Source organism: Dendrobates tinctorius, unplaced genomic scaffold (assembly GCF_039654945.1).
Source record: "Dendrobates tinctorius isolate UK_male_01 unplaced genomic scaffold, ASM3965494v1 ptg000116l, whole genome shotgun sequence".
NCBI classification, from domain to species: Eukaryota; Metazoa; Chordata; class Amphibia; order Anura; family Dendrobatidae; genus Dendrobates; species Dendrobates tinctorius.
In genome coordinates, this window is record NW_027361784.1 from 856465 (window position 1) to 1000643 (window position 144179).

At 43.2% G+C, this 144179-nt stretch overlaps 1 protein-coding gene across 3 annotated transcripts; it reads left to right on the forward strand.

Annotated features, from left to right (window-relative positions):
• The first annotated feature begins 24603 nt into the window (after positions 1-24603).
• GRHL2 (grainyhead like transcription factor 2) lies at positions 24604-112045 on the forward strand. 3 transcript variants are annotated; one of them, XM_073590074.1, is made up of 16 exons: positions 24604-24757; positions 60232-60418; positions 62176-62243; positions 66851-67238; positions 70131-70180; positions 70336-70489; positions 77357-77468; positions 78258-78352; positions 91374-91532; positions 92603-92693; positions 94247-94386; positions 97019-97050; positions 100371-100462; positions 101696-101781; positions 103557-103621; positions 109700-112045. In XM_073590074.1, exons 1-16 carry the CDS (start codon positions 24738-24740, stop codon positions 109815-109817), a joined length of 1857 nt encoding a protein of 618 aa, XP_073446175.1. In that variant the 5' UTR covers positions 24604-24737; the 3' UTR covers positions 109818-112045. The 3 variants fall into 3 exon arrangements, with proteins under 3 accessions (XP_073446175.1, XP_073446174.1, XP_073446176.1); XM_073590073.1 differs by having other exon boundaries at positions 24605-24757; positions 70128-70180; XM_073590075.1 differs by lacking the exons at positions 24604-24757; positions 60232-60418 and adding an exon at positions 61272-61339 and having other exon boundaries at positions 70128-70180.
• Positions 112046-144179: the final 32134 nt, after the last annotated feature.

Sequence of the window (144179 nt, forward strand, 5' to 3'; positions counted from 1 at the left end):
CAATCCTTGGAGTTGGCAGAATACGTACAGAGCCACTCTCCAGATCTGTACCCGGCTCCACAACATTGACCCAATGGGCAGTGAGGGAAAGGTATCGTCCCTGTCCATGGCTACTGGTCCACGCATCGGTGGTCAGGTGGACCTTGCTACTGACTGCATTTAGTAGCGCATTTTTAATTTTTCCCTCCACATGCTTTTGCAGGGCAGGGACAGTTTGCCTGCTGAAATAAAAGCGGCTGGGCACATTGTATTGTGGAACTGCCAATGACATAAAGTTCCGGAAGGTGTCAGTCTCCACCAGCCTGAATGACAGCATCTCAAGGGCCAGTAGTTTGGCAATGCCGGCATTCAGAACCAGTGCTCGGGGATGGTTTGCCGAGTATGGCCGCTTTTTCTCCCATGCCTGTGCTACCGATTGCTGGTGAGTGGCCTGGGAGTGTGCTGATGACTGCGAACGTGGTTCAGTGGGTGGAATTTCACTGGGTCTCTGGACAACAGTGGCAGTGGTTCTTCCATGGCGTTCCAGTGAGGAAGCCGGACCAGCTGTGTGTGAGCTGGAGGAAGAGGCCCCAATACGAGCTGAAGAGGTGGTAGGTGCTGCTGAAGGTTGGCCTACATCTTCAGTGTGTCTGTGTAACTCCACCTCGTGCTTGGTACGCACATGTTTCCACATATTTGTGGTATTGAGGTTGGTCACATTTTTCCCTCGTTTCACTTTCTGATGACACAGCTTGCATTTGACAAAGCAAATGTCATCTGCAACTGTGTCAAAAAAAGACCACGCACTGCAAGTCCTGGGAGCGCCCGTTTTGTGTTTTGGAAGAGGATTGCTCCTCACGGGTGCCAAAGTGGAGGCTACAGGCAACCAAGTCTGCCCCCGCCCTCTCCCTCCTCTTTTGGCCGTTCGGGGAATCTCTTCCTCAGAGCTGCTCCCACCACCTTCCTGTGGCTGACGCCATGATGGGTCAAGGACCTCATCATCTCCACTCCCCTCTTCAAGCAGCGGCTGGTCCTGGGTTGTCTCGCCAGCACCGTACGCACCAGAAATTGGCAACTGAGTCTCATCATCATCTGATGCATACTGAGGTGTGCTGACCATAGGCACTGGCCCACCCGCCTCTTCAGATTCAGAGGGACAAAGCAGTTGCGCATCACTGCATACTCCCTCTTCTTCACGCTCTAGAATGCTGCTTGGCTGGCCACCTCTTTCCAAGCCAACAGATTCTGAGAACAGAAGTAAAGATTGAGATGGCTCCTGTCCAGGGCTCTCAGACTGCCTGGGCAATTTGGCAGGTGGTGAAGAGACAGATGGTTGCTCTTCAGTGCTCTGGCCTTGGGAGGATGCGGAAGTCATTGAAGTGGATGCATTAGCTGCCATCCATCCGACAACGGCTTCAATTTGTTTGTCACGCAGCAGTGGGGTACGGTGAGGTCCTACAAAGCTGCGCATGAAGGACTGTTGCCTGGTAAAAGTGGGGGATGCCGGGTCACTGGTGGCCGCAGCAGACACCGAATCCCCACGTCCTCTTCCTGCTGAATCCCCCCGTCCTCTCCCTGCTGAAACTCCACGGCCACGACCACGTGCCTTACTCCCTGCCTTCTTCATCTTGGTAGACTGATAAAGATAGGCAGAAAAGTAAAAAAGGGGTGGCTTAGTGTTCTTATTCCTGAACACCTGCTAACCAGTATAAGAAACACTAATTTGGCTAAGAGTGTGTGTACTACACTTTAATATGATCTAATGTGGCCTAGACAACTGTAGAGTGGAGTGTTTGGTGAACTTTATTTCCTTTTTTTTGGGTGGGGGGAAAGGAAAGGATGTGACCAAAGTTTGAAAGCTATAGTATCACAAACTTTTTGGAGCGATTACAATGCAGGAAGCTAACCTACAATGCAATTGATGAGGCTCCAAAAAATAGGGTGATACTAGCCTGGCTGGCCCTGAAGGGCACAAGCCAGCAAAAAGGCTCCTCTATCTAATCCTATATAGTGTTTGCAACCAACCAATGACAATGGATGCGGTTGGAAGCACACTAATATAGGAGCAAAAATCTGGCTAAATTAGCTGCAAAAAAAGGACTATGTATGAGGCAGTGACGCACGCTGAGCGGACTACAGCTAGCGGTGGCTGTAGAACACACTGCAACGTGAGCTGCACTCACACACAAAGAGACCTATCAGACAGCCAAAAACAGTGCAGAGAAATGGGCTATAGCACTGAAAGGCTGCTGAAAGGCTCTGCTGTCCACTCCTTTAGTGTTTGCAACCAACGTATATGGATACGTATGGAAGCACACTATACAGGAGAAAAAAAAAAGCAGCAATAAAAGAAAAATGTGTATGAGGCAGAGACACACGCTGGCCGGCCTACAAGCAGACGTGCCTGCAGGACACACTACACAGCGTGGGTCTGCACTCACACAGCCCTTGCAGACAGCTGTGAAAACAGCGCTGCTAGGGAAAAGCAAGCTACAGTGGTGGTTTATGTAGCCTGGGTTAAGCACTATATGTTTTGTGGAATCGCTATTTCTAACTGTCCCTCACAGTCTTCAACAGCAGCCTATCCCTAACTGAATTCACAGCAGAGTGACCAGAAATGGCGGCTGCAGCGCTTTTTATAGTGCATCATGACATCATTTCAGCAGCCAATCACAGCCATGCCAGTAGTTAACATGCCTACATGCCTAACAGGATATGCCCGCACTTCTGAGGATCCCCATTGGCTGAATCAAATCGAGCGGGCTCCTAGCATTATGGGAACTTCCGATTCCGGTATTCGATATGAAAAAAGTATCGGAACTAAGTATCGGAATTCCGATACAGCTAATATCGGCCGATACCCGATACTTGCGGTATCGGAATGCTCAACACTATCCGTGAGTCAGTTAAGAGACAGACCTGGGCATCATACGAAGCAGCATGGAACATATGGCGGACTTGGGTGTCCCGTTGGGGAGCATTGGAGTCTGAAGAAGACAGGACATCGGCGTTGTTGTTTCTAGTTGGCAGGGCAGCTGAAACTGGCTGGTCAATTTCGAGGGTTAATAAATTCTTCGCGGGTCTTGCTTTTGGCTTTAAGTTGGAAGGTTCGGTTGATGTGGCGAAGAATTTCTTGGTGAAGCAAGCATTGAAAGGTTTTCAGAAAGGGAACCAGAGTTTTGATAGGCGTCGACCTATCTCATTCGGAACGTTGGAACGGTTGGGGAGAGTTTTGGAAAGGATTTGTAGTTCTACGTTTGAGGTGGCATTGTTCAAATTGGCTTTTTCTTTAGCATTTTTTGGAGCTATGCTTATAGGCGAAATAGTGTCGCATAGTAGGGGCAGGGCAGGAGGTCTGTTGGCCGAGGATGTTGAGTTTTGGAAAGGGGGTATTGTTTTTTGGATTCGGCGTTCAAAAACCTATCAGTTGGGAAGAGGTAAGCGAGTGGTATTGGGGAGAGTGGATGGGGCTGTGATGTGCCCAGAAAAGTGTTTAGAGTCATTTTGGCGCTTGTGGTCAGGTCAAGTGGGCCCCTTGTTGTGCCACGAGGGCGGTGCATTTTCGTCTTGTTTCCAGTTTATTGCAGTTCTTAAAAAGGGTTTAAGAGAGTTGGGTTTTTCACCATTCTTTCAGGATCGGGGCGGCATCTGAAGCCGATAGTCGTGGTTTGGGGGCTGATGAGATCAAGCATATTGGCCGCTGGAATTCCGATCGATACTTGACGTATGTGCGTCATTGAATTTTTTGCTGGAGTAAATAGCAAGGGGTGATTAACAATTGCTGTTTTTGTTATGTATTTCAGGTCAGGATCCATACTTGGCCTGGATTTTCGGACACTCATTTGTGTATTGGGGGGCGCTTCGGGCGGACGTGAGGCCGGATGGTAGGCAATTGGGTTTTAGGCGGGATCAAGTAGTCATTTGATGGTTGGAAATTCGAGGGATGGTCTGGAGCAGGGCTTCGTCGGAGTTTTCTAGATTTGCTCGTTTGGATAAGGCTCCCGACATTTTGGTGGTGCATTTGGGAGGGAATGATTTAGGTGTCAAACCAGTTAGGGAGTTGATTAGAGATATTCGCCTTGACTTTCTTAGGTTGTGGACATCATTTCCTGGGGTGATGACCGTTTGGTCTGATATTGTTCCCAGGAAAAAGTGGAGGGCGGCCCGATCTTTAAAAGGAATTAACAGGGCCAGGGTGAAGTTGAATCGGGCCACATCCAGTTTTATTTCCAGAAATGGGGGTATCTGCGTGCGGCATTTCGAATTGGAATCTGGGGTTGGTATTTTTTGGAGGGACGACGGGGTTCATTTGAATGAGATAGGAATCGATTTGTGGGCATTGGCAATACAAGGTGGAGTGGAAAGAGCACTGGCGGTGTTGGGGCACTCACGAGCCTGAGGTGGTCAGGGCTGTTCGTGGTTGGCGGGGGTGGGGGTCTTGGAGTTGACGCTGAATCAGCAAAAAGGAATTGTAAGTTAAAATTCTGGACAGTTAAAATTGTTTGGGTGGATCTGGCTTTTTGGTTACGGCTCTGGACAGGGTTTTACCCGGGAGCTTTTGTTGGTTAGCCTTCCCGGAATGGGATGTTTGGTGCCCTCAAGCTTGTGGTTTACGGCTCAGGGTAACGTGGAGGTTGAAGTTCTTTTGGTTTTTCACAAATATTTAGCCAGATTTTTGGGGGCTCCAAGAACCATCCCCTCATGCCGTTATAAGATTGTGTATTTAATATTTATTGTTAAATGTTTATGTTTATTTGTTAATAAACTGGCCGCTGTGGCCAAAATTATCCAAAGAATAAAATGTGTAGTGTTTTTATTTTAATAGGGGTGGTGTGTTTTCCGTATGGGAGGTGGGTAAAAGCGGTGCAGCATAAAGAAAAACCCAGATTGGCCATGCGCAGTCATGTTCTTAGAAATGAAGGCTATTCCATGCAAGAAGTTGCCAAGAAACTGAAGATTTCCTACAACGGTCTTTACTACTCTCTTCAGAGAAGAGCACAAACAGGCTCTAACCAGAGTAGAAAGAGAAGTGGGAGGCCACGCTGCACAACTGAGCAACAATACAAGTACATTATAGTCTGCAGTTTGAGAAATCGACGCCTCACAGGTCCTCAACTGGCAGCTTCATTAAATAGTACAGTACATGCAAAACACCAGTGTCAGTGAAGAGGCGACTCAGGGATGCTGGCCTTCAGGGCAGAGAGGCAAAGAAAAAGCCATATCTGAGACTGGCTAATAAAAGGAAAAGATTAATATGGGCAAAAGAACACAGACATTGGACAGAGGAGGATTGGTAAAAAGTGTTATGGACAGATGAATCCAATTTTGAGGTGTTTGGATCACACAGAAAAACATTTGTGAGACGCAGAACAACTGAAAACATGCTGGAAGAGTGCCTGACGTCATCTGTCAAGCATGGTGGAGGTAATGTGATGGTCTGGGGTTGCTCTGGTGCTGGTAAAGTGGAAGATTTGTACAAGGTAAAAGGGATTTTGAATAAGGAAGCTATTACTCCATTTTGCAATGACACACCATACCCTGTGGACAGCGCTTGATTGGAGCCAATTTCATCCTACAACAGGACAATGACCCAAAGCCCACCTCCAAATTATGCAAGAACTATTTAGGGAAGAAGCAGGCAGCTGGTATTCTATCTGTAATGGAGTGGCCAGCGCAGTCACCAGATCTCAACCCCATTGAGCTGTTGTGGGAGCAGCTTGACCGTATGGTACGCAAAAAGTGCCCATCAAGCCAAACCAACTTGTGGGAGGGGCTTCTGGAAGCATGGGGTGAAATTTCTCCAGCTTACCTCAGCAAATTAACTGCTAGAATTCCAAAGGTCTGCAATGCTGTAATTGCTGCAAAGGGAGCATTCTTTGGCAAAAGCAAAGTTTGAAGGAGAAAATTATTATTTCAAATAAAAATATTGTTTTCAAACCTTGTCAATGTCTGGACTAGATTTTAAATTAATTGGGCAACTCATTTGATTAATAAAAGTATGAGTTTTCATGGAAAACACAAAATTGTCTGGGTGACCCCAAACTTTTGATCGGTAGTGTAAGTGTCAGTCAAACAATCATTCTACCGATAGCTACCTAATATGTATGAGAGACTTAAAGGGAACCTGTCATGTGCAAAAACTCTATTTACCTGCAGACACACACATGGCCAAATTATTGGTACCTTGCCAGTCTGTAAAAATAGGGCACTTTTTCACTGTGTCTATAGAAAAAGTAAGTGGTACGTGATATTTGAAGAAACTGATACAGATTATTTTGACTGTAATTATTATCATTTTACACTTTACGGTGAATGCAGCTTCATATCAGAATTATGTGCTGTAGACATGTATCACTCATAATCATGATGGTTTGTTATGTTTTTCCAATGTGTCCATAAAAAATATTGTATATCTGTGATTTTTTGATAAGCTGTCCAGAAAAAAAATAAAAAGTCAAGTTGACAACTCTGTAGCTTTCTGGTTAAGTAAGAAAAAAGCACAATTGTCACTGAAATGAAATTGACACTGATAAAAGTAATTTTCAATTTACATTTACTGAATATCAACTAATGAAAATCAGACATTGCTTTTGAATTGTAATTTAATAGAAAATAGAACTAATGAAAATGGCCTGGAGTAAAATAATGGTGCCCCTAGTAAAGATTGAAAATAATTTGACCATAGGCACATGTTAAACTAAGCTGTGTCCTGTAATTAGCATCAGAGGTGTCTGCAAACTAATTTGTAAATCTGCCTATTGAAGTGATGAAAAGTAGTCACTGTGCTGTTCGTTATCATGGTGTGAACCACACTGAACATGGATCAAAAAAGCTGAGGAGAGAGTTGTCTCAGTAGGTTAGAAAGAAAATTATAGATAAACATGTTAAAAGGTAAAAGTTATTGTCATGGGTTTGTCAGATGCTGCAGACAGTCGCTCTGCATCTGGCTGCAGAAGGTCTCTGTGTTTGGCATTGCAGGCGCCTTCTTAATCCTCCTGACTCTTGGGTCCAGTGGCAACCTCCCTCCAGCTCTAACTGACACACCCAGACCGGGGTGTTTATAGACTCCCAGCCTGCTTCAGGGGCTCGCTGGCAATATTCACATTTTTCCCTTGTGAAGGCTTGGAGCTATAGCAGTCGGCTTATTTCCTCTCAACTGCTGCTTGAGGAAGGTTTGGTGTTACCCCTCTGATATTGTATCTTACAGTTATTAGGTTCTTTATAAGGATGTAGATCTGGGGATTTATTCTGACGGAATATAGGCTGAACTGGATGGACAAATGTCTTTTTTCGGCCTTGCTAACTATGTTACTATGTTACTATGAGTCTGCTCAAGCTAAGTCACTTCCCCCTTGTCTGTCTCCCTTTTTGTCTTTAGTTTACAGGGGGACTAACCAGTGCCTCCTCCCCACCTTCCCTATCCAGGGCTTAGCTCTAGGGAGATACAGAGCTTAGGTTTCCTGCTCGGCTATTGGTGAGTAACCAATTTAGGGAAGTTATCATGTCACATGTCACTTGCAACTTGCCTCATGTCTCTGCTGACTTGCATTGATGCTTATAGAAACATACAGTCATATGTTAAAGTTTGGGCACCCCTATTAATGTTAACCTTTTTTCTTTATAACAATTTTGGTTTTTGCAACAGCTATTTCAGTTTCATATATCTAATAACTGATGGACTCAGTTATATTTCTGGATTCAAATTAGGTTTATTGTACTAACAGAAAATGTGCAATCTGTATTTAAACAAAATTTGACCGGTGCAAAAATTTGGGCACCCTTATCATTTTCTTGATTTGAACAATCCTAACTACTTTTTACTGACTTCCTGAAGCACTAAATTGGTTTTATAACCTCATTTAGCTTTGAACTTCATAGCCAGGTGTATCAAATCATGAGAAAAGGTATTTAAGGTGGCCACTTGCAAGTAGTTCTCCTATTTGATTCTCCTATGAAGAGTGGCATCATGGGCTCCTCAAAACAACTCTCAAATGATCTGAAAACAAAGAGTATTCAACATAGCTTTTCAGGGGAAGGATACAAAAAGTTGCCTCAGAGATTTAACCTGTCAGTTTCCACTGTGAGGAACATAGTAAGGAAATGGAAGAACACAGGTACAGTTCTTGTTAAGCCCAGAAGTGGCAGGCCAAGAAAAATATCAGAAAGGCAGAGAAGAAGAATGGTGAGAACAGTCAAGGACAATCCACAGACCACCTCCAAAGACCTGCAGCATCATCTTGCTGCAGATGGTGTCACTGTGCATCGGTCAACAATACAGCGCACTTTGCACAAGGAGAAGCTGTATGGGAGAGTGATGCGAAAGAATCCGTTTCTGCAAGCACGCCACAAACAGAGTCACCTGAGGTATGCAAAAGCACATTTGGACAAGCCAGTTACATTTTGGAAGAAGGTCCTGTGGACTGATGAAACAAAGATTGAGTTGTTTGGTCATACAAAAAGGCGTTATGCATGGAGGCTAAAAAACACAGCATTCCAAGAAAAACACTTGCTACCCACAGTAAAATTTGGTGGAGGTTCCATCGTTCTTTGGGGCTGTGTGGCCAATGCCGGCCCGGGAATCTTGTTAAAGTTGAGGGTCGCATGGATTCAACTCAGTATCAACAGATTCTTGACAATAATGTGCAAGAATCAGTGACGAAGTTGAAGTTACGCAGGGGATGGATATTTCAGCAAGACAATGATCCAAAACACCGCTCCAAATCTACTCAGGCATTCATGCAGAGGAACAATTACAATGTTCTGGAATGGCCATCCCAGTCCCCAGACCTGAATATCATTGAACATCTGTGGGATGATTTGAAGCGGGCTGTCCATCAAACTTAACTGAACTGGAATTGTTTTGTAAACAGGAATGGTCACAAATACCTTCATCCAGGATTCAGGAACTCATTAATAGCTACAGGAAGCGACTAGAGGCTGTTATTTTTGCAAAAGGAGGATCTGCGAAATATTAATGTCACTTTTATGTTGAGGTGCCCATACTTTTGCACCAGTCAAATTTTGTTAAAATGCAGATTGCACATTTTCTGTTAGTACCATAAACCTCATTTGAATCCAGAAATATAACTGAGTCCATCAGTTATTAGATATATGAAACTGAAATAGCTGTTGCAAAAACCAAAATTGTAATAAAGAAAAAAGGTTAACATTAATAGGTGTGCCCAAACTTTAACATATGACTGTAGCTTATAAGTCCGAGCATTGTGTTGCGATCCTCATCCGAGTTATATGGCCATCTGACTCTCCCGTCAAGGTGCATTTCAACACCGTTCCTTTTGATCTCAGCTGATATAAGCAGCAACCAGAGGTGTTTGGCAACAGCTGATTCCCTTCTCTCTACTTACACATTAGCCAACGAATGAACTAATCTTGAATGTGCAAAGCATGATTCAAAAGGAATTTGTGGATGGCTTATGGACATAGTCAAGTTCCCGCTCTGCTGTGTGAATTGAGGTAATATGGCTCCATAGTGCAAAGCTGCACAGTCTCTAAGATTGCTGCGCAGCCTCTACACATTCCTGCGCAGCCTCTACATATTGCTGTGCTGGTATATTCAGGTTCACATGAAATCCATGCACCCTTCATATGAAATAGGAGATATAAAGAGTTACAGAAGAGGAATTTTTGAATGGTTTATGGACACCATTAAGCTCACAATCTGCTGTGTGCATTGAGGTAATATGACTCTGTATTACAGAGTTGCATAACCATTACACATGGCTGCGTGGCCTCAACATGTTGCTGCATAGCCTCTACATACTGCTGTGCGGCCTCGACACGTTACTGCACAGCCACTATACACCTTGCTGTGCAGATGTTACTGCGCAGCCTCTACACTTTGCCGCACAGCCTCTACACCTTGCTGCACGGCCTCTATGTAGGGGATTGAAGTAGAATATCCCTTTAATGCCACCTCCTCTTTTAGGGAGTTCTAATATAAATATATTTAAATGTTGTACAGATGTAATTATGCTCCGGTCCTGCTACGCTATTGTGTATTACCGCAGTTCTCATTGGTACTTCCACATTATATGTGTTACCATGTTGTACATATTGTAATATATTGTGTTGTATTATGTTCTACATATAAATGCATAGGTTAGGGTAAGCTGGTGCATCCTTCGGGTTCAATAGTGGAGGTCACTATTAGTATAGAGTTTCTAGATATGGGTAAGTATAGTTCTGCAGTGGGCCACTAGATTGGGGTATATTAGTGGGTCTTGTTAGGTATAGCTATAGGAAGTTCACATAGAGTTAACTGTAGGAGGAGCTGCTATGGGTTAAGCAAGTGTAGGAGATAGGAACAGTGTAAAAGGGCGAGCACGCCCAAAGTGTCCACAAAGGCTCTAAGCCCAGGACACCATAGCAGCTGTGCAATGTTATGAAGAAGAAAAGCACGGGCACAGCCAGACGGGTGCTGGATAAGACCGGAGCACCCGGAAATTGCAGTTTATGACAGCAGCAGGAACAGGAAGGAAAACGTGGTCCAAAAGTCGTGCAGGGCGCAGAATATTCACCATGTGGCAGATCTTAAATAGGGCTGAAGCTTGGAAATCCAGGGCGAAACGGATGAATGTGATCCCCTATGTCTTCAGGTCCTACAGGAGTGATGCTGCGGTACCACCTAGGGCGCTACTACCCCGTAATGTGCGAGAGGACACAGAAAGTAAGAAAGAGAAAGTGCAGGAAGAATGTAAAATCGTTTGGTTGGCATCAGAAATGGTATCTGTGCCCGTTCTTTCTACCCTGTGCACAGAATCTGAGTGTGCAGGAGCTGTGTCGCACCGCAGTGAAATTCCTGATGGTGAACCAGAACCCCGAACAGGCATGCCGGTAGAAGCTGACAATTTTTCTGTAGGAAGATGCCAGGACAGGGGCCGTCCTGGCCCCTTCTTACATTTACACCTTGCTGTGCGGCCTCTACACATTGATGCGGAGCCTCTGCACTTTGCTTTGTTGCCTCTACACTTTGCTGCGTGACCTCTACATGTTGCCACGCGGCTTCTACATCTTGTTGCGTGGTCTCTACATGTTGCTGCGCGGCCTCTACACATTGATGCGGAGCCTCTACCCATTGATGCGTAGCCTCTACACGTTGCTGCGCGGCCTCTACATCTTGCTGCGTGGCCTCTACACTTTGGTGCGCGGCCTCTACACATTGCTGCGCAGCCTCTACACGTTGCTGCATGACCTCTACATCTTGCTGCACGGCCTCTACACGTTGCTGCGCGGCCTCTACATCTTGCTGCGCGGCCTCTACACGTTGCTGCGCGGCCTCTACATCTTGCTGCGCGGCCTCTACACGTTGCTGCGCGGCCTCTACACGTTGCTGCGCGGCCTCTACATCTTGCTGCGCGGCCTCTACACGTTGCTGCGCGGCCTCTACATCTTGCTGCGCGACCTCTACACGTTACTGCGCGGCCTCTACATCTTGCTGCGCGGCCTCTACACGTTGCTGCGCGGCCTCTACATCTTGCTGCGCGGCCTCTACACGTTGCTGCGCGGCCTCTACATCTTGCTGCGCGGCCTCTACACGTTGCTGTGCTGGTATATTCAGGTTTATACTGAATTTATCCACCATTCATATGAAATCGGAGGTATAAAGAGTTACAGAAGAGGAAACCCTACTACAGGTCCGTGCTAAACTGAGCCGAAACACAGCCATCTGTATACGACTTTTACTGTACAGAACAAAGCCATTGAATTCCATACTGATAGGGAATGTAGATTGTGAGCCCCGATGGGGACAGCGATGATAATGTCTGTAATGGGTTGTGGAATTAGTGGCGCTATATAAGTGAGTAAAATAAATAAATAAATAAAATATAATCTCATTTTCTGGGCAGTGGTAGAGCTTCTTTCTCCAGATAATGTAACTGATCCGTCATCTACCGGGCTGGTGGCGGCAGCGATTAGGAGTCCTGAGATCTCTTCTCCAGGCGTACAGAGATATAGTTACAGGCTGATAGGATCTGCAAATCTGAGGGTTATTGGTAAAGCACACAAAGTAAGATCAGCTTCTTGATATCCTGGCAGCAGCATTTTTGCCAACCAATGTCCTCTCAGGTTATGTGACTGTTATTATGACTGTTTGTTGTTCTCACGCAACCCGGGCCAGAGCGTATTGTGCAAAAAAAAAAAATATATAATAAATTGAGCGCGAAGCTTCCTTCTTACCTCCACAAGGTAACGACATTGCAAATGCCTGCAAGAGTCACCAGCAAATAGAGAGCGCCTGGAGGAATGATGGGTGTGTGATAGGATTACAGGTGGGGGAGGGCAAGGCGAGGACTAACATGGAGAGTACACAAAAGCAGCAAGTGTCGCAAGAACGCCGAGTTTGTATTAGCGACATAGCAGGATGGGCCGTGCACTTGTAGGGTTTGGGGGTAAAAGGGTAACGGAACTTTGGGAAAACTTTTTGACAAGGCCCAATTTTTGATCACTGATGTTCCAGGTGCTGAAACGCGTCAGTTACTAAAACCAAGGGGCGGACAGCGCAATACAAAGTCTATGAGCGTGTGCCCCTCCGGTTGTACAATCAGTTGGGGTTACGGCCCCCGAATCTCACTCGTCTCTCCGAGATGGGAAGCGTTTTCTGAAACGGCAATGACTTTTTTTTTAAAGGGTTGCCCAAGATAATAAAAAATCTGTCCATGATACTGTTAAAATATTCAAACATCACATACACATTTCATCCTCATCACCGCTGCATCTTCTGTTTACCATCAAAACCCAAAAGACGGCTGCAGTCAATCACTGGACAGATGTGATTGGCTGCAGCAGTCATGTGAGGTATGCACAGCTGCAGCCAATCTAAACAGACGACGAGCGGGGAGAATTGGGGATTTTGGCGCAATAAGGGCAGGGATGAAATAGGTGAGTATACCTTATTTACTTATTCCAAGGCCTCATTCACACAGGAGTAAAACAGACCAAGTTTCATCAGTGATTTTGGTCAGTTTCATCAGAGTTTGGGCTGGGTGCCACCAGCTTTTTTTGTACGTTGAAAAAAAAAAAACACAAAAAAAGGTTTCTCCACATTTTCCAATCTAACAGCTCATGAAAATCAGACTGCACTCCGACACCATCCGAGTGCTGTCCAATTTTTCCACACCTATAAACTTGAATTGCTGATTTTGTGACAATCACATCAAAAACGGACTTTTCTCTGCGATTCTTTGCAGACCGCTCATTCACTAATATAGATACAAGTGATATCCGTGAAAAACATGAATAGCACTCGTTTGCCGAAAACGGACGTCTGAATGAGGCCTAATGGTATTGCAGAACGTGGCCAACTTTTTAATTAGATATTCCCTTTAAAGGTTCACCACAACCTGAACTTTTATTAAATTAAAACCCCTAAAAACTTAGGTTTAAAAGTAAGTAACCCCCTTATTTCCAATCTGAAATCTCGAGTTCATCCATTTAAAGGGAATGTCTTACGAAAACAATCCTTGACCATATGCATTATTTAGAAGTAGACGTCCTAGTTCTGCTTCTGAGTCCTTTTTAAATTAGGATTATACAGCCACTCGTACGTGGATTTTCATAGTAAGTACACCAGCCCCACCAGGTCTCAAATATGTGTTTAATATATCCAGTTTGTATTGTAACGTAGTGACAGATCCACTCTGACACTCTATTAGACAGTAGGAGGGACTACAGTTACTTAATGGGGTTTTAAACCCCCTGCCTCGCTGCACCCGCGCTGTGCATGCACCTGCTTCGGTTATTATGGGTTGTAGTATCATTGTGGTTGAATTTTCTTCTACAGGAATTACTGGTGGTGGCCAAATGCATTTCAAGAATATAAAGCAGTGATTTTTTTTCTTACTTCCCCAAAATATTCTAGAGAGCAAACGTCAGTCATAGAAAGTGATTATCTAATGCGTGAGGGTGGAAGGCTGGTGCTGGGGGGGGTCACATCACATCTAGTAAAGTGTATTTCCAAAAACTGTTGGGGGTCTGTGTCCTGGGATATGCAAAAAACTAATACATAAAAAAAAAATCTAAAATTTTCCCTTTAATCTTTTGCACCTAAGCCCTGGGGTGTCAGCTATTAAGATTCCTATCAAACCAAAGTATCTCGCTATTTCCTACTGCAATTCCCCTCACCATCCTGGGGGCAGATTGTGCGGAGCCGCTGGAATCATTATTTCTCTCTCCAATAGACTGTGTTCACATGTTGCGTTTTTGCAGCGTTTTTGTTTTTCCAGCTTTTATTATGCAAATTTTCAGCTGCATTTTACAGCACCAGCGAAGCCTATGAGATTTCAGAAATCTCATGCACGCACCTTGGTTTTCTTTTTGGACTGTTTTGTCAGAGGTGCTTGGTTTGTCACTTCTTTCAGCGTTTTTTCAGCTTTTTTAATCCATTGAATACAATGGGTAGTGCAAAAATGCTGCAGAAACGCTGCAAAAATTAAGCAAATAAACGCAGGTAATCAGGTTCTGCTGTGTTTTTGGTGCCAAAACCTGATGAAGTTGAATCCGATTATTTTTTATGCAGTAAACTTTATCAGCATGCACAAGAGACAAATGTACCCTGACAAAAACGCACCAAAAACAATTAAAAAAATAAGCAAAAAATCAGCAAAAACTAAGAGAAACCTGCTTTTTGTAACCAGCTAAAACAAAGCTGAAACTTGGAATTAAAAAACGTTGCAAAAACGCAATGTGTGAACATAACCTTAAACTTCCTCTTCCTCTAGCTTTGCTAGTTGCCACTTTTAGTGGTTCACATGCCGTACATCGCTATTTATCTATCTATATAATTGCCTTGTAATCTTTTCATTTCCTGTTCTGTCCAGATGTCACCGTATCCCAGAATTCCAAGCGGAGGAAGTTCACCGACCGCCATATTGGGACACCCAAGTGATTGGAGTCTCAATATGGAAATAGCTGGTGGTACCAACCTATTGCGCAGTACCACCAGCGGAACACCGTCGCACTGCGCCTGCGTGAATTCCACGCAGGTGCAGTGAATCATTCAGCGGATCACGGTGGCAGATGCGCGACGTGTCTACAGGCAGAGGAAGACGGTCACCTTAAAGGGGTTTTTCCCTAGAATGAAAGTTCATTTTAAAAATTGTCTGTGTCTGACCGTGTACGGAGCATACCACATCTCCTGGGCAGGGGAGGAAGCAAAAGATAATACTGACATTACAGCAGGAGATCACAGAGGATTCATTTTGTGAGGTAAAATATTTCACTGACTGTTTTTAAACAATATTTAACCTCACAAAATATATCCTCTGTGATCTCCTGCTGTAATGTCAGTATTGTCTTTTGCTTCCTCCCCTGCCCAGGAGCTGTGGTGTGTTCTGTACATGGTCAGACACAGGGGTGAGAGAGACAGAGCACAGGGGGGAGACAGCTCAAACGGGACAGCACATGAGTTGAGAACACAGCACAGGAAGGAGAGAGACAGCAGACAAGGGGGATAGCACATGGGGCAGACAGGTCAAAGAAGAGAGCACAGTCGGGAGATGTCAACACATGGGGAAAGAGAGAGTGGATAGGTGGGTGAGCACATGGGGGGGAGAGATTCTCAATTCTGCAAAGCCTGCCCCCATCGTGACATTATCGCCCTCGCATCGGGCCTCCATCTAGTCATGTTATAACTGTTTATCTCCATTTTCCTGTATTTTACCCAGACTGAATAAGATATCTATTTGCCTGCCAACTGTGTTAACTGATCATGCAAAAGTTTTGGGATTCTTGTTTGTGTGACTTCTATGGTGTTAGGCATTTGCCCGTATGTGGTTCTACTACATGTTGTCTAGAAAAATAATAACCAGACTGTAACCCTACAGCCGTTATGGGGCATTCAACCTTGTAGGATTCTCTTTGTTGGATAAGTAGGTAAATGAGTAAGATTAAAGGCCCCGTTACACGCAACGATATTGTGAACGATATTGTTGCAACGTCACAAGTTTGGTGACGTTGCAGCGATGTCGAAACAACATCGTTGCGTGTGACATGTAGCAACGATCAACCATCAGTTGGCTGATCGTTAATCGCTGCCTAATGGTCTGGGCCATAAATCTATCGTTGGTCTCCCGCTTGGCAGCACACATCGCTGCGTGTGACAGCGAGAGACCAACGATCAGTGAGCTCCTAGCGCCATACAGCAGATGCTGGGAGCTGGTATCCAGGGTAAATAGCAGGTAACTAAGAGCCGCCCAACACTTAGATACCCAGTGTGCTCGTTGGTCCTGATCACTGGAGGGTCTGTCTATGTGACAGCTCACCAGCGATCAGCTAACTATGTCCCAGCGATCCCATCCACGTTGGATCGTTGGTGGGATCCCCGGGACATTCAAGTGTGTAACGGGGCCCTAACACAAGGGTAGTCTTTACTTAGATCTCTCCTAAGGGGGTACTCAAGAGTGACGAACACAATGAGACGTAGAGTCTGAACAGTTCAGTTACCGGTCATCAGATTTCAGAATACATATTGCATACATTACTAAATAGATTTATTAAACTTGAAGAGGCTGCTATATTTATTTTGAAAATCCATGTCAGAGTGGCTGTATAATCCTTTTTTGAAAAGTCCCTCCTCCCTGCTGAGATCTCACACTGGAGAACCCCTTAAATTTGAGGATTATACAGCCATTCACTAAATACAATTCAACTATTGGCTTGCTTACATTAGGCAATCTACGGCATTAAACGACCGCCGATCGTCTTTCGCTCCCGATGCTGAGGAGCTTAAGACCTGTGGAGGCCAAGCGGATGAACCTTCAAGTAGCTATGACCGGGGGTCAAATCGGACTGAGAAGAAGGCTTTCCATCTATTATCCTACAGCGACCAGCCGCCATGTCACATAGGGCTGAAGTCAAGTATAGAATCAAAGCCTGGAGGTTCTTGTGTTTTTCATTGCACGAAAATCAGGAACACTTGATTCCCAATAATCGTGCGGTATAAACAGGCTGCTGATCACTCAACAAGCGAGCAAGATGGTCATTCATAGGGTAAAATCATCTTTTAGCTTACTGAAATATTATCACTCTCGGCAGCGTAACTTCCTGTGTAAACAGGAAATGTGCTGCCGAGAACAATGGCAGTCTATGCGCACTGAACACTGATCGTTCTGTGCACATCTAAGGAGCCGTCTACCTATCTAAGCAAGCTGCTAAACGACTGCCGATCAGGAAACCTGTAGCTTATCATGGTAACTAGTCCAGAACAGAACCGGGTGGACTCTTCTACTCCTTACAGGACAACCAATGGGAAATGTAGTGCACCAATGTGGTGGGGATCAGTCAATGATCTAACATGTATTTGAGTCTTTCCTGGTGGCAGGTGACAAGGAAAAAGAAGAATTGGACATGTTGGCTTACAACAAGTCTAATCAGGGGTATAGTGCCAGGGAGTGAAGAGGTAGCAATCGTACCTGCACCCTGATCCCCAAGGAGGTCCAAAGGCCCCACTGTAGCAAAAACACCAATATTAATGATGGACCAGGGCCATGTTTCAGATTTTGCATGCATACAGAAATAGCTGTCAATCACTGACTGAGACCACCTACTGGACTCCGAAGTCCAGAATGAGTCAGGCAATAAATTGCAAATTATACTGACTTTTTGCCTATAAAACCATATAAATGTTTTTGATACTTGCAGATCAAACTGCTTATTCGTGACAGGTTCTCTTTAATTCATGTGTATGACCAGCTCCCCTGCGTCTTGATAAAGGAGTACTTCATGCTATAGCCCATGACGGGTGTTCTGATGGAGGACGCTCCTTTGCTTTGCATAGGTTATATGCGAATATAATGGGAAAGCAAACACATTGCATCATCTATGCTGCGCTGCCACAATGGCTATGAAAATAAGGGGCGGCATCTAGGGTAAAGGCTATGCTGTGGTCGGAGGGTAATGCCGTATGTCACATGAAATGCACAACTACCACCAGGGAAGTATTTCTTATATTATAATGTCGCAGTCTCCATTACATATCACTTGATCCGATGGCGTTATATAAGCATAAGCCTCAGATACACATCAGCCCAGCTTCAGTATACACATATACTATTAACCAGCACCTGCACGATGGACGGCTGCAAAAACCTTATGTCGTGCCAAGTACTGTAAAAATTATATAATGCCGGAAACGAGGGATGGCTAGATTGGCATGGAAATAACCAGCAATGTGTTAAGGTGCACACACACGATCAGTGTCAGGACGGGGTGATACTGGCTCTGGGGCCCAACTACATGCAAATATTACATTAATAATTCATGATAATCAGCTGGGTAGTTTGTTATATGATTGATAAGAGGCCGCCTTTGTCTGTACGCAGTGATTCAAGTGTATTGTGCCAAGTACGGCTCGTATAGGATGAGAGGCCCGCCGGGAAATTCACCAGCTCCCCTATGGGGCAGTCCGAGCCTGCACACGCTAGATTAAAGTGGGCCACATCTGACGATTTAGGTGAGACTGAATGACCATCTGTTGTGTATGGAGGCATTTCCACTTTCCCCAAACATGTGACTTCCACGGAGCTGAGTGTACATGTGTTTTGTATCATGAGAGGAAAGTAAACCACTGAGTCATTGGTGTTTGCTATGGTAGCCATGGGGCCTAACACATACCTGACAACTAAATTTACCGGGAACGGATCAAATTTTGATAAGCAATCCTGGACTGAAAAGGGGTGGGATTTGTGTAAACCTTGTTCCATGCTCGATGTCCTGGAGTGTCGTTTGGGGATGTTACTTGGTGTGTTGGTGGCGTTCCTGGGTGTGGGGTTATTGACCCAACAAAAATGCTAGTAAACATATCAAAGGCCCAGATACACAATCGTTGAGCCAATAGTTTCCTCTCCTGACTTCGCTATACACAGTTTGGCCAGGTGTTCCTGTGTTCTCTTTGAGAGAGCCATTGCCAGAATCCTCTCCTCGGTAGCGAACAAGAGGGTCAGCCACTGAAATTCAACAGGTCGGATCATTATTACCCCCCAACCTCATCTGCCTTGAAAAAGTCAAGAGGCTCTCCATACATATTAGCGGGACGGCCGATCCTGCTGAAATCACCAAGTTTAGCCAACTTTTAACTCATGTGTATGGACCCTTAACAATGGCCCCCAAGCCTAACACTATAGTACTCCTACTATTCCCCGCCAAAGATTTACAGTGACAGTATTGAAGTGATTGTGAATACATGGTGAACTGAAGTCCCGATTGGGGCTACGCAAACAAAAAAATGAACAAAATGTTGAAAAATATTTAATAAAATACAAACATAAACCCGAACATAAATAGTATTGCTCCTTCCATGAACTATAAAGTTTTTATGTTATATCATCCACATTCCATCAATATTATAAAGGTCAAAACTGCCTGTGGTTTAAAGGTGTCAAAATATATATCTATACAGGGGTATCCACTCCTGTGTCTCCATTCAATGTCAGCAAGCAGTTAATCCTGAATGCTATCTATGTGTTTTCAACTCTGCAAGCTTATATCTGGTATATAGTTTTTTTCAACTTACTCTGCTTGTCCCCTTATGTTGTGAGGTCAAGAAACTTTTCAAAGTGCTTTATGATCCATGTAGTGCTGGACATGTGTTTATTTGACCACAACATTTTTTTGGGTCCTGGTGTCTCAATTTAGTGTGATTGATTAACGAGCAGAGTGAGCCAAAAAAAAAAAAACAAAAAAAAAACTTAGCCTTAACCTCCTATATATTCAGACCTAGCTAGGGGGAGCATTTATGCAGGGGTGGCATTTATGCACATGTAATCTAAGTACATGTATCAAAGTACTTCTGGCAGTTATAACATGGCAGTTAGACAGGGCAGGAGACAGATAAGACATTTATATACATCTACTCTCTGTACATTTGGAGTACAACAAATATATACCATATGCATTTGTGTAATTTTTATCCTGGCCGCTGCATTCACACACATCCACCGCCCTGGCATTAACTCTCCACACTCCATCCATATTGGCCCCTCGCTTCTTTCCTCTCCTATGTATAGCACTCATGCTCTTTTCACATTGTTAAATTGCACAGATCCAGCCAGTCCCACCATTCAACACCAGAGACGCTCTCACAAATCACTTAACCATCTGCTCACTCTTTCTATCCTCCTTCTCCTAGTTGCAGGAGACATTGCTCCCAACCCTGGCCCCCATGTTATAGAAAGTCAAACCCCCCCACTGCTACACTCAGAAACCCCTCTAATCTTATTAATATTCCCTGCATGCCATCTGTCTCTCTTAATTGTGCACTTTGGAATTCTCGCTCAGTGTGTAACAAACTCTCCTTCATTCATGACTTCTTCCTTTCTAATTCTCTTAACCTCCTGGCTCTTACTGAAACCTGGATCCAGCAGTCAGATACTACCGCTGCTGCTGCTCTTTCATACGGGGGGCTACACTTCTCTCATACCCCAAGATCAGACAATAGAGCTGGTGGAGGCGTTGGTCTGCTCCTATCACCAAAATGTACCTTTCAGGTTATCCCTCAAGTACCCTCACTTGTCTTCCCTTCTTTTGAGGTCCATGCCGTCAGACTCTACACCCCCTTCTCCATGCAAGTGGCGGTGGTGTATCGTCCTCCCGGCCCCTCCCATCAGTTCCTGGATCATTTTGCCACTTGGCTTCCACATTTTCTCTCCTGTGACATCCCTACCCTCATCATGGGAGATTTCAACATCCCCATTGCTCTTCCCCTCTCCCCATCTGCTACTCACCTTTTATCTCTAACCTCCTCATTTGGCCTTTCGCAGCTTACTAATTCTCCAACGCATGAAGACGGAAACTCCCTCGACTTGGTCTTCTCTTGGCTTTGTGCAGTGGATGATTTTGCAAACTCCCCTCTCCCGCTCTCTGACCACAATCTTCTTTCATTCTCTATAAAGAACTGCCAGGCTGCTCAGGTCACCCCCACTGTCCAGACTTATAGAAACATACAGGCCATTAACACCCAGAAACTTCTGAAGAACTTGCAGTCTTCATTGGCCCCTATCTCCTCCCTCTCATGTCCTGATTCTGCATTGAAGCATTACAATGAAACACTTCAAAGTGCCCTGGATGAATTTGCACCCCCTATAAATAGAACACCACAACGCAGATGGCGACAACCCTGGCACACGGTGCAAACACGTTTCCTGCAGCGGTGCTCCAGGTGCGCCGAACGTCTGTGGAGAAAATCCAATCTACACGAAGATTTCATCCATTTTAAGTTTATGCTTAGAACATACAACACTGCCCTTCACCTCTCCAAACAAACCTATTTCAACACCCTCATCATCTCACTGTCCAATAACCCGAAACGTCTCTTTGACACTTTTCATTCTCTACTCAATCCAAGAGTACAGGCCCCAACCACGGAGCTCCGAGCTGACGATCTGGCCAATTACTTCAAAGAAAAAATTGACCAGATCCGACAGGAAATTATCTCCAAATCCCCTCATACCATGCACTGTCCTCCCTCCCCCACTGCATCTAACTCACTCTCTGATTTTGAACCAGTCACAGAAGAAGAAGTAAGCAGGCTCCTTGCATCTTCTCGCCCAACTACTTGCACCAGTGACCCATTTCCGTCACATCTCCTCCAGTCCCTTTCCCCTGCTGTCACCCCTCACCTAACTAAAATATTTAACCTCTCTCTCTCTTCTGGTATTTTTCCCTCCTCATTTAAGCATGCCATCATACATCCACTACTTAAAAAACCATCCCTCGACCAAAACTGTGCCGCTAACTATAGACCTGTCTCTAATCTTCCCTTCATCTCTAAACTCCTGGAACGCCTGGTCCACTCCCGTCTTATCCGCTATCTCTCAGAAAACTCTGTTCTCGACCCTCTCCAATCCGGTTTCCGCTCTTTACACTCCACTGAAACTGCCCTCACTAAAGTCTCTAATGATCTGCTAACAGCTAAATCAAATGGTCATTACTCCATGCTAATTCTCTTGGATCTCTCTGCAGCATTCGACACAGTGGATCATCAGCTCCTCCTCACTATGCTCCATTCCATTGGCCTCAAGGACACCGTTCTCTCCTGGTTCTCCTCCTATCTCTCCGACCGCTCCTTTACTGTTTCTTTTGCCGGTTCCTCCTCCTCTCACCTTCCCCTTACTGTTGGGGTTCCTCAAGGATCGGTTCTAGGCCCTCTCCTCTTCTCCTTGTACACTGCCCCTATTGGTCAAACAATCAGTAGATTTCGTTTCCAGTACCATCTCTATGCTGATGACACCCAATTATACGCTTCTTCTCCTGACATCACGCCAGCCTTTCTAGAAAACACTGGCGATTGTCTAAACGCTGTGTCTAATATCATGTCCTCACTATATCTGAAACTGAACCTGTCAAAGACTGAACTCCTTGTGTTTCCTCCCGCTACTAATGTACCTACACCCGACATTGCCATTTCCGTGTGTGGTTCCACTATTACTCCCCAGCAACATGCCCGCTGTCTTGGGGTCATACTTGATTCCGAGCTTTCCTTTGCCCCCCACATTCGATCACTGGCTCGCTCTTGTCATCTGCACCTCAAAAACATTTCTAGAATTCGACCTTTTCTTACTTTTGACTCTGCAAAAACTCTTACTGTTTCTCTTATTCATTCTCGTCTCGACTATTGTAACTCTCTTCTAATCGGTCTCCCTCTTACCAAACTCTCCCCTCTCCAATCTGTCTTGAATGCTGCAGCCAGGATCATATTCCTCACCAATCGTTACACCGATGCCTCTACCTTGTGCCAGTCATTACACTGGCTACCCATCCACTCCAGAATTCAGTATAAACTTATTACCCTCACCCACAAAGCCCTCCATGGCTCAGCACCACCCTACATCTCCTTCCTTGTTTCAGTATACCACCCTACCCGCGCCCTCCGTTCTGCTGATGACCTGAGGTTAGTATCCTCAATAGTCAGAACCTCCCACTCCCGTCTCCAAGACTTTACACGTGCCGCGTCAATTCTTTGGAATGCACTTCCCAGGTCAATACGATTAGTCCCCAATCCCCACAATTTTAAGCGTGTCCTGAAAACGCATTTATTCAGACTGGCCTATCGCCTCAACACATTAACCTAACCTATCCCTGTGTGGCAGAGCCAAAAGTTTTACCATAACCAGGTTCCCAGCATCATGTTCCCACATGCTTTATGCATCCATTAGCCCTCTGTGTCTGTACTGTTACACACCTAACATTATGGCTGGTCCATACAATCAGGGCAACTGTTACCACTCACCTTTCGTGTCTACCTCTTTCCTCATAGACTGTAAGCTTGCGAGCAGGGCCCTCACTCCTCTTGGTATCTGTTATAATCTACTGTATGTGATTATTGTTATGCTGTAATGTCTATTGTCTGTACAAATCCCCTCTGAAATGTAAAGTGCTGCAGAATATGTCGGCGCTATAAAAATAAAATTTATTATTATTATTATTATCTGTGCCATGACGTTTGTCCTTTTGCAGTCCGATCTTAATCAGTGGGAATTGTGCCAACCACTGCATGACACATTTATTATAGTGTATGTCAAAACACTGGAGCGCTATGGAGCTGGAATCTACGCCATCTTGTAGATTTCATTTTCTTAAAGCCTAATTAATTAAGAGGCACGTGATTCTTACTCCAAGTTGACTTATGGTTCAAGGTTGACATATGAAACTTCTGTCTTGGCAAATTTTCCTCTTTATTCTGCAAGTAGGTGTGGTTTAGAGGAAAAGTGGCTCAAAACGTAAAAAAAATTTAGGAGCAAAGCAAAAAGTAGTGCAAAGTAAGATAACGAAATAGTTGACGTAAAGTTAAACCAGCACATACACACTAGAGCAATGTAGGCCAAGCTGGGAATACAAACAAGGGGTTTGGCCGACAGACTAATATATATGAGACCCCCTTTCAGATGGAGGGAATATAAGCATCCGGCATGTCCGATTTCCGAGTGACGATGGTTTTGTTTTCTCTGAGATCAGCCACTGCCAGAGCTATCTGGCAGTGGCTCTCTCATGGAGAAAACAGGAGATGACTGACGTGACGACCGAACGATTTGCCAAATGATCGAGAGCTATCTAATGTGTATGGGGGGGGGCTTTGTACAAAAGTGTCTAAAAATGTGCAAAATGTATCATCCAACATGATCCAGTGTTTCAATATTGGAAAGGATCGGGGGGGGGTGTTGTCCGGTGTTCTGGCACAACCACTACGGGCTCGAGTCCATTTGTATGCGTGCAATAATGGGTTAATAATAAACAATGCACATTCTTTCCTCTCCTTCCTGCTGTACGGTCATCATGTAGACGCCTTACCCTCCGTAGATGTTCATCTCAAAAAAATATAACTTTTCTTCGTTGCCAGCCCTGAATTCCTGTCTATGCAGGTGATATCTGTATACAGGTGATCTCTCTACATAGATTTAACCTCTTCCCTTGCAATGCGTCTCTGCAGCAGCGTACATGGGAAGGGACATAGGACAACACTGACCTGTGTGACTGCTCTACAAGAGGTGGAGATTGGGGAGGAGAGACCTGGGGGCGTAGCTGTCTACCTGTCTCTCACCTTTCTGGCTGGGCTGGGAATGAAAGAAAAAAAAAGTCAAAGGAGGGGGGAGGGGTGGAAGGTAGAGAGGAAAAAAAAAGAAGAATTACCAGTAGCACTTGTTCTGCCATCTCTTTCCCTTCCACACACCTTTACCTGCACAGACTTGAAAGTCCAGTTCCACCAGGGAGCTAGGGAGAACATAAAGGGAGAGTTCATTGGATCAAACATGTCACAAGAGACGGACAAGTAAGTGATCATACTGGTTTTGGGATCTGGTGGCAGTGAGAAGCTGGGAAAGTTTTTTTCATTCCTTTTTTTTTATCCTTGCGGTTGGATTGATCTGATGAGAACCCCCTAACTTATACTCTCCTCCATCACAAACTTATCTGCAACCATGCTGCTTTAAAAAAGTTTTTATGACTTTGTTTATCTTTTTTTTTTCTTTACCTGGAGCGTTTCATGGAGGCCGCTGAGCTGGGAAAGGGCCCAGGAAGGGAGAAGGAGAGAGATTGGCTTTTGTGTGGAAGTAACAAAAGGCTTTTCTTTAGCTGGACTAGGAGCCGTACTCTGTGGCCGGTGGGCTCTGGTGGGAGATGCATTCATAGGACTTGTTGTGCCTCTTTCTTCCTTGTAGTCAGTCTGTCTCAGTGAATGGGATGTATCCCTATGGGTGCCACTATTATGAATAACCCTTTTATAGGACAAACTTGGGACTGCGCAACTAACCACTTATTTTAATTTCTTTTTCTAAAAAAAAAAGCATGTTGGTAATGTTTTAATATTTTTATCATTTTTTTTGTATATACATGGATGAAATGTTTTTGTCTTTTTATCACCCTTTTTTTATTTTTTTCCCCATAAATGCATCTGTTTAACATTCTGTGATAAAATGTAACAATGACTCATAGATTGACAGCCAGAAGAGACCCAGTGATACATCTCGGCAACTAATATCTCCGGCACGGTTTTGACTTTTCTCCGTGTAACCTGTTCTAAGCATCCACTACTTTTCCAGTAAACATACTATACCATATATTTTGGATCTCACCTTGACTGATCATTTTGGATTCATGCACTCCATAGATGCATAAGTGTCTACTATTGTGCCATATGTTACTTGGTACCAGACCACAAGATGGGTGGCTTTTCAGGAGGTCGTGTCATGGTCTTTTCTTTGATACTGCAACAGCTGGAGAACTATTTATGACCCAAGTCTGGTCTATCATGACATATGGTGCCATGTAGCAGGTCCTTGTCACTTATAGTCCACCAACTTTTGTGCAGAGAGATATTAGATGTTATTTGGCTCTGTTGTCCATCCTTGGGTAGGTTTCTGAAGATTTGTGCTGCTCATTCTGTGCCCCAGGGCAGATAGACTGTTGTCTCTTGAGACAAGTTGGGACATTCAGTCTCCAGAGTCTTGTCTTGTCTTTCATCTAATTAAGACTGTCTTTTCATGCCCTGATTTGCTATTGTTCTTGGCTCAGGAATTAATGATGGACAGGCGCATTGAATGGACATTACCATTGGTGTAAAAAACCCTTGCTGACTCTCAGATAAGCACCATAAATAACTCATTGTTAAGTTTCTTGACTAAGTCAATAGAGGTGAAGAAGTTTTTCTCCAAAAATACAATTGGACTTAATCCAGGGATTGTAATTTGCAATAACGGGTCCACCCATCGCAGCTATAAAGTGCTTCAGGCATCAACATAGGACTTCTGATATGCTACAGCTCATTATAGCAAGCTGAGGCAAGTTGTATGTCAACCTCTCAGGCGTGACACATTGGGGAGATAAAGCAGCTAAGATTTTATCCTGTTTGAGAATAAAATATTTGCATTTGATTTATTCCATGGGATCATCAATTTCACAATACCCCTTCAAGGGGTTGTCATCGTTTAACATTTTCAATTTTTTTTTTAAGAAAAGTTCCCAGATTATAAATTGAAGAAGAAGCTAGGAACAGAAAAAGAGCGATAAAGTTTTATCCAACTGACAGTGGTATAGGTGACAAAGGTTATGCTCAACTGATTCAGTTATGTGAGACACAAAACATGAAGACCATATGTAAAGAGCATCTGCTGCGGCCCCATGGGTTGGATAACCAATGTGTTGCCAATTGGAGAAAGGAGAAATAAGTTTTCCACGCGGTTGGTGAGGATCCAGACGAAAATTCCACGGGACAGATTGCGTGTTCATGCGGTTTATTTTCAACGCGTTTCGAAGTCACCCAACGTCATCGGGAAAAAAACACGATATTGTGGTATTTTCCTGATGAAGATGTCAGATGACTTCAAAACACATTGAAAATAAAACATATTAACACATAACCCGTCTCTTTTCATTTGAATCCTCACCAATAGCACATAAAACCCATTTCTCCAAACGGCAGATTATAAATTGAGCAATAGGATTTCTGGCAATTATGCCTGCTTCACGCCACGTTTTTTGGAGGGGACTTGATATATCTGTTTGTACTGTAAAAAATGTATTTAAATACGTAAGTCTGTGTTTACATAGAATATAACGGGAAAAAAGTATGCCTTACGGGTTTTCTTTTGACATACGTTTGTGCACATATTCATTTCGGTCTTTTACATGATTCAAAAAGCCGTCTGCTGCACTTTTTCACCTTTAAAAAAGTATGAAAAATTGATCCATCTTTTTTTAAACACTGTAGTTTATGGAAGACGTTTGGAAACGTATTGTATGCATCCATTTTTTATTTTTCGAAAAATTAAGTCACGTGATCACCTGACACTCCCCCATGTAATTTAAAAATATTAGATCCATTTTAAATAATAAAAAAAACACACACAGATGCAAAATGAATTAAATAAGCAGACATGTTTTTAAATGCATCAGTTTTACAGCACAACAAATCTTTTTTTTTTTTTTTTACAATATAAAAAAGTGAGGATGTTAAAAATTAGAAAAATGTGATGTGAAGCAGGGCTAAGCTGGGAGAAAGTGTTCAGTTATTTTACAGTGCCCCCACAGGATACATGAAGCATTACACAGGGTACACAGAAATCAATGGGTTGTCTGTGTAATGAAAGGATGTCAGATTTTTCAGAGAAAGGGACATACTTTGGTAGCCCCTCTCCTTTCTAATGCTCCTCCTACATGTTAGATAGCTTTCAACCGAACAATGTTCAGGTGATCATTTGGTTGGCAGTTATCTCGGCTGTCTCTGGCACATACAGGAGAAAAGGCTGCCAGGCTCCTCTGACTTTGCCTGAACAAAAGGATCATCATCAGTCCAAATTCGGACATGCCAGGTCCTTATCTCCCCTGACACCATCTGTCAGGACCCCCCACCCATACACATTAGGAGTCAACATCGGTTAATCTAAGGTTCATGGAGGCCTTATAGTGATGAGTACCAAGTAGAGAGGCCTGCTCTACTACATTCACAAGGCATAGACATTAGGCATTGATGCTGAACCATCAACCCCATGATATGAGTATTCAAGATGGGGAGAGGAGGTCAAATTTACTTGTCTAGAAAAAGAGCCTTCAGCATTAGAGGGCTCCTGATTGGACATGGCAGATCTAAAGCCTAAAAAAAATCATGGGTTGATCTTGAGGAAAACAACTTGATCGACCAATATTGATCTACTTTCTATGGGTGGCTTTAACTCTTCCAGTTATCCTCTTGTTATAGGACAAATTGGTCAAAAATGGCCACTATAATTTGGATTTCAATCAATTTGACTTTTAGAAAATAGTGAGCAAAAGGATGTTCACAATGGCTGACTATCTGCTGTAAAGATTTGTCTGCTTGTTAAAAGGGTCCCTATGCAAAAAGCAGGTCACATAGGTCCTGATTCAGCAAGTGATGACTTTTTTAAGTCACTTGTCATTTTTTGGCTTGAATTATCTACTGACTTTTTTTGTGTCAAATTCATTAAAAAAAGATTGTGTAAAAACTTTTTGGAGTGAATTAAATCACTCCAGGGGAGACTGGGGTGCAATTGCGACTAATTTTGCAACTTTGCTAAAAGTTGCAAATGATGAATTAGACGAAAAAAAATCGGGAAAAACCGAAACCCTACGCACCAGTGGTGAAGTAATAAATACTACAACAGATGAACACAAATAGATTTTAAAAAAGGCGCAAATGGAAAAATGAAATGGTGCAAATCATGAAAAAGGTGCAAAACGTCAAAAATGTAAACAGGCACAAATGCAATAATGAATTGGGCTCAACGTGTCCTCCACCTGGAACCCCCATCAATCAGATGTAATCTGTGTGGAAACTGGCAGTAAGTGTTGAATTTCTGCAGAGCACCATCACAGGGGAAATAAAGCATTACATAGTGCCCTTTCAGATCAATAGGTTATCTGTATAATCAAACTCCCAATACAACTATGGGTATTGGCAACAGATATACATATAAATACGTAATCCAAGTGGAGTTATACTATTTCATTAACCCATGAAGTCTCAGGACTATAATGTATACTCCAAGCCATGACCAAACAACAAAGAAAAAATGGAGTTCCATACACAAGAAACATTAGTAAAAAAGTGATTTTTATTACATCAGAACATTACATAAGTGTAGCTAAAAAACCACACAGTGGTATAACACATATGACTCTAGTGACTTTTACATGGGTCCAAGGCATGTAACAAAACGGTGTAATAAAAAAGCACATAAAGCAGAATAAAATCACGTATCCAGCATCATGCCAACTTTAATCCCTCTTGTCATGAATATGACCCTAAACTAACATAGTTATAATGGCGTTTTTATATCAAGGGACCAGCCCTGAATTACAACCATTAAGGATGCGAATGAGGAGAAAAGTTCAATACCAACGAAAAGTGCTTTAGTGCTTACCCATAAGTATGGTGCTCAGGTGCCTGGGAGCCACGTACCACCCCTGACGCACGTTTTGCATTAGCTTTCTCAAAAGGGAGAGAGCTAACACGAAACCTTTGAGAAAGCTAACGCGAAACGCGCGTTAGGGATGGTATGTGTCTCCCGGGCACCTGAGCACCATACTTATAGGTCACTCAGCCCTGAGCTAACTGAGGCGTCACTGCTTCTACCTCTTCCATCAGGCCACCTTCTGTTATCGCTCTGCTGGCCATTTCTCCTATGGTCTTTATTGCCCGGAGAGCAGTTCTTCCATTTATCTCTATGTCCTCTGTTAGCTTCAGCTTGAGGACTTCCAGTCTTTGGAAAGCCTCTTCATCTCTCTATACCGTGAGTTGAAGGTGGCGGCAATCTTCTTCCCATTTCCTGTAGCTCTCTACTGATCTACCCCCTCTCAAGTCTCAGCTGCTCTACCTCTTTCAGGTACGACACGCGATACTCTAGGAACATATTCCCAAGGCTCTCCATGGATCCGACAGCGAGCAATGGAACCATCCCATCTTCACCCACGACCTGGGCTTCGTCATCTGCCAGAATCCTCACTCTCATCACACCGGATCTATTCACCATGTCCTGCATCACTTTCCCAAACCTTCTGATGACTTTCCTCACCATACCTCTGGGCATTTGAATGATGTCTTCCACAAAGCACAGCCAACTTTGTGCTTTCCTCGCCTGCGCCAGACGTCAAGTGGCTTCCTTATTCTTTAACAGGATCATCTGCTTCGTGTGGAGGCATTGTACATGCATATCACTCAGGACAGCCACCCGCTTCACTTTGACTTGCCTAGTTGACAGTATGACCAACTGTTTCATCTCTGGTGCCGAGTTCACACTGCATGCTTCTACCGCCTTTCTAAAGGCCTCATGCACATCCTCACAGGCACACGCTTCTCGCCTGTGTTCTGGTACCTCTATTATGCACTTGAAAACCGAAGTCTCACCTTCTTGAACATACTGTTGGACCTCCTCTTCCTGAGCGTCAGCAAAGTTTTCCAAGACATCAACGTCCCTTGTATGGCCATCTGCGTGGCACTTCCCCAGCTGGATTTCTTCCTCCGTGGAGGCCCCTTCTTTGGTCAGCCTCTCCAGCTCACTCTCCTTCATTGTGATCAGATCGGGACAGCACGACAGTTCGATTTCCCGGTCATCCGTGGATTTCTGGAGCTAGGTATTACTCTCCTTCTCTGTCTTGAGCTCTCGGAGAACTTTATCTCGCTCCTCTGCCAAGCAGCGACGCTCATCCTCTCTCCGGAGAAGCTCCTGCTGATGTTTCTCTTGGGCCTCTCTGAGCACCTCCGTATCTTTCAAAAGGGCCTTGTTCAAAGTTTGACATGCTGACAGGTGACCTCTGAGCTCAGAGACTTCCTTCTCCAGCTCATCCACTCTGTGCTCAATCACTTGTCTCAGGACCCTTTCTCGCTCGACTGTCTCTTTCACTGTCTCTTTAATTAGCTCTATATCATGGTCCTGCTCTTTTTTGGCCAGCACGTGTCGCACCATCAGTTCTTTAATCAGATTTTCAGATGGGCTCTCTTGCCCACCCATACTCTGCCTCTTCTGAGCTCCACCTGTTCCTGCATCTGCCTCTATGGTCTCTGCGGGACTACTACAGGTCTGTTTTAATTCCAGCCCATCACCAACTCCCTCTGTGCTGGGGTTTGTCAGAGATAAAGTGACCTCCTTACTACATACTCTTTGCCTTGCGTTCGAGTCACAGTCTGAATTGGAGTCACCCCCACTCACCCAGTTATCCTGGAACAGCAAGCTCCCACTCAAACAGATGTTGGACCCCTTTCCTGGAGGTACACAGTTTCCCAAGGTCAAAAATTTGGTCACCCCAGCTAAGTCCCTAAGTTGGTAAGACCCACAATTTCTTCCGGTCACCCCGAACTCTGGACTATCTACTTTAGGTGGCGCTACCTTCTCCTTATACTATTAACAAGAGCCCCCACAGCCGGCTGTTGTAGTGGGGCTTCCATATTATTGTTCTGTCCCCCCTCTGAGCAACCCCACACTTCATCAACTTCCCATAGATCTTGAAAGAACACAAAGTCCTGGCCCCTCTCAAAGGGGTACAATAAGTTTGGTGTTATACTGCCATCTTGGCACTCGACACTTTTGGACATATCAATCATCACTCTGTCCACAGTATAGTCCACAGTGACCCCATGGATGCAGCGAACCTTGACCTCTTTCTCAGTCAGACAGAGAACGAGAGGCGTTCCCGTCAGAGTCACTTGACTCTTTGAGTCAAGCCGTCCAGAGACTCTTTCACGGTGTAACATCACGATACACACCTGCGGCCTGTCATCACATGGAAAGTCTATGCCACATGCGGAATAAGAATAACACAAACACCGCTGTTCCACAGACATGTCCACTGAGGTAACCAGTGCCACCTCTTTTGGAAGCTACACCACTTTTTTGGCCACTATCCCCTTTTGGCACTCCGCCTCCCTCTGGGACTCCACCACTTTTTGGGCCACCACCCCTGTTTCGATCTCTGCCCCTTTTCAAGACTTCAGCCTTTTCTAGGCGCACGCCGTGGACCCCCCATGTCCCTCTACAGGCCCCTCACCGTCTGTGCACGGCAGTCTATCTGCCCCAACAGTTCCTCACAGCCAGGTTCCGAACTGTTCTCTTATGTCACCTCACCAGCTCTTGCGGGTGCTACTGCAGTTCCTGCTGCTGCAGAACTTCTTGCTGCAACTGCTGCCACAACTGCAGCTCCTGCTGCTGCAGAACCTCTTGCCGCAAGGCTCCACACTGCTCTACACAGCTCTGCAAATCTCCAGACTGCTCTGCGTTGAGGATGTTTACCACCTTTGTAACCCTGCCGAGTTACCACCAGATGCTTTCAGTTTTCGTGGCCCTGCCGAGCCACAGCAAGCTGACTTGGGAAAAAAATTCTTTGTGACCCCACCAAGCCACAGCAATCACTTCCACGCGTGCTTAGTGGACCGTTGCCCCTAGAAACAAAGTTTGTAGACCTCGTATGTTGCCCCTAGCAACAAGGCTACAAAAGTGCCCTTAGCATCCTCCACCAATTGTGACGTAGAGATCACTAGCGGGTTGGGATGTACTTGCTCGGCAGCGATATAACATGCAGGAGGACTTGGGTTTGTTGCTCCATGTACCCAGCAGCACAAACACAAAGTAAAACAGCCTTTAGATCTGGCAAAACAAAATAACAATGTCCATAAACATGACTTGGTTCCGTCAGGCCTGTGGGCACACAGGCTGTGCCATGTCCAGCACGCAGGCTCTATAGCCTAAACACAGTATTTCTGATCCCGGTCAGCATACCACGGATCCCTGTGCGTTACCTGTTGGTTTCAGCCACACAGGTTCCCGGATGCCTCTTATCTTCAGAGGTATCCCACAACGTCTCTCACTGACCCCAGTCAGTATCAGTCTCGGTTAACAGACCGTCCACTTCGGAGGTGTCTCTCAGGCTGCCTTCCTCTGGCTCAGCCTAACCAGCACTGCAACATGTGCCAAACACACAGGCTCCATTAGGTAGCCTCTAACCACACTCACAGGTGATGTAACATCACATGCACTGGTCAGGTGATCATGAAATCACCACAGGTCCTTAAACATATACAATCACATACAGGCTTCATCTTGGGTGTTCAGACACACATCCCTTGGGTGGGTATGTAGGTGACTGGACCCACCCATCTCTCCAAGTCACCTGGAAGCCTCCCAATGTATAGCAAAAACCTCTCAGCAGTAGATCTGCTGAGCAAAACACGCCCAGGCTTCCATCACAGGGCCACTCACCTCTGCAATACATACCGCCCATCAATCACATGACCAGTTGCCATGCCACACTTTCTTTACCAAAACTCCTGCAGCTGGCAATAGTTTTCACAGTCCACTATGAATAAATGCAGCAGCTGAGAAATACACCAACATAAAGTGCAGACGACCGTATTTTCAGTCCGAGTGCAATCCGACAAAACATCGGATCACATTCAGACTATTGCTATCCACAAATCTATGCACAGAATCTATTTGAAGAAAAAATTGCAGCATTCACAATTTTGCAAATTCGAATCACACTCAGCGAGTCTGTGGAAAATATGGGACCGCACCTGCATGATATCTGAAATCAGACTGATTTTCATAGACTGAAAGAATGGAGAAGATGGAGAAATCTTTTTTTTTTTTCATTTTTTTCTACATCTGAGAGAATGAGATCACACTATGACAGTGGTCAGATTGGGATGCCAAGGGCCCACCTATAACCAACTCCAGTGCCCCACTTTTCAGCTTCATGCAAATGTGACATTTTCCTCAATCACAAATTTCTATAATAATGAATAGATTGTTAAATGAACAAGATGCCGCCTCTGTCTGTACGTAGTGATTCAAGTATATAGTGCCAAGTACTGCTCATTTAAGAGGGTGGTGGCCCACCGGAGGATTGTCCTGTTCTCCTGTGGGCCAGTCCGAGCCTGTACTATGCTCCCACTGTGATCAGTGTGTGATAATTCTGTGAATACCATAATCAGCCTCCTTCTCTCGTATGAGAGAACATACGGTGGTGTGACCCTAACCTAAAACATTACAATTATCATATGATCTTAAGAGGGCGCTGATCATTCTTGCACAACTATACAAATCTGCTCTCACCACTTTGTGACCTGAAGTTCTCCCACATTCTTACCTACTAGATGATTAGCACATTTCTACCATTTTTAATGGAAGTGAGCAGTCATTCACGAGCTTTCGCTGTGAGATGAATGACATCATCCATATGAATAACCAGCCTGCCAGGAGTAGTCAGGAGAACAGATTAACGCCGCTGTGCTCCTGTGATCGGTTTCTCATGATCCCTTGCTTCATGTTGAGTAGGACACCTGTTCCTGAACAAGATATCTCTGTGCTTGTGTAAGTGAATGCTGAGATTTGTAATCTGAATCTTCAATGAGGCTCAGCGCTCCGGGAATCATATTGTCTTGGTTCAGATAAATCCGAGTGGTGATTCAGCTTGAGAGCAGATGATGGTGTTAGATCGGTATTTGGCTGGTTATATGGGTACTTGAGCCTCGGAGCAGGATATGGATCCTGTATATCAATGGGTGTATGTACTAGAAGTGACGTTAAGTAACTATAAATGGAGGAATTAGCCATGAAGACTGCAAATGGTCGATTTATTTTCACAGAGTTGAGGATTTGAGAGACAAGGACATGGAAAAACTGTAATGACGTGGCTGTTACCAGTGTGCAAACCAAACAATGTTCTGACCACAGTCACCACTTGTGTTTCTTATATTGTTTGTTAATTATAAGGGCAGATAGCCAAAAAAAAGATGATTTTGGTTATTCCAACAATAGATAAATGGTCCATTCAGATGAGCCAATAACTGAGAGTTTGTAGGAACACTCATTCCCAATTATCATCCCATTTAAACAGGCCAGTAATCACTAAACAATCAAGCAAAATACTCATTTGTCGACTGCCGTGATTTTTAATCATCAATATCGGCAAGTCATCACCCGGTGTCAATTGGAGATGTGTTGCCAATATTATGTTAGTGTATAGGGATAGAACAATCATATTAACGATTGTTCTGTGCCCATTACTGTTTTTTCGGACTGTATAAGCGGGCCAGTAGATGACTGGCTAAAAAAGTCGATTGGCAATCAGCAGTCAACTAAGTCTGGATTAGTTGGTCTCAATGGGCCAAAAGAGATCACTGTTGTTGTGACATCCCATCACCCATTGAATATTCGTTAATGTGGGCAGGATAACCGTCCCACAATAAGCGCTGATTGATGACATAGCAAGTTGATCAGTGCTCATTTAATAGAAGTTGCATTTTGCAATTATTCTAAAGGATTAGAATGAATGATCACATGTAGGATCGTTGAATACATACAATTTTTATCCATACCTTCCCATTTACATGGCCAATGATGATAAGCAAGCAAATTATCATTAGATCACTGGACACCTTTGTAGGGGAAGTGGACCGACCTATGGACCTGTCTGCAGCAGGAAGAGTTAATGTACAATATGCTGGACACGGACTGCTGTATAGGAAGGTGGGAGACAGCTAGACACAGGAGAAGGATGTTGTAGTACTGAAGTTTGGCCACAAGATGGGAGCAGAGAGCAGTGAGAGCAGGGCTTAACATCAGCTTATAGCTACGAAACCGCAAAGTCATGGGGGCGGGGTTACAGGAGCTCTAGAGGGGAATTCCCAGTGAGGGGATATATAAGAGAGAGAAGAGAATTCCGGAAGGTCAGTCCAGGGAGAGGAGCTCAGGAGTGAAGAAGACTGGAGGGAGAGGCAGGACAAGAAGAAGCTCCAGGAGGGACTGGTGAGAGAAACGGTCAGGGGGTTGGCCCTGACAGGAGAGCTGTAGGACAGAGGGAGTCCGGGAGGTACCAGAGATGGACGGACTCGGATGGGTGAAGTGCTGTGGTGGTAGGCCTAGTGCAGCCACAGAGAAAGAGCCGCGAGGGACGTCATTCAGGAAGATTGAAGAAAGGGAATGGTACCCGGGCCTGTGTGCGGAGTTCATTGTGCGGCAGCTGTGTGGTGCTGCGGGTCGTCGAGAGGACGGCCAAAAAAGAGGACCTGTTGGATGCACTTCATTCTCTCTCAGTCTGTTCGTGGCGGTAAGAGGACCACCCCCCAGTCGGCTCACCTACCTACACCTAAGATGGAAAATGATCATTACCCCATGTAAATGGTCCTTAAAACATGACTTGGGTTATTACAGTAGATGAGCAGCGCCAAACGGGGAAAGTTGACTACTTTTTGAACCATTTCTTTCCCAATGACAGCCCTTTTCTGGAAGGTATGCTAGATGCCATTGAATTTGGACTTTCTGTGAACCCTCAAACAAAAATAATTGTATATGTAACACATATACTGTGTGTGTGTGTATATATATATATATATATATATATATATATATATATAGTGTAAGATAGCACTTACTGTTTGTGTTGGGGAACACTCGCTTGGCACAGGATTAATGTAGACAGGCACGGTTTTGCACATAAAACAGTCTATTTCGGTCTATTTTATACAGCATAAACCACACGGTAAGCCAGGTTGCACATCACCAGCTTACACATAGTCCATAGTACTACATAGTAAATGGCTTTAACTCGCAGTCTCTAAACACGCTGAACTTCTCACTGTCCAGTTACCGTGGGTGACCGCACACCGTACAGTTCAGTAACATCCATGGAACATCACAGGCACCAACAGTCAATGGATTTACCTTACAGGAGCTCCTGCTCCACAGACTGACCTCCTGTCAGTCCTGGTTCCTGGGGAAGCTGTCGAACTGGGATCACTGTCCTTGTGTTCAGTGCACTACTAACAGTCCAGATCCTCAGACGGAAGGTAGCTCCCCCAAATGCAGTGCCTTCTCAGGCTCTGCAAACACATGTGGCCTATCCGGGTGCTTTCCAGGACGTCCGTCCCTCCCCCTGGGACTGTCCAACACACAGGCCTCACCGGATGCTATTGGGACGCCCTCACACCCAGGGCTGTGGGGTACTCGGTACCGGTCCCGATGAGCCTCAATGGGAGATGTCACGGCAGCTGGGACCCGGCCCATGGCCCTGGGCGCCCATTGTAACAGGGGTTAATGTTCAGTGTGAATGAATAAGTCGTGACGCCACCTGTGGTGTTCGGCAATGTAGATGTTAAGCCGACGCTGCAGACAGATCCTCTGGGACAGATGGTGTGGTGCAGCCAGGGGTGGATTAAGGGTAGCCAGGGCCCGGGGCAGTTCAGACTCTGTGGGCCCCCCTCGTCACGTGACGGGGGTCACGAATCGTAGAGCCACACTCTACATAGAGAATAATGGGGCCTCCAGCACCGACCTCCACCCGCAGAGCCGCACTCCACATAGAGAATAATGGAGCCTCCAGCACCGACCTCCACCCGCAGAGCCACACTCCACATAGAGAATAATGGGGCCTCCAGCACCGACCTCCACCCGCAGAGCCGCACTCCACATAGAGAATAATGGGGCCTCCAGCACCGACCTCCACCCGCAGAGCCGCACTCCACATAGAGAATAATGGGGCCTCCAGCACCTACCTCCACCCGCAGAGCCGCACTCCACATAGAGAATAATGGAGCCTCCAGCACCGACCTCCACCCGCAGAGCCGTACTCCACATAGAGAATAATGGAGTCTCCAGCACCTACCTCCACCCGCAGAGCCACACTCCACATAGAGAATAATGGAGCCTCCAGCACCGACCTCCACCCACAGAGCCGCACTCCACATAGAGAATAATGGAGCCTCCAGCACCGACCTCCACCCGCAGAGCCGCACTCCACATAGAGAATAATGGAGCCTCCGGCACCGACCTCCACCCGCAGAGCCGCACTCCACATAGAGAATAATGGAGCCTCCAGCACCGACCTCCACCCGCAGAGCCACACTCCACATAGAGAATAATGGGGCCTCCAGCACCGACCTCCACCCGCAGAGCCGCACTCCACATAGAGAATAATGGGGCCTCCAGCACCGACCTCCATCCGCAGAGCCGCACTCCACATAGAGAATAATGGAGCCTCCAGCACCGACCTCCACCCGCAGAGCCGCACTCCACATAGAGAATAATGGGGCCTCCAGCACCGACCTTCACCCGCAGAGCCGCACTCCACATAGAGAATAATGGGGCCTCCAGCACCTACCTCCACCCGCAGAGCCGCACTCCACATAGAGAATAATGGAGCCTCCAGCACCGACCTCCACCCGCAGAGCCGCACTCCACATAGAGAATAATGGAGCCTCCAGCACCGACCTCCACCCGCAGAGCCCCACTCCACATAGAGAATAATGGAGCCTCCAGCACCAACCTCCACCCGCAGAGCCACACTCCACATAGAGAATAATGGAGCCTCCAGCACCGACCTCCACCCGCAGAGCCGCACTCCACATAGAGAATAATGGAGCCTCCAGATCCGACCTCCACCCGCAGAGCCGCACTCCACATAGAGAATAATGGAGCCTCCAGCACCGACCTCCACCCGCAGAGCCGCACTCCACATAGAGAATAATGGAGCCTCCAGCACCGACCTCCACCTGCAGAGCCACACTCCACATAGAGAATAATGGAGCCTCCAGCACCGACCTCCACCCGCAGAGCCCCACTCCACATAGAGAATAATGGAGCCTCCAGCACCGACCTCCACCCGCAGAGCCGCACTCCACATAGAGAATAATGGGGCCTCCAGCACCGACCTCCACCCGCAGAGCCGCACTCCACATAGAGAATAATGGGGCCTCCAGCACCGACCTCCACCCACAGAGCCGCACTCCACATAGAGAATAATGGAGCCTCCAGCACCGACCTCCACCCGCAGAGCCCCACTCCACATAGAGAATAATGGAGCCTCCAGCACCGACCTCCACCCACAGAGCCACACTCCACATACATGGCTGCTCTCAGTGCTCTGTGCTATGCGCACAGGACCTGTGATGAGGTCACAGGAGGGGAGGAGACAGGGGTCACATGATCGGGGGCCCTGACACCTTCCCTCCTGTGATCTCATCACAAGCCTTTGCACGCTACCAGCAGCATCAGCGTTCACGCTACTTGTAGATGCTGCTGGTAGCAGAGCACATAATGCTGCCCCCACGGTCACTCACTTTTAGGTGGGGAGAAGATGGAGTGCCATTGCAGCAGCCAGCAGGAATGTGGTGGGGGCCCCCTTAGAAGCTCTTGTGGTGGGGGCCCCGGGGCTGAAGCCCCGCCTGCCCTGCCTATAATCCGGCCCTGCGCGGTGGCGGATTATAATGGGGCAATTTACTGGCCTGGGCTGTGGGCCCCTTAACCCCACTGGGCCCGGGGCAACTGCCCAAATTGACCTCATTATAATCCGCCACTGGGTGCAGCAATGATGTTATAGCCCTCCACAGGCAGGGCTGTAGTCCCAGGGCAGAGTAGACGTAGTGACACTTGGATGGTGTAGTGTCAGGCGCAGGGGATGTGGCAGTGCCGGGCAGGTTGATGCAGGAATAAGTGGCGGACACCAGGGCATATAGTTCCAAAGCTTTACTCACTGTCTGTTGTGACAAAAGAGCCCGCATCTGTACCGTGTCCTCCGGGTCAGGAGCTCAGCCAACTTCCAGGCAAGATGAAGTACTCCTTTCCAACACTCCGCCAACTTATGTGCCTTTTCTGAACGTCTCCCTCTTAGCGCCTTTAGTGAAGTATTCACAGTACTGAGTTACACTGGAGTTCCTCCTGTCAGATGTTCCTATGAACTCTACTTGTACGGCAGACAGCTGTAGCCTGCTTCGGGGACTCCTTGCTACCAAGTCCCGGCTCACTATCTCCGTTGCTGTTGTGCCCCCAAGTCTTGTGTGGGAATAAAGTGATGACAAACTTCTACTCCTCCGGTGTCTGTTGCAGGACCATTAGTATCCAAACAACCTCGTGGACCGGACCCCGGCCTTGCGCTTAGAACTTGGAAAGGGTTCTCCTCTAACCCTGATCCTTGGTTCTCTTCCTCTCCTCACGTTCCGTACTAATCCTTTCCTTCTTATGGAGAGTCAGGCTTTCTATCAGTGTTCCTTTCCTGTGCCAGGGGATCTAGATCACTGAGGTCGGCTGCAGACTTCCTTCATACATCCCTCTCAGGGGATCTCCTTGTTTCAGTATACCACCCTACCCGCGCCCTCCGTTCTGCTGATGACCTGAGGTTAGTATCCTCAATAGTCAGAACCTCCCACTCCCGTCTCCAAGACTTTACACGTGCCGCGCCAATTCTTTGGAATGCACTTCCCAGGTCAATACGATTAGTCCCCAATCCCCACAATTTTAAGCGTGTCCTGAAAACGCATTTATTCAGACTGGCCTATCGCCTCAACACATTAACCTAACCTATCCCTGTGTGGCAGAGCCAAAAGTTTTACCATAACCAGGTTCCCAGCATCATGTTCCCACATGCTTTATGCATCCATTAGCCCTCTGTGTCTGTACTGTTACACACTTAACATTATGGCTGGTCCATACAATCAGGGCAACTGTTACCACCCACCTTTCGTGTCTACCTCTTTCCTCATAGACTGTAAGCTTGCGAGCAGGGCCCTCACTCCTCTTGGTATTTGTTATAATCTACTGTATGTGATTATTGTTATGCTGTAATGTCTATTGTCTGTACAAATCCCCTCTGAAATGTAAAGTGCTGCGGAATATGTCGGCGCTATAAAAATAAAATTTATTATTATTATTATTATTATCTCCTTTCACAGACTGACCTCGTCAGACTCCTGTGACTAACTGCCTAATTCCTATCCTCTTCCCGCTCTTTTAGTGCAATCTAAACTTCACCCACCTCCCAGCACGCTTCGTGTTCCAAGCAGGGAGCCACCAAAGGGTGCTTTGCTACACTACTCTGTTGTGTGGGGTGCAGGTGTTGGAGTGTGGTCAGGTGTCTCCACCTTACCTGGATGGTGGGGTACCACACCTCAGGAGGAGGTGCAGTACCTCTGTGGCGACTGAACCCTCAGGGGTGCCACACTATTCAGGGATCCAATTCTACTCCCAGGATCTCCCAACACACCAGCCTCACCAGGTCCAAAGCCTACCACCATGTGCTCTTCAGGGATCCGATCCTACTCCCAGGATCTCCCAACACACAGGCCTTCTAGGACCTTCCACACGAACCAATCAGGTCCATGCACTCTCCCCCATGTGACCTGACCTCAGGCACATTATATGGTACATAACCACACCCACAGGTGAGGTATTTATCACATGGTCATGACCTCACTACAGGTCCTTTCACACACCCAGCCACACACACATAGGCTTTACTTTAGGCGTTCAGACATACGCCCCTGGGTGGGTTTGTAGGTAACTGGACCCACCCATCTCTCCAAGTCACCTGGAAGCCTCCCCATTGTAAAACAAACCATCAGCAGAAGATCTGCTGATTAAAGCACGTTCTGGCTTCCATCACAGGGCCACCCACCCCTGTGATACATATTGGCCATTCACAACCCTGCCGCTCATCATTTCCCAATCACAGTAAAGGAAACACCTGCGTGCATGTCCTGGGAAGCCCATACGGTGCCCCTAGCTGTCACAGGGGGTCACTGCATCACTATATATATATATATATATATATATATATATATATATATATATATATATATATATATATATATATATATATATATGTATAGTTGTGGCCAAAAGTATTGACACCCCTGCAATTCTGTCAGATAATACTCAGTTTCTTCCTGAAAATGATTGCAAACACAAATTCTTTGGTATTATTATCTTCATTTAATTTATCTTAAATGAAAAAACACAAAAAGAATTGTCCTAAGGCCAAATTGGATATAATTCCACACCAAACATAAAAAAGAGGGTGGACAAAAGTATTGGCACTGTTCGAAACATCATGTGATGCTTCTCTAATTTGTGTAATTAACAGCACCTATAACTTACCTGTGGCACCTAACAGGTGTTGGCAATAACTAAATCACACTTGCAGCCAGTTGACATGGATTAAAGTTGACTCAACCTCTGTCCTGTGTCCTTGTGTGTACCACATTTAGCATGGAGAAAAGAAAGAAGACCAAAGAACTGTCTGAGGACTTGAGAAACCAAATTGTGAGGAAGCATGAGCAATCTCAAGGCTACAAGTCCATCTCCAAAGACCAGAATGTTCCTGTGTCTACCGTGCGCAGTGTCATCAAGAAGTTTAAAGCCCATGGCACTGTGGCTAACCTCCCTAGATGTGGATGGAAAAGAAAAATTGACAAGAGATTTCAACGCAAGATTGTGCGGATGTTGGATAAAGAACCTCGACTAACATCCAAACAAGTTCAAGCTGCCCTGCAGTCCGAGGGTACAACAGTGTCAACCCATACTATCAGTCGGCGTCTGAATGAAAAGGGACTGTATGGTAGGAGACCCAGGAAGATCCCACTTCTTACCCCGAGACATAAAAAAGCCAGGCTGGAGTTTGCCAAAACTTACCTGAAAAAGCCTAAAACGTTTTGGAAGAATGTTCTCTGGTCAGATGAGACAAAAGTAGAGCTTTTTGGGCAAAGGCATCAACATAGAGTTTACAGGAGAAAAAAAGAGGCATTCAAAGAAAAGAACACGGTCCCTACAGTCAAACATGGCGGAGGTTCCCTGATGTTTTGGGGTTGCTTTGCTGCCTCTGGCACTGGACTGCTTGACCGCGTGCATGACATTATGAAGTCTGAAGACTAGCAACAAATTTTGCAGCATAATGTAGGGCCCAGTGTGAGAAAGCTGGGTCTCCCTCAGAGGTCATGGGTCTTCCAGCAGGACAATGACCCAAAACACACTTCAAAAAGCACTAGAAAATGGTTTGAGAGAAAGCACTGGAGACTTCTAAGGTGGCCAGCAATGAGTCCAGACCTGAATCCCATAGAACACCTGTGGAGAGATCTAAAAATGGCAGTTTGGAGAAGGCACCCTTCAAATATCAGGGACCTGGAGCAGTTTGCCAAAGAAGAATGGTCTAAAACTCCAACAGAGCATTGTAAGAAACTCATTGATGGTTACCGTAAGCGGTTGGTTGCAGTTATTTTGGCTAAAGGTTGTGCAACCAAGTATTAGGCTGAGGGTGCGAATACTTTTGTCTGCCCCATTTTTGGAGTTTTGTGTGAAATGATCAATTTTTTGCTTTTTGCTTCATTCTCTTTTGTGTTTTTTCATTTAAGACAAATTAAATGAAGATAATAATACCAAAGAATTTGTGTTTGCAATCATTTTCAGGAACAATGTACTCCCTAAAATAGGTTCCATATGTATGACACATCACCGTAATCAACAATGCCCATCAAAGAAATATGTATGCGTATGCCCATGAATGAATAAGTATATCCTAAACCCCATATAGGGGACAGATTGTTATCTGTATAACAGTGATTTTCTTCTTTTCAGATAGACGGGCATTATTGTAAGCCCACTTATTCCATCTCAAATCACCACATCCATCCACCAACTGGTATGCTGTTTATATATAGACAGGTCTCTTGTGGAGGGTACCTATAGGGTGTGGGTTCTATTGTGAGCCAGTTTGTCTTTGTCAAGTCACATGTGTGACTTTTTTATGTTTTTAACCTATGTGTGGTCTATACATGTTCAATAAAACTGTCTACCTAAAAGCCGAATTATTGTCTGTGGTGATCCCCCGCATATAGCCCATCCCTGTTTCTTTGGTCTTGTATATACATTCTCTTTGAATGGGCTGGGTTGGATCCCACTATATTATTCATTGATGGTGGTGCCCCTACCCGTGGTTTGCATGTTACATGGCTGTAGGCCAAGCGCATGTTCATCCTACAGCTATCCCTTCTTTACATGCAGCATTTAGATGAATGGATAATCATGTGGTTGAATGTTAAAAAAGCTGGCAATCAGATGAAAGAGAAAAATTCTCATTAATTGGGTGATCAGGTTTTTTTTTTTTTTTGCTGGTATAAACCTTCTTATCAGCAGCCAGGGAATGTGCTGCCGATCATACTAAAGGTACTGTCACACTTAGCGATGCACCAGCGATCCCGACCAGCGATATGACGCGGTCAGGATCGCTGGTACACCGCTAAGTGGTCGCTAGTGAGCTGCCACACAGGCAGATCTCACCAGCGACATCGCAGGGGTCGGGGGTCGCTACTTACCTGTCAGACGAGGCGATCCTGACGTCCTCCCGCCCGCGTCCACGCGTCGCTCGTTGGCGTCACAGGAAGCCCAGCAGGAAGCTGACGACGAGAAACGGCCCAGGACGTTCTCGCGCGACCAGCGATAACCAGCGGGGGAGCCGGTCGGAGGTAAGTATCACACACAGCGATATCGCTAGCAATATCGCTATAACGTCACAAAAACCAGTGACGTTATAACGATATTGCTAGCGATATCGCTTAGTGTGACAGGCCCTTAAGCTCTATAAGGTCAGAACAATCGTATCAGTGATTGTTTTTCCCCAGTATTGTTCAGTCATGGCCAGAAGTTTTGAGACTGACACAAATTTTGGATTAACAAAGTTCACTGCTTCAGGGTTTTTAGATCTTTTAGTCAGATGTTTGTATGGTTACTGAAGTACGATTATCAGCATTTCATTAGTTTTTAAACTTTTATTGGCAAACGCTTAAAGTTTAAGTGTAAAGACTCAATATTTACAGTGTGTTCTTTATTTTTCAAGACTTTGCCCTGGCAGCTGGATATCAGCTTCTGGGCCAAATCCTGACTGATGACAGCCCATTCTTGTATAATCAGTCCTTGGGAGTATTTCAGTATGTTTGTGTTTTTGTTTGTCCACTTGCTATTTGAGGATTAACCAAAGAATGGGATTGACATCTGGGTGGGTTAGAGGCCTTGGACCTAAAATTTTCAATGTCTCATTTACTCAGCAACTTCACTTTTGCATCGTGACAAGTTCTCCATCATGTTGGAAAAATCATGACCGAGTTGCTTCTGGATAGGGATGAGCAGACCCATGGAAGTTCGGGTGGTTCTGGTACCTGACCCAAACTTTATTCCAAAGTCTGGTTCGAGCACCAGAACAGTACTCAAAGTTCAACAAGAACCCGAACCTCTTTGAACATATTGGCGACCTGATCTTTGCTGAAAAAAGTATTGGATCATTGTGAGAATTTGCTCTTGATGGATGTCTAGACCCCATTCTTTATTCAAGGCAGTATTCTTAGGAAAAATTGTGAGTTAGTCCAATCCATGGATGAGAAGCCCTCGCACATGAATGATCTCAGGATGTTTTATTGTTGGCATGACACAGGACTTGCAGGTAGCTCTCACCTTTTCTTCTCCGGACATGATCAGAGAAAATAACCTTGTAAGAAGTACAGGGGTTGGAGTGCAGAGTTTTGGGGGGAATTATTTTCTCTGATGAAGTCCCCTCCAGACTGTTTTGGTTTTTGGATGACTGGAGGAATGATTGTCCATAGAGGAAAAGGTGCAAGTGTGTCAGAACAATGGTAAAGAATCCTGAGACCATTCATGTGTGGGGTTGATTTTCATTCCATGGAGTAATAATGGCATAAATAAAGTACGGGATCTAATCTTCCTGCAAGAACAACTTCTCTCTATGATCAAGGAGCAATTTGGTGATGAACAATGCTGTTTCCAGCATGATGGAGATCATGTCTGAAGGCAAAAGAGATAACCAAGTGGCTAAGTTTTGGCCATGACTTTACTCAGGCTGGTAAATAAATGCCAAATAACTTGTCAAATAGTTTTTGGATAAAGTGGGCTGCCAGGTGGGCCAAAATCAGGACATCTGAATCAAACAATACACATGTATTGCAAGTTCAATTGTGTTCTCAATAGAGTGCTGAAAGTAAGGACATTAAAGCAAACAGATCAGGGATGTTAAAATTCAACTGCCCGATCCATTTCTCCCTCCTTCCGACATCTACCATCGAGGGAGAATCAAAAAGCACCCATACAGACTGAAAGGTTGTATGGAATCTGTGGTTTGGCTCCCATCAATATTAAATATTTTAATTTGTTTTATAATGTCATTAGCATGAGTTGCAGATTGTATTTTTTCTCCGCCATCGTTACGGCCTCCATACACATTAGACTAATGTTGGCTGAACCCACTGATTTGGGGGCCTCTAACACATGATGTTGAGGGAGAGATTCATGTGTCATGTCTGATTTGGACTGCTGATCCCATTTTTATTCTGCCGGAGATAAACCGCTTCCAGATGAGTTTAGCAGTGGCTCACACGGCTGGGCTGAGCCCTACTTTCTGTGGGGGAGTCAGGAGAGATAGTTGTTGGCCAAACCATTGGTCCAGCCGACAGCTATCTATAGTGTATGGGAGCTTAAGAGGTTTAGTTCTTTGAAGTATAAAACCACCCATACACAGGGGATTTTAGTTGTCTTTTTTTCTGGTCAACTTGCCATTGACTGTTGAAGGATGTTGACCTCAAGGACCACTTCACGTTTAAAATGGCAGAAATGCAAAGCAATCCCTATCTATGAACTGGGCTGGGCTTCTATTGTTACTTGTATCTGGTAAGATACACTAATCAAACCGATCTTGATATTGATGGGACAAAATTAACAGCATGAAACAATCATTTTTAGATCTGTAGTGTCTTCTTTATTGACATTCGTGTACCCATACCAGACAGTCAGATAAAATGTTGAGCACTCCACTGTTTGTCAGTTGCCTCTTTTGACCTAATTGTCCTCTTTGACTATCTCTAATCTCCCATTTCCTACCGTTATCTCTGCTCTTATCATGTCCAGGTTTTTCGTTTTGTATTGTTGTGTACACTCAGGACTTGACCCGATTATAACTTCCTCAACATTGAATTGCCAATAAACACATAGATTTTTTTTTATTCCTTTAATCACCAATTTAAACAGAGATTTTCTATTTCACAAAGTAAATATTTTTTCAGAACCATCTAAGAACTGAGGCAGATCCAACACTTGAAACATAATAAATATTACCATGGTACAGTATTCAAAGTTTTTATTTGTAGGGGTTTGGCAGACTCCAGTGTCACTTTATGGGGGGGTCATTGGTTTGGAAGGTTCATTAGACCTTGGGCTTTAAACTAGTGATCAGACTTTGTTAAAATCAGCTGCAGATTTGGTATAGACATATATAATGAAGATGGTACCTTACAGCAAAAAACGAAATGAGCACCAACTAGTGGTCTAGATTCGTGCTGTCACCTCCTCTCATAAACCCCTCACCAGGCTCATAGCTATAGTAAGTAGAGGGGCTGCAGTGGCAGCAAGGAGGTCCCAAAAGGTCCCTTTGGCCAAAATGATAAGTGCACTATTATTAAAGACCTGTGATAATAATTTGTGGCCCTGTTAGATATTTTTCACTGTGGCCTATGAGTTTCAAGTCATGCCGCTGTTCTTCACTGTTCTACCCCTTGCTTGTTTGCTATCATCTATTGTCTAGTTGAGCCCGTTAAGAGTGTACAACAGCTGCAGGCTTATGTTAGTAGACTGTGTTGCTCAGAGAGCAGATGGCGCTGTGTTCATTGTTAGAGTTGGTTAATTCTGTATGGGCTGACCTCTCGGGTATTTTTTGTGTCCATTCTCTTCCTGTAATATTCCATGTTGTGAAGATGAAGATGTCCCATGTTAAACACTGCATTCTCCAGCAATGTCTGAGTGCAGAATGATTCTGCGGAAATCTGCAGCAGCACCTTGTGCAGGAGAGCATGGCACATGGCATAGAGCTGAGTTGGAGCATGATGATGGAGAATAATGTTTTAGCATCCTTGATATCACATGACTTGCATGCCAGTACCATCCTGATGGTAGTTACTAATTAGTATATGGTCACACTGACAATGTGGTCATGTGAAGTGAATGCGTGTTTGCCACATTGAACTTTGTAGGTAAAAACCAAAGAATTATTCATTCTTAATCCCTCTTGTAATATTATTACCCTACATAAAACTGACAAGCTGATAACAATTATCCCCTGATGAAGCTGGCATACTGGCGATACACATGAATGTCTGGAATCACTTACAGCATTTTCAGATGTTCTTTGGATCATCCGTATTGTGAGCCCAACTATGGATGCAAAATATCTGGCTGAACTTTGTTTTGGGCTTTATAAAAACATCTTTTTTTATATTACATTGTTTTATTACCTTTCTTTTTATCTATGTGCACTTTATTTGTATTTTAGATCACCTTTAAACTATTGTACTCATGCTACTTCTTGGCTTTGTTTCTATTTATTTATAAATTGATTTAGGGAGTATACTTATTCCAAACAAAGGAGAAAAAATATATATCCACCCTAAGGCTATGTTCCCACGTAGCGATTCTGAAGCAGAATAAACCTGTGCAGAATCGCACACCCTGCTCCCGGGAAAACGCATGCGTTTTTTTACGCGCTTTTGTAAGCGTTTTTGCATGCGTTTTCCTAAGCGTTACCATATACCATACCATATAATTGATGGTATGCGGAATCGAGTGCGATTCCACAAAATTAATGAACATGCTGCGTTTTTAATCGCTAAGCATTTCCGCAGCGGTTAAAAACGCACCATTGGCACAACATGTGCGTTTTTAATTAAAAATCAATTGGATGCTTTTCTTAAGCGTTTCTGCAGCAGAATTGCTTGTATAAAAGCGCTGCAGAAACGCTTAAAATACGCTATGTGGGCACACAGCCTAAAAGTATTTTATATTAGTTTAACTAGACACACTAGAATCATAAACCAAAAAGAGACTACTTAAAGATCAGACTATTTCAATAATAAACTTCAAATAGGCAATTTTATTTTCTCAGGGTTAATTTTGCCGGCCTCTCTTTGGATCTGGGAGGGGTATTTATACCCACTCCAGACTAGGATTCCCTGTCAGCTATACTGTTGTTCTGGTGTGTCTGACCCCCTGGTGTGCGTGTATACTGCATTGCTTGTTTGCTTCCCGTGTATGACCCGGTCTGTCCCTTCACTCTGTTCTATGTCTCACGTTTTGATACTATTGTCTTCTCCGGTTCTGACCTCCTGGCTTGGCTATTGTTACTCCGTTACCGTTTGCCCCTATTGTACCGTCTATTGCCCGTTCTGGTTTACTGATCTATTGCTACGTCCTTACTATCCGCTCTGTCTAATCCTTTGTATTGTCGTGCTATCTTGTGCTTTGACCCTGGCCTGATCTGGTTTACGTCTCTGTCTATGCCCCTTGGTAACATTGTCCCGTAGTTACCCTTTTAGGAGTCTTCCTCAGCTCCTAGCTCTCTGGAGTTTAGGCCACGCCCCCATCAGTCACGAGCTTCAGGTCCTGTAAAGGCGACTTTACACATAGCGATATCGCTAGCAATATCGCTAAAGCGTCACCGATTTTGTGACGCAGCAGCGATATTGCTAGCGATATCGCTACATGTGATACTTACCTCCGACCGGCTCCCCCGCTGGCTATCACTGATCGCGCGAGATCAGCCTGGTCCATTTCTCGTCGGCTTCCTGTTGGCGCCGACGAGCGAGCCATGGACGCAGGCGGAAGACGTACACCCTCGCCGCGTCTGAAAGGTAAGTGCGACCGCCGACCGCTGCTGCATCGCTAGTGAGATCTGTCTGTATGGCAGCTCACTAGCAACCATTTAGCGATGCACCAGCGATCCTGACCGGGTCATATCGTGGTCGGGATCGCTGGTGCATCGCTACATGTAAAAGGGCCTTTAGTCTGGAGCACGCATCGTCACCACTGCTGCCCGCTTCACAGGTATCTTTGTGCACAGTTTTTGTACTCAGGACACACGCAATGGCCCAGTGAGCAAGTGCAGTGCGGTGTTCCTGACACCTACAGTATGATGACAGCTTATCTTGTCTGAGAATAATATAATTGGAAATGATGAAATCCAATTGCCCGATCCTTCTCTAACCTGCAAACCTGCATCTGAAAGTGGTCCACTGTAGTCCACATTAGATGGTTGGCTTTTCCCACTAAAATTGATGTTTTTTGGTCAATATGAGTCCAAAGGCAACTGGATGCATATGAGATATACGCTGACCAGAGCCGTTAATATCAAAGGTATCAGCCAACAATCTTGCATGTATTGTGACCTCTTCACCTGGTGAGGGTTGGGCAGTTTCAGCTTAAATGCCCGACCCTTTTGTTCCTTGGGAGATAAGAGAGTGCATTGTTGGCCGATCAGCAGCATGCTCCACTCTCCCAATTGAAAAAACATGAACATTTGGCCAAACTGAACATCCATGTGCATTGGGGAGTCTGAAAACATGGCGGTCAGCTGTTACACGACGAGTACAGCCAGCTTAGTTCACCATAGGTATGAGATAATTATTTGCAGATCACTTATGGAAATTATCGATTCCAACCGCCATGAACAATTGTCAACTGGATTGATAAATAGTACCAATATTCGTTTCGACTGACGACCAAGTGATAAACGTTTGTAATTGTTCATGTTCAAACCCCAGCTGGGGAAAGCTGGATTTTTTTCTCCAATGAGGTGTAATGTGTATGGGTCACTTGGGCTACCAACAAATAATCGGCCCAGAAAACTGTTCCACCAGCTGTCACCTTATAGGTGAACACTAATATAATCAGGATTTTCTTATATTACATTTGACATGTATGGATACATCAAACATTGCCATTTCTCAATTTCAATGTGCAAATGAACGATTGTTCCTTCGTCAGCCCGTTATCATCTATTGTGTATGGCCAGCATTATGCTTACAATTTTAAAGCTAAAATAAATGACTGAGCTTATACTGTAGATATCAGTATATTATTAGTCTCTATCAAGAGTGGATAAGACTCCCGCTAGAAATTACCATTAAAATAGTATTCCCACCCAATAATATTACAGCATATCAATGACCACTGGGTTAATGGCCAATGATCAAGAGAAGATACTGAGGACTATTGAAAGTTAAACCTCTACCAATCCCTAATTAACGACAAAACCTAATGATGTATCATGGCATCCACCGGTCAATGGACCAGTGTAGCATCGTCAGTGCTCATGTGACTTGTACTGACAGGGAAAGGAGAGCGTGAGCTGCTGCTTTTTTGGTCCCTGCCTCTTATGGTGAGTTTCACTTCTTCAAATAGAATGTTATTCTTTCTTCATAATGTCATGGAGGGAATCCGCCCCTGAGCTCACCATACACATTAGATAGCTGTCGAGCGAACAATGGTTCAGCTCACTATTTGGCCGGCAGCTATCTCTCCCGACTCCTCCATACACAGGAGCACTCGACTCAGCCGGGCAGCTGTGTGTTCACTATGAGGGATCCATTGCCAGATTCCGTAGATGGCGGCTTATCTCTACGGGATTAAAAGGATCGGTGGTCTAACATCGCACATGTCAAATCCTTATCTTTCCTGAAATAATGTATGGGAGAGTTAGTTGGCCCCATACACATTTAGACTGTAAGATGAGGCCACGAACATCAATACGGTAGTCCAATGTTAGTCCATTGTGTTTGATGGCCATAACAAGCAGTGGCTTTTCATAGGTATGTGCAGTCCATCCTTAGGCTGCAAATAACGTTAATTTTTTTCCTATGGTCCCTTATACAGAGGAAATAGTCAATGGAGCTTTTTCTGGCAGCAGGTCAATCCAGTCCCTCTTATAATGAAGGGATTGTCTGATATGAGACAATCCCTTTAAGTGCTGAAATTCTAGCTATGTCAGACACCTCTACAGGTAGATCACAATACATTAAAGGAATTTTTTTCAGGATCAAAACTGGCGATACTCTGGTGGACTCCACCATTACCAAGGATAATAAAGTTTAATGTTCCTACACATTCTTTCCCTGATGAGCCAGAAGATAGGAGGCAACATACAAAGGGAAGGCAGGGACAATAGGACAAACATTTGGCGAAACAAGATCCATTTTAGATTCCTCTGTTGTTGTGGGGGTGGCCTTTATTAGGATTGGGAACTCGCTTTATGCCAAAATTTGACCAATGCTACCAATCACTGGCCTTTTTAGCATCATGCCCTAATTGAGAGCAGTTTTGGACTGGCCAACAGGTAAGGAGGTGAATTCCCTGATAGGCCCCTGTGCTAGAGTGGGTCCTTCACCCCTTTATATGAGCAGTAGTTGGCACAATACACTTGATTCACTAAATACAGACGATGGCATCATCTCATAATGTAAACCACTAAGTGTATAATTATATAGAAGCAGAGGTAAATTTGTGAGTGAAAGTAGTGTAATTCTCTTCCATAAATCAAAAAGAAAAACCATATTATTGCATGCTATAATGACTGCAGTCAAAAGGACACAATGTGGTGTCAGTCAGGTCAATGGTGGCCTATGCGTATGTTTGACATGTGTGCCTGGTTCATAAAGAAATATCTGGAGGAACCATTAATTGTATTAACAATTTTAACATATAGTAAATATATACATAAAGGTATATACATACTGTACATATAATTTAAAAAGGCAATATGTTTTTTGATTTTTTTTTGCTTCTCTGTACTCCTCTCCCAACTCTCTATCATCCCCTGCACTTCTCTGATATGTAGTTTACTTACTTCCATGCACTTCAGACCTTTCTTTTCTTTTCTTCGAACTCCATCTTAAATTTCAGAATTCCACTCTTCTTTCTCCCCCACACTCTGCTGTCAATCCCTGATAGCATCTCATGACCAACTAGAGCCAGTATCATCTCTGTATGAGAGGTAGCAATGTTATTATCTTATCCCCTACTCCATTGGTCCTCAACCTTTCTGACCTTGAGAGCCACATTCAGCTTATAGAGAGGGTCACGAGCCACATTAAGCACAGAGAGGATCGCGAGCCACATTGAGCACTAAAAGAGGGTCACGATCCACATCCAACTCCCACCGCCTTCAAAGTAGTGTCAACCAAAGCCCCCATTACAGGTATAATGATAACCAAAGCTTTTCCACAGAAATCACTCCAAAGCAGTACACTGAGATCCAGGGGTTCCCACAATACCCCCATTCAGTATTCTCCCATCAAGGACTCCTAACACACTGTCACATCCAGCTTTGAGCATCTCCTCTAACAGGTAGTATCATCCTTCAGTGTACCATACCTAAAACATCTCTAAACCCCTAAGACCAGTATATGTGCATCCATATCTGCTCTTCTGTGCAGGGCTACTCACAAAATTCACAATTTTGAGATTTGCTCTTCATACCTGTCTGCTAGACCTGGAGCTAACGCACCAAGCTGGCAGACAGTCGCGAGCAACAATTCATAGGACCGCGAGCCACATGTGGCTCCCGAGCTACAGGTTGGGGACCCCTGCTCTACTGTGTATTCTCCTAATTGGGCTAATAGGTTATCAGTATACAGGAGGCTAAACTTTCATCTTCTACATTATAGCTGACAGAAGCTGTGCAATCATCTTCATCACCTGTGATATCTGTCACACTTTAATCACACTGTATGATGGGCACTGAGGACATCATATTGCTTAGTCAGAATACTGGCTTAGTGTAAAATAAAAAAAATGCCACAATATTTGTTCCTCTTTTTTTTATTTCAAAGTTTGGAGGTGTACAACTAATGTAAGATAATACTGGCAGACATATACATTATGCATATAGTGGGACTTGTGAAATAATGTCCTGCAGATAGTTTGGGTTGCGATTTGCTATGTATTCAGTTAGACCTTCAGCAGCTTGTCCAGTAGTAATTTGCACAATGACATGATCATAACCTTGAGGACAGAACCATCTGGTGGCTGAATAGGATTCATAAGCAGCGCCACTCTTGTCTCAGTAATCGTGCATGGGCGGCCATACCTGGCAAAGCCAAACGGGCAAGAGTGGAGTTACTTTTGGGATTAGATGAAAATTTGACCTCTAAATAATAATCCCGTGTTGTTCAATGTGGGGCGGTAGCTGTAGGCCAAAACCTAATGGCCACTCTTATGGGAAACTGATTGCCCTTTTATTATGTTTTTAGATTGCGCTACAATACTAGAATGTGAATGCCTTTGAAAAGTAATTCTACAACACAAAAAAAACGCACTTGTCTGTATATGAAGAATTGTCTGAACTCCATAGATAAGAATGGTTGTGTGTGAGCCAGTTGGCAGCGCATCGTGCACTCCTCCTCCGCGTCGTGTGGCCCGCCGACTCTGGTAGCTGCTCACAGTCCTGTTTGTATTGAATACATTATTCACCGATTTATTTACATCCTATTTCTTATCTCCTGAGAAAAAAAAATGAGTTTACTTAATAATTTTAGCTAAACGAAACTTGGCATTGGACCTGGCACAGCCGGCCTTCTGGACGGCAAAACATTTGCTAAATTTGTAACGGTTATCTGTATTTGTATACTGTTTTACGGTATTAAATGTTTACTGACACAATTCTGGCCTGGATATTATCACATTTGGGTTAGGGGAAAGACCTTTGTGCTATGTTACGTAATAAACTCGCTGTGGAAGATTACTATATCGCCATCACATTTATCTCTCACTGGGGGTTTTTTGCACAAATCTCTTTTCTGGTCGGAAAAGTTTGCAGGAACGAATCATTACAGGTGAAAGGTATCTTTCCAGATCCACAAAAATCGCACAAAAATAAGCCGTCAATGTCTGATTAGTGGGAGTGTGACACCAGATGGTGCCGTAACACAGTAGCTCCATCAAAACTATAGTGGCCGCGGATGAGTATTGCAGATCCATGTCCAAATCGACAGTGTATGTGCAGTACTCAACCTTGACCACTGTAGAAATGACGCATCTGCTCTTTTCCAGTAGCAACCAAGAACTTCCGGTAACAGCTGATCGGTGGGTATTCCGGGGGAATGCCCCCCACCAATCAGATATTGAAGGCCTATCCTTAATAAAAAAAATAGCGGACAACCCCTATAAAGGTAACCTGTCATTAGATACACACTGCCTGAGCCACGGGCAGCATGAATCAAATCCTCGCTTGCACTAGTGTTTCAGTGAAAACATAGAAGAGCTTGCTTCTCCCTGTACTGCCATATATACATAGGAGAGACCTGTCAATCAACTGGAGCAGGGTAGGGAGAAGACGGACGTTGCATGTGGGATTAGTCAGATCTCTCCCTATAGTCCCTCCCCGGCTCTGTCAACTATGTTTTTTCTGCAATACTGTAGCATTTCAGTGTAAAACATAATTGGATGCAGCCAGATTCTGATTCATGGTTCGGGCAGCATGACTCTAGTAACAGGTTCCCTTTAACTTAATGTTCCAATTTGCCGATTTTGGTGGCACTGGCTAATTAATGTGTATGGAGGAGTCTCAAGTTTCCACCAACAGCAGATGTCAAGGGGGAAAGCGGCATCAGGCATTTGGATTTTACTATGCCTGATCCTTTTGAAAAGCTGCTGCCAGAGGTGTCTGGCAGCTACTTATTTCTCTTTTCCAAATGTGAACACATGCATACGTATACAGTCATGTTACTAATCCGGCCTCCATGCACATGAGACAAATAAGGTCGGTAGGTAAAATTGTCATTTCAGACTCCCATTGGCCATGTCTGACTCTTTAAAGGATAAAGTCAGTCCTTATCATTAATAGAAAAAATCCAACGCGCCCAATTGGTAAACTATCATTGGCCTGCCACTGGATAAAACAAACAATCTTGTTTTACCAATTCAGCTAACGATCGTTTGTTATGGTCAAAATCAACAGATCTGGATTACTTTTATCTTATGGGTATGATGGCCATTAGTGCCTACTGGGGACTCTGCGGGCCCATTATACAAGCCCATAAGGGCTAAATTTTGGGGACTAATTATAATGATGGCATTTAGGGTAGCCCTAGTGGCAGCATTTTAAAATAGTTTTAACACGTTATTTCCATACAAGTCAATGGATTAAGTCAGCGGTGCCTGCATGCAATTGGTGGTCTGTGTTGGAATTTGCCTCTGTATTTGGTATATATTTCAATACTATTGAGTAAATGAAGCTAGAAGCAGATTTCCTTTTTTGTGTTTACATCTTTTTTGTGCTAAATATCCATGTGATTGGTCCCATTTTATCTGTCTTCTATGTTTTTAGCTATCACTATACAGGTTGAAAGTCTCAATATTTATTGCATCTTTTTATCATACAGAAGTTAATGAGAATTTTTAGGAGTCTCAAGTAGAAGACCCTAATTTTTAGCCATAGCGGTAAGGGCTATAAAAAACATCTGTCGCTGGAGGACTCCTCTAATGTGTGAATTACACAAACAGCCCTTTGGTTTCTATAGGAATTATGTTATCCTTCATTTCTCCTGTGGTGGCGCTGCAGGGAAATTGAACACTCACTACTGAGCCACCTTCATAGATAACAACTGATCACTGAGGGTCCCAATCACAGAGAAATCTGAGACTAGTATATTTCTAGGGGACCTTAGAATGAAAAAGTGGCACCAACTATTCAATGTTGTTGCATGGTGCCCCACACACAGTACATAGTGCTTATATAAAAAGTGTGAGTTAACTCCTGAAGACAAATCCAAGAATCCAAGTTGCTAGCTCTATGTAACTGTTTATATTACTCTGCACATTTTTGTCATGTGATGTTTTATTCAATTAGAATTGTTGGTGGCGGTAACTCGCCTCTAAATGTAAGTGTTCTTGTCCCTATGATCAAGGTATGATGACGACTGGGAAGAATGAGGCCAAGCCCAGTTTGGAAAAAAATTGGTTAAGTAAGGTTCTCGTACACATTAGATAAAAGTTGGCTTAATCGGCCAAGCATCGAATGTGTATGGTGGGTTCCCGAGTCTTCCTTGACAGGTGATGTTGAGGGAAATAAATAGCCTGTTAGGTTTCAATGGACATTCCTTTTGTTTTGGCACAGAGATAGGCCGTTGTCAAAGTAGTCTGGAAGCGGCCTCTCTCATAGAAAACTCAGGAACGCTTGACCAAACTTAGCATTAAGAAGTCAGCTTAGCAAGAGGGCAAACTAAGGTTCATTCCACCACTACCTATTGTGTATCTCCAGATTTCGGTAAAAGAAATACAAGGTATAAGAACACAAGGGTGCATTGTTCTTGTATGGTTAGGCTGAAATTTTTTTGAAAGGGTTGTTAATCCCACCAACGCAATTTTTTTGGGGTCAGAAGCCCCCACGAGCTGAAGGTGGTAATGTTAAAGAGATCCAGTTGAGAATATTATGTGTGTTGGTAGGGCTGCAGGTCAATAAGGGCGTGGGACAGAAACCAGAGCAGCCATTGAATTGATGGAGTGAGGATCCACAGAAACTAAATTGAGAAGTTTTATCCCTTCTGCTTTATGGAAGAGCAGTTGATGGGGAATCGATGTTCAAGGAGTCAGAACAGATAGTGCGCTCTAGAGAGTGTCTTGAGTAAAGAGTGAGATCCACCAAACCACCACCATTGCCGATGGACTCTTTGTGGCCTTGAATCCAGAGTATTGACCATTCCTGTATTTTGACCGGTCTTTGTTACATCATCACGACATGACCTCTTTGCTTTCCCCCTTCTGTTTTACCTCTTCCATATTCTCATCCCTTGCACACCTCCTTTACCATTACAGAATTCCCAAGTGGCAAAATAATGGTCAATGATTTTACCAGTAGAGGTGGCAGCTAATGTGAGGTACCGTCACGGATCTGGTGTCTCTCTTCTGTATTGTGCGAGCAGTAACTTTATTTATACTGTGACATCTCCCATCATTCCACTGCAGAAATAGACCCTTGGGCCAACATGAAAGATTTATGGTTTTAATTCTGAATTCTATTAAATTAGCAGTGAGCCTCCCCATCATTAAGCCGCTCGCTTCTCGTCTCTCTGAGCGCTGTGGGTGCACTTGGCCCACAATCTCTCTGCTCACAAGATTACAACTCTATGAATCATTATGACATACTGGGGAGTGGAGGATGCATTATAATAAGGTCTGTCTATAAAAGCTGTATGACTTTACTAGATTCTGAGTTTTTCTTCTTGGAAGTGTCATCTAACTGATATTTTCCGCTGGAGGATACAGATATAGAAAGCTCCTTTTATTTAGCCTATTAGGACACATGGACCTGATAAAGTGGGTGACCTTTAACGAAATAACATAAAAGTGGAAAGTTATCCATCACCTTCAATAGCAGTCTACTTGTATGTCCGACACCATAGTTCTTCCAACACCCCCTTTTAAGAGGACTTTCCTCCACATTGGCGGACACAGACAAGAACACAAACAGTATATGGGCCCTTTTCAGTCCAATATCTCATCATAATGTACTATTCTTCCTGACTTGGAGGTGGACATGGGCCCACTTACCTCTTGGGCCTCTGTGCGGCTGCACCAATGAGAAATGAAAAATGAAGTTCATCAGTGGCATAACTTCAATCTTGTGAGCTCCAATGGGGGCCCCTAATTATTGCAAGTCTTTAATTGTAATAGTCTCTTCATATGGGCCAAAGGGGTCTTTTAGGCCCCTAAGCTCCAGGGCAAGGGCGCAATTGCAACCACTGCACCGATTATAGTTATGCCCCTGAAGTTCAGCATGCCCAACCCTTCTTTCCCTTGACATTTTCCGATTGCGGGAAGCCGAGAACCCCCATTCACATAACATGAATGAGGAGATCTGCATTACTGCATAAATTATATCTGCCCCAGGAAAGGTGGCTGCCAATTATCTAATGTGCATGGCCACTTCTTTGGTGGCCAGACAGTATGCAATAATGCAGATGTCTATTGAAACCAGCATTTGTCCATTGGCTTAAAGTGGTATCTTGTGATCCCCTACATCATCCACATTGTACAACCCTTTAAAGGAAACCTGTCATTCACTGGAATCCCTGGGGGGATGAGCGGTCCTATTCCATGATTGATGATCTTCACTGTATGACTGCAGGAAGAGATACCTGTCAGTCACTGAGCAGGACCGCCCACTGGACTCCTATGCATGCAAACAGGGATTTCAATGCATAAATGATGTTATATTAAATATTTTCTAACTAACCAATATATCATTCTGCTCAGCTTGTCCTACTCTGTAAAATGCTATCCACAGATAGGACCACGTTCACAAAGTCACAGGTTCCCTTTAAGACTTGATGCAGAGTGAGCTTTCATTATATTATTACTATTAATCAATAACTTTACTACCGACTACCGTTATACATTTTCGCTATTAAGGCCAAAAATGGGCCAACAAGCGCTCGTAAGATGCTTCTTCCCAAAAAGAGACTGGCCTTGGGTGTCATCTGCTCTGCCTTTCGGGACCAGCGTCATCACTCCTGGAGGATCCCTGGTACTTTTGTGGGCCAGTGGGTATTTCATTCTACCCAATGATATTGAAGGCTTGGGGTTACACAACCGATAAAATCTGGCCTGTTATGATAATCACACTCAGATAAGAGTTTGATCAGCACATGATCAAAATGCGATCCGATTTTCTTGGATGTGTAAAATAAAATAAAAAAATTCTACATCTTCTCCATTCTCCCAGTCCGTGAAAATCAGACCTCACTCAGACGTCATCCTAGTGAGCTTTGATTTTTTTCCACAGACCCATAGACATGAATGACAGAGTGTGCGGTCCGATAATTGGATGCAACTTGTGAATGCTATATTTTTTTTTTCTCGGACCAACTTGGTATGAAGGAAAAAATTGGACATGTGCTCTGCCCCGTAGAATATCATGAGGACGAGTGCGATCTCTCAAAACGATGGATGGCACTTGTCCAATTTTTACGGTCATGTGCACAAGCCCTTATAGAGATGGTATTGGCGGCCCAATATTTTATTGCGGAGGTTTTATATCATCTTTAGACGTTAACTTTCTTTATCCATAAAGAACAAATCTAAAAAATCTCAAATCTTTCGGGGGAATTTTCATTTCCATTTAAAAACAATATTTCTATTAAAATCATATTTTACTAGTTATCTGTCCCCCCCAAGGTGGGTTTCTTCTAACGTCAGCTTTCACATATAAGGCCGGGATCACACATGCGAGGAATACGGCTGAGTCTCGCATGGTAATACCCGGCACTGCTGTCAGCACACGGGAGCAGAGCGTGCGACTCCATTTATTTCTATGCAGCCGCACGGTCCGCTCCGGAGTGCCGGCGCCAGAGCTTGATTTTAATCTGCGAGACTCGGCCGTATCTCGCTGTGTGTGATCCCGGCCTAAAGCTGTTCCTCTGTATAAGGGCTTATACCCACTTGCGAGAGACTCGCACGAATCTCTCGCATGAAAACCTGGCACTGCCGCCGGCACTGAGACTGGAGCGTGCGGATACATAGAAATACAAGTAGCCGCACGCTCCAGTCCGAGTGCCGGCAGCAGTGCCAGGTTTTCATGCGAGAGACTAATGCGATAATTCAGTTATCGAATGTTGAAATATTGATCTGTTATGTTTTTTCCTTCATACAGTAAAAGGCTTGTGGTCTTGGTTCCCAATGAAGCAGCTTTCAATTCCCGGCGGGCTTACACTAGTGAGGATGAGGCCTGGAAGACTTACTTGGAAAATCCCTTGACAGCCGCAACAAAGGCGATGATGAGTATAAATGGAGACGAGGACAGCGCTGCGGCACTTGGGCTTTTATATGACTACTACAAGGTAAAGTTGTAATGCTATTTAAAGGGGCTTTCTAGAAAATCCAGCTATTGGATAAGTGATAATTACTAAGTAGGTGCAACTATAGAAAAAAAATAAATGGAGCTTTGGCGCGCATGCCAGACTGTAGCTGTATTCAGACACCATACTATTGAGCCCCAATTTTTGGAATTCTGTTGGGTCCAAAGTGGTCAGACCTATAGTAGTTATCGCCTCTCTTCTGGATAAATGATTGCAACATTGAAGTACTGACTTCCAAGTGAGATATGGCCCTATATTCAATGTCTATAAATCTAGGCTTGTTAGCCAAGTGGGGATGGTCCGCAGAGAAAAGTGATGGACCACACCCCCTTGACTAGCAGTACTAGATTATGTGCATGAAACAAAGGGTCATATCTCAGGAGCGGAGAGGCTCAGGAACAAAAGTAAAACAATGACGGATTCAGGAGAACAGCAGCATTTACATCAGGTAAAAAAAAAATATACATTTTGGTAAGTATAACTTTAATATTTTAAAATGAGTTGTCCAGCTTGAGGTCTCCTATTCAGGCTCTGCCGCTGGGATGACTGCTCAGCACAGACTTCGGTCCCAGCGCCTTATCCAGGCTCATGCTGCATGTGTAGTTGCTGCTGGCTCTCCAGCTAAGCCTATGGTGACTACTGGTTTACACATAAAGCATTGTACTCTGGAGCCCAAGTCCAGATTTCATCCTACTGAGCATGTCTGGGATGTGGCGCCTTCTCATGGGTGCTCGGACGTCACCTGCTCTGGTTATGTGGCAGCTTCTGATTGGTCCACAGGCAAGGTCCTGTCTGTCTGGACTTGAGCTGTATGTATAAAAGGTCCTCTGGAGCGCACGCCTGTGCGCTAGTATTGTGTGGGTTTGGGGCCACGTTACCACCCTGTGAGCTGCTAGTAGCACTGTGAGTGTTGGTCTAGACAGGCAGTGTAGGGTTGGAAGTCCCGCTTGAACTTAGCATCTGCATCGGGCGTCCTCAGGCACACCGTGTGTCAGAGCAGGGTCAACAACCAGCCTAGTCTTCCCTGGGGGGGTTAAGTTATAGGGACCCTAACTAGTATTTTATTTTCTATATGCCTGTGCAGTCTAACAGGGTATAGTCCTTTTTGTGTTGCTTTTTAGTACCGCTCTGTGGTGTAACAGAGCTTGGTACTTTGCGCTCTGTGCACACTGAGTGACATTTATCTCAGTGTGCTTACAGTGTTTTCTCACAGCCTTGCTCTGCCATAGTGCTAGCTGTGGTTTCTCCATCACTGCACGGTGGACGCACGGGTTGCGAACGCACCTTATTATAATTTCTTATTTGGTGCGTTCCGCCAATCTTAACACCATGTCCTCCTCCCACACTGCAGCAGCTGTGGCTTGCCATACAAAAATGTGACCACTGCAGCCAATCACTGGTTGTTGTGGCCATCACGATCTTTCATATTGCTATTACCACTGCTGCTAGTGATCGGAGGCAGCGGTCACCTCTTTATTACTGTAAAAGAAATGAAACTGGGAACATTTATTAATAATGCCAGAAAATATATTATTTTATGAGCCTGAAAATGGCACAAATTCTGCCAAAATGATCAAATAACACAATAAAGTAATACATTTGATGCCTATCAGTTCTCTTCACAATTTCTGCCTGAAAGCAATTCTACAACCCCATATAAAATGTCCTAGTATTTCTCATAAAATCTCAATCTTCTGACGCTGCTAAGAGTTATTTAGAATCTGACTTTCTATTCTTAGGTCCCAAGGGAGAAAAGATTGCTGCCCATAAATAAAATGAGCGAGGTCCATGATGACCAGGAAAAAAGGTAAAGGGTGTTTTTTTTTTTTATTATTTGATGGACTGTTCTTAGGCTTATGTATTTTATAGGGATTTTGCAAAATATTTATATTCTTAAAATAGCTTAACCCCTTAATGACAGTCACTACCCAGATTTTATGGACCTGAGGAATAGCAGAGTCACACCTCTCGACGGGCAAAAGTTCAGCGGGTGTCACCTGTATACTATAGCTGACACCCATCTAAGGCCGGGATCACACATGCGAGGAATACGGCCGAGTCTCATATGTTAATACACAGCACTGCCGCCGGCACTCAGGAGCGGTGCATGCGGCTCCATGTATTGCTATGTGGTTGTACGCTCCCATCCGAGTGCCCGGGTATTAACATGCGAGACTCTGCCGTATTCCTCGCATGTGTGATCCTGGCCTAACACTGATCAAGGCTGTTTAACCCCTAGATGCTGCTATCAATAGCAAAAGCAGCATCTATATGGTTAGTAAAGAGAGGGAGCTCCTTCATTGACCTCTATCGGCACCCCACAATCACCAGTAAGGGGGTCTGCCAGCTATGGTGGCTTGTTAGCATGGTAGCCAAGGTTTTGTAGAAAAAAAATTCCACTTTGCGCTAATTCCTATGAAGCACCTGAAGAGTTAAAAAAAAAACAAAAAAACTTTCTGACAGCAGATTGGAAAACTTTGGTGTAGTTTTTAAAATAGTATCACTTGTTTTGTTTTGTTTTTTTTTGTAAGCCACTCAAAGTCAGTTCAAAACTGATTAGGTCCCTAAAAATATAAGTCTTTCCTTGAAATAAAAGTGAAAATTTACTGCTAAAATTAACCCTTCTAACACCCTAACAAAATAAAGAAATGATGGAAACATAATGCTGTTATAAAGTGGACATATGGTAAATGTTAATTACTGCATTTTTTTTCGTGCTTTATAACTATCGGGTTTATAACATTCAAAGTTTGAAAATTTGCAATTATTTTTTCTAAATTTTCAAAAAACTTCCAATATTTTCATGTATAAAAGCATAGCGTGTCGACCTAAATTTACCACTAACATTAAAGAACAATGGAATGAAAAAAAGTCTTCGGATCACTGGGGTATGTTAAAGCATTAAAGAGTTATTACCAGATAGTGCCATTTGTCTGATTTGAAAAATGGGTCATTATGGGGAATTGCCATGTTTAGTCCTCTAATGTGGACTGATTATTTTTTAATATATGTTTCAACAGTCCACACTTGTTTTTCTGGTACACAGCTCAAAATCCACTATAGCGAGAAAATGAAAAGATGACATTATGGCTGCTTGCAGCCACCACTAGAGGGAGCCCACTACTTCTATGTAACTGTATACAGAAAGCTCCTAAGCTCCCTCTAGTGGTGGCTGTGGACAGTAAGAATTATAGCTTTTAATTCTCTCTGTGCAGAAGATCAGGAGCTCTATATAAAAAAAAATAAATTTGGTGCTGATAAATATCATTGGTGAACATAGAATTTGGAACAGAAGAAGCAAAATTATATTTGGACAACCTTGTTCACAAAATGCAATGCAAATATTCACATATCATACATTTTCCCTGAAGGCAGATGTTGAAATATATAATCTGTCCTCCCCATACAGATTACGGTAGATTTGTAGAAAATCCTAAATTTGTATAGCAAAACCTTTCAAAACATTGCTCTACCTGCCACATTACTTGCCAAATGATTGGAATATGACTTTAAAATCCATTGATTATCCCACTTTCCCATTGACGTGAACGTTGCCTGCTGTACAGTATCTTCCTATCCCTCTCTACTAATGATAAGGAAACTCATAAAACACTTCCAGGCGTTTCAGCCTCTTGTAGATAAGGAAGGTGATATTAAGGCCGTTAGGTATGTAAAGGTAGAATATGGAGAGGCCGCAATGTTAACCAGAGCAGGCGTGTTTTAAAAGTTGGAATTTAATGGGATGTTCCTAAAATCATAATTTAAGAAATAAGAAAGAAAGAGGGAGTGCTCCATGTGTGATACCGTAGCGTGACCGACAGGATCGGAGATGTACGTCGCTCATCTGGATGTGTACGACATAATTCTGATGTGGATATAGAGCCAATTGATGGAAGGCTGCTGCTCCAGCCACTGCACTCGAATCCAGCTGGTGGAGAAGAACATCAAGATATGGTAGGAAAATTGTGGCGGTGGTGTTTGGGTCCTGCCAAGTAATGGATTTATTGTTAAAAACCATTCAACAACGAGTTTTGGATTTGGATCAACTCCTTCTTCAGGTATAGGATAATACACAACGTGATTGCCCATTACTTATATAGGGGTAAGCTGTGGTTTAATTTGCTACAAATTGGTTTAGTTGGTTACTAATGCCATACCCTACCCCTATATAAGGGATCGGTAATCCCTCTGTTATATATTACCTGAAGAAATAGTTGATCCAACTCCAAAACGAGTTGTTTTAAAGCTTTTTAAAATAACCCCGATCCTCTACACTTGGTCCACCAATCCTCCTTGGCAGCGCCCGGACACCACTGCCGCAATTTTCCTCCCACAATCATAAGTTATCCCATATCTTTTGCAGTCCCATAGACAATGAATGGAGGTTAGAGGCAAAAGAACCTCGGCTCCATTCAATACAGGGGCTCTGCAGAGGATCTAGATCCTTGTTTTGGGGTTCGTTGGGGGTCCAAGTGGTCAAAGTCACATCAATAAGGTAAGTTATCCCCTATTTTATGGATAGGGAATAATTTTTTCTTTGGGATTAACCTTGTAAATTGGTTTTCCATGAAACTGCTTGAACTCCATTGATTATGAAAATGGGGTTTCTGAACTCCCAACTTATATTCCAGTTCATCTCTTTAGGGTACGTGCACACACTGCGGAATCCGCTGCGGATTAATCCGCACGGATTTTGCAAAAACCGCAGATAATCCGCAGGTCCAAAGACCTGCGGATTATCTGCGGTTTTGCCTGCGGTTTGGTCCTGCGGATTCACTATCTCCACAATGGTGGAGATAGGAACCCGCAACGATTTCCGCAGAAAGAATTGACATGTCAATTCTTTCTGCGGATTCAAAACCGCAGCAAATCCGCGCGGATTTTTCCGCAGCGTCGGCACAGCGGTATTTTTTCCCCATTCATTTGAATGGTACTGTACACCGCAGCTAAAGCTGCTGCAGGTCCGCAGCGTGTGCACGTACCCTTAGACTTTTTTCATTTTGTTTGCACCCTGTGCATATAAAGGTGTGGCCTGCTTTTTCTTTGAGCTGGACATTACATTCATGTAGTTCTCCATGGCTGCGTGTCCACTAGCCATGTCTGTCCTTCTCAACCCTTATCCACACACACGTCACTTGACAAATGGTAAAGTTTTAATATTAGAGGTTAGGACTATAGGATTACCGTGATGTGGTGGGATGACTTTTACATTTTTTTTTTTGTTCAGAATTAGGTTTACTAAACACCCTTTATTATTTTCATGCACTATTGCTGTTCATTTATTTACTGCAGGGTATTTGCTTATTATGTTTTTATCTTGGGTTTGCTCTGTTTAGTGACCAGTGTGAGCATACGCTTACATGCTGCATGCATGCCAGCTTATATTCCAGTTCATCTCTTTAGTTTTTTTTTTTTATTGGTAGTTGTTCAGGGGACTGCAGCAGGTAGGCAGGATCCAGTAAGACAGCATGTAGGTGGGATGTAGGAAGCCACAGTCAGGCGGAGGACGTCCTAGAGACTGCAGACCGCAGCTGAGCAAGCCAAAGTCTAGCAACACTGAAGTCTTAATACCAAGACACACAGGTGTGTTTCTTGATGAGCCTTAGGGTATGTTCCCACCGTCCGTAATCGGCAGCGCTTTGGATTCTGCACATGTCTGCTGCATCCAAAGCGCTGCCGGCTTTTGAAAGCAGCTGTATCCACATGTGATCACTGAACTGTGCAGAATCACTACGTCCAATACATGGTACGGGTGAAATTTATCTTGCGGAGGCTTGCGTCTCTGCAAGATAAATTGACATGCTGTGGTCTGGAAAGAGGTGCCCCATGTCATTCTCCGCTGGTGCGCAGCAGGCATCAGTGCACGCATAGTGGGCATGGCCATCCACTATGCTGTAACATCTGGATGCTGCGGGTTGGATGCTGTGGATGTACGCAGCGTCCAACCTGCAGCATTTACTGACCATGGGAACATACCCTAAGATAGGCTCAGGCAGGTGATCACATGGAGTCACACCCAGCAGTCTGCAAAGGCTCGACACGGAGCACAACAGAGTCTTGTGGACCAGCGTGAGGGGAAACAAGGCACAGATATGGAATAGGTGCGTAACATACACAAAGTAAATTTATTAGAAAAATAGATATAAAAATGTACAATACATTTTGTAAATCAGTAAAGAAATAAGATGAAAAATTTCTCTTAACAAGGTAAAAAAAAAAAAAGTTATGCTCCTGGTTCCTTGCAGTGGAGTTTTGCAGGAGAGGATTTCCAGTGTCTCCTAGCTGCATCCTACTGTGTAAGGCGGTAGATAGGGACGAATGTATAGATACTGTATAATAATCCTGATATAAAGCATGGAACATCAATGCTTTTATTTAATAGATTTGGTTGATTATGATCTTGTTTCCTTATAGAAATGGTGTCCCAACCAGTGAGTCTCAGAGTAACCTGAGTGCTGGAGAGAATCGGGTGCAAGTTCTGAAAACCAATCCAGTGAACCTTTCCCTCAACACAGAACCCGTAGAAACCTCCAAGAGGGAACAGTATAACAGCAGCTTATCCGGAAGCCCGACTTCTGCTCCTACTTCCTCGGTCGCTGTGGTAAAAGCAGAGGAATTTACTCCAGTGTTCATGTCCCCTTCAGTGACTTACAGGACGGACAGTGAGGAGCCAAGAGGGGTTATTTTTGAGCAGACCCATTATGGAGCCCACATCAGCCAACACACAGACTACCTCAAGGATGATCAGCGCAGCACCCCGGACAGCACGTACAACGAAAGCTTTAAAGAAACCATATCTGATGTAAGAATCTACTATAAAATATATCACACATATGACCAATATATCATCATCACACTGCTGAACACTGGGCAATCATTGGTGGAGCACAGTCTCTTTTCCACAATTGTCTTATACCAAACTTTTCCCATTATCTGAGACACTCGTTATATTCTCTTCACATATCCAGAATTTCTACATCCATAATTGAGAGAACCCTTTAGAGACCAGATATTTCTACATCAAGGATCCTATTTAAAATATTCATGAAGGTGTTAATATGTCCATTTGCCTTACTGGGATATATTAATGTCATAGAAGTGTCCTCTGCTTGGGGCCTTCTCTGATAAGCCAGGGCAGAAAATGTCTACAAAGATTGTCTCTCGCTATGCCTGATTCATATGACATCAGCATCATGTAATGCCTCTTTACTCCACTAGTGGCCACTGTGTTATAAAAGCTAATGAGCAGGGGGTTCTGGATCAGTGGCGATCAGATGATCATCTATGGGTACTTTTTTCTTTTTTTTTTTACAGAAAGGATTGGACAGATGAAAGAACAATTTAGTTTAAGCACATTTTGTACAAGATGCCAGAAACTTTCACAACACCTTTCTGTATAACAAGCTCAAAATCAAGCATACAAAGTCAAGGATAATAACTCAAAATCTTAACAAGTTCATACTTTCCAGGCAACAAAGGCAAATCAAAAATATATGTATCTGTCTATGGTAAAATTTGATTTTTACATTTTAGCAGACACAATCGTGTGTTTTTTAAGATTTTTTGGGCTATATTTTTGCTATATCCTATAAAACAAGTTGAAAAAATACCATGTGCTAGGCATACAAGGCAGAGATTTAAGGAGAAATGACTCCATAGACTCAACTGTGATTATTAGGCTAGTTTCACATTAGCGTTTTTTTGCGCAGCGCATCGGGCGCATAAAAAACGCAAAGAAAAACGCAAAACAAACGCGCGTTTTTTTAACGTCATGCGCACGCTGATGTGTAAAAAAAACGCAGCGTTGTTTGCGTTTTACATGCGTTTTTTGCATGCGTTGGCGTTTTTTATGCGCATGCGTTTTTAAGTGTGACGTTTTTTCCATTGTCTAGAGAACATTCTAGACTTGTTTCACTCAAAAACGCATGCGTAAAAAAACGCAACCGTGCGCAAGACCATGCGCACGCATGCGTTACCATAGACTTCAATGTGTTGTTTTTTCGCATTCCGTGCGCAAGCGTGCGCATGCGTTTTTTTGCCGAGACAGGGCGCACCAAAAAATCCAACATGTTGCGTCTGGCGCACCTGGCGCAAAAGACAAAAAAACGCATGCGCACGAAAACGCAAGTGTGCGCAAAAACATGCGCACGTCATGTTAAACATAGGTGCGCAGTGCGCATGCGCACGGGTGCGCACGATGCGCTGCGCACAAAAGCGCAAATGTGAAACCAGCCTTAGGTACCTAACTAGAGGCAGGACATCCTGGCGTGTGGTTTAGCGACTTTTAGGCTAAGTGCACATGTGGCAGAAAATTTCTGCTCAAAAACCGGACTCCCTTCCCAGAAACCGCGCATTTTTTTCTGCGCGTTTTCCCCGTGGTTTTTGCACGTTTTTTGCGCGGTTTTGATGCGTTTTTTTCCGGCGCGTTTTCAAAACACATAGAACTAGCCAAAAACGCAGAAAAATCCGCAAAATTAATGAGCATGCTGCGTTTTTTACCGCGATGCGGTTTTTTCGCTGTAAAAAAAGCATCAATATGCACAAAAAGTGCAAAATGCATAGAAATTAATGGGAAGCTTATTTTTAGCGGTTTTATTGGCAAAACCGCTAAAAATACCGCTAAAAAAACGCTGTGTGTGAACACAGCCTTATACTTGGTCCCCTTTTACCGCTTTCCTACAAGTCTCTGCTGCCTGCTTTACGACACATATTTGCGCTCTGTTTTGAATACACAACAAAAGACTAATTGAAAGCTACCTTTAAAGGGAAACTATGATCAGAAAATGATTTAGGTTTTAGTACTACATTTTTTTTTTTAATATAATCCATGTAAAAATGTAAATTTTACTCTTGCAATTTTCACATTGGCCACTGAGGTATTTTAGAATCATTGGCCTTTCAGGAAGAATTTTCAGCAGGCTCCTTATCATTAGAGGCAGGATTAAAGCGAGTGATGGCAGCTCAGCCAAGAACACAATAGGCGATATCACAGCTTCTCCTTCCTCCACAACGACTTTTGCACGCGCTCATTAGATGCTTCAATAAAAAACATAGGTGCAGAGTCTGTTTATTGCTACTAATGTACATGTGCATTTTCTGAAACGGGAAATTAGAGTCTAAAAAAAAAATGCCCCGGCATTTACAATTACATGCACCTAACAAAAAAACCTGACTTAAGGGACTCTACACAAAATAACTGTTCAAACCAAGCACAGGCATTCGGCGTGCACTTGGAGTGGCCAAAAATGTAATTGCTCCTTCCTACCTACTTGTTTTCTCTCTATCTCTCATTTAACCAGCACAAAATGACTGTTGAAACCAAGAAGCACAGATGCTCAGTGAATTGGGGGGGCAGAGATATACGAAAACTAGTATATGGGAAGGTGCACTGAACTACTTGGCTATTCCAAGGGTGCTGCCAGTGTCTGTGCTTGGTATGAACAGTCTTGTGTGCTCACAGACTATGCTCGTTTTCCAGGAAGAGTGCCACTTTTGTCCTTAGGTGGTGTCTGGTATTGCAACTCAGCCTCGGTCATTCCAATTATGATGATGACCGGTAAAACCAGACAAAGATGTGGAGAGTGCTGTTTTTGGAAAATATAGCCTGTTCTCTAAGCCTGGACGATGCCATCATCCAAAGTTATCAATAGTTGTCTTGTACTTTCTGACTAACACCTGTTCTCTTTTCCAGAAGTATCGGACTTCATCAGTAGCGGATGACTTCATGTATGATCAAACAGCGAGGTATATTGTGAAGGTTTATTTCTTTACCATCCCATTAAAAGTCCCGTAGAATACACGGCTCATAAAGCTGGTTATATATGTAAAGATCTAGTGGAGATACTGCGACTATCGCCTGTAGTAATAGTAATACTCTCCCATGTTTTCCCACACTATAGCACATTTCAGTATACTCTCGAAGCCACAAAGTCTCTCCGTCAGAAACAAGGAGAAGGGCCAATGACGTACTTGAACAAAGGGCAATTTTACGCCGTCACTCTGAGCGAAACTGGAAGCAACAAATGTTTTCGACACCCTATCAGCAAAGTCAGGGTAAGACATGTCGTCCTACAAACTCTAGAATATCTATGACACTCAGTCTGCAGTTAATAGCTAAACTCTCTAAAATAAAATAAAAAATAATAATTCAGGTCTTAAAAAAATAAAATAATGGCTGCATTTTAAGAATGTGGTACAACCATAAAACAAAAAATAAAGTGACTTATTCACCCAAGCTTTAAGAAAGCATCAGCCACTTAAAGCAGCCGAAACGTCGCACAAAGCATGGGTGAATAAAACGCTTTATTTTTCTACTACAATCTTGGAGTGCTGCCAGTTTTTTTTTTTTCCCTGCATATCTTGGCAAGAGCATGAGGTGGGATCCCTCTGAGTCTCGCACCCTCTGAGTCTCGCACCCTCTGAGTCTCGCACCCTCTGAGTCTCGCACCCTCTGAGTCTCGCACCCTCTGAGTCTCGCACCCTCCATCCTGTATGGTGCTGCTTTCTTCTACTCCATCTTCAAGCCTTGATGGGTTTTCAATCTGAAATGCTATAATCTCATTGCAGTCACAGGGGTCATTATAAAACCTCTGTCGGTGGGAGATGAAGCTTCAACTTCACATACATTTAGAAAAATCTGATTACTAGTGCAAGCAGAGATGAGAAGTGATGGAGCCTTGGAAGCTGCAAAGTTCCTTTTGCACTTTTTTCTATATAGTGCCCCCTCAAAAAAAAAAATTGGGCTCCACTTATTTTCACATCACAAGATGAGTGGACCGGTAATATCACGTCTACAGATATCTGCCAGCTTTTGTGTAAGAGCAGCGGGTATCAGGCACCTGTTCTAAAGAATGGGACAGTAGAGAGACACCTGCCGCTTCTGCACGCGAGCTGCAGATATCATCAGACGTAACGTCACCGGACTGCTCACCTCCCAATGTAGAACCCCTATAAGACAAAAAAGCTAATAGGAATATAATGCAAATGAGCCATTCCCCAGATCCTCATAATGAGCAGCAGAACCTTCCAGAGCCGCATCAACGAATGTCATCCAACCATGCAGTAGTCTGCTCTGTGTTGACAAAGGGCAAGTATTTGGAAACTGTCATCTAGAGATGTATTCTTTTTGTTTGGTCCCATACTCATTAAAATAGTTGCCCAAAGCTGATTAAATCAGTCAGCTCTGCCAACGACAGTCTAATATTCATGGGGCCTCCCAACTCTCCCCCAACTGATGATATCGGGAAGAGAAGGATCCAGTTTGCTGAATTTCAGCCAATCCTTTTGTGTCTGCTAGAAGGTAAAGAGGAGTCTGAATGTAAAGAAGAGTTTGGTGGGAGGGAGACAAAGGAGCCTGGAGTCTCAGAAGGATCGAGGACAGAGGAGTCTCTGGAGGGACGAGGACAGAGGAGTCTCTGGAGGGTCGAGGACAGAGGAGTCTCTGGAGGGTCGAGGACAGAGGAGTCTCTGGAGGGTCGAGGACAGAGGAGTCTCTGGAGGGTCGAGGACAGAGGAGTCTCTGGAGGGTCGAGGACAGAGGAGTCTCTGGAGGGTTGAGGACAGAGGAGTCTCTGGAGGGTCGAGGACAGAGGAGTCTCTGGAGGGTCGAGGACAGAGGAGTCTCTGGAGGGTCGAGGACAGAGGAGTCTCTGGAGGGTCGAGGACAGAGGAGTCTCTGGAGGGTCGAGGACAGAGGAGTCTCTGGAGGGACGAGGACAGAGGAGTCTCTGGAGGGACGAGGACAGAGGAGTCTCTGGAGGGTCGAGGACAGAGGAGTCTCTGGAGGGTCGAGGACAGAGGAGTCTCTGTAGGGTCGGGAACAGAGGAATCAGGCAACAGCTTCTATAGAACACCCAGGAGAGCTCAGCTGAGCCAAGCATTCTTATGTATGAGAGAGTCAGGATAGATGGCTGTCAGCTGAACAACAGCTTAACTATCTAATGTGTATGTGTCCTTCAATCAAGAATTGCTATTTTGTGGGCAATACGAGTATTTACTAAAACAGACAAGATGAAAAAGCAGACAGGTTCCAATTAATCTTATTTTATTAGAAATGACCACATGGTCGGAGAATCACACCCATTCCGATAGATCTACTCCATTAACATAACGTTCACAACTCATTCTAATAACGTGCTAGAAATTTGTCACAAGACCGAGTTGTGAAGCATAAAGTGCCCAATACCTGACTGATCGCTTTCCCAGTGGGGCACGCATCTATCTTATCCTGTGACCGGTGTGGACGACGGCTCCGCTCTGTAACGGACAGCTGTTATCGAGTTTCTGTTTGCAGTTATTGACAATAAAGCTGCAGTTACAGGTGTTAGAGCAAAAACCCCGGGGGAACATCAGTAATGTACATACATCAGGCATATATTTCACAGGTGATACTGTTTCCATTGTAAGGTGAAGTTGTGGGTGCTGAGGCGCAAACGCAGAGCTGGAGCTCGTATTCCTTCTCGTACGTCCAATGGTGACGCCTTTAGGTAAATGCTTGTAGGCAACACCGAGGTGAAGCCTGCATATTGTCTCTGGGCGCGCAGATACAAATTGGAAATTGTAGGACACCTCTTCATTGTTTGTGTCACTAAAGGATTTCTGAGATGGATAATCCCACAATATTTTCGACCTCCATTGTACAGATGGTTCTCCATTACCTTTGCCAAAATTTGGTTGAACGGGTTGCCCCATACACACGTCACCTATTTACAGTTTGTACAATAAGTGCATGACTGCAGGGGGTCCTACTGCAGAGACCTCTCTGATCACGGGAACAGGGGGCCTAAAGTCTATTTTGGAGTCTAGTCAATTGGTAACCTGTGTAGAATGGTTGACACCAGCTCATCATCTCTGCCTTCAGTCCATTGTGATCAGTCCCGTGTAGGTGGTTTCCATACCCTGGGCTTGGGGCTGAGGTGTGCCTGAATGAGATAGTGTATCGCTAGCTATTGAAATTCACTCTTAAGGGTTGTCTTTTACGTTAGCACAGGGAGTAGTTTGGCGGCGGCCACACTATAGATTTTCCGTTGAAGGATAGGGTGCCATACCTTAGGTAAACATCTCAAGAAAGGTGAGGTGAACAATGTGGCTTTTAGCCTCTATATATTGACCTGCGGTGACTATAAATCATGCCGAGCCCCTATATTTAGACACAATTCTCGGCAGTGTCATTGCAGCTGATTGATTATAACTTGAATGTTTTTAATGGGAAAATCCCTTCATTGTGCACCAATGGTGGTCCATAGACGATATCAGAGGGGTCTTCTTTTAGTGCTAAACCAGAACATAGATATTGCATTTGTGTTGGCGTATCGGTGTCAGACTGGCCAACTTCTATTGAGCCCATTGGTACAATGTCTGCCCCAAAGTCCAGCAGACTATAACATTATTTGTTACTGGATTCAAGAGCTGCAATACTAGACACAACCTGAGGGTAAGAGTGGCACTATCCAGAAAAAAAGCGGCCATGTGTGTCTCATACTACACGATTGAATCCAGTTGCTTGCTGTCAATGTTGATGAGTTAATGCAGTATTGCAATTATCTACTTAAGGCACGTGTACATTAGTAATTTTTCATTGCACTGAATTCGATATAATTCCACAAAAATTAGCTTTTTAATATATAGTGAATTGGTACTGTGCCTCACGAGCCAAAAATGGTGAACCAATGCAAGACAGTTGGGGTTTACTTAAGTGAGGGTGTAGTTGAGAAGGGGTTAAATGCAGGACCGGGGTTTCTGCAGTTTAAGAACTTGTTCACATGTGGCGTTTTTGCTGCATTTTCCAGCAGTAGCAAAAATAAATACGAATTCTAAAATCTCATTCACATGGTGCATTTTTTTCCCTTGCGGTTTTCGAGCTATGTTTTGTTTTTTTTTTTCAAACCGCAGCATGTCAATTCTTTCTACGTTTCTGCTGCATTTAGTTTTTTTTTTTTTTAACAATTCAATCGAATGCACAAAAAAAACGCATAAAAAAACAAGTGACTTGTACACAGCGTTTTCCTTGCAACACTCGGTCTTTTCCACCAGAAAAAAAAAATGTAGAAAGATGTGGGATTAGGTTGTGAGTTGTTGATGTTGCAGATTCTCTGCCCCATTTCTGCATCCATTAAAAAAACTAAATTACTTGCATTTTTTCTGAGATACAAGGGGGTTCCGCCCCCAAAAAAACGAGAATGACTTATTTACATTTTTTTTTTTTTATCCAAGATAACAACTTAAAACCATTAATCCCCTTCTAAATCCTGTCCTTTAGATGATATGTATTCGGATCAACGTTTTTTTTCCGCTGTTCGATACATTTTTTTTATATTCTTCTGGACTAATGCTGTCATGCGCCTCCACCTATTTTTTTTTATTAACCTCTTCTAAGTCCTGAAAACGCTTTCCCGTTAGGTTTTTCTTCATTCTTAGGAATAAGAAGAAGTCTCAGTCTCACTTTTTTTTTGTGGTCCCCCCGGTGGTATGTGGCGTAAAATAACTCACAAAAAAAGTGAATGTGGCCTAAAAAGTGTCTGGTGTTACAAATTCTGCAAAATGAGGAGAAAAGGGTTTTACTATGATGAAGAATGAGGAGAAGCTCTACTCTGGGAAGAAAAATTAAACCTTAGGAGGAAACTCTGCAGGAATGCAAAGACCTGTATATTTTACCAAGGAGTGGCTGTTCTTGTGAAAATTCTTCCTATGAAAGTGTTTGATGGTGACAGAATTCCTGTTCTTACATGTAGGGCAAAGACACGAGAGAAAGGGGAGTAAGAGCAGCTGTGCAGGAAAGTGCGCGGATCCTGAGATTGGAGCAATTTTTGGGCAGTGAAAACTTTTGTGAAACTTGGGATTAACCTGCAATCTGGATATTACCATAGGACACAACTATGGGACTTCTTAATTATGGATACGTATATATATATATATATATATATATATATATATATATATATATATATATATATATATATATATACATATATTAATAGTACAGGGAGACTCTTCAACTTTTAGTTTATCTTACAGTTACAAAGTTGTTTTTTTACAGAGTTTATTCCAAAATGTATTTTGGATAGATTGATATTTCAGTTTCCGAGTACGGAGGCCATGACTCCGGGCTCACAGAAAGATCAGGATTGGGAAGGCGATAGTAATTTGCCTGTATAATGTACAGGGAAAGACAATGATAAAGACTATGTCCACATCAATTACATGGAGAGCAGGGCCGGACTGGCCATCTGGCAATTCTGGCAAATGCCAGAAGGGCCTGTCTGGTCATCGGCTGCCCTGTCTGCTACGTTGTTAACAGAATTGGTGTTCTTAAGACATCCATACTGTTAAGAGTTGTGACGGAGCACAAAGTTGCTGACTGTCACTTACCCCAGCAGGCCACGGGTATCATTAGAAATATTGGTCTTGTTGTAAATCTTCCTTTCCTCCAATCCAGGGTAATATTAGTAATATATCCTATCTGGTTGTTGGGGACGGGGACAGCATGGGCCTATGTGATTTCAAATGGCAGGGCAGAATTTCGTCCCCAGTCCGTACCTGACGGAGAGTCAGGGGGTGGCGCTGTCTGTGTCTGCGAGTTTTAGGATAAGGCATAGAGGTGGTACAACCTTTGTCTATACGATGAGACAAGGAGGCAGTACTATCTGTACCTCCATCGTTAAAAGCATGTATGGGAAGGTTTACATGGGCAGATGGGTGCTGCTGATATAATCAAGTCGATTGGTGCCTGTTTACACCCGTCTTTTACATGTTTTCTCCCTGTACAGTTTGCATACATCAGCACTTTGACATGTGTTTTGCTTGTTTGTCACTTTCGCACAGGCCAATGAATGAGAATGATAGATCTTCTAAACGCTCATTGGGCCGATCACTGGCCTGTGGGTCATTTTTATACCCCATTAAAGCTCTATCTATAGGATGGGGGATAGCTTACTGATTGCTGCAGGGACAACAGCTGGGACTTCCAGCACATTCAAGAACAGGGCTTTGCAGAGCTCCATCATGAATGGCAGGGAGGTGCATGTGCATGATCTCCACTCCATTCATTGTCTGTTGGACTGCTAGTGGGGTAACCTCATGTGGTGTGCGGCAGAGGGCTGTGCTCCTGGCGGTCTATGATTTGCCTCACGGTGGCTCAGCTTTCTGTCCTACTATCCCCAATTACACACTCACAAAATCCCACAACAAATAAAAGGAAAAGGGATATAACAGTGGGACATGGTTGCTGCGCCAGATGCATGTTAGACCATTTTAGACAGGCTCCTGGACAAAGGGGTGATGGTGAATCCCAAATCTGCTCACATCAGAACAGGTCACCCTCATGTGACTCTTACAGCTGCAGTCATTGGCTGACTGCCCAGGGGAGTTTATTCCAGCTCTTTTCAGAAGCTACCTGCGCACCTATCAGAGCTGGGTTAAATGACAAAGCCTCTGTGGGGAATGAATTAACCCTTTTTGGGCTGCCTGTCAGCAGGTCTCACAAAATGTTACAACATACAGTTTACACAGAAATCACAGCATTTGCCTATACACACTTCTACATCCAGTAACCAATGGAGATGGCCACTTTGTCTGATACCAAACTATTGAAATGCTGTATTCTGCTTTCTCTGGGAGTCCCATTCTCAGGTCTGACTTCCATGACCCCCAGTAAGTTATCCTATGTATAGAGTGATCGCCATATTACTCCAAAATCCAAGCACAGAAATGATCAATTTGCTCTTAACAACCCCTCAAGCTGCAGAAGGTCACACAGCCATTACATGAGCTAATGGGCACCTCCTTTAAATCAACCTTAATATAATAAGATGTTATTGTGGTGACCCTTAGGAAAATGTAACATTGGACATCACAACTTGCTAATAACCAGTTGAAGATACAGTATCTATCTATCTATAATATTGTTCATGGCTTTTCCCACAGAGTGTCATCATGGTTGTGTTCAGCGAGGACAAGAATCGTGATGAACAATTAAAGTACTGGAAATACTGGCACTCCCGCCAACACACAGCGAAGCAGCGCGTCCTCGACATTGGTAACAACACTTACTATATGCCTGCTTCCCATTTTCTGTAAACTTATACGATTTACTAAAGCTTGAGTCAGATCTTACTTAAAGGGAATCTGTCACCAGGTTTTTGCTATCCCATCTGAGAGCAGAATAATGTTGGGGTAGATACCCTGATTCCAGCAATGTGTCATTTAATGGGTTGCTTGCTGTAGTTTTGATTAAAAAAAACTGTTATTTACTGCAAATCTACCAGTTCTCTGAATGCTGAACTCTGTATAACCCTGCCACACCACTGATTGGCAGCTTTGTGTATACTGTGCATAGGCAGAAAGGTGCCAATCAGTGGTGGGGGCAGGGTTGGACTACCTGACGGCTGATTTACTAGTACTGTAGTGATAATTTCCTGCTAATAAAACAATTATTTTATTAACACTAAAACAAGCAGCCCAATAAATGACATATTGCTGGAATCTGGGTCTCTGCCCCTACATCATGCTGCTTTCAAATTAACTATCAAAAACCCGGTGACAGATTCCCTAAAAAGAACCCTTCCACCCAATATACACATATTTAGATCATTTGGCTCATTCGCAAATAACGTCATCCAATCCAACTTTCTATTCTGCCAGGATTTGCTTGATAATCATTGGCATTTTTGGCAACAATATAAGCTCCATATACCATCCTTTTTCTAATGCTGCCATTACCTTAACTGGTACCCTCTATGGTTAGTTATGCCATCTTGAAGGCAGTCATTTTTACTTGCCTTAAGACCATTTTGATGCATTAATACATTTTCGATCTTTTGCACAGCCGACTATAAGGAAAGTTTTAACACTATTGGGAACATTGAAGAAATCGCTTACAATGCGGTGTCCTTCACCTGGGATGTCAATGAAGAAGCCAAGGTAAGCGAAACGTATTGCTGCATTTACCTGTCTGTGTGCACTGGCAGCAGATATGCACATAAATTAGATGCGGTCAGCGCTCATGGGAATGTTGTCATTATTATTCGCACCATTGTCAAGATCTCCGCTTGTGATCAGTGAATTATAAGGTTCTGGTTTCCATCTAGTTATTCATAACTTGTGCGGATCATGTCCAGGTAACACCAGTGCTTGGATCCTTCCCGTTATATACCTCCCATCCCAGCAGGACAGGTGAGGGACATCTCTTGTACACACCACAGCAATTTTTTCTTAAACCTACACAACACTCCTAATCCCATCCATATTTTTGTGCACATGCACCGAAACAGTGCCCTCAATGAAGCCCCTTAATGTTCTCACAGAGATTAATACCCCTTTTATGACCTCCACTCAGTATGATGCCCCATAGATGTCCCCCAGACAGTATGATGCCGGTAAAGCCCCCCCCCACATACACATTATGATGCCACGCAAAGTCCTCCCACACAATATAATACCCCAAGACCCTCCCACACCATGATCCTCCCCCCCACACAATATTTCGCCTCCAGTACTCCCCAAAGTGACCTTCACACAATCTGATGCCACCACAATGCCCAACACACATGATGCCCCCGTAGTCTCCTCCAAAAAATGTCTTCCACACAATATGATGCCCCAACAGCCCACCATGTGCTATGACCCACAGTGCCCCCCTCACAATGTGATGTCCTCATAGTCCTCCTCACTGATGGCCCCCATAGTACCCCACACAGAATGATGCCTTCACCCCTACATTCAGATATATAGGTGTTCTTAAAGGTGCAGATATATAGGTGTGGCTGTCCCACTTGATCTGCAATGGTTTGGGGACATGGAATCAGTGCGTTATCCTCTGTGTGATCAGGACATCATGAGGTGGGTTTCAGCCTCTGGATGTACAGTATGAAGCTATATAGGAATCTGTTGTTATATTGTTTATAGCCAGATGATTATTAAGTACTTTCTTTATATCTATGGCTCTATCTTAAATAGTTTTGTTTTTGGGTCATTATTGATTGAGGACCATATTTCACCAGTAGTTCCCGGCCAACCACGCTTCTACTAGGAAGCCAATGAAGAAAGGGGACTAAAATCAGGTAGGGTGAATCGACCATTTTAATGGATGGGGTCATGAGAACTTCTTCAAGAATCCCCTTTGCATGAGGTCTACAACCTTTCTAAGAGGAATTTAAGGGATTAGATTAGATGATAAAAAAACAAGATGGCTTTTCCCCCCAAAAAAAATAAAGCTACTCTTGTCCATGGGCTGTGTGTGGTATCACACTTGCTAGGAAGCAGTCGGATAATTCCTGTGAACCAAGGATCAGGTCTTGCTGGCACAGGGGTAATCTTTGCTGTGGGTCCCCCCTCTTCTCTATACACCCCTGATAATTACAGATTTAGGCACGCCAGGTATTAGTAATCACTGGCTGTTCCCTGAACATTAGTCGTATTTTTTATTCTGTGATCGTTATACGTAAAAAAAAAAAAACTGGTTCAGACCTGCCATAATGAAGCATTCCCTTTCATAATGACCTCTGTCTTATCATTCATCAAACACAAGACCATAAAACCCAAGAAGGGGGCAGCTCTGCCAAATATAAAGGGTCCGAATTTTCATTTTTTTTTTTTTTTTATGTCAATTTTTCTTTTTTTTTTTTCTTGTGTTAGTTATTGACTTTTTTTTTTCAAAATGACACACGGGATTCAAGGATTTGGTGCAAAATGTAAAATGCTCTTCATTTTTGTCTTTTATCTTTTGTGCTCTTTTTTTTTTTTTCTCAAAGGAAAAAGTCGCAAATTCTGCTAAAAAATATTGCAAATGTTGAAAAATAATTTCAGATGTACATAACATGACTCCTAAGTTAGACTGGAGTACATTTATGACAATATTTTCGTAACGATGGTGACTCATGATAAAAAAGAACTCTGAACTCTTTTTCAGATTCAATTTTGGGTTCAATTTTGACCAAATTTATATGCGATGCATCGAAAATACCCCAAAGATTAATTTATTAAATTATCCTCTCCTATCCAACCCCTGCCCCACACCGGTTCCTCTGCCATTGCTCCCTGTGCGTTCCTCTGGTCTTCTGACTTCTGGTTTCCCAGTCTGATTTGGATTCACTCAGTCTCATTTTGGGGCAATGTACTTCATGGACAAAATGGGGAAATGTGGTGGCAGAACGGCAAAATTAGCTGGATTCACGTGAATCAAATCTCGAAAAATTTGAAAAATTGTGCTAATTTCTAAGGTTTTCTTTTTTTGATCATCTGTACTCTGTTAGAAGTACAGTACATGTTTTAAAATCTACGTACTTGGACGACTAAACCTGGCCATACACATTAGAATCCCACCAAGGACAACATCTGCAAGGCGTTTGTACGTTCTCCCCGTGTTTGCGTGGGTTTCCTCTGGGTACTCCAGTTTCCTCCCACATTCCAAAGACATACCGATAGGGAATTTAGATAGTGAGCCCCATCGGGGACAGTGATGATAATGTGTGCAAACTGTAAAGCGCTGCGGAATATGTTAGCGCTATATAAAAAAAAAAGATTATTATTATTATGTCGGCTGAACCTGACAATATCGACAGGTTTTGACGACGGTCTAATGATATGGGAATGCTGGCCAAATGATGGTCTGGAGAGAAGTCAATCAGGCGTGTCAGATTGCGTACTGTTGATTGCACTGTTCTTCCTGAGATAAGGAACCAGCCAACATATCAGTCGGCGGTTCTTATAGAGTACACAGGAACGTTCTGCTGAACGATTGCTCCTGTGTATGGGAGAGTCGGCTGAGATGGATGTCAGCTGAACGATCCTTTGGCTGTCAGCCATCTGATGTGTATGTCTCGCTTAAGAAGCCAAAACCTAAGGGACGTGCTCACATTATTGTGGGTCACCAGGAGGGAGGAGGACACCAGGGGACCGGCAAGAAGAGGAGCTCAATAATGACTTGCATGATGTGCTTAGGTAGGACAGAGACAGACACAGAGCAAGGACATCACTGACTCTTTAGTCTTTGTCTATGACGGTGACAATAAAGCGAATAAATGAAGATGAGGAGAATCTTGGTGATTTGGGCATTATAGTGAAGTCTCAGTGCACAGATTGCAGCTCTGCATTTAAGAAGACAGGGTTACTTTATAGGTTAATGGCGCCTGTTTTCCAGGGCGCTCCTCCCTGTCCCGGCTATGCAGGATTATTATTATGTAAATACCAGATCTCGTGTTTACCCAACACAGACGCACAACTCACTGATGTTATGTTTAATTTCCACCACTTTGTGCTCCTGAGGAAGACATTACCCTGCTGTGAGTCAGAATAACAAAGGGACTTTCTTAAAGGGGCTCTGTGTAGACCGAAGTTACAGTACAAGGGTTCCATAGAGCCTCCGACCACCTGATTTTTTTGGAAACCCAGGCGCTGAGCACTGTCATCTGGGCATTGCACTTTGGAGGAGTATTATCAGGACACTATTTGCATACCTCTACACTTTGAAAGTTAGGAAAGAGGGATAAGTATTGGGAGTGCGTGTATAGTTTTACCCTAAACCTGCCATGCAATTTTTGTGCACCCACACAGAACAAATGTATTAGTAAAGCCTCTTAGTGTTCCCTCACAGTAAAATGCTCTCCTTGCAGAATGTCACCCCCACATATGTCAAAATATCACCCCATGATATCCCTCCAAAAAAATATAAAACCCCTTGAGTATCCTACACCCAGTAAGTTGTCCCCACTCACACACACTGATGCCCCCCACACTGCAGGAGGCCTCCTGAGTGCCCACAAATATTGTCCCCTTTACACAGAATGATGCCGCCAGCCCCATACAAAGTATGATGCTCCACACACGTCCCATCCTTGTAGTGCGCTGGGTAAGTAAAACTAAAAATGCTCCTCTAACCCTGTTCCCATGATGAGCTTTGAGTTTTGGGTGGCTCGGGGGCAAGAGGAACAATGTAGTTAATAAGGTTGTCCCACCTGCTGGCCAAGACTCGACAGCTCAGGCAGAATGGTGGAGTAGGGAGTTGGACGCTCTCTTCTCCATCATTGTATCTCCACCTTCAAAAGATAGATCTAGTTGAATTTCGAAAATACAGACTACCTCCCCTCCCTGCAAACCGGAGATCAAATCTGGGAATGTCCCACTTGATCCGGAATGTTTAGAATGTATGTGTGGCATCGCTACGGAAGCACTTTATACCTCTGATATCTGGGTATTGTGGTGGAATTATTTTGTGCATTGAATGGTGGTATTTTTTTGGATATTGCTCAGTATGACTTGCCTAGGGGACTTCACATACCATAATGTTGACCAGGTTCTATGGATTTAAGAACTGAGCATGTGCCGCTTTCGAAATGAGTAAAGTTCTAACGCCAGGGTCACACCACCGTTTTCTCTCATCCGAGAGTATTGGACTGATCTTGCTAACCACTCTCTATAGTTTCCCCTACAGCTTTCAGTTCCTGGTGTATGTTATGCCACCTTCAGTATTTGGTCAGTATTTTCCATCAGTATGAATAGACAAAATCAGGAGTAGATGAAAAATGCAGAAGTGGTGACGTGTTTCTAATATACTTTTCCTCTGATTGCTCCTCTCCTGGTATACTGATAGTGTGAATGAGGTCTCACATGCAGTCTGATTGTGCAGACACACACAATTTAGGAGAATGAGGACCATTTGTGGTCAGTTTGCAGGAGGAATAACAGAGGATGGGCACAACGAAGAGTTGTGTATGAAACATGTTAGGAATGGTCACAAGTTTTCTTTAAAAGAAAACCATGTAGTATTGAGGGCAGTTGTATATGTGACCACGGCTGAAGCATAATATACGTAGATGGTAAGAAAATCATGCGCAATTCTTTGTATTTTATTGAACATGTCGGGATAAAGTATAAACTGTCTGGGAAATGTAAGAGACGCTGAATAACTAACTGGAATATGAAGCTCATATTCTCTCTCTGTATGTATGAGGATGAGATCTGCTCTCTATTATGGGCATTTCTGCCATTGGGAAATGCATGGAGCATATAGATCGATTTTGCATTTCAAAGAAGAGCTATTGAGATGACAGGACGCCCGGAATCATCATTTGCATTTTCAGTTTACTTGGCTGTTATGGTAATGAGATAAACAATAAATGCATTATGCCTGCCTAATATTCAGATTAGTTATGGTTAAGGAATTTCCTAAGGTTACAGATTTAATTATAATGATATATCCCCTTCATACTGTATGTCACCCACCCCACTGTACACACTGTACTTCGTTCAGAGAAGCTGACACAGTATTAAAGGCTGCATCAATAAAGCATATTATACTTCAAGGGAAGCGGTCGTCAGAAAATAATTGTTTAAATCAGGTTTGTGTGTTTTTAAATACATTTTTTTAATATTTTTTTTTACGCTTTCCATATTACTATAGTTACAAAAAAAATCTGAAATTTTGCATTTTTTACACCAGCCACTAGGCCTTATAATAAAGTCACACTTCCTACCTGTACTGAAGACTTTTCAGCAGTCTCATTATCATCACAGACAGGATTGCTATGAAAAGTGACATCTATCTAATCTATGTTGTAGATGACACAAAATCCACCATTCAAAATAGGTGATGGTCACTACACACCTATATACCTTCCTTCACAATTACCTTTTCTCCAGATCTGTTCATACCTTGAAAGTTCTCCTGTAGAAAGTCAATGAATCAGTCTGTCACAGCTTATGCACACAAGGCTTTCTGTGCAGAGCAGAAAGTATAAACTTAAAGAATGTATAAAAATGAAATTTAAACTACATATTTTCTTTAAAAGGTGAAAGATATATATATATATATATATATATATATATATATATATATATATATATATATATATATACATACTATATAATCGTCTAATTCTGTCTGTCTGTCTGTAATGGAAATCCCGCGTCGAAGGACGCACGCCACCGCTACCGTCGGGAGATCTGCAGCGCTAGCCGCTGATCTCCTGACGGTTGCCGCGGGTCATCTCCAGCCGCACTGACATCAGCGGCGACGCAGCCGGGAGATGACTGGCGCTAGCCGGTACCCAGGGTCCGGAGGAGAGGAGACTCCTCCGGACCCTGGGTACCCTAAACCTGTAAAAAATAGAATTAAAATAAAAAATAGTGATATACTCACCTTCCAACGGCCCCCGGACTCTTTCCCTCCTCTCACCACGCGCACGGCTTTAATTTTTTTTTCTTTTTTACATTCTATCTTTTACTATTGATGCCGCATAGGCAGCGTCAATAGTAAAAAGTTGATCACAATTGTCATACACTATGCTTGACAAGTGTGACCAACCTGTCAATCACATTCCAAGCGATGCTACAAATCGCTTGGAGTGCGCTTGAATTCCGCACGCGAAAATCGCGTGAAAAACGCATGTTTTCCGTGGGAAAATGCATGCGAATTGGCCATATTCTAGAATAGCCGATGCGTTAGAATCGGGCCACCATCTAGTGTGTGTGTGTGTGTATATATATATATATATATATATATATATATATATATATATATATATATATGTGTGTATATATATATATCTACTTTCATTTTTAGAAAGTTTCATTTGAGAACCCCCAGTGCTGGGATATGCAAACGAGATGTCATCAGGGGTCAGAGGCTGCGGTCAGTGCCACAGCCTCTGCCCTTTTCATGAAAGGAAGTGTCGTCAGTAACATCCGTTTCAAGGGCTGGGCTAGTTCTCTGTTCAGCCTGCATCAGTTGTCAGTTCCATCCCATGCTCAGTACAAGCACGTTTCTTATTATGCACACTATATTTCCTAATGCACAGTGACAGTGCGCTCCTTCGTCGGCTCTGATGACAAGGTATAATCCAGCAATAGAGCGCACTGTCAGTGTGCATTGTAAGGTGATAACCCGGTGAGCGGAGAAAGCAGAGACCATCTCTGTCCCGAAAGTGAAAATGATAAAATTAATGAATCCTTGAGAAGTTAAATATTCATTTTTGGGGTTTTGTGTTGAAATTATGGCCAGTTTGCCTTTGCTTTTTGTTTTGTTCTAATACACACAATGGAAATAAACATGTGTATAGCAAAACATGTAATTGCAATAATTTTCTGGGAGAAATACTTCAGTCTCGGAAACAATTTCAAGGGTGCCAACACTTTCGGCCACGACTGTATCATATGTAGCAAACAAAGTTGTAGTGCTATAGCAGGTAAGCATGAAATATAGGGTTACAGAGTACAACTTTGTTTATGTATAGAGATGGATACTCTTAGTTGTACACACTAGTCTTCTGTTTGGAAGTGACAGTCTTTTGATATTTGCATAATATGTATTTCATGATCCTGCCCTGGGTAGTTGCCAGTGTTGCCCCATTATTGGTGGCATTATAGAACTTTCTAGCTCTGCTAGTTCTGCAGATGGCAGATGAGGTAGGGCTGAAGTATTTGCAGGTAGATCCAAGGATACTTGAGATTCACCGATTGTTATTCCTGCAAAGAAACAACGACTGGCACAGACTTCATGCCAAGACATTATTAAAAAGTATTATGATGATTTTGTTTGCTTTTAATATAAAGAAGTTTGCATTTGCTCCAGTGCTGGCAGATCACAGGTTTTGTGCCGAGTTGGTTGCCAGGGTGTGGTACAAGGTAAAAGTTTCAATAAATGAGTGTAAACACCCGCCAGAGTTATTAGCATTGCTGTAAAACTGAAAGCTTACAGCTCCTGAGCGACTTTTTATAGACCTAGTTTTAGTAGTGTTCCCATAAAAGTGCACTCATGTCACAAGAGCTAAAGGGCAAAGCTGCCACCATGTTCTACTAGAATCCAGATGACCTGTATACAGTATTGTATGCAATGTGTGTACGCGCGTATTCAGTGGACATTAAAAAAAAAAGTCTACACACCCTTGTTAAAATGCAAATTTTGATTATGAAAAAATCATTTCAGACCTTTGTCCAACTTTAGGGTATGTGCACACGTTGCGGATTGCTGTGCGGAATCTGCACCTCTTGGCAGAATCCGCAGGACAAAATCTGCACTTTTTTATGCGGATTTCCTGCGGATTTATTGCGGATTGGCATGCGTTTTTACACCTGCGGATTTCTATAATGAAATGGGTGTAAAAACGCCGTGGAATCTGAACAAAGAATTGACATGCTGCGGAAATTGAACCGCTGCGGATTCTGTGCAGAATTTTCCGCAGCATCTGCACAGCAATTTTTTTTCCCATAGGTTATCATTGTACTGTAAATCAATTGCGGATCTGCAGCGGCAAATCCGCAACGTGTGCATATACCCTTAACGCCACCCATAATTTGTACAAATCCATTGAGAAACTAACTGAAATAATTTTGAAGGGAAAAAAAAAAGAAAACAAAATAATGTGGTTGCATAAGATTTAACACAATTGTGAATGTGGCCGTATAAAAAATTAACCAATCATATATAAACTGTGTCAGTAGGATTTTCCTGTTATTTTCTTAGTTGCATTTTACAGTAAAAGCCATGGTCTCTGTAAACAGCGTACAACATAGCAAAGGGATCTCATTGTTGAAAGTTGTGAGAGTGTAAAAGGGTACAATTTTTTTTCTAAGGCAATAGATATACCATGCAATACAGTGAAATTGATCATTAATTATATTTTGCATAGTGGTGAAATTATCTAAAACTGGATGTCCTTCAAAAACTTGTGAAAAAAAGCAAGAAGTAAATTGGTCCAGGAGTCTGCCAACAGGTCTACAGCAACACTAAAGGAGCTGCAAGAATTTCTGGAATGTACTGGAAGTGTACTGCACATGACAACAATCTTCCATATTTTTCATATGTCTTGTCTGTGGGGTAGAGTTGTAAGGTGGAAACTTTTTTTTTTTTATTATGAAAAACAGCCAAGCCTGGCTATGTTTTTCCAAACCTTACATCAAGTCAGTCAAAAGCATGTGGAAAAACATGTTATGGTCTCATGACACCAAGATTGAACTTTTTGGTCATAATTCCAAAAGGTATGTTTAGCGAAACGCTAACAGTGCACATTACGAAAAGAACACCATACCCACAGTGAAGCATGGTGGAGGCAGCATTATGCCTTGAGGCTGTTTTTTGGCAGCTGGATCTGGGGCTTTAGTGAAGGTGGAGAGAATTATGAACCGTTCCAAAAATCAGTCGATTTTGAACAAAATCTTCAGGCTGCTTTGAAAAATCTGAAGATGAATTTCATCTTTCAGCATGACAAGGACCCTAATCATACCTCCAGAAGAAGATCAAAGTTTTGGAATAGCCCAATCAGATTCCAGACCTGAATCCAATTGAAAATCTATGGGTGGCCTGTAGAAGGCGCTATACACAGGAAATGCTCTCACAGTCTGACAAATTTGGAGCTACTGCAAGGAAGAGGGGGCAACAATTGCCAATTCTGGATATGCCATGCAAATAGGCTCTGACCCAAAAGGAATGAATTCTGTCATAATTTCAAACATTACATCAACAAAGTATTAGTTTAAGGTTGTGTAAATTTATGCACCCACATTATTTTAGCGCTTTGAAATTTTTTTAGGTGGAACTGTATAATGGGTGACATTAAACAAGGGGAAAATCTTATGAATGGGTCACCGAGGAGGAGAGCAGGCCCAGGCTAAGCCACAGAAAACCAGAGTGGTTGGTAACTAAGCGGATTGCAGACCCCTGTTCCTATCCACACAACTAGCAGTAGCCGTGGAGCGTGCCTACGATGATCCTAGACGCCTCGGCTCAGCCGGAGAGCTAACTAAGCTTAAAGCAAAAAAGAGGAAATCTAACCTGCCCCAGAGCAGACCCCAAAGGATTACATAGCCCCCAAACATATATTGTCGGTGAGACAAGATGAAAACCTAAACGCAGGCAGGAAAATAGACTGAGCAAACGATGGGGCCCACATTGACTAGACAGGACAGGTAAGGAAAGACACTGTCTGCAATCACGCAAAAATCCCTGCAAAAAGTCCAACATGTCTGATGCACAAAAACACTGAAGTCACACGACTTCGCCCCCCCCACTATATCAGCACTCTGGTATATTCTGAAAGCAGAGCAAAAAGAGACCAATATAAAAGGGGACAAAACAAACTGGCACAAGCAGTAACATATGGGCGGTGATTCAGCACAGCCCCAGCCAGAGCTGGCTGACCCGCACAAAGCAGAGATAAACAAAACCAGATCAAATTCAACAAAACAACAAATTAACCACTTAGCTGAACATGCAGGGAAAGAGCAGGAGACATCAGACCTCAGGAGGCACAGGAAGAAAATCACCAGCAGGGATAAAGGGAGTCGGCTGTCTTAAATCCCAATCTGAAACCCCAGATCGCCAATCGTCATCCTCATTATCAGGTGGCAAGCCTCTGTCAATCAGATCAGCTCCACTACCTCCAGTAACCACCAGAGGGAGGCCATAAAGCGAATTCACAACAGGACAAGTTCTGAAATAATTCTTCTTGGTATGATTTTTGTACATGACCAAAACCTGGCATTTTAACAGGGGCGTGTAGACTTTTTATATCCACCATATATGTTCACAGGCCATCTGGAATTTAATAATCTTTGCTTATCCCAAAATTGGATACCGTGTCATATCATAGATTATGGATGAAGTGCCCAAAAATAAGACCATGCTGCAGACAAAGATCGCTACATATTATTATATAATTGCCTTGTAATGTTTTCATTTCCTGGTCTGTCCAGATGTCACCGTATCCCAGAATTCCAAGCGGAGGAAGTTCACCGACCGCCATATTGGGACACCCAAGTGATGGGTGTCTCAATATGGAAACTGCTGCTGGTACCAACCTATTGCGCGGTACCACCAGCGGAACACCGTCGCACCACACACACACACACACTCTCACACACTCATACACACACTATACGCCGTATGCACCACACACTCGCACGCACACGCATACACTCACGCAGCCTCTTGTGCGGTACCACCAGCCGAACACCGTCACGAACACGCTGCCACCGAGATCAGCCGAATGATTCACTGACTGCAACCATCTTTGTACAGGAGGAGTGCATGTGCAGTTTTCCTCCTGGGCAGAGGAGGAAGCAAAAGACAATACTGACATTACAGCAGGAGATCACAGAGGATTCATTTTGTGAGGTAAAATACTTCACTGATTGTTTTTAAACAATATTTTACCTCACAAAATGTATCCTCTGGGCCCACTAGGTCTGTCACTGATAAAACTGGAGTCGACCCTGAGAGCAACCAACAATAAGTAATTGCAAGCTCATTGTCTTAATGGGGACTTGGCCATTTCTTTAGCTTATTTTATTCCTGCTGCTAACCTGAGAATGCCCCTTTTTTTCTTAAATCCGCCATATGATTCCAGAGATCCAGAGATATGGACATGCAGAAGACTCCCATGCCTGTCATTCCGATACGGTACGACTTCTGCTACACACAGCAGGGCTCTGAAGCACTGCGATGAAAAGCACAAGCGATCGGATGATCACAGCTTCAAGTCTCCTAAGGGGACTATTAAATAGAGTAAAAAAAAAGCTTTTAAAAATTTGAAAAATAAAAAGAATACAAAAGTTCTATCCACAACACTTTTGACCCATTGAAAATAAATACAAAAAAATAAATAAAATACACATTTGGTATCGTTGCGCTCAGAAATGTCTGATTTATCAAAACATTAAAATAAATTAATCCGATTTAGAAAAAAAAAATCCAAAAGTTTTTTTGGCCTCTGCAACATTGCAATAAAAGGCCATCAAAACATCGTATCTACTCCAAAATGGTATCAACAAAAACGTCAGCTCAGGGTGCAAAAAAAAAAAAACCCCTCGCCTGGCCCCAAAGAAAAACGTAAATGTTACGGGTCTCAGAAAATGACGATAAATGCAAAAACTTTTTTTCATACAAATTGTTTCTTTTGTTTTCACAACTTAAAAAAATGCATCTTTGGTATCTGCGTACTCGTACTGACCTGGGGAATTATATCGCCAGATCAGGCTTTACCATATAGTGATCATGGTAAATAAAATACCCCCAAAACATTGTGAAATTGCCCTTTTTTTTTGCAAAAAACATGGTATACTCGGGGGAGCAGAGGGATAAAATAAGGGACAAAAACTGTCCACTTTTGACCTAAAGCCTCCTTAAGGGGTTAACGCATGTAACATGACATTGGTGTGCATATATGTGTATATATAAATATATATATATATATATATATATATGTATATAGTCATGTCCTCACTAAATGAACCAGATTCATGTAGCTTAACAAGCAGCTAAACCGCTATACCGGGGGTCCAATAAGGGAGACTGTAGTTGAATCTGTGCTTTATTGAACGTAGGGTATATTGATGTGGTGAAACTACAAACAGAAACATATGAATACAATCAGTACTGGGTTCATAGGAATACTTATACATAACATACATATCTGCACTACTAGCTGACCAAGGGAGCTGTCTAAGCTGGCTAATATGAGATAGGGATTATCTACAGGGAGCATGTTACATAGCAGCGATGCTGACACGGGGGGAGTAGAGAAATGAGATGTTCAGATGAAGCAGGCTTGAAAGAAAATGGAGGACTGGAGGGAAAATGGGCTGAACTAACCATAATCCCTTGCACAGCGTACCAGGGTGCTTTGCAAACCTCCCAGAATGCATTGAGAACGGAGGGAAAGCAAAACGAAACTAAAATAGAATAACACTGCAGTTATTACTTTGGCCACTAGATGGAGCCAAAAACAATGAACATTAGAATCTATGGAATACTGAGCATTATAGATATTCTCAGCAAATCATTGTATATATATTATCAAAATAGACAGTCAAGGATCATGAATTATGTCGGAGACAGAACATATACAGTATATTACACACTATATCAATGTTTCCGCTGAGCCAGGATGTACGATTTGCATTGTCCCACTTCTAACCATTTGCATACGTTTTTCCTCTGCTCTTTCTATAGATCTTCATCACGGTGAATTGCCTCAGCACTGATTTCTCCTCTCAGAAAGGAGTGAAAGGGCTTCCACTCATGATTCAGATCGACACGTATAGCTATAATAACCGCAGCAACCGGCCGATCCACCGGGCCTACTGCCAGATCAAGGTCTTCTGTGACAAGGTAACCCAACAATGGGAATCTCCCGACAGCCCGTACTCCATTATTCTCTTGGATGAACAGGTAATGGCGCCTGCCGGCGACTGACTGCTGCGAGGGGCTTTTTAATGTTTAATGGATGATAATTCTTCAAGCAGATCTGTCCTCCCGTTACAGATCGTAGGAATTCCCAATGCATAAGACAGCAGCAGTGGCTGGATCTCGCCAAAATATATATATATATTATCATTTACGGGATATTGGAACAGAAATTGTTCATTATGTGAAAAATTACAAAATCAAAGATTTTGGAAAATCCTTAAGAGTTCTTTCAAAACAGGAAACTCCTTTATATGGTGGTCACAGGGGTCACTGCACGGGAAATGTGGAGAGTTATTACATGGGGGACATTCAGATGAATGGCGGTCCACGCAATATACCCACTGATCGAGTCCGCAAGCCGTTGCTTGTTGGTAATTCTTCATTCTAGCTCCTAAAAAGTGAGGCCTCGTTGATTTCTTTATGAGCTAATAGGGTATTTATACTGATAGCTACTCAACTATCTTCTCTCCATAGAAACTGATAGGCACCAACCGTCATCTCCTATCTCCGTAATGTGAAAATCTGTAGTCACTGAAGACACATTTTTACTGCCAAATTAAGAAGAAATGAAATGTCACTTCAGTAGGAAAAAGAAGTGAACTATTCTAAGATATATTATAAAAGTGCTCATTTTCATGATTACTAATAAATATTAACACAATAGTTACTCTTTAAAGACATTGTTAATTTGTTAAAATTGGTGACCTGTTCTTAAGAGAGACCAAGCAAAAATCAGAAAATCAGGTTATGTTAAATGTACTTTTATTTTGTCCTTATTTTACTGTCTCTATCATATATACTGTACACAACTAATTTATTTTAGATGGGGACTGTAATGCTTGATTTCTCCTGTGATGGCGCTGCAGGGGTACATTTGCTGCTGGATTCCGCGAAGATTTTAACTAATTTTTTTTAACTAATTGCTGTTTTTGATGGAATAACTGGATAACTTACTTTCTTAAATCTACTTTTTCCTTATTTTATATTTTCAGGGAGCAGAGAGAAAAATCCGAGATGAGGAGCGAAAGCAAAACCGAAAAAAAGGAAAACCTCAGCCTGCGCAAAATCAGTCCATAAATAATTGTAGGTCACAAAATGATGCAAAACTGACTTACTGTCTGACAATAATCAAGATTTAAAAGGAATCTGTCATCAGATTTGTGCTGTCTGAACCATGGGCAGCATGAATCCGGCACTGACTGCGCCATTGAAGCCTGGTATGTTTTACTCTGAAACGGGGACTGAGACTTTGCTGACTAGTCCAACGCAGACTCCAGCGGCTCCTCCTTCACTCCCTCGATCCCTTTGACTCGTCTCTCCCTAGGGACTTGTAAGTCAAATGGAAAGGGGCAACAAGAAGCCGCTGAGGTCTGTACTGGACTAGTCAGCCAAGGAAACACAAGACATACCTAGCTACAATCACAGGTCTCCTTTAAAGAAAATCTCCCCAAAAAATGATGCACTGTATTTAAGAGGTATTCTTACGTTATTTTAGTTAGTCAGCTTGAAAATAAGCAAGTTTTCAATGATCCTTTATGTTACATAGAGCAAAGCTTGTATACTTGAAGCTTGACGACCGGAGCCTGTCCAGTGCGTGCAATAGCTATATTCCAGGAGAGGAGTTGACTCCTAACATACCAGTCAGCTGTCTCCAGCGCATTGATTGCAGTTATTATTGGCTCTCCTCCCTCTCAAAATTTGCTCCGTATTACAGTACCAGCAAAGAAAATGAAATTACATATAAAAAAAAAAATGTCATCCTTATGTTGTGTATGAGATCCAACCAGATAATGTGTGCATTGTAAACTTGCAGCCTGTTAATTCAGGCTATGATTTTACACTGCATATTTCTTTTTTTGTAAAGCCTTGCAGACTTAGGCCTCTTTCACACATCAGTTTTTTGCCTTCAGGCGCGATCCGGCTTTTCTTTGTAAAACCGGATCCGGCAAAATGCAATGCCGGATCCGGTTTTTCCCCATTGACTTGCATTAGTGCCGGATCGTGCCGGATGGCATTGCGTTTCATCCGTTTTTTGGCGGATCCGGCAATGTGACGCGATCCGGCGTCTGGAAAAAACGGCTACTGTAACGTTTTTTGTCTCCGGCGAAAGAGCCGGACACGCCGGATCCGGCGCTTCCAGCTTTTTGCTACAATGAAAGTCTATGGGCGCCGGAGTGCGCCGGATCCAGAAAAAGACGGATCCAGCCACCGGATCCGTTTTTTTTAAGTCTGCGCATGCTCAGATCCAATTGGCCAGCCGCCAGGAACAGAGACGGATCCAGCAAAAAAACGGATCCGTTTCTACAGTTCTCCAAAATTTATGCCGGATCCGTTTTTTCTAAAAAAAAAGCCGGATCCTGCCTGACGGCAAAAAACTGATGTGTGAAAGTAGCCTTACTATCGTTTTGCAGCAAAATCTGTAGCCAATTTTTTTTTTTACACTGATATCGCATCCAGTGTGAAAGTTTCCTAATAATCCCGAGTTTACTGGATGTTCTATGTCTCGCCATCTGATAATCCAGAAATACAATACTCTAATATTACTCTGGTCCCTCAAATGCCAGAGTGATGATCAATTGTATGTGATTTATTTTATTCATCCTTCTGATCCTGTCACCTTGTCCATTCTTATCTAGCATCCGATCCTAAATTATCAGCTTTACCGCTGCAGAAGAAGAGCGATATCACCTTCTTCAAAACAATGTCCGACCTGGACTCCCAGCCCGTCCTCTTCATCCCAGATGTTCATTTTGGAAACTTACAAAGGACCGGGCAGGTATTTGATATCCATAGAAAGTTGTGATGTAATAAGGGCCCCACAGGAGCGAGCAGACATTTTATGCCAAATTACACTTTATATAAATTAGCTTCTCCTAATGATAGTTATTACAAACTGCAAATCTTCTACAGAGACGGACTAGAAATGGCTGGTACCATTGCAGACTTCTGAATCCCCCTCCTCCATTCAAGCATGCACTTGCTCTATGTGAAGGTTATTCCCATTTTAGGCTGCTTTCACATTTGCGTTGCACAGACCTGCGTTAGTCTGCGCATGGCTGCCGCACCTCCTCCTGGTAGCTCCGCCTATAGGCGCATGACGCTGCATGCGACCTGCGCACCCTATCTTTAGCATTGGGTGCGCAGGCCGTGCGCAGGTATGTGTTTTCCGGCACATGCGTCCTTTTGACGGTGCGCCGAGCGCACCAAAATGTAGCACGATGCGTTTGGCGCAGGCCGGCGCACCATCAAAAGGAAGCATGCGTCGGAAAATGCATACCTGCGCATGGCCTGCATACCCAGTGCTAAAGATAGGGTGCGCAGGTCGCATGCAGCGTCATTCGCCCATAGGCAGAGCTAACAGGAGGAGGCATGGCAGGGGCGGAGCTTAGCGGCGGCCGTGCGCAAGTCTGTGCAACGCAAGTGTGAAAGTAGCCTAAGACATTTATGGTATATCCTGTGGATATAGTCTGATAGGTCCTGTTATAGAGAGCACTGGCGGACAAAGACAGAATAGGGCCCCTGTGCAAGAACAATACATGGGCCTCTTGCAGCCCAAGATCTCCTAAAAATGCAAAATTGCATGGACTTTGGAGGTATAAATGGGCCGCCTCACCTCTTGGGCCCCTGTGCGGCTGCACAGGTTGCACCAATGATAAGTCCACCCCTGATAGAAAGAGTTCCATAGGTGGGACCTGCGTCTAACACTTATTTATGGACACCTAGGCACAGATATTTCTATTCACTTCTCTGGGAGTTCCAAACTAGCTGTGCACAAAATTCTCCTCACCCTAATTTGTCATGCGTGTGCAGAGCATGCTCCACCATCTCAAAAATGGGGATTCCCGTGTCCCCCCCGATGACAGCGAGGGGCAAAGTAGTGACCATAGATACACAATAATTCTGTTTTAGGAAAGACAACTTGTCACTAGTGGCCAAATATGTGCAGCTACTTCTGCCACAAGTGGAGAAAGAAAATATTGAATACAATATATGACCCTTTGATGAAGTCCAAGATTACAGTTGAAGACCCTATACTCATAAAGTGGGTCAATATGGCCTGAGCGAAATACACTCTCTTCTACACCTTTTAGAACTCCAAATTAATAAGGTTTGTTTTACAAGCACTTGGGAGATAAATAGAGCACAGCCTTGTTTGGTATACTCAGGACTTCTGGTTTATAAGCACATGTAACCTATTTAAATAGTGTTACAGACAAAGCAAAAATTACCTCCGAACGATGAGCCGATAGGAACTTTAGGGGCATGAATAGGAATGTGAAACTTTGCCGCTCAGTAGTGTTATTTGATCACCATAATGGAGGGATTACAAGACAAGATGAATACCACAATCACAAAACGGAATCTGTACCCTCACAACACACTACATGGTAGCAGCCTCTTCTTACCTCAACACCCTGATAACACGGTGGTATCTCCAGTATTAGACTAGTTAGATAAGATGGACAGCAGTGTGAGCAGTCCCTCCTACCTCAGCACCCCTGATGTCTCCAGTACTAAATCAGGTAGACACGGAGGCTAGCAGTGTAGCAGTGTGAGCAGCCTCTTCTTATCTCAGCACCTCTGGTATAAGATCATAAAGACATGATGGACAGCAGTGTGAGCAGCCTCTTCTTACTTCAGCACTCCTGGTATCTCCATCATTAGATCAGACAGACCGGGTGGACAGCAGTGTGAGCAGCCTCCTTTTTACCTCAGTACTCCTGGTATTTCCATCATTAGATCAGATAGAAAGGGTGGACAGCAGTGTGAGCAGGCTCTTCTTACCTCAGCACTCCTGGTATTTCCATCATTAGATCAGACAGGGTGGACAGCAGTGTGGGCAGTCTTTTCTTACCTCAGCACTCCTGGTATCTCCACCATTAGATCAGATAGACAGGGAGGGTAGCAGTGTGAGGAGCCTCTTCTTACCTCAGCATTCCTGGTATTTTCATCACTAGATCAGATAGACATGGTGTTTTATTTCAGTCAGGAGGCCTGCCCACACATTGCAGAGAATGTCCAATTTGTTAAACCAGCCTCAGTGTGTAGTTCAGGCTGTTTTCTTCAAAACTGTTCTCATTCATCTGCAGCATACCTGTATCTAGAAAGCGGTGAGTAACCGAAGCGCAAAGTATAATTAAAAAGTCGTAAAATGTTTCCTTTACATACACAAAAATGAAAAACTTTTTGGGAAACATTTTTTGTATTTTATATGATTTACTCCTACAACATTCATGTTATTTTATGTGTTCAGTGCTAATCTAGCAATAGGATATTAAATCACAGAAAAATGCGCTCCTGTTAAAGGCAATGAAGATAGAGCTCGGGTACAGCACTGATGAGCTGTGATAATGGGAGTGAGCTGTTTGTGTTGTTCTGATTTATTACAATTTGTTTTTCCTTTGCAGGTTTTCTACAATACAGAAGATGAAATTGAAGGGTAAGAGATAAATTGAAAATGTATTGTTATTATTATAAGTTTAATTATAAGTTCTAGTTTTCCACAGTCTATGTCATAAATATCTGATAGTTGGGGTTACGATCTCTGAGAGGCCGCATATTATAAAAATTGGCATCCCAAAGTTTCTCAATGATTTTATTTTAAATTCTTACCATTTTGCTCACATTTAACTTCTTAAGATGGCCATAAATATTAGATGTAAAGTGTTTGTGTACCCCACCAATTTTAACAGGATCATATAATTTGCATAGGCCTCTGATGGCAGGTTTCAGGGGAGAGAAGGATCGCGTAATTGGAGTTGATAGCCTGATCCTTTTGTTCTTACTGGCAAGATAGCTTACTCCTCCGTATATCGACCGGGGGGGGGGGGCACATGCATGATTGGCCAAGCTGAGTGTACATGTATCTGTGGGGTACTTCCCCATATGTAAAAATGTGCTGCCATGTTCCATTTAAAAATCATCCCGCAACTTTCCGTCACTTTCAGAATTGTTTCCATGTTACAAACAATATCTGAGTACAGGCTGCCACAGATTTAGGACACTTGGATATGACTATAATAGCAATGTCGAAATCATATGACGCTAGATTTGAAGGACACCGATAGTAGTTTATGGGACCTTCCTGTTTTGTGATAAGCATCCAATTTCTAATAGAGAAGTACTTTCTCATTTACACAGAGGTGTTCATTTCTTCTAGTGGAGAATTTTGCTTAGCAGGCCCTTGGGGAACCTCAGTCTTCACCCTTTAACCCCTACACACGTGGTCAAAATTGTTGGTACCCCTCATTTAATGACAGAAAAACCCACAATGGTCACAGAAATAACTTTGAATCTGACAAAAGTAATAATAAATAAAAAATCTTTGAAAATGAGCAAATGAAAGTCAGACATTGCTTTTCTACCATGCTTCCACAGAATTTAAAAAAAAAAAAAATAAAACTCATGAAATAGACCTGGACAGAAATGATGGTACCCCTAAAAATAATGTAACAAAAGGGACATGTTAAATCACAGTGTGTCCACTAATTAGCATCACAGGTGTCTACAATCTTGGAATCAGTGAGTGGCCTGTATAGAGCCTACAGATACACACTGTGCTATGTGGTGACATGGTGTGTATCACACTCAACATGGACCAGAGGAAGCGAAGGAAAGAGTTGTCTCAGGAGACTAGAAAGATAATTATAGACAAACATGTTAAAGGTAAAAGTTATAAGACCATCTCCAAGCAGCTTGATGTTCCTCTGACTACAGTTGCACATAATATTCAGGAATTTAAGTTCCATGGGACTGTAGTCAACGTCCCTGGACATGGCCACAGGAGGAAAATTGATGACAAATCAAAGAGACGGATAATCCAAATGGAAACAGAAGAGCCCAGAAAAACTTGTAAACAGAGTAAAGGTAAACTTCAACCTCAAGGAACATTAGTGTCAGATCGCACCATCCGTCATTGTATGAGCCAAAGTGGACTTCATGGGAGACAACCAAGGAGGACACGATTATTGAAAAAAAAATGATAAAAAAGTCTGACAGGAATTTGCCAAACTACATGTTGACAAGCCACAAAGCTTCTGGGAGAATGTCCATCAGCTCTATGTTCACAGATTGAAAAATGAAGCATATCAAGAAAAGAACACTGTCCCTACTGTGAAACATGGAGGAGGCTCTGTTATGTTCTGGGGCTGCTTTGATGCATCTGGCACAGCGTGTCTAGAATCTGTGCAGAGTACAATGAAATCTCAAGACTATCAAGCGATTCTAGAGAGAAATGTGCTGCCCAGTGTCAGAAATCTTGGTCTCAGTCGCAGGTCAAGAGTCTTGCAACAGGATAATGACCCAAAGCACACAGCTAAAAACACCCAAGATTGGCTAAGAAGAAAACATTGGACTATTCTGAAGTGGCCTTCTATGAGCCCTGACCTAAATCCTATTGAGCATCTTTGGTAGGAGCTGAAACATGCCGTCTGGAAAAGGCAACCTTCAAGCATGAGACAACTGGAGCAGTTTGCTCTTGAGGAGTGGGCCAAAATACCTGTCGAGAGGTGCAGAAGTCTCATTGACAGTTACAGGAATTGTTTGATTACTGTGATTGCCTCAAAAGGAAGTGCACCAAAATATTAAGTTAAGGTCCCATCATTTCTGTCCAGGCCTATTTGATAAGTTTTTTATTTTTTAAAAAATTCTGTGGTAGCATGGTTGAGAAGCAATGTCTGACCTTTCATAGATTTTTATCTATTTTACTTGTGTCAGATTCAAGTTATTTCTGTCACCATTGTGGATTTTTCTGTCTTTAAATGAGGGGTACCAACAATGTTGACCACGTGTGTATATAGGGATCTGGACTTGTGCAGGGCTGCCGGGGTTACATTCTCGAAGCGGCTGCTGACCAGTGAAGCAATCAGGTAGAAGATGGTGATGATGCTGGGTTAAAACCAGGATATCAAGAACAGAATTGTAAGATAGTCAGTTAGCCAAAAATACGAGCCTTAACCAGAAACTAGTAACAGAGATTAGAGAAGCTGGATTTACGGAAGCAGTGTAAGAAACAACTTCTAACTGGCAGCAAGCTGCCAGGGTTTACATAAGGGGTAGCCCTGCCCAAAGTTCACAGCAAAGAGCTGATTCCAAAGAATTATTAGCGGGCTGCAGTAAAGGGGGTTTTACACTAAGCGATATCGCTAGCAATATCGCTAAAACGTCACTGGTTTTGTGACGTTATAGCGATATTGCTAGCGATATCGCTATGTGTGATACTTACCAGCGACCGGCTCCCCCGCTGTCCATCGCTGATCGCGCGAGAATGTCCGGCTCCATTTCTCGTCGGGCGCTTCCTGCTGAGACTTCCTGCTGTGACGACGAGCGACGCTGGAGGCGGGCGGGAGGACGTCTTCATCGCTGTGTGTGAATGGTAAGTATCGTGCGCTGCGTCGCTGCTGAATCGCTGTGAGGTCTTTCTGTATGAAAGCTCACTAGCGATCATTTAGCGATGCACCAGCGATCCTGACCGGGTCGGATCGCTGGTCGGATCGCTGGTGCATCGCTAAATGTAAAAGGGCCTTAAGACACAGAATCTGTGGCCAAGCAGCAGCACAGGTCCCAGCCACAGTAATGTTAAGCAGGACAGCGCCCATTTCCCACAGCACCATCCGCAGTGCAAGCGCGCCGCCGCCCAACAACAGAGACAGAGACTGCAGGAGATGGTTCAGTAATGGAGGAGATAATTTTGACACATGCTAGCTATGTACTGCCCCCTACAGATCAGGAGTAACATATATCTGTTATGCTTCTGTACAGGAACAGCGTGCTGGTAAAGAGAATGCTCCGACCTGTGGATGAGGAATTTGGACCTCCTGCTGCAAAGCAAATGAAAGAAGGAAGCAAAAAAGGTGATTTCATTAATAGAATTGAATATATTGCAATGTAACATGGATGAGTGACGGCCACAGGACGAGGGGTACAGCAGCAATCAGCAGACTGGCAATGGTTAGATAACATAAATATTTACTAACCAGTTTATAAAAGAAAGGAAAGGATGGTAGGTAAACAGTGTATAACTAACATATACAATAGCAGCAGCTACCCTCAATAACACCAACTACGAGGATACAAAGGTACACTTAAACAGAATTCAGAATTAACAGTTTTATGCAAGCAAAGTACAGGCAATTAACCGTTTCTATGCATAAATCCATAGAACGACAGTGTTGTGACAGTACTTTAGTAATCTCCTACTCGGAGCAGTTTTTTGAAGCGTCTCTTACAGAAGAGGCCTTTTCTCCTAACTAACTAGACCTCTATAAAGTTATTTATATAGGGGCATATACATTCAGATGTAAGATGGTATCGGTAGATCCTGAGACTGAAATAGAAGGGTTCGTGCTGGGCTGAGTCCCGAAAAATCAGAAACGCTGATTTGAAGCTCTTAGAGAATGCCGATCTCTCCAACGAAGGGCTTTTTTATGTCGTTCAAAATAAGGCCTCACGTGGCCTAGACCAAGATGCTGTGTCCTTGGTTGTTCTCACCGAGTCAGCTCAACTCAAGCTGAACAAGCATCCCAGAGTCACCAACAACAGATCCAGAGTTGCACCGCTCCACCCAGAACTTTTTCCAATGATGCGCAGCTTCACTCTCCCCTTTAACTCTCCCAGAAACTGTCACCAACTCCAAACCCCCCATGCTGCAGCTCTAGCCTCTCTGCTGCCTTCTACTGGACAGATCATTTATTACATAAAAAATCTGCAACAATACAGTAAACTGCGATTAACCCTTCCAGCAAAATAAAACATGACCCCTAGATGGTGGCAAAACCGATATAGGTTATATCTTATATCTACTACCATCTGATGCAACTAGATCCACAAGCTCTCTAACTGGGGAAAAAAAGTGGTTTCCACAGTATATGTATGTGTGAGGGCTCCTTTAAAACCTTAAAGGGGTCTTCTAGGATTTTACTTGGATAGTCTCTCCTTGGTATTGGCCCAAATGAGCTGTGCTACTGATTAGTCGCTGCTAGTAAAATTCCTTCCTCCCGATTTTTTTTTTTCAATTAAGAAGCTTGATTATGTTTTCATGTAAGTAAACATTTTACCTTCCTTACCTTTTGCTTTGCTAATTTCAGTGCTACTTTATGTGAGGAAGGAAACTGATGAAGTTTTTGATGCTTTGATGCTAAAGTATCCTACAGTGAAGGGACTACTGGAAGCGGTAAGTGTAACGTAGACGGACATTGTGCTCTGCGCGATGGGTTGGCATCTGCCGGCAGCGAGCCGACGTAAATAGGACAAAACCTGCCGCCAATCAGGTTTCCATCACATCTTGTTTTTATATTCACTACATTCTGTAGATTCGTCAGGACGTGAACATATGTCCTGGACATATGCGACTATGCATCACTTACGTGTGTCACCCACTGACGCCCACTGTAAAATCTTTATCATAAAAACTGATGAACATTAGTCAAGTGTACTTTCCTATACAATAAAAGAAAAAAAAAATCCAAATGCCAAAAGTATAAAAAGTACTGTATGTGTTACTGTAGTGATGAAGTAGTGTGAAACTGCTGAGCTCAGCCTTCAGAAAGCTCCCAGCTGCCATGGCAATTGATTGGCAACCCCAAAATCTCAATGTGTGAGGATCAGGTAGCTGACAGAAGTGACGGCGCGACGATGAAGCTGTCTAAATGCCGCTGTTGGGCTTGACAGAGGCGCTTAAGCGGTTAAACTGATGCGATAGGAGCTAGCCATCAACTGTGCTACAGGAAGCTGCTACATGGAGGGGGCTCAGCTCCTGATCCCGCTCCATATAGCGATAGCGCATGGCCACCGTATATGGAAAGCAGTAGTTGTTAAGGGGTTAAATGGGACGGATGGTCTCACTTAAAGGGAATCTGTCAGCAGTATTTCACCCCCCCCAAACTATTTATATGTGTAAGCAGTTTTATCAAAGACAAGTCCAGCAATACGTTTACACGGCCAGTCCGTTCCTCGGTAACTGAGAAATCTCAACATTTGAATTGATATGCAAATGAGGATAAAGTGCTATGATAGGTCTGAAGCCTCTGTCACTCCAGCTGTATTCCCCACCCAGCGCTTGATTGATGGCTTCTATTTTGTGTGACATCAGGCAAAGGATCCATCAGTTAAGCAGGAGGGAGGCGGTGCTGTGAATAGAGCTGGAGTGACAGAGGCTTCAGATCTACCATAGCTCTTCAGACTCATTTGCATATCGATTCACACTCTGATTTCTCAGTAACAGAAGAACGGATGACTTGTCTTTGAAAGAGCTACGTTTACTTACATATAATTGAGTGCGGTGAAATCCTGGTGATAGATTCCCTTTGATACGAAAGGTTGGAAAAGTTGGGCTTGTTTAGCTTAGAAAAAAGATGCCTCAGAGGAGATCTCCTTTATATTTATAAATACATCTGTGGTCAGTACAAAGGACGGCACAGGACTTATTTCTTCCAAGGACCATGGGCTCTCATTACATATGGAGGAAAGGTTATTCCGGCAGCTAAATAGGAAAGGATTCTTTACAGTTACAGCAGTCAGGCTGTGGAATGCCAACCACAAGAGGTAGAAAATCTTCCTGATCTCATCACGGCCTAAAGCCCCCCATACACGATAGATAGTGGTCATCGAACATGGTTTGGTTGATTATTCAACTGGCATCTATTTCTCCCCGCTCCGCATTTAATACTTGCAGATTTTAATACTCTAGGATACTTAATTGTTTTTTTGGCCTTGTGTTGAATGGTTAATTAAAGTGGAATATGATAGGATGATTCCCCTTCTGTAATGCAGCATGTAGTGTTGTGTACTGCAGGTAGAGGGCAGTGTCGTTCAGCAAATAAACATTACGGGGAGCAATAAAATAACTGGCTGTTACCTGTTCCCGTTTACATTCTCCCTTTCTAGTGTTCTCCAGTGTGGTGCTCTCTGTTTGATGTGTTTTTGTTGTGTTTTTTTTTTCTTTTTCAGTTATCTGAAAAATATGGTATCCCTGTGGAAAAAATTGCAAAAATCTATAAGAAAAGTAAAAAAGGGTAAGACGACTGCAATAGGTTACAGTGGTATTCCCATCTTCAAGATCTTTTCCCAATATATATAGGAGTAATAAAAATAATACCTCCAATTAGAAATGTAGTATAGTTCATCTGATTCACTATGTCTCTTTCCTCATGTGCAGGCATTGCAGTAGCTTAGGTATCCATGGATATGACCACTAGTAACTAACTGCCGCTATATGAATGTTAGTAACCATGGATACCTAAGCTTCCACAATGTCCTGCATATGGGGTAAGCAACATAGTGAATCAGTAGAACTACACTACATTTATAGTTGGAGATATTTGCTAATATTATTATTACACCTACAACATATTGGGATAGGATATTGCCGATGGGAATAGCCCTTTAATTGACTGTTTTTAATTAATGTAGCTGAGATGAAGAGAAGACTGTATATTTATTGGAATTTAGTTAAATAAAGCTGAATTTATGGCAACTAAAAGGTCAGATGAGCCGAACGATCCGCAGAGGATCAAGTTTGAGTCTAATTTCCTGAAATTTGTGGTTTCACGCAAAATGTGATCACTTTGACACTATTTTATTTGATTTTTTTGCAAACCACAAATCTAAAGACTTGCCCAGCAACGGTTCACAATGTGTAACAGTGTGAGACATGTAATGACTGACAGGCCACTTTCCTGATCTAAAATGTCTCACACTGGTAACATCCCATTTTATTTATCCGCTTCATGACCTTGCAATTTTTCATTTTTCCATTTTAATTTTTTCCTCCCCTTCTTCCAAGTGCCATAACTTTTTAATTTTTTTTTTTCTGTCAATACAGCTATATGAGGACTTGGTTTTTGCAGGATGAGTTGTACATTGATTTTACCATGTAGTGTACTGGAAAATGGGAACAAAAATTGCAATTTCTTAATTGTTTTGCTTTTTGTTTATTTTTATTTACATGTTCACTATGAGAATCGTATTGTACTGTCAATTTTTCATAGTCAGTACGAGCACACAGATACCAAACATGCATTTTTTGAGACCCGTAAAGTTTTTATTTTTTGGCATTTGGGGCTGGGTGAGGGCTTATTTTTTGCGCCTTGAGCTGATGTTTTACCGATACCATTTTGGGGGAGATCTGATGTTTTGATCGCCTCTTATTGCATTTTATTGCAATTTTGTGGCTACAAAAATCCTTTATTTCTGAGTTTTGATTTCTTTTCTCTTTACGCCGTTTGCTTTTCAAATTTATTTGTTATATTTTAATAAATTGGACTTTTACGAATGCATAGATACCAAATGTGTATTTTTGTATTTTTTTTAAACTGTTATGTTTTAAATGGCTGTGATTTGAACTTTTGTTGAGTTTTTTTTCCATTTTTTAAATATTTTTAAAAACTTTTTTTCTTTAATTTTTTTTTTACTATTTATCACCACTACAATATATAGAGAAAAATACGATCTCTGTGTCTGGAGTAGGAGGCATAGGAGGTCTGTAGTGACAGACAGACAAGCATGGGGGTCATAAACAGATCCCACCTGTCAGGACAACCCACTGGCATCCCGCGATCACATCACTAGGTGCACAAACGAGAGCATGGAATGACACGGCCCCTACCTGCACATGTTAAATCTAACAGGTTAAAAGCTGCGAGTGGAGTTTCGTTAAAGGCACATGATTGGCTCATTAAATCTGCCATCATGTTTGGGGAAAGATGCAGGCTCAGCATGTTAGCCTGTAGTGGTGCAACTATAGTCTGATGGACCCCGGTGCCAGATGTCCTCCATCCTGGTATATATATGTGCCCTTCAACCTGGTATTTATGTCCCTCATCCATGCCCCATCCTGGTACATGTCCCTTATCCTGGGCCCTAGCCTGATATTTATATCCCCATCCTGGTATATATGTCCCCTGTTCTGCCACTGTTCTTTAATGTATAGCAACAAATAAACCATTATACTCACCTGGGTCAAACATAAAAATCATGGAGCCCCATAGCAGATGTCTAATGCACTCCCCATGGTGCTCAATATAGTATAATGCATACCCCATAGTCCTCCATACAGTAGAATGCACCCCTCATAATCCTCCATACAGTATAATGTGCCTCCATAGTGATATATGTAGTATAATGCACAGCTCATAGTCATACATGTAATGTAATTCACAGCCCATGGTCATCCATGTAGTATAATGCACAGGTCATCATCACACATGTAGTATAATGCACAGCCCATAGTTATACATATGATATAATGTACAGCCCATAATCATACATGTAATATAGCACAGCACCATGGACATGAAGTTACTTGTGTTGAAAGGTAACTTCAAAACTCAGAGAGACAGGAGAGTCTGTGAGTATAAACTTATGACGACCTTTGACACACTCAGTGCAGGAATGAATGTGTCGCATGGATTTATGTCTTTTTACATCAATTAACGAATTTGCTCTTCAGACCTTGTGGAGGAATCACAACACAGAACCAGACCCCAATCAGAGGACAATAAAACTTTCACTCCTTATCTATGAACTGTTCCAATATTTATGGTCATAACTGTCTATCTCTCTCCCACAATGACAGTTCTGTGCTGGGTTGTGTATAAATGTGATTTTTCATATTTTGTATTAGTCTATGCCTGATGAAGAGACCTGAGTAGTCTCAAAAGCTTGCAATGTGTTACCATCTTTTCTGTTAGGCCGGAGTCACACTAGCGAAAAAATCGGACAAATGCAATGCGATAAAAAATCGCATTGCATTCGTCCCAATGTTATTCTATGGTGGTGCTCCCATCATCCGATTTTTTTTTTTTTTGGAACGTTTCCTCGGACCAAGACAATCGCAGTCTATGGGTGCGATTAAAAATCGGATTACAAACGGACCACAAGTGTGACTTGCGATAAAATCGCAAGACTTCTCCAGGTCAACAGGAAAGAGCATCAGGCATTGGTATTGGATGTCAAAACGGATGCTTAGATGCGAATAAAATCGGTTCATCGCCGGAAATTCGGATGACAGACGGATCCCTGGACAAGAAATCTTTGTGCGATTTCGTACTGTAAAAATCGGACCGATTTTTTAATCGTTGTGTGTGACTCCAGCCTTAGCCATTAAAAGGTATCAACCACTGAGGATTCTCAATTCCAAATATTTTTCAGAGTCATCCATGTAATATAATGCACAGCCCATAGTCATAAATGTAGTATAATGCACAGCCCTCACTCGTCAGGCCCGGTTGCAGCATCGACGACCGCTTCAACCGCAGTTGTTGCGCCCCTGCTAGCCCGCATCAATGGCAGGGACACGACATTTGACGTAAGCTTATGTCATATGTCTTGAAGGGTTTAATATAATCTCTGGAGGCAGATTCTCTATGTCCGACCCATAAATCTTAACAGCTCATTTACATATTAAGGCAAATGTGGATTTCTCTGGAAAAAGACATCGGATCTCGGATATTAAGGTGTCATTTTATTCGGCTTCCTATGACTTATGTGCCCATATAGACGGCTCAGGATGGATGATGCTACTGGCAGATTCCCTTTTAAAATGTTCATATCTCATTTCTCTGGTAATGATGGTCTGATACTAAAATAGCACAAAAGTGAAATTGGTGTTGGAATTTGTTTCTGTTTTTATCTGTTGCATTTTTGTACTGATGTCTCCTAAAGTTAAAACCTATGTGAGTTTGTTACGGGGCTGGAGCCGCTCCGCGCACTAATGACTCATGCATTAGGGGAAGTGGAGCACAGCAGTTTGTCAAACAACGGCTGTATGTTTACACAGGAATCCAGTGTTACGGTCATATCGGTGCTCCGAGTATAAATAATGAGTCACTCCGAGCTGAAATATCTACTTTATAATGCTGCAGCCTTTCCGGTGCGTCTTAGGAGTCTCAGGCTTGTGACATTAGCCATTGCTTTTCAGTGTCATCATAGCAGAGCGAAGGCTAGCTGCGACCCGTGACCCTGGGAGGGGCGCTCTGTGATGTAATAGTGGCACAGGTGGAGCAGAATGGTCCGGAAATATATTTTCCATTATTATTTACAGCGTATTTGACAATTTATAGACTTGTTTTACTGATTTCATTCACAGTTTTAACTATTTGCCGCTCCTGTATTTAATATTCGGCATAGGGATGAGACTTTTCTTTTTTCTTACTCCAAGGCCATGATGCTTGAACTCTTCTTTCTCATATTCTCCAAATAAGGATGATTCTACAGCTTTATATAATAGGGGTTCTTAAATATATAGCAATTTAATTGATGATCTACAGTTTCTTTATTTTTTTATATGTTTTCATTCCTCACCGTCTTTACAATGTCTAGTTTCAATCAATGGAAAATTAAAAAAAAAAAATGGCCAGGTCCATTTGCTACATATACTTCAACATTTACACTGAACACTAATTGGTACTCTGGAATTTAAAGGGGGTTCCAGATTTGGGACTTGAGTCTTTAGTCAGCTGACGAGCGGTGGATACCACGTCACTGCAGGCAGCGTGCGCACACATTCCTGACGTCTGTGAGGACGACTTAGAATCATAGAATGGTAGAGTTGGAAGGGACCTCCTGGGCCATCTGGTCCAACCCCCTGCTCAAAGCAGGATTCGCTAAATCATCCCAGTCAGATGTCTGTCCAGCCTCTGTTTGAAGACTTCCATTGAAGGAGAACTCGCCACCTCCCGTGGCAGCTTGTTCCACTCATTGATCACTCTAACTGTCAAAAAGTTTTTTCTAATATCTAATCTGTGTCTCCTCCCATTCAGTTTCATCCCATTGCTTCTAGTCTTTCCTTGTGCAAATGAGAATAAAGATGATCCTTCTACAGTGTGACAGCCCTTTAGATATTTGCAGACAGCTATTAAGTCTCCTCTCAGTCTTCTCTTTTGCAAACTAAACAATCCCAAATCCTGCAACCTTTCCTCATAAGACAGTGTTTGCAGACCGGTCACCATTCTGTTGCTCTTTTCTGAACTTGCTCCAGTTTGTTGATGTCTTTTTTAAAATGTGGTGCCCAAAACTGGACATAATATTCCACAAGAGGTCTGACCAAAGAGGAGTAGAGGGCAATAATGACTTCACGTGATCTAGACTGTATGCTTCTGTTAATACATCCTAGAACTGCATTTGCCTTTTTTGCTGCTGCATCACACTGTTGACTCATATTCAGTCTGTGATCTATTAGTATACCCAAGTCTTTTTCACATGTGCTGTCACTTAGCCCTATTCCTCCCATTCTATATATGCTTTTTTTCATTTTTATTGCCCAGATGTAGTACTTTGCATTTTTCCCTGTTAGTTGCTGCCCACTTCTCCAGTTTATTTATATCTTTTTGAATCCTCTCTCTCTTCTCTAGTATTAGCTATCCCTCCTAGCTTTGTGTCATCAGCTTATACTATTGCGCCCACAACTAACGTTGCTCACCATCTGCCGTTCTTAAAGTGATAGGGTAAATTCCCCTACAATTCTCACTGACCAGATACCTATTATCTCTGTGCAGTCTGCTAACTGATGAAGGCCGTTTGTGGCTGAAACGTTTTGTTTATTTTGACTGCATTAAATATACCAGCATTCTTTCAGAAGTTGAGTGCCAAGTTTCTTTCTATTTACACAAGGTGTGGGTACCTACTTGTACAGTGTTTTTGGCTAGTAGACTTGTGTATCCCCACAGCGCGCAAAGTGCAAATGCCGGGAACGGGCAGTCATGTGACCACAGGTAAGAGATTTGCACACTTCCGGCCACATTCCGACTAGACGTGTTCGGCCTCTCTCAATTCACTTGTTTTAAGTGAGGCCATGCAAGTCTAGTCAGCATGTGATCACATCTATGGAAATTGCCCGTTCCTCCTGGCGTTGGCACATTGTGAAGATTCACAAGTCTACAGTCACATAGAGTAACTTCAACCTACAAAGTATTGATTCGGGGGGGGGGGTGAATACAAATGCACATCACAATTTTCAGATTCATATTTTTTAAATATTGTTATTTAGTTGTTGGTATATCACATAAGATCCAAATAAAATACATTTTGTTTTCGGGTGTAAACCTTTCTAGGCCTCAGTCAGTAAATGTTCTTCTGGGTTTTTTTTTTCTTAGCATTTTGGTGAATATGGATGATAACATAATCGAGCACTACTCCAACGAGGACACCTTCATACTGAACGTGGAGAGCATGGTGGAACAAGGCTACAAGATCACACTGACGGAGATATAACTCCCAGCCAAGCTGATGCCTGATGGGGAGGAATATCCACGGACACGAGAAGACCTCTGTTCTCCTGCGATCTCGCACCCATCAGAGACATTTAGAAATCGTAATTAGTGCCTAAGAGAGCGAATGCAAGATTCAATCCATGGTCCGTATAGGGAAAAAAGACAGAGGGAACCGTATTTATATTCTTATTCTGATACAAGATGGATACGACCATTGTCATGAAGCTCATCACCTTCTCAGAAGAAGATTCCATGTTTCATTTTTTCGAGGAAGATGGAAATTATAGATGATTTAATGACTTCCAAATCCTCCTCTATGCAGTACCTCCACAGTCTACAGCACTGGAGTGAAGGCACGTGGGCCGAATGACGTGGTCATTGCATTTTTTTGTGCTATCCATCAACTGGTTTTAAACTGAATGTACAAAAAGTATTTTGTAAGTAATCTAAACAAAAAAATGATTTTTTTAACACAATGTACAAATTATTTTGTAAAGTGCAATATTATATTTTCATTTTTATCGTTTCCTTTGTTTACTGCCGCAATGGCAATGACCAATCAGAAATTGTAAGTCCGTTTTCACTTGATACCTAATGAAGATGACTCTCATCAAATCCACTTTTATGTCTTAAAGGGGTTTTCTGGATTCAGAAAAACACCTGCACTCCAAAAAAACTGTCCTTTTCTCACGCTCCTTGGGTCCAGCGATGAGCCTTCGCTGCTTCATCCAGTGTAATTATTTTCAGCGCTGAAGTTGTTTTAATAGCGCTGAAGCCAATAACTGAGCGTAGCAGCTCACTGATTGGCTGCAAAGATATCGACGTGACAGCAGAACTGCAGAGAATATCAGAAACTGGAGGCAGCGGCGGAGAATCAGAACTGGACCTGGGGAGGATGAGCAAAGCAGGGTTTTTTTTTTTTTTTTTAAAAAGAAAAAACAAAACCTGCAGCTGGGTGATGGAGGTTTTCCAAAACTGAAAAACCCATTTCAAACTACTGGGCAACAAGACCTGTTTTTGTGTTGGTATCAATATGTGAGGCCCCGTATGCACCCCAAGCTCCGATCCCCACATACAGACAACACGTAATCTGCCCTCTTTCTTGTCTTGGTATTCTTTCCACTTAGTTTTACATTACTTTTTCTAATTCTTCATTATGGCTTGTGCAGAATGCTCATACTTCTTGTTACCTGAGTGGGTTAAACATAAAATAAGTCTGTGTGGCATTTAGAGGCAGCTCCTTGTATAGTAAATCAAACTTCCTGTAATCCCGTCACAACATGCAACTACATGTACTCACCTAAACAGGAGCCCAAGTGGTCGCTGATTTCAAAACCCCATTTTCAAATACACTTTTAGAGAATTCTATATTTTTATTTTTTTTTTAGAAGGGGTTGTGACCAAGATCTCACTCTGGAGCACCTGATGAGCAGTGAATTCAATTGGAACTCTGCAATACTTTATTTGCCCTGCGGAGGCACTGTAGGGAATTTGAACACTAGCTGGTGATCCTCCTGATCGCTGAGGATCTAAGCAAACTAGACACCCTGTGATCCACGTATTCATTGAATTGTTCAAAGAGGAAAACCCAAATAAAACTCCCATCATCCAGATCCCTCTGATATAGGGGAATGGGTGTATGTATATATCTCTCCATGGCTGCATATAAGGTGAATCTCATCTATTGAATTTGCGGTAAACATGTATTCTTATTTCTGTGAATACCTTCCATATTTTCATTTCCAATCTTTCTGTTTTATTGTACATTGTGGCAAGTTTGTATATAGATCAGTAGTACATGACTGGAACTATTGTATTTTTACCATTGTGGTGAATGTGAAAAACTGGAAAAATGTGCTTTTATTTTTTTTTTTCTTAAAACCTATATATATAAGATTTGAATTTGTTTGTTTTTTTAACACCTGTGCTTCCGAACCGAGTGATGAAAGTGTAAATATACTGGATGATCTTTCCGCATTGTTTGTACGGGGGGAAGTCATCTTGGTGTGAAGGTCAATCAAAAAAAAAGAAATCACATTTTTAATACCATAGAAAATATTCCCCATGACTGGATGTGTAAGCAATGCTTCTGGAGCTGACTTTGTAGGATACACTCCGTGGCTTTAAAGCGACATAACTTATTTAAAAGGGACAACTGTAGCTCCAACACAAATGAAGCAGGACTCATAGGCTTCCATTTTTCCGTTAAAATAAAGCTTTCTCATTTTACCTTACAAGTCGTGCTTTGTCATTTACATTCAACACAATATGCAAACCTTAGGAGTGAAAACGAATTACCCTCTGGCTACTGGTTATGTGTTTGGCATAGTTGTCACATTTGTCACCAATATTTAGGTTAATGCTGATTAGGCCAATTGGCCTAGATTATTATCGGAAATTCAAATATTTGGCTAAACGCTTGAAAATACCAACCTTAATTACCGTATATCTCATGGGATAAGAAACAGGGAAGTGCCTCTAAGGCTGGTTTCACATTTGCGTTTTTTTGCGCTGGAAAAAAACGCATATGTGCGCATGCGTTTTTTCCCCTATATTTAACATGGGTGTGCATACCTGCGCGCTGGTAAGCGCATGTATGCGATTTTCATGCGCTGCGTTTTTTTGGGGTGTGCGTTTGTATTTTCCAGACGCAGCATGTTGCATTTTTTGGCCCTGCAAAAAAGCGCATGCGCACATATGCGCACGTTTTGCGCTAAAAATGGCCATTATAGCCTATGGATGCGCATACATGCGCACTGGCATGCTCATGTATGCGTTTTTTTGCACATGCGGTTTTTTTTGTTAACCATGGAATTTAGGGGTTTGGGTTAGAGTTAGGGTTAGTTAAGGGGTTTAGGGTTAGGGTTAGGGTCAGGGTCAGGGTTAGGGTTGGGGTTAGGGTCAGGGTTAGGGTTAAGTATGGTTTGGTTAAGGGTCAGGGTCAGGGTTAGGGTTGGGGTTAGGGTCAGGGTTAGGGTTAAGTATGGTTTGGTTAAGGGTTAGGGTCAGGGTTAGGGTTAGGGTTAGGGTCAGGGTTAGGGTTAAGTATGGTTTGGTTAAGGGTTAGGGTTAGGGTTAAGGTTAAGTATGGTTTGGTTAAGGGTCAGGGTCAGGGTTAGGGTTGGGGTTATGGTCAGGGTTAGGGTTAAGTATGGTTTGGTTAAGGGTTAGGGTTAGGGTTAGGGTCAGGGTTAGGGTTAAGTATGGTTTGGTTAAGGGTTAGGGTCAGGGTTAGGGTTAGGGTCAGGGTTAGGGTTAAGTATGGTTTGGTTAAGGGTTAGGGTTAGGGTTAGGGTCAGGGTTAGGGTTAAGTATGGTTTGGTTAAGGGTTAGGGTCAGGGTTAGGGTTAGGGTTAGGGTTAAGTATGGTTTGGTTAAGGGTTAGGGTCAGGGTTAGGGTTAAGGTTAGTTAGGGTTAAGTATGGTTTGGTTAAGGGTTAGGGTCAGGGTTAGGGTCAGGGTTAGGGTCAGGGTTAGGGTTAGGGTTAGTTAGGGTTTAGGGTTTGGGTTAGGGTTAAGTATGGTTTGGTTAAGGGTTAGGGTGAGGGTTAGGGTCAGGGTCAGGGTTAGGGTTAGGGTTAGGGTCAGGGTTAGGGTTAGTAAAGTCATGGTTTGGGTTAGTGTGAGGGGCCACCTAATGTTGGAAAAAAACGCAAACGCGGTAAAAACGCACTAAAAACGCATACAAACGCATAAAAACGCTGCGTTTTTTTCATGCATGCTCATAAAAATGCTTGAAAAAAACGCAGCAGTTGTATGCTTTTGTATGCGTTTTTTCAATGCGTTTTTTTGCGGGAAAAACGCGCTGCAAAAAAAAGCAAGTGTGAAACTAGCCTTAATCGTACAAACACATAAAGCATCAGATTGGTGGGAGTTTACGGTTGTACTCCAATCTCAGTTGATAATATACAAAATGCACAACAGTGGCCAAAAAAATAAAAAATCCACCAGGAGATTAGAAAGTGTCATCTCTGGCAGCGCAAATCAGTGGACTGTGCATAAAAATTCAGAAGGTTTTATTGCGCTCAGAGAGCAGAATAACGCTTAGCTCTAGAAGTGCTCGTTAAAAAATGGGTCAATCTTACCTTTCCAGTGCCAATGTGTATGTTGGTCAGTCCGGTCAGTCTGAGGAGTCTTGGACTGGATGGTTTGTGTGGTGCAAGGAACAGTTCCTGTCTCTGTTATAGACTATATTAAAAAAAAGGGTCTGCACTAGTGATGAGCAAGTATACTCGTTGCTCGGGTGTCCTCCAAGTATTTTGGCGTGCTCGGAGATTTAGTTTTCGTCATCTCAGCTGCATGATTTGCATCTGCTAGACAGCCTGAATACATGTGAGGAATGCCTGTTTGTTAGGAAATTCCCACATGTATTTAGCCTGTCTACAAGTTGCAAATCATGCAGCTGAGACGTCGAAAACTAAATCTCCGAGCACGCCAACATACTCGGAGGACACCCGAGCATGCTCGGGAAACCCGAGCAACGAGTATATGGGTCGCCCTCACACCCAGGGCTGTGGGGTACTCGGTACCGGTCCCAATGAGCCTCGCTGAGAGATGTCACGGCAGCGGGGACCCAGCCCGTGGCCCTGGGCGCCCATTGTAAACGTTCAGTGCGAATGAATAGGTCGTGACGCCACCTGTGGTGTTCGGCAATGTTGATGTTAGGCCGATGCTGCAGACAGTTCCTCTGGGACAGATGGTGTGGTGCAGCAGTGATGGTATAGCCCTCCACAGGCAGGGCTGTAGTCCCAGGGCAGAGTAGATGTAGTGACACTTAGATGGTAAAGTGTCAGGCGCCTGGAATGTACCAGTGTCGGGCAGGTTGACGCGGGAATAAGTGGAGGACACCAGAGCATGTAGTTCCAAAGCTTTACTCACAGTCTGTAGTGGCTCAAGAGCCCGCATCTGTGCCGTGTCACCAGGTTAGGAGCTCAGTCAACCTCCAGGCAAGATGAAGCACACCTTTCCAACACTCCTCCAACTTATGTGCCTTTTCTGAACGTCTCCCTCTTAGCGCCTTTAGTGAAGTATTCACAGTACTGAGTTACACTGGAGTTCCTCCTGTCAGATGTTCCTATGAACTCTACTTGTAGGGCAGACAGCTGTAGCCTGCTTCTGGGACTCTCTGCTACAAAGTCCCGGCTCTCTATCTCGTTGCTGTTGTGCCCCCAAGTCTGGTGTGGGAATAAAGCATTCATCAACTTCTATTCCTTCGGTGTCTTTTGCTACACTACTCTATGTGTGGGGTGCAGGTGTTGGAGTGTGGTCAGGTGTCTCCACCTTACCTGGATGGTGGGGTACCACACCTCAATAGGTGCAGTACCTCTGCGGCGACTGAACCCTCAGCAGCGCCACATATACTCGCTCATCACTAGTCTGCACTGAAAGGGTCCTGGACCATTGTACTAATCACAATCAATTCCTCGTGCATCAGTATTAGAAGTGGTTAAACCATCCCAATATGGGAAACAAAGAGCTCCAAAATGAGGCCCACTAAGCATCATTAGTGTTTACATATCACACAAGGGGATCTGGGTTCTGCTTTACAGGGACCACCCTGTATGATCATAAACACATTCCTAATGGCCTCTTGTTGGAGGGGTGTCAGATGTGTTATGCCCTAGTAGGCTGACCTATTCTGTCAGGTTGTTGGGCAGCAAGTCACAGACCTGTGTATAAAACCCATCAGGATATTTTACTGAAAGATCTTCCAATAAAAGCTATTAACAATATAAATTTGTATCAGCACTTCTCAGGGTTCATTTGTGATCACAAAATTCGCACTTCACATTGACACAGTTCTCTCTGGCTCTTTCTGGCTCTCTGGCATAGCTAGGTCATTCAGCCCACCACTTCACCAGTCTTATCTTCTCTGCTCATTTCCTCTCTCAAAGAGGCAATGCTTTTTCCCATGGGAGGCTGTCCCTCTTTGGGGCTGCTTTTGGGTGGACATGAGACAAACCCTGGCTGGACTTGATGCATCTTTAATACAGGCTTTAAAGGTCAAATTCTCAAACCTCATGAACACGGCACCTCTGTGCCTCAGTGTTTGCAGCCAGCAAGCAGGCTTACCTCGACAAAACAAAAAGCAAAAAACAAATATCCTAAAATAAAAAAGTAAAAAGTAAATAGCAAAAATTGCATGAAGGTAGTAATAATAATAAAAGGGTATTTAGTAAACATAATTTTGATCAAAAGAATGTACAAGCCATAGGCAGAGCCGGCTCCAGGTTTTTGAGGGCCCCGGGTGAAAGAGTCTCAGTGGGCCCCCCCCCTTTAACACATACCACGATTCATGCTGTGTGACATCCGTGGTGCCGGCCAAAAACGGACTTGTCTCCGTGTGATCCACGCATGTGATCCACATGGACACTCGCTCTGTGGCAAAACACATTCATGTGAAGGAGGCTATTGATTAGTAGTGTACGCATGAAAGAAAGAAGAGAGAGAATGAAAGAATAGAGAGAGAGAACAGAAAGAAAGAGGGGAAATAACAGAGAAAGAAACAGAGAAAGAAAGAGGGTAAAGAAAGAAAGAACAAAGAGAGAAAGACAGAGGGGAAAGAAAAAAGACAGAAAAAAAGAACAGAGAAAGAAAGAGTGGACAGAAAAAAGAACAAAGAAAGAGTGGACAGAAAAAAGAACAGAGAAAGAAAGAGTGGACAGAAAAAAGAACAGAGAGAAAGAAAGAGGGGAAAAAAGAACAGAGAGGGAGAGAAAGAAAGAGAGGAAAGAAAGAACAGAGAGAGAAAAAGAGTGGACAGAAAAAAAGAACAAGGAGAGAGAGAGAAGGAGGGGAAAGAAAGAAAGAACAGAGGTAGAGAGAAAAAGAAAGAGGGGAAGAAAGAAAGGACAAAGAAATAAAGAGGGGAAAGAAAGAGAAACAACAGAGAGAAAGAAAGAGAGGAAAGAGAGAACAGAGAGAGAGAGAGAACAGACAGAAAGAAAGAGAACAGAGAGAGAGAAAGAAGAGAGAGAAAAACAAGATTAGAGAGAAAAACAGAGAGAGAAAGAAACAAAGAAAGAAATATTCTATAAAGATACCATAGCAGCCCGGCTCCCATTGTAGTGCCCACCTGAGCCCCCTGGTGCAGGTCATATCATGATCCGCTCACATGGCCAACATCCCCGATTCCAAGGCGATCCTGCTGTCCACTCTGTCAGAGGAGGACACGGTGATGGATCTGAAGCATTCCCTGAAGTGCCTCCATGGTTCCGTCACAATATCCTCCCAAAATTACCTCTTTTCTGGTCAGATTCCATCACGTCACTTCTGGTAGAACGTTACATGCAAATTTTAAAGTGCCCCTTGTGGCTCCGCTGTGTACTCCTATGTCTGCGGGAAAAGTAAGCTCCTGGCTGGGGCAGTCTCTCTGTCAAAATCGGGTCTGTCTCGCTGGATCCGGGACGGTTGGGACTCGGGAGGTATAAATGCTCCCCATCATACACCTCGTACACGCACGGCTCTGCTTTGTATGCCTCGTACACACACGTCTCCGCTCCGTACACCTTGTACACCCCCGGCTCTGCTCCGCTCCATAAACACACGGCTCAGCTCCGTACACACAGGGCTCCATCCCGTACACCTCATATACACACACGGCTCTGCTCTGGTACACCTTGTACACACATGGCTCCGTTCCGTACACACACGGCTCTGCTCCGGTACACCTCGTACACACACAGCTCCGCTCTGTACACCTCGTACACTCGCAGCTCTGCTCCGTACACCTCGTACACACGCGGCTCCACTCCGTACACCTCGTACACACACGGCTCCGCTCCGTACACCTAGTACACACGCAGCTTCGCTCCGTAAACCTCGTACACACACAGCTCCGCTCCGTACACCTCGTACACTCGTGGCTCTGCTCCGTACACCTCATACACACACGGCTCCGCTCCGTACACCTCGTACACACACTGCTCCGCTCCGTAAACCTCGTACACACACGGCTCCACTCCGTACACCTCGTGCACACACGGCTCTGCTCCAGTACACCTCGTACACACACGGCTCCTCTACGTACACCTCGTACACACATGGCTCCGCTCCGTACACCTCATGCACACACGGCTCCTCTCCGTACACCTCGTACACACACGGCTCCGCTCCGTACACCTCGTACACACACGGCTCCGCTCCGTACACCTCGTGCACACACGGCTCCGCTCCAGTACATTTCATACACACGGCTCCTCTACGTACACCTTGTACACACACGGTTCTGCTCCGTACACCTCGTACACACACGGCTCCGCTCCGTACACCTTGTGCACACACGGCTCCACTCCAGTACATTTCATACACACACGGCTCCTCTACGTACACCTTGTACACACACGGTTCTGCTCCGTACACCTCGTACACACACGGCTCCGCTCCGTACACCTCGTACACACACGGCTCTGCTACATCCACCTTGTAAACCCCTCCTGAACCCACAAACTTTACCTCATCCAAACCAGTACCATAATGACGGGACCAGCACAGCAGAGTCCTGCAGCCACCATGATCATGTGACCCCTGACTCGTCCCCTCCTGTGACCTCATCACAGGTCCTGTGCTACACACAAGATTACAGCCGAAGCGATGATCATTGCTAGCTGTTAGGGGCTGCGTGGGTCCCTCGGGGAGGGTGCAGGATGGGGTCGGTACATGGGGGGCGTGGCGGCGCCGGCGGGTATCCCAGACAGCGTGAGTGGGCCCCCCCATCTCGCCAGGGCCCCGGCACTTGCCTGGGTGCTGACGCCAGTCCTGGCCATAGGGGTGACTGCCCTGTTTCTGAGTTGGGAAATCCATCCTGTCTGGCCTATGTTTTTACTGGTGGTTGAGTCCCTCGGTCCTTGTTCATATTTACGTCACTTGACAAGTGGAAAGGTTTTAAATACAAGAGTTAGGACTGTCCCACAAGGGTTGCCGTGATGTGGCGGGATGGCTTGTACATTCTTTTGATCAAAATTATTATGACCGCTACATCATCAAAGGTCATTGTCGTAAGGCATCGCTGGGAACGGTACTTGCCGGGAGCATTGCTGAGGCCTGGGGACGCTGCGGGGGACGTCGGAAGGTGAGAATATCATGATTTTTTATTTTAATTCTTTTTTTAACAGGGATATGGTACCCAGAGCCTGGAGGAGAATTTCCTCTCCTCCAGACCGTGTGTACCATCCGCACATTTTCGGCTTACTTTGCGCATTGTGGGCACAGCCACATGTGTAAAGTAAGCGGAACAATGCTTTCCTATGTGTGTGGAATTCCCACGATTCCTCAAAAAGAATGAGCATGCTGCATATTTTTCCTCGATGCGATTCCGCCGCGGAAAAATACGCAGCATTAGCACAGCATGTGCGGAATGCCATTGAATTCAATGGGTTGCTTATTTTATGCATTTTCCCAGCGAAAACGAGAAAAACGCCTAAAATCCATGGGAATTCCGCATGTGTGCACATAGCCTAAATATGTAGCAGTGATTTTTCATTTTTTCAAGAAATTTACAAAATTTATTTTTTTAGGGACTTATCCAGGTTTGAAGTGACTTTGGGGGTCCTAGGTATGGGAAAACCCCCAAAAGTGATACCATTTTAAAAATGGCACCCCTCAACATATTAAAAACTGCTGTAAGATAGTTTATTAACCCTTCAGGTGCTATTCAGGAATTAATACAAAGTGGTATGACCCGAAATGAAAGTGTATTTTTACCACCTAAATGTTGCTAACTTCTGAGCAGGCCGCTATAGCCTGGAGACTCTAAAGCTGCTATTTGGCCGTGAATTGCCATGGCAAACATCAAGACCACACAAACATGAACTCTGGGTGCTAACAGGGTTGCGTAGGGCTCCCCTACAGTCTGTTAACCATATATATGATGTAGCCACTTTTGACAGCTGCATCTAAGGGGTTAAACAGATATGGACGGTGCCAACGCTGATTGTGGCTAATGCAGCAAGTTGTCAGCTATAGTGTACAGCCGACAGCTGCTGGATTGTCACCTATATGGGGATGCTATTCTCTTATATCTTACGTCAGTAAAAAGACGTATTGGTGGTCATTAAGTGGTTCATAGTGTAAGGGGCTGACATTGCTATGGACAGCAGAGACTTGCTGCCCCTTTAAGAGACAGCACCCCCTTGGCTGATGCGAAGGTACATTCTATTCTACCCAAAAGTCTGCTTTGGTTTGCTCTTCCAGCTATGGAGAGGGGAGGGTCTGTTTTCCCAGAGTGTCTTTGGAGCTGGGAGTCTGCAGGAGACTGACGTGAGGAGAAAAACGTGCAGCTTAGAACTGACTGAACCTGTGGGATTGTGTATACCCTTCTGGGGATAACGAAGGTGGTTTTCCTGTGATACTGCGAGGAGCCACGAAGATCTACGAGGAACGGATTCAGAAGAGTGAGTTCACCGTTTCTAGGAACAGGCTTGGAATCTTCACACAAGGACAAGACCACGTTGCACAGAGCTGCCAGGGAGGACATCACATCATCTTGCAGAGAACTGCAGGGGGCCCCCAGGAAGGAACTGAGACACCAACTTCACTGTGAGTGTTAACCCCATGTGTGCACATGTTTAGGGCTTAGGATAGGCTGCAATAGACAGAGCACAGCAGTCGTGCGGCAGGAGTAGCAGCGGCCAGTCAGGCTACAGATAGAGTAGCAGCACACTGTTCTTTATTGTATTGTTTGCCTTTTGAAAGAATAACATGGTCTGTAATAGTTGTTTCACCGTGCCATTTGTACAGCCCAGCTAGAGAATATCACTTTTGTAAATTGTTTTATGTCATTGCATACCCCTGTTTACACTTTCCTAACACTGCATTACTTGCCTGTAAATAAATTAACCCTTTGTTGTTTGCACCTCATCTTGTGTACCGTAGTTTCCCTGCATGGTGGTGGTCCCCCGGCCATCGCTTCAATACCCTAGGAAAGGCTCATGAATGTTGGTCCCTCGCAGACTAAAAACATCAACTCTGGCACTAGCCTCGCTGTTCCCACTTGCCCTGGTGCAGTAGCAAGAGGGGTAATAGTTGGAGGGTTGATGTTAGTTTTGTATTGGCAGCTGACATCTAGCCCAGTGTTTAGCAATGGAGAGGCATCTATGAGATACTCTTATTACTAACCCCATAGTTAGATTGTAAAAAAGAATAAGCCTAAATAAAATAATTTAATTAAAAGGAAGACACTGACACCTTTATTTGAAATAAAAAAGCACAATTATACTCAGCTGTACTCCTAATCCATTGAAGCCTATGTCACCTGGAAAAAAGCAGAAAATAATAAACAACCATATTCCTCACCTGTCCGATATGAATATAATCCATACTGTTAAACAAAGATCGCTATCAATGCCAACCAGCTCACACTGAAGTATGTAGCGCTGAGCTGCTATGAGAAAAATCACCGGAGTTCACAGCTGATGAACCCCAGTGACCTCACTTGCAGCATGGTTCCCTGCATGAGAAAGAATAAGTTTTCATTCAGCGAGCAGTGCCATAAGTGAGGTCACTGGGGTTCACCAGCTATGAACTGCGATGAACTACCTCACTGCAGCTCAGCACTACACATTGCAGGAGCGTGATTATGCTACTGTCTCAGTGGGATCCGGTTAGCCAGAAGAGTGGTCACTGATATAACTGCTATCCAAATCAACCGGATCATCGTGCTACAGTATGGATTATCTTCACATTGGACAGGTGAGGGATATGGTTGTTTATTATTTTTCTTTTCCAGGGGACATGAGCATCAGTGGATTGGACGAAAAGGTGAGTATATCTGTGATTTTTTATTTTTATTTCAAATAAAATAGCTGTCACATTTGCCTGCGCTGATTATCAAAAATAGAAGAGACCCCACGTCATTTTATTTATAGGACAGGTGCCAGCTGATGAATACTCCCATCAGGGGGGCCTGCTCTCACTGTTTTCAGTGACAGCAGGCGTAGGCTGATGAGTAGTACCATAGAGTAGAGTACCATTTACCATAAATCAAATTTTATGGTAAATGTATATTTTCAATATTTTTGTCAATGATAATTTTTTCACATTTCACAATTTCGTATCAAGGTCTCTAATGAGTCTGTACTAAGGTCATTGTATAGGTAGGGATGTGAAGTCAGTTATGAAATGACTTATTGTGATTGGTGGATCCAGTTATCAGCTGTTCATAGAGGTTTACATGTCTTTGAAATCCTGACTCCGATGATAAAAAGTGCTTGCTGAAAACTCTTCCCGAAAGAACAGAAAGTAGGAGAATAAAAAGACCCAAGTGACCAGTGTGAATATTGCACGATTACAAATTATGTTTTATTTAATAAAGATCGCGACATGCCTCTTAGGGTCCCTTTTTATACAGTAGCTATGAGCTAAATGGTGGCGGTCTGTCCTTGCCTTATAAATAAGAACCTACTCTGATAACATACAGTAAGTATTCACATGGCATCAGCCAATTACGGAGCCAAAAATAACATGCTACCTTACTGGATTTGCTGAACTAATCAGTTGCTATGGGAATAAACACCGCGGAAAACCAAAATGCTCAACCTGAAAGTATGACAGTCGTCAAGGATTTGCACTCATGCCGGGCACATAGCTCGTGAACCTGGAAACAATAGTCATTACCTCCTTCCTGTATGCACTTGCATTGAAGGATCTCACTTTTAGGAAATACATATTCTCCATCTCTTCTGCATCCCGCTTGGGGATTTCACATCTACGACTTCTGAATTATGTATGGCCGCAATAAACACTTTGCACAGATTCCTGTATGAGAATATATCAGTTCAATTACTGGAACAACCAGACTTATTCACGGTGAGAGCGCTGCGCCCGAGTGATCCGGGTAAATCCATTAACAGCAGTGGACACTTTTCTCCAAACTACTTCTATTCTTTTTAAGAAGGCATTTTCCTATACAGTCAGATCTACCCCTCCTCCATCCTTAACTCTCATGAAGAATGTATGCAAATTTTTCATATTTCTTTTTTTCCCGGTTTAAAGCCCCACGAGTCCTCAATAGACATACTGATAGGGAATCTAGATTGTGAGCCCCAATGGGGACAGTGTCAATAATGTCTGTAAAACGCTACTATGGAATTAATGGTGCTATATAAATAAATAACGCTGAGCTCAGACAGCTGTGCGTGGATCATTTCAGATGACCTATCATTTGAACAACAGATGCAACAATTTTTTTTTTTGCATGGTCTTAATGCCATTGTTCTCCTGAATCTGGTGTTGCTTTTCCTTTCTTCCCGTGCCTTTCCGTTCCTGAGATATGGCCTCCTTTTTCCTGTATGTCAATCCACTTTTTAGCCAACTGGGAGTGACCATCAAAAGGACTTCCATGGTGAAAAGTGTATGGCCATGCACTATTTAGTTAAAAATACTAGATTTACAGAGAATATCTGAAGAACAGGGACAAGCATAAGAACAAGAGAAAAACACTGCGCATGCTCCGGAGCCTACCACAGTCGGAATTTTCGACCTAGAGTGAAGACCGGGCCAGAGATGTGACGTGACGGATATGCGGAAGACCGGTCAGTGGGTAAGCAGCTGTGACGACAACCAGAAAGGCGAGCGCTGAGGTGTGATGATGTTTTATTTTTCTTTTTAACCTTTTGCCTGCCGCTTACTTCTGCAGCTGGCCCCGATGCTCTCTGGTCTTCAGCAGAATGATAAAGCTATTATCTGTCATTAAATTGCCTCTGTTGTTTCCAAGATGACTCTTCTGTCTCCCTCCCAATCTACATAGTAAAGGTACCAACTAGTGTTGTAGACAGGCTGAATACATATGGGAATTCCCTAACAGAAACACATTCAGAATTGAGAGTCCTCAGTGGTTGATACCTTTTAATGGCTAACTGAATGTGTCGCATGGATTTATGTCTTTTTACATCAATTAAGGAATTTGCTCCTAAGACCCTGTGGGGTCAGAGGACAATAAAACATCCGGACTCCTTATCTATGAACTGGTCCAATATTTATGTTTCTCCCTCTCCCATAATCATTTCTGCTTCACGTCACTTGTCTTCTCTATGGCATTTTTTCTGTGCTGTATTGTGCATAAATATGTGACTCTTCAGATTTTGTATTAGTCTAGCCTGATGAAGAGACCTGAATAGTCTCGAAAGCTTGCAATGTGTTACCATCTTTTCAGTTAGCCATTAAAAGGTATCAACCACTGAGGACTCTCAATTCTGAATATTTTTCTATCTACTGGCTAACACGGTACAAAGATATACATCTTTCCTGTATCTAACAGAAACAGGCATTCCACACATGTATTCAGGCTGTCTAGCAGTCGCAAATCATGTAGATGAGATGAAGAAAACGAAATCTCCGAGCATACCAAAATAATCGGAGACCACCCGAGCATGCTCGGGGTAACCCGAGCAGAGAGTATACTCGCTCATAACTAGTACCAACTAGCCAAAAAAAAAATCAGGAAAAAGTCTTAAAGGTTATATAATTGTGTCTGCTCTAGTGGTCAATGTAAAAAATGCAGAATTTTTAATATATGGATAGCTGTTAAAAAAAAAACTATAAAAGATTATCAAAAACTTAAAATAATCTGATTAAGGCTATGTGCACATGTAGCGTTTTAAAACGCTTACTAAAAACCGGACTCCTTCCCAGAAATCGCGCGTTTTTTTCCGCGCGATTTCACAGCGATTTTACCGCGATTATGATCGCGATTTTGCCGCGATTTTCGCGTGCGATATTCAAGCACTTTCCAAGCGATTTGAAGCATTGCTTGGAAAGTGATTGACAGGTTGGTCACACTCGTCAAACATAGTGTTTGACAAGTGTGACCAGCTTTTTACTATTGAGGCCGCCTATGCGGCCTCAATAGTAAAAGATAGGATGTTAAAATGCTAAAAAAAATAAAAAAATTGGGGTATATTTACCTTCCGGCGTCCCGCACTGCATTCCCGGGCCTCAGCGTTCCCAGTAATGCCTTGCGAGACCTGTGATGAGGTAGTCTCGCGTTGCTATAGCGATCTCGCGAGACCACGTCATCACAGGACCTTGCCGCAAGGCATTACTGGGAACGCTTAGGCCGGGAATGCAGCGCGGGACGCCGGAAGGTAAATATACCCCGATTTTTTATTTTTTATTCTTTTTTTTTACAGGGCTATGGTACCCAGGGCCTGGAGGACAGTCTCCTCTCCTCCACACCGTGGGTACTAACCGCACATGAGACGCTTAACTTCCCGCATGGTGGGCATAGCCACATGCGGGAAGTAAGCGATTCTCATGAATTCCTATGGGTGCGGAATCGCGGCAATTCTTTGCGATTCCGCACAAAGAATGAGCATGCTGCGATTTTTTCCGCGGTGCGATTCCGCCGCGGAAAAAAGCGCAGCATTAGCACTGCATGTGCGGAATGCCATAGGAATGCATGGGGTGCGTTCTGTACACGATTTTTAAGCGTTTTCGCGCCGAAAATCGCGGCAAAAACGCTTAAAAATCGCTACGTGGGCACACAGCCTTAAGCAATAATTAATTTCCATTGGTTATTTGTTGGTTATTTGTCTTTCTTGATAAAATGTCCACATTAGATACCATATTAAGGGCAAATGATGTTGGAATGAGGGCTTAGTTTGGTTTTCCATCCATTTTTCATAAAAATGACATTTTTTGTGGCATTTTCAGTAGTATTTTGCTGTGCACTTTTTTTTTTTTACCTGAAACGCTCCAGCCAGATTAATGAAATAAATAATGAACTACAAATAAAAGATTAAAAAAAAAACAAAAAAAAAAACAGCCCAACAATTGGCACTATGTTTTTCTGGTGTTTTTCCAATATAGTTTTCTATAGGTCTTAAATAAAATGAGGAAAATAAAAATGGAACAAAATAAAACTACACCAAACACTCTTCCAAAATTTTTTTTTTTATAAAAACCGCTTGAAATGCATGCCATTTTTCTACAAGCTTTAAAATGGCTAAAAATGTCTGTGTGAAGGAGGCTTTTTTTCTGAATTTCCCCATGGTGGGACGATTAAAGGATTATCTCTCTTTTTTGCTTGGAAAAAAATGCCATGAATTTTATGTTTTGTTTTCTTTTTTCCATTTTTTTTTATATATATTTTTCAATTGTATTTGGAGAGATTACATATTCACAAAAAAATGAACAATAGTGGACAAAGACAAAATCAATCATAAATCCTACAAGAAAAATGCAATACTTTGATATGAGATGAAAGATAAAATATATTATAAATAGAATAATTTAAAATCTATAGAAAAAATGGGTCTCAAGTGATTGAGAGTATATAACCGATAATGGTACTATAATTAATATAAAAATTAATGACTCTTACATGATGACGTGATATTTCCACTATAGTGCAAGAAACCTGCTATCACTGATGCCATTTTTTTTACTGTAATTGTGCCTAATACTATTTTGCGTTCAGTCTCACTGGGTATGCTTGATCAGTCTGTACCATCATCCTCAACAAGGTACATACTTTTTCCCCTTATTCGCCTGCATTTGGGGGTTGGGTTCATGGTACACAGCCCCCACATTTTATTTCCTTATAAATTTGCATTAGGGGATACTCTAATGGCATACAGTTTCCACTAAGAAAACGGCTGGTGTTTTCTAGAATACGTAAGCTTTGATTTGGCTGCTCACTCTTTGACAATTACTTACATGAATGAATTGATTGTTCAATTTGAACTGTGATTTTCTTTTGGTTATATCTATTTATCAAGGAGTGGAACCTGGCTCTTTTGTCCAGTCATCTCCAATCAGGTGGCAAATTGCCACTTATATCATTATTGTATTTTGCCCTTAGGTCTGTGGAGTGGTGCCCCTCTTTCTTTAGGAATTGTTTTTATATGTTTTAAATTTGATTGTTCTGTGTACTCTAATAAAATCTTGTATTTTTGCACTATATTACCTTTCTGGTGATCTCCATTATAGCATGTACTTTCTATTTTTGTGTGTTAGCGGTTTTTCATGCTTCTGGTAGATCCTAGTTATAAAATAGATATTTTTGTGATGGTGCACTCCCGCTTGTTTTTTATTCCTGAGTAGTGTTGAGCATTCTGATACTGCAAATATCGGGTATCAGCCGATATTCGCGGTATCGGAATTCCGATACTTTTTGCATATCGAATACCGGAATCGGAAGTTCCCATAATGCTATGAGCCAGTTTGATTTGATTCAGCCAATGAAGAATCCTAAGAAGTGTGGGCACATCCTGTTAGGCATGTAGGCATGTTAACTAATGGCATGGCTGTGATTGGCTGCGAGCAGACCACCCAGCTGCTCCTCCCCCAGACACATGCTGAACAGTGATCTATGGAAAGTGAAACTAGTGAGGGAGGAGGAAACGACCAGTTCTCATTTCAATGCCAGAACACCCCCCCCCCCGAACGATTATCTTAGAAGCAAGAGATGATATCTTGGAAACCGTGCAGACTAGCCACAGAAGGTAAATTGCTTATTGTCAGCATTCTGCAGCCTAGATATGCACTGAGATTATGTGACAAGCCCGAACAACCTGTTCTGTTATGTATTTCCACCAAGTTGGATCGCCCACCAGGGCTGGTGGGGTACTCGGTACCGGGCCCGTTGGTTTCAATGGGAGATGTCACGGTAACTGTGACCCGGTCCGTGGCCCTGGGCATCCATTGTACAAGGGAAATGTTGAATGTGTGGATGATGATTAAAGTTTATAAGTGAATGATTCGTGACGCCACCTGTGGTGTTCGCAATGAAGATGTTAAGCCGACGCTGCAGACAGATCCTCTGGGACAGATGGTGTGGTGCAGCTTTGATGTTGTGGCCCTCCACAGGTAGGGCTGTAGTCCCAGGGCAGTGTAGATGGAGAGGTAGTGAAGAGACGTAGATGGTGCAGTGCCAGGCACAGAGATGTAGCAGTGCTGAGTGTGCTGGCGCAGGAATAACTAGAGGACACCAGGGCATGTAGTTCCAAAGCTTTACTCACAGTCTGTTGAGCATACAGGTGTCCGCATCCGTGCCGTGTCCTCCGGGTCAGGGGCTCAGTCAACCTCCAAGCTAGATGAAGCACTCCGTTCCAACACTCCGCCAACATATGCCTTTTCTGAACATCTCCCTCTATTGCTACACAACCCCTTTAACATAGTCAATATCTTTGTAACTCTGAATGTCTTAAAAAAAATGAATTCCTGCTATTCCATTTGATTGGGCTAAAACTCTATGCCTTTAATGTCTCCTCCACCTCCCCCAATACATTCTACATTATTCTTAGTTGTTTTCCTTCATGTACAATTAACCTACAAGGAAAGAAAGGGTTTATTTTAATTCCGATATTTCTGTCCCATTGACTTGCATTGGTTTCCGGTATCGGAATTGGCGATATCCGATACTTTTTGGGTATCGGTCCGATCCGATATTTCCCGATATCGGAAGGTATCGCTCCACACTATTCCTGAGACATCATGTGCCGCTGTTGTTGGTGCCACCGTTGGAGACCGAGACTCTGCAATCAAGAAACCGACAGACTGATAAGTTTTTACTCTTTTTCTCCCTTGAACTTTCGCCTAGCCACTTTCCTTCCTATTCATCCCTCCAGTTCCAGTATTGTTATATAACCTGATTCCCACAACCACTTTCTCCCTGCGTGGAGTTTACATCTGTTAATAAAAATTTTTAACTCTTGATCTGCCTCCTGTCGGTGATGACATCCCGATCCCTGCAATTCTACACAGTCTCTCCAGCATATGCAATGTGGAGTTCTACCTTGTTGGTACGTCACATATCAGCCTGTGAGCGGGAAGGCAGAAGTGAAGCTGCAGCGCAGACAGGTGAGCTCGAGGGAGAGAAGGACGAGGGTTCACACACGCTGCCCGAACTTCCAGCAGCTGCTCTGACAAGTGTGGGTAGTTTTTTGAGGAACCTCTGCACCACCAAGTTCGGCACATGTGCCAGGCAAAAGATGTGCATCAAACCAGCTAGGCCCAGAGCTGCTATGAGATTTCTCCAGTTATCGCACACCGCCAGGCTAGGCAGGAGGTTAACAGGCATCAACCGCTCAACGTCTGATGTTTGATACCAGTCCATAGCTCCTGCGCATTGAGGGATTTGTCCCCCAAACAAATGAGTTTCAGAACAGACTGCTGTCATTTTCTACTGGCTGAAGTTGGTGGTGTAGGTCTTACTGTGACTGGATAAGGAGGCAGTGGAAGATGCGGAGTAGGATAGTCATAGGCCAATGGCTACAATGCCTTCCACCTTTGTTCCAACTGCCACTACCCACTGGGTAGTTAGGGAGATGTAATGTCTCTGGCTGTGCTTACATGTCCATATATCGGTGGTTATGTTGACCTTGTGCAGTACACACCTGACTTGGAAAGCAACATGTTTGTACAGGGTAGGGATGGCCTGGAAAAATAGTAGTGGATGGGAACAGCATACTGCAGGACACCAACCACCATCAGTTTTTTAAAACAGTCTGTCTCCACCAGCCAGAATGACAGCATTTCAAAGCCCAGTAATTTGTAAATGCTCTCAATCAGGACCGTCTAGGGACTAGGAGGGTATCTCTTCTTTCTTGGTAGGTTTTTTAAGATGGCATGCTGCACACTTCTATGGGACGGTGTGGAGATGCTCAGGGACACTGGTGGGGGTTGTGGTGATGCTGTCACATCCTTTCTTAGCGGTTAGGCAGCTGGCCCACTGAGTGGGAGGGTTAAAGGCATAGCACTTCCACAGGTGGGGGGTGCAGTGTACACACAGGGGTTTAAAGCTACAGCACTCACAGCTACAGTACACACAGCGGCTTTTTGGCACAGTACTCCCACAGATATACGTTTCAGAGTACACACAATGACTTTTTTGCAGAGTCAGAATCTGTTCCTCACTCCAGCTGTATTCTGTCCTTACACTAATGAGAGCAGAATGGCGGCGGCACTTGTGATGCAGCCTTTATAGAGGCAGGATCACATAGTGCAGCGGCCAATCAAAGCCATGCCAATTTTTGGCATTGCTTTAATGGATCCAAAAGTGCCCATAGTCTAAAAGCTTGTTGATTGGCTGCACTGCAGCCTTTCAACAAGCTGTATTAGACTGGCTAACTTGAACAGGAAACCGGGTGTTGATTAAAAAGTCCGTGTTTAGGGTTCGGTATTGGACATTAGGTGTCAGTTACGGACCCTGAACTTTATCGTTCAGGTTCAATCAACCCTAAATGTAGGTTAATTCTGCCATTCTCCATCTTTTAAGGGCCCTTTACACATAGCGATATCGCTAGCAATATCACTAAAGCGTCACCGATTTTGTGACGCAGCAGCGATATCACTAGCGATATCGCTACATGTGATACTCACCTCCGACCGGCTCCTCCGCTGGTTATCGCTGATCGTGCGAGATTGGCCTGGTCCATTTCTCGTCGTCGGCTTCCTGCTGGCGCCGACGAGCGAGCCATGGACGCGGGCGGAAGAAGACATCATCGCTGCGTCTGACGGTAACGACTGCCGACCGCTGCTGCATCGCTGGTGAGATCTGCCTGTGTGGCAGCTCACTAGCGACCATTTAGCGATGCACCAGCGATCCTGACCGGGTCGTATCGTGGTCGGGATCGCTGGTGCTTCGCTAAATGTAACGGGGCCTTAACAGAAGTCTTTTGGAAAATGCCACATGCAGAGCATGCTGGTTTTAGAAAAGAAAAAAGAAAGAAAAAAAGGCCACTGACTCACCTCCAAAAAAATTAAAAAGACCAAAATGCCACAAAGCATATTGATGTACACTTAAAATTTAATTATAGATGTGAAAGCATCTGGATCATACAGCTTCAGAATAAAAGGTTGACGAGCATGTTCTTGCAACCTTAAAGTGTAACTCTACTCTTGGAATGTTATGGGGGCAAGAGATTGGCTGCAACGCCAGCTCAGTTTTGTGCCGGAGATTTCCTTCAGATGTTTCCAGGACAGGCAGATAAAAGACTTCAACCCATTTGTTATCAGTTGTTCTCCAGAGCATTGGGCTTTTATCAAGCGTAGTTATCTCCCACAATAAACAAACAGATAATTAAGACACTTTATGTTTTTTTGCAAAATCTTTTTATTCTTTCTTTTGGATCTACTTCAATGCTTTCTCTGTGCTGTTACATCACTGTGAAATTCCCTAATTTTTGGAATGAGATCAGAGCACCAGGAAAACAGGTATCGCCAGTGGGAAGAAGAAGGTTGTCACTGGGCAAAACATCTTGGCTCCTTGTATACCTCTCTAGACAGGACTAGGTGCTAGGTGCTAGGAACAGGTAGCATTTCTTCTCATACAGTGCCTTGAAAAATATTCATAAACCGTGAACTTTTCCACTTTTTTTCATGCTACACCCACAGTTGTAACTATATTTTATTGGCATTTTATGTAATATACCAACAAAAAGTAGCAAGTATTTGTGAAGTGTAAAGGAAATGATACATGGTTTTTAAATATTTTAAAAATATCAATCAAAAAATTGTGTTATGCAATTGTATTCAGCCCCCTGTAGTCTAATACCCCTAAATAAAATTTTGAGTGACCAATAGCCTCCAAAAGTCACATTATCAATTAATTAGTCAACAGTGTGTAATTTATTCTCAGTATAACTACAGCTGGTCTGTGAAGGCCTCAAGAGGTTTGTATAAGAACATTAGAGACCCAACAGCATCATGAAAGCAAAGGAACACACCAAACAGGCCAGGGATAAAGTTGTGGAGAAGAGTAAGGCAGGATAAGGTCATAAAAAAATTTTCCTAAGCTCTTAACATCTCATGGAGCATTTTTCAGTCCATCATCCAAAAATGGAAGGGGTATGAAACAACTGCAAACCTACTCAGACATGGCCGTCCACCTAAAATGACGTCCCAAGTAGGAAAGCACTAATTAGAGAAGTAGCCTAGAGCCTAATGGCCACTGGAGTAGCTGGAGAGATCCACAGCTCAGGTGGGAGAATCTGTCCACAGGACAACTATTAGTTGTATTCTCCACAAATCTATGGAAGAGTGCCAAGAAGAAAGCCATTTTTGAGAAAAAAAGACCAGAAAAACATTTACTGGCAGAGGCCTAGGCAAAGAGGTCTAAAAAATGGCTCACTTTTCACTCTTGTCTGCTGCTGCCAAAACTCCTATATAGTAGGATCCCACAAATTGTATACATTGGTTAAACAGTACACAAAGGCTCACTATATATACAGTGTCTTGAAAAACTATTCATACTCCTTGAACTTTTTTACATTTCTTCACATTACACCCACAAACTTAAATGTATTTTAATGGAATTTTATGTGATATAACAACACAAAGTAGCAAGCATGCAGTGTACTTTGTGCAGTGTAAAAGAACTGATACATGAATTTCTGAATATAAATTTGAAAATTGTATCCCGCCCCCCATACTAGCTGTGTCCTCAACATGTCATGTGGAAGAAGGTGCTCTGGTCAGAAGAGAACAAATTAGAACTTTTTGGGCTATGTACAAAACGCTGTGTATGGTGGAAAACTAACACTGCAAATCACTCTGAAAACACCATCCCTACCATCAAACATAATGTTGGCAGCATCATGCTGTGGGGAGTCTTTTCTTCAGAAGGGACAGGAAAGTTGGTCAGAGTTGATAGAAAGATGAATGGAGATAAATACAAGGCAATCCTGCAGGAAAACATGTTAGAGGTTTCACAAGACTCTAGACTGGGGCTTAGGCTCACCTTCCAGCAGGACAATGACCCTAAACACCCTGCCTGAGCTACAATATAATGATTTAGATCAGTGGTTCCCAAATTCCAGTCCCCATGGCCCCCAACAGATCATGTTATAAGGATCTTCTTAGTTTTGAACAGGTGAGAAAACCAGTGACAATTTCTGATACCTTGATTAATCCACCACCTGTTCATTACCAAGGAAATCCAGAAAACATTATCTGTTGGGGGCCTTGTGGACTGGAGTTTTAGAAACACTGGTTTACATCAAGGCATATTAATTTGTGTAAACGGCCCAGTCACAATCGTAGCCTATTATCTCATTGAGAATCTGTGACAAGACTTGAAAATTGCAGATCACAATCGCCTCCATCCAATCTCACTGTGTGAGTGTGCAAAGAAGGATGGGCAAAAATGTCACCTCTATATGTGCAAAGCTGGTAGAGACAGACCCTAAAAGACTTAGAGCAGTAATTGCAGTGAAAGGTGGTCCTACAAAGTATTGACTCAGGGAGGCTGAATACTTATGCACGTCACAATTTTCAGAATTATATTTTAAAAATATTTAGAAAACAATTTATATTTAGCTTTACACTTCACAAATACTTTCTACTTTGTGCTAGTATATCACGTATGTAAGAGGAAGAACAAGATCAGGGGTACCTTTCTCACTCCGGTTCCGGAACTGCCAGGACTTTTTTATTTTTTTACTTTTTTATTCCAGGATATTTGTCTTGTGTTTTGCTTTTGGTTTTCTCTGTGTAAAGGTCATGTGTTCATATGCAATTACATTTTGCATGCACATTAATTTACTTTTTCTGCTCAGACCCAGTTTCTCATTTGTTTCATTGTGCATTCTGTGCATATAAGGGTGTGACCGCCCTGTTTCTGAGTTGGAAAATCCATCCTGTCTGGCCTATACTATTACTGGTGGTTCAGTCCCTCTGTCCTTGTTCACATTTAAGTCACTTGACAAGTGGAAAGGTTTTAAATACAAGAGTTAGGACTGTCCCACAAGGGTTGCCGTGACGTGGCGGGATGGCTTCTACATTATTTTGATCAAAATTATGTTAACTAAATACCCTTATTATTACTATTATTACTACCTTCATGCAATTTTTGCAATATATTTTTTTACTTTTTTATTCCAGGATATTTGTCTTGTGTTTTGCTTTTGGTTTTCTCTGTGTAAAGGTCATGTGTTCATATGCAATTACATTTTGCATGCACATTAATTTACTTTTTCTGCTCAGACCCAGTTTCTCATTTGTTTCATTGTGCATTCTGTGCATATAAGGGTGTGACCGCCCTGTTTCTGAGTTGGAAAATCCATCCTGTCTGGCCTATACTATTACTGGTGGTTCAGTCCCTCTGTCCTTGTTCACATTTAAGTCACTTGACAAGTGGAAAGGTTTTAAATACAAGAGTTAGGACTGTCCCACAAGGGTTGCCGTGACGTGGCGGGATGGCTTCTACATTATTTTGATCAAAATTATGTTAACTAAATACCCTTATTATTACTATTATTACTACCTTCATGCAATTTTTGCAATATATTTTTTTACTTTTTTATTCCAGGATATTTGTCTTGTGTTTTGCTTTTGGTTTTCTCTGTGTAAAGGTCATGTGTTCATATGCAATTACATTTTGCATGCACATTAATTTACTTTTTCTGCTCAGACCCAGTTTCTCATTTGTTTCATTGTGCATTCTGTGCATATAAGGGTGTGACCGCCCTGTTTCTGAGTTGGAAAATCCATCCTGTCTGGCCTATACTATTACTGGTGGTTCAGTCCCTCTGTCCTTGTTCACATTTAAGTCACTTGACAAGTGGAAAGGTTTTAAATACAAGAGTTAGGACTGTCCCACAAGGGTTGCCGTGACGTGGCGGGATGGCTTCTACATTATTTTGATCAAAATTATGTTAACTAAATACCCTTATTATTACTATTATTACTACCTTCATGCAATTTTTGCAATATATTTTTTTACTTTTTTATTCCAGGATATTTGTCTTGTGTTTTGCTTTTGGTTTTCTCTGTGTAAAGGTCATGTGTTCATATGCAATTACATTTTGCATGCACATTAATTTACTTTTTCTGCTCAGACCCAGTTTCTCATTTGTTTCATTGTGCATTCTGTGCATATAAGGGTGTGACCGCCCTGTTTCTGAGTTGGAAAATCCATCCTGTCTGGCCTATACTATTACTGGTGGTTCAGTCCCTCTGTCCTTGTTCACATTTAAGTCACTTGACAAGTGGAAAGGTTTTAAATACAAGAGTTAGGACTGTCCCACAAGGGTTGCCGTGACGTGGCGGGATGGCTTCTACATTATTTTGATCAAAATTATGTTAACTAAATACCCTTATTATTACTATTATTACTACCTTCATGCAATTTTTGCAATATATTTTTTTACTTTTTTATTCCAGGATATTTGTCTTGTGTTTTGCTTTTGGTTTTCTCTGTGTAAAGGTCATGTGTTCATATGCAATTACATTTTGCATGCACATTAATTTACTTTTTCTGCTCAGACCCAGTTTCTCATTTGTTTCATTGTGCATTCTGTGCATATAAGGGTGTGACCGCCCTGTTTCTGAGTTGGAAAATCCATCCTGTCTGGCCTATACTATTACTGGTGGTTCAGTCCCTCTGTCCTTGTTCACATTTAAGTCACTTGACAAGTGGAAAGGTTTTAAATACAAGAGTTAGGACTGTCCCACAAGGGTTGCCGTGACGTGGCGGGATGGCTTCTACATTATTTTGATCAAAATTATGTTAACTAAATACCCTTATTATTACTATTATTACTACCTTCATGCAATTTTTGCAATATATTTTTTTACTTTTTTATTCCAGGATATTTGTCTTGTGTTTTGCTTTTGGTTTTCTCTGTGTAAAGGTCATGTGTTCATATGCAATTACATTTTGCATGCACATTAATTTACTTTTTCTGCTCAGACCCAGTTTCTCATTTGTTTCATTGTGCATTCTGTGCATATAAGGGTGTGACCGCCCTGTTTCTGAGTTGGAAAATCCATCCTGTCTGGCCTATACTATTACTGGTGGTTCAGTCCCTCTGTCCTTGTTCACATTTAAGTCACTTGACAAGTGGAAAGGTTTTAAATACAAGAGTTAGGACTGTCCCACAAGGGTTGCCGTGACGTGGCGGGATGGCTTCTACATTATTTTGATCAAAATTATGTTAACTAAATACCCTTATTATTACTATTATTACTACCTTCATGCAATTTTTGCAATATATTTTTTTACTTTTTTATTCCAGGATATTTGTCTTGTGTTTTGCTTTTGGTTTTCTCTGTGTAAAGGTCATGTGTTCATATGCAATTACATTTTGCATGCACATTAATTTACTTTTTCTGCTCAGACCCAGTTTCTCATTTGTTTCATTGTGCATTCTGTGCATATAAGGGTGTGACCGCCCTGTTTCTGAGTTGGAAAATCCATCCTGTCTGGCCTATACTATTACTGGTGGTTCAGTCCCTCTGTCCTTGTTCACATTTAAGTCACTTGACAAGTGGAAAGGTTTTAAATACAAGAGTTAGGACTGTCCCACAAGGGTTGCCGTGACGTGGCGGGATGGCTTCTACATTATTTTGATCAAAATTATGTTAACTAAATACCCTTATTATTACTATTATTACTACCTTCATGCAATTTTTGCAATATATTTTTTTACTTTTTTATTCCAGGATATTTGTCTTGTGTTTTGCTTTTGGTTTTCTCTGTGTAAAGGTCATGTGTTCATATGCAATTACATTTTGCATGCACATTAATTTACTTTTTCTGCTCAGACCCAGTTTCTCATTTGTTTCATTGTGCATTCTGTGCATATAAGGGTGTGACCGCCCTGTTTCTGAGTTGGAAAATCCATCCTGTCTGGCCTATACTATTACTGGTGGTTCAGTCCCTCTGTCCTTGTTCACATTTAAGTCACTTGACAAGTGGAAAGGTTTTAAATACAAGAGTTAGGACTGTCCCACAAGGGTTGCCGTGACGTGGCGGGATGGCTTCTACATTATTTTGATCAAAATTATGTTAACTAAATACCCTTATTATTACTATTATTACTACCTTCATGCAATTTTTGCAATATATTTTTTTACTTTTTTATTCCAGGATATTTGTCTTGTGTTTTGCTTTTGGTTTTCTCTGTGTAAAGGTCATGTGTTCATATGCAATTACATTTTGCATGCACATTAATTTACTTTTTCTGCTCAGACCCAGTTTCTCATTTGTTTCATTGTGCATTCTGTGCATATAAGGGTGTGACCGCCCTGTTTCTGAGTTGGAAAATCCATCCTGTCTGGCCTATACTATTACTGGTGGTTCAGTCCCTCTGTCCTTGTTCACATTTAAGTCACTTGACAAGTGGAAAGGTTTTAAATACAAGAGTTAGGACTGTCCCACAAGGGTTGCCGTGACGTGGCGGGATGGCTTCTACATTATTTTGATCAAAATTATGTTAACTAAATACCCTTATTATTACTATTATTACTACCTTCATGCAATTTTTGCAATATATTTTTTTACTTTTTTATTCCAGGATATTTGTCTTGTGTTTTGCTTTTGGTTTTCTCTGTGTAAAGGTCATGTGTTCATATGCAATTACATTTTGCATGCACATTAATTTACTTTTTCTGCTCAGACCCAGTTTCTCATCTGTCACCAAGGTTGCAAGGGGGAAGACTTTCAGAGAGAGACCAACCCTTGCATGGAACTGAGGTAGGCGGGGCCGAGTTAAAAAGTGCTGCACGTGGGAAGAGGGTCAGAGTGCAGGTGGGAAACCTAAGCAGGCAGTCTGGTGCAGTGTCGGCTGTGAAGGCAGAGCATCCCGTGAGCGCAGGCCGACTTGACAGATTACCTGCATACAGGTCCGCTGAAAGTGGACGACGGACTGCCTGTTCCCCGCTATACTCTGTGCCAGGAAGTGACTCACAGTTGAGACCAGAGACTGCAACATCCACACTCCGCGCTAAGCTGCAGGTGACTAGGCCAGAGCCTTTCAGCCAAGTTTCAGAATACACCGTGGAGTAAAACCTCGCTCCGGCAGTTACTTGTACTGGACTAGCACAGTGTTCGGAGTTCTTGAGTAAGGGAACTCCCCACGCCCTTCAAAGACTCTTCTCCTGCTCCGTGGATTGGAACCCCGTCCTCTACAGACACCTCTGAGACGTCACGTGCCGCTGTTGTCTGTGCCACCGTTGGAGAACCGAGACGCTGCAATCAAGAAGACTACAGACTGATAAGTTTTTACCTTTTCCTATTGAACTATTGTTCGTCCCTGTCCTACCCCTTCCTATCTCCAGTTCTGCCCTTCTCCTGATCACCTCCCCTGTGTCCTGCTACTCCCTGCGCGGAGTTTACTTGTTGTCAATAAACCTGTTTTGTACTCCAGAGATAAAATCCTGTTGGATATTTCTGCCATAGAGTAGAACAGAGTGAGTGCTCCTGCATAAACTGTGCTCCAAATTATTATGCAAAAACAGTTTAGGAGTGATAAGGTTAGAATTTTTTTGTTTGTCATTTAGACTCATTGATGGTGATGTGTGTCAGGGCTCTTTATATCACTGAAAGAAATTGCAGATACCTGTGCAAATTAGTTTGGCAGGTGTGTCTAAATAAAGGCAAGACTACTTAAGAAGGCTGTTCCACATTATTAAGCAGCCTACATTTTTTGCCAAAATGGGAAAGAAAAAGGATGTGTCGGCTGCTGAGAAGCAACAAATTGTGGAGTATTTAGGTCAAGGCATGACTACAATCAACATTGCCAAGACACTTCATCGTGATCATCGCACAATCAAGAAGTATGTAGCTGATTCCCAGCACACATGTGTGCGTGCTGAAAAGGAAAAATTGAGGACTCTTTCCAACAGGCAATTGCGTCAGGTTAACCCCTTCACCCCCAAGGGTGGTTTGCACGTTCATGACCGGGCCAATTTTTACAATTCTGACCACTGTACCTTTATGAGGTCATAACTCTCGAACGCTTCCATGGATCCCGGTGATTCTGACATTGTTTTCTCGTGACATATTGTACTTCATGTTAGTGGTAAAATTTCATTCAAATAACTTGCGTTTATTTGTGAGAAAAACGGAAATTTGGCGAAAATTTTGAAAATTTCGCAATTTTCCAACTTTGAATTTTTATGCCCTTAAATCACAGAGATAAGGCACACAAAAAACTTGATAACTAACATTTCCCACATGTTTACTTTACATCAGCACAATTTTGGAACCAAAATTTTTTTTTGTTAGGAAGTTATAAGGGTTAAAAGTTGACCAGCGATTTCTCATTTTTACAACACCATTTTATTTTTAGGACCACATCACATTTGAAGCCACTTTGAGGGGTCTATATGATAGAAAATACACAAAAGTGACACCATTCTAAAAACTGCACCCCTTAAGGTGCTCAAAACCACATTCAAGAAGTTTATTAACCCTTTAGGTGCGTCACAGGAATTTTTTTGAATATTTAAAAAAAAATGAACATCTAACTTTTTTTCATAAAAAAAATACTTCAGGTTCAATTTTTTTTATTTTACCAAGGGTAACAGGAGAAATTGAACTGCAAAAGTTATTGTGCAATTTGTCCTGAGTACGCAGATACCTGATATGTGGGGGGGAACGACTGTTTCGGCGCATGGCAGAGCTCAGAATGGAAGGAGCGCCGTTTGACTTTTTCAATGCAAAATTGGCTGGAATTCAGATTGGACGCCATGTCACGTTTGGAGAGTCCCTGATGTACCTAAACAGTGGAAACCCCCTACAAGTGACCCCATTTTGGAAACTAGACCCCCCAAGGAACTTATCTAGATATCTGGTGAGAACTTTGAACCCACAAGGGCTTTACAGAAGTTTATAACGTACAGCGGTACAATTAAAAAATCATATTTTTTCCACAAAAATGATCTTTTCACCCCAATTTTTATTTTCCCAAGGGTAACAGGACCCTAAAAGTTATTGTGCAATTTGTCCTGAGTACGCTGATACCCCACATGTGGGGGTAAACCACTATTTGGGCGCATGGCAGAGCTCGGAAGGGAAGCAGCGCCATTTGACGTTTTTGGCTGGAATTGAGATCGGACACCATGTCGCGTTTGGAAAACCCCTGATGTACCAAAACAGTGGAAACCCCCCACAAATGACACCATTTTGGAAACTAGACCCCCTAAGGAACTTATCTAGATGTGTGGTGAGAACTTTGAACCCCCATGGGCTTCACAGAAGTTTATAACATAAAGCCATACAATTAAAAAATCATATTTTTTAAACAAAAATGATCTTTTCACCCTCAATTCTTATTTTTCCAAGGGTAACAGGACCCTAAAAGTTATTGTGCAATTTGTCCTGAGTACGCTGATACCCCACATGTGGGGGTAAACCACTATTTGGGCGCATGGCAGAGCTCGGAAGGGAAGCAGCGCCATTTGACGTTTTTGGCTGGAATTGAGATCGGACACCATGTCGCGTTTGGAAAACCCCTGATGTACCAAAACAGTGGAAACCCCCCACAAATGACACCATTTTGGAAACTAGACACCCTAAGGAACTTATCTAGATGTGTGGTGAGAACTTTGAACCCCCATGGGCTTCACAGAAGTTTATAACATAAAGCCATACAATTAAAAAATCATATTTTTTCCACAAAAATGATCTTTTCACCCTCAATTCTTATTTTTCCAAGGGTAACAGGACCCTAAAAGTTATTGTGCAATTTGTCCTGAGTACGCTGATACCCCACATGTGGGGGTAAACCACTATTTGGGGGCATGGCAGAGCTCGGAAGGGAAGCAGCGCCATTTGACGTTTTTGGCTGGAATTGAGATCGGACACCATGTCGCGTTTGGAAAACTCCTGATGTACCAAAACAGTGGAACCCCCCACAAATGACACCATTTTGGAAACTAGACCCCCTAAGGAACTTATCTAGATGTGTGGTGAGCACTTTGACCCCCCCAGTGCTTCACAGAAGTTTACAACGCCCGGGCGTGAAAATAAAAAATTCGTATTTTTTCCACAAACATGATCTTTTAGTCACCATTTTTTTATTTTCCCAAGGGTACCAGGAGAAATTGGACCCCAAAAGTTGTTGTCCAATTTGTCCTGAGTATGCTGATACCCCATATGTGGGAGAAAACTACTGTATGGGCACACGTCGGGGCTCGGAAGGGAAGTAGTGACGTTTTGGAATGCAGACTTTGATGGAATGGTCTGCGGGTGTCATGTTGCCTTTGGAGAGCCCCTAATGTACCTAAACAGTGGAAACCCCCCACAAATGACACCATTTTGTAAACTAGACCCCCCAAGGAACTTATCTAGATGTGTGGTGAGCACTTTGACCCCCCCAGTGCTTCACAGAAGTTTACAACGCCCGGGCGTGAAAATAAAAAATTCGTATTTTTTCCACAAACATGATCTTTTAGTCACCATTTTTTTTATTTTCCCAAGGGTACCAGGAGAAATTGGACCCCAAAAGTTGTTTTCCAATTTGTCCTGAGTACGCTGCTACCCCATATGTGGGAGAAAACTACTGTATGGGCACACGTCAGGGCTCGGAAGGGAAGTAGTGACGTTTTGGAATGCAGACTTTGATGGAATGGTCTGCGGGTGTCATGTTGCCTTTGGAGAGCCCCTAATGTACCTAAACAGTGGAAACCCCCCACAAATGACACCATTTTGTAAACTAGACCCCCCAAGGAACTTATCTAGATGTGTGGTGAGCACTTTGACCCCCCCAGTGCTTCACAGAAGTTTACAACGCCCGGGCGTGAAAATAAAAAATTCGTATTTTTTCCACAAACATGATCTTTTAGTCACCATTTTTTTTATTTTCCCAAGGGTACCAGGAGAAATTGGACCCCAAAAGTTGTTGTCCAATTTGTCCTGAGTACGCTGACACCCCATATGTGGGAGAAAACTACTGTATGGACACACGTCGGGGCTCGGAAGGGAAGCAGTGACGTTTTGGAACGCAGACTTTGATGGAATGGTCTGCGGTTGTCATGTGCGTTTGGAGAGCCCCTGATGTACCTAAACTATTGAAACTCCCCACAAGTGACCCCATTTTGGACACTAGACCCCCCACGGAACTTATCTAGATGTGTGGTGAGCACTTTGAACCCCCAAGTGCTTCACAGAAGTTTATAACACTCGGACGTGAAAATAAAAAAATCATTTTTTTTCCACAAAAATGATATTTTTGCCCCCAATTTTTTATTTTCCTAAGGGTAACAGGAGAAATTGGACCCCAAAAATTGTTTTGCAATTTGTCCTGAGTAGGCTGATACCCTACATGAGGGGGTAAAACACTGTTTGGGCGCATAGCAGAGCTTGGAAGGGAAGGAGCACCATTTGACTTTTTCAACTCAGAATTGGCTGGAATTGAGATCAGACGCCATGTTGCATTTGGAGAGCCCCTGATGTGCCCAAACAGTGGAAACCCCCAATTCTAACTCCAACCCGAACCCCAACACGCCCCTAACCCTAGCCCTAACCCTAGCCCTAACCCTAGCCCTAACCCTAGCCCTAGCCCTAGCCCTAACCCTAACCCTAGCCCTAACCCTAACCCTAGCCCTAACCCTAACCTAACCCTACCCCAACACACCCCTAGCCCTAACCCTAGCCCTAACCCTAATGGAAAAATGGAAATAAATACATTTTTTTTATTTTATTATTTTTCCCTAACTAAAGGGGTGATAACGGGGGGTTTGATTTACTATTTATGGCGGTTTTTATGTTTGGCGGCTGTCGCACGCTAAAAGACGCTTTTTATTGAGAGCTATAATTTTTCCGTATTTTGACCCACCGAGTCATGTGAGGTCTTATTTTTTGCGGGACGAGTTGACGTTTTTATTGGTACCATTTTCGGGCACGTGAAATTTTTTGATCGCTTTTTATTCCGATTTTTGGGACGCAGAATGAACAAAAACCAGCGTTTCATGAATTTCTTTTGGGGGGGGTGCGTTTACACCGTTCCGCGTGCGGTAAAATTGATAAAGCGCTTTTATTCTTCGGGTCAGTACGGTTACAGCGATACCTCATTTAGGTCTTTTTTTATGTTTTTGTCGGTTTTATGCAATGAAAACTATTTTATATAAAAAATAATTATTTTTGCATCGCTTTATTCTGCGAGTTATAACTTTTTTATTTTTTTGCTGATGATGCTGTGTGGCGGCTTGTTTTTTGCGGGACAAGATGACGTTTTCAGCGGTACCATGGATATTTATATGCGTCTTTTTGATCTCGCGTTATTGCACTTTTTGTTTGGCGGTATGATAATAAATCATTATTTTTTGCTTCGTTTTTTATTTTTATTTTTTAAGGGGTTCGCTAAAGGGGTTAACTAATGGGACAGTTTTATAGGGCAGGTCGTTACGGACGCGGCGATACCTAATATGTGTACATTTATTGTTTGTTTTTTTTATTATTTTAAAAAAATGAATTTATTGGGGAATATTTTTTTTTTTTTTTACTAATTTATTTGGCGATTTTTTTTAATTTATTTTTACACTTTTTTTTTAATTTTTTTTTACTTTATTACATAGTCCCAGGTGGGACATCACTGTCCTGTGACAGATCGCTGATCTGTCACAGGCAGTGCACAAGGCTTCCTCATGCCTGCGCTTTGCAGGCACTGAGGAAGCCAGCTTCCCCAGGCCCCCGAAGGCCCCCGTCGCCATCTTGGATTCGGGGGCCTGGAGGATAGGAGTCCCCCGCAGCAGCGCTGCACATTGCGCTGCCGTGGGGGGCTCAGGGAAGCACGGAGGGAGCCCCCTCCCTGCCGATGCTTCCCTTTAACTCCCGGTACACCGCGATCGCGTTTGATCGCGGTGTGCAAGGGGTTAATGTGTCGGGGGCGGTCCGTGACCGCCCCTGACACATTGTGCCGGGTGTCAGCTGTGATAATCAGCTGACACCCGGCCGCGATCAGCGGCGCTCACCACGTGGGCGCCGCTGATCGCGGTAGACGTACTATCCCGTCCCCGGTCATACGGGCCCGGGTACCGTGGACGGGATAGTACGTCTCATGTCAGGAAGGGGTTAAAAGAGCAGCTACAAAAATGCCTTGTCATAGCAGCAGACAAGTTTTTGAAGCTGCTGGTACCTCCAACGTCCCCCGAACAACAAGATGCAGGGTCCTTCAGAGGTTTGCAGCTGTGCGTAAGCCATCCTGTCAACCACCTCTATCCACTGCACACAAGCAGAAACGGCTCCAGTGGGCCAAGCGATACATGAAGACTGACTTCCAAACTGTTTTGTTCACCGATGAGTGCCGTGCAACGCTCAATGGTCCAGATGGATGGAGTGAAGGATGGCTGGTTGATGGACACCCCATGAAAGCACGGCTAAGGCGCCAACAGGGAGGAGGTGGAGTAATGTTTTGGGCTGGAATCATGGGGAGAGAGATTGTCGGCCCCTTTAGGATCCCTGAAGGGGTAAAGATGAACTCCATAATCTATATGGAGTTTCTAGAGCCGTGCTTTCCACAGCAAGATCGTTTTCATGCATGATAATGCACCGTCTCATGCTGCAAATAACACATCTGCATCTCTGGCTGCTATGGGCATAAAAGAGGACAAACTTATGGTGTGGCCACCATCTTCCCCTGACCTCAACCCCATTGAGAACCTCTGGAGCATCATCAAAAGGAGTGTCTATGATGGCGGG

Coding starts and splice junctions, on each gene's coding strand:
- GRHL2 (XM_073590073.1), top strand. CDS start 24,738: ATGTCACAAGAGACGGACAA. Junction 62,244..66,850: donor CATGATGACCAGGAAAAAAG/GTAAAGGGTGTT, acceptor GTTTCCTTATAG/AAATGGTGTCCCAACCAGTG. Junction 103,622..109,699: donor TATAAGAAAAGTAAAAAAGG/GTAAGACGACTG, acceptor TTTTTTTCTTAG/CATTTTGGTGAATATGGATG.